Source organism: Erythrolamprus reginae, chromosome 10 (genome assembly GCF_031021105.1).
Source record: "Erythrolamprus reginae isolate rEryReg1 chromosome 10, rEryReg1.hap1, whole genome shotgun sequence".
NCBI classification, from domain to species: Eukaryota; Metazoa; Chordata; class Lepidosauria; order Squamata; family Dipsadidae; genus Erythrolamprus; species Erythrolamprus reginae.
Window position 1 is genome coordinate 4864407 of NC_091959.1, and position 122140 is coordinate 4986546.

General features: G+C 43.8%; 4 protein-coding genes and 1 long non-coding RNA gene across 18 annotated transcripts; 4 read left to right on the forward strand and 1 right to left on the reverse strand.

Moving 5' to 3' along the window:
- Positions 1–11750: 11750 nt before the first annotated feature.
- LOC139173098 (uncharacterized) lies at positions 11751–40959 on the reverse strand. Of its 5 annotated transcripts, XR_011559973.1 has the most exons (5): positions 40913–40959; positions 39936–40013; positions 39614–39654; positions 31794–31876; positions 12291–12459 (listed from the first exon to the last, which is right to left on the reverse strand). It is a non-coding gene; the product is annotated as an uncharacterized lncRNA (long non-coding RNA). The 5 variants fall into 5 exon arrangements; XR_011559972.1 differs by lacking the exon at positions 40913–40959 and having other exon boundaries at positions 11751–12459; positions 39936–40095; XR_011559974.1 differs by lacking the exons at positions 12291–12459; positions 40913–40959 and adding an exon at positions 28305–28443 and having other exon boundaries at positions 39936–40068.
- Positions 18342–26387, forward strand: SCAMP5 (secretory carrier membrane protein 5). The gene is made up of 6 exons (XM_070762642.1): positions 18342–18361; positions 19050–19178; positions 21405–21561; positions 23250–23351; positions 23960–24077; positions 25358–26387. Exons 1-6 carry the CDS (start codon positions 18355–18357, stop codon positions 25550–25552), a joined length of 708 nt encoding a protein of 235 aa, XP_070618743.1. The 5' UTR covers positions 18342–18354; the 3' UTR covers positions 25553–26387.
- PPCDC (phosphopantothenoylcysteine decarboxylase) lies at positions 29307–80201 on the forward strand. Of its 5 annotated transcripts, none has more exons than XM_070762641.1 (7): positions 29307–29405; positions 30506–30676; positions 30761–30856; positions 31667–31795; positions 32117–32285; positions 35633–35736; positions 46440–47497. In XM_070762641.1, exons 2-6 carry the CDS (start codon positions 30536–30538, stop codon positions 35716–35718), a joined length of 621 nt encoding a protein of 206 aa, XP_070618742.1. In that variant the 5' UTR covers positions 29307–29405; positions 30506–30535; the 3' UTR covers positions 35719–35736; positions 46440–47497. The 5 variants fall into 5 exon arrangements, with proteins under 5 accessions (XP_070618742.1, XP_070618737.1, XP_070618740.1 ...); XM_070762636.1 differs by having other exon boundaries at positions 29400–29582; XM_070762639.1 differs by lacking the exons at positions 29307–29405; positions 46440–47497 and adding exons at positions 29422–29582; positions 80067–80201.
- LOC139173170 (P-selectin glycoprotein ligand 1-like) lies at positions 46581–49905 on the forward strand. The gene is made up of 3 exons (XM_070762767.1): positions 46581–46688; positions 49213–49560; positions 49642–49905. The coding sequence occupies exons 1-3, from the start codon at positions 46581–46583 to the stop codon at positions 49903–49905; spliced, it is 720 nt and encodes a 239-aa protein (XP_070618868.1).
- Positions 80202–85048: 4847 nt separating the features above from the next.
- On the forward strand, positions 85049–116731 carry C10H15orf39 (chromosome 10 C15orf39 homolog). Of its 6 annotated transcripts, XR_011559971.1 has the most exons (5): positions 85050–85538; positions 101745–105165; positions 107757–107790; positions 108706–108823; positions 113083–116731. XR_011559971.1 is itself a non-coding variant. In XM_070762621.1 (4 exons), exons 2-4 carry the CDS (start codon positions 101805–101807, stop codon positions 113117–113119), a joined length of 3516 nt encoding a protein of 1171 aa, XP_070618722.1. In that variant the 5' UTR covers positions 85049–85538; positions 101745–101804; the 3' UTR covers positions 113120–116731. The 6 variants fall into 6 exon arrangements, 5 of the variants coding, with proteins under 5 accessions (XP_070618722.1, XP_070618724.1, XP_070618723.1 ...); XM_070762621.1 differs by lacking the exon at positions 107757–107790 and having other exon boundaries at positions 85049–85538; XM_070762622.1 differs by lacking the exon at positions 108706–108823 and having other exon boundaries at positions 85051–85538.
- The last annotated feature ends 5409 nt before the right edge of the window (positions 116732–122140 follow it).

Here is a 122140-nt window from a genome sequence, read left to right on the forward strand (position 1 = left end):
CAGCTAGAACAATCAGAGGAACGGCTTGCCTCCAGAAGTTGTGAATGCTCCAACACTGGAATCAACCTTTTGAACAAACAAATACATTTATACCCCAAGGCCCTGAGGGTGAACCTAATGGGGGCAGGATGCTCACTCACATTGCATTTTGAGGTTGGGCGCTTGGCACCAAAAAAAGGTCAGCTATCCCTGCCCTAGAAGGTGTTGACATGGATTAGAGCAGTGTTTCCCAACCTTGGCTACTTGAAGATATTTGGAATTCTGGGAGTTGAAGTCCAAATTTATTTATTTATTGGATTTGTATGCCGCCCCTCTCCGCAGACTCGGGGTGGCTAACAACAATAAAACAGTGTATAATAATAATCCAATACTAAAAACAGTTAAAAACCCATTATTATAAAAACCAAACATACATACCATGCATAAAATTGTAAAGGCCTAGGGGGAAAGAGGATCTCAATTCCCCCATGCCTGGCGGCAGAGGTGGGTTTTAAGCAGCTTATGAAAGGCAAGGAGGATGGGGGCAATTCTAATCTCTGGGGGGAGTTGGTTCCAGAGGGCCGGGGCCGCCACAGAGAAGGCTCTTCCCCTGGGTCCCGCCAAGCAGCATTGTTTAGTTGACGGGACCCGGAGAAGACCCACTCTGTGGAACCTAACTGGTCGCTGGGATTCGTGCAGCAGAAGGCGGTCCCTGAGATAATCTGGCCCGGTGCCATGAAGGGCTTTATAGGTCATAACCAACACTTTGAATTGTGACCGGAAACTGATCGTCAACCAGTGCAGACTGCGGAGTGTTGGTGCAACATGGGCATATTTGGGAAAGCCCATGATTGCTCTCGCAGCTGCATTCTGCACGACCTGAAGTTTCTTCAAGTTGCCAAGGTTGCAAAACACTGGATTAGAGGACAAACAAAAATATACGATGCCATCAAAAGGGCAAAATAATTGCAAATGAAATAGCTTTCAATGCAAGGCATTGGCAATCCAAATAAATAAAAATGACACTGTTTTGATAAAGCACAACTACACGCTTGACCTATATTTCAATTAGCAGATGAATCTCTGACTTCATTGGATTCCTCTGAATTGCTATTTACTAAACATCTCCAATAGGTCTCCACCTTATGTGCGTATTCTAAGCTATCTATTTGTTATACTGCTAAATTGTACTACTATTACTACTGTGACCGCTAATCCATCGTCTTGTACGGCTGCCAGCAAATTGGTTCAGCTTCTAGGCTGATAAGCTGAGATGGATTTATGCACAGCTAGTAAAATTCTTCCTTTTAAAGATGCTCCTTCGGTCTGTGTTTAGATAATGAGTAAAGAGAAGGCCGTAATAATATAGATCACATTTATGTTGGATGCTTCCTGATTGCACTTGGCTTTTAATTGTTATTGTGCTCGCCAGCCACCCAGCATCCCTTCTTGTGAAAGGGCAGCTCTCTGAATTTGCTAAATAAATAATCACGCAGGGCTCACATAAAAGGAAGAGCATGAACTGGTGATTACACCAGAAATGAATTCAATGGCTTATTGATACACCGCGATCAAGGGAGGAAGGAAGGAAGGAAGGAAGGAAAGGGAGCGTGAAGCTGTCAGCTTAAATAAGAAATGTAAAGTGATTTCCATCCGTGCCGCCAATGGAAATAAATTGCTAGGTGGGTGAGAACCAAAAGGAATTTATAAAGCAGTTGCTTTTGAAAGAAGAAGTAATATCCAAGTTATTCCTCTTAAAACAGGCACGACAATGGCCAAGGCCGACTTTGTTATCATCTCCAGTTGAAAAGAATTGAAAAGTTGTTTGAAATGTGCATGTTCTGAGTTGTAAACGTACCATGTAAAATGCTGAAAGGCAAAACTCTTAGGGGCAAACTAACCCACTCTATGTCTCAAGGGCAAACTGAACAAGCTCTTATAAATAGAATTTTATTGGCCAAGTGTGATTGGACACACAAGGAATTTGTCTTATTTATTTATTTTATTTATTTATTAGATTTGTATGCCGCCCCTCTCCGTAGACTCGGGGCGGCTCTCAACACAATAAAACAGTTCATGACAAATCTAATAATTTACAATTTAAAATTTAAAATAGTTAAAAAAACCCATTTTTAAGCAGACATACCTCCAAACATACCATACATAAATTATATAGGCCCGGGGGAAATATCTCAGTTCCCCCATGCCTGACGACAAAGGTGGGTTTTAAGGAGTTTACGAAAGGCAAGGAGGGTAGGGGCAGTTCTAATCTCTGGGGGGAGCTGGTTCCAGAGAGTCGGGGTCGCTACAGAGAAGGCTCTTCCCCTGGGGCCCGCCAACCGACATTGTTTAGTTGACGGGACCCGGAGAAGGCCAACTCTGTGGGACTTAATTGGTCGCTGGGATTTGTGCAGCAGAAGGCGGTCTCGGAGATATTCTGATCCGATGCCATGAAGGGCTTTATAGGTCATAAAGGTCTTGTGCATATGCTCTCAGAGCACATAAAAGAAAAAGATACATTTGTTAAGAATCATGTGGTACAACACTTGGAGTATTGCATCTCAAATGGCTTATCAGCATGATTGGGGTGTAATGTCTTTAAGTGATGCCTTAATTTATTTGGCTTCATGCTGTCCACTGCCAACATTTTTAGACACAGTAAACATAGCGGTCTTTCCTCGTCTCTCACCGTAGTGACAGTGAAGCCAAGCGCTAAATATGTTTCCTCATATTTCCTCAGCTTACATTTGTCTCATTATCTCCGTCTCTCTCCTTTCTTTTCACCCGTTAAATATTTTTCCATGGTGTCTCTTAAGGGTTTGTTTTCTGCATTTCATATTTCCTGCTGTGTGCTATTGTTCCGTGCAAAAATCTCCTGCGGCAAAAAAACCCCATGTTCCCTGGGGTCAAGCCCCCCCCCCATCTCTCTGTGCTGTCCCACGGGGGGGCGCCCCACTATTTGAGAAGCACTGGGTTAAATGGTTCACTCACTCAAAATGGCATTTTTAATTTTTTAAAAAAACGGTGAGGTGTAAAAGAAACCACAGAAAACACAATTTTAATGTCCAAACATTTCAGTATCACAACAGGTATCACTTGGAATGGAAGGAATTAAAAATAGGCAACAGATAAAATATCTAAGCATCATAGGTACTTAATAATAATAAGTCCGCTCAGTAAAACTCAGCTGCATTCCAAAAAATACATAATATTGCCAAGCCTGAATTCCATTTAGAGATATTTCAGGAATAAAAGGATGACAAATGTGTGTGAAAAACAAAATCAAAATTCTTGAGATGAGGGCCACATACTGCATGTTATGATTAACATTTACCAGTCAAAAACAACATAGAAACATAGAAACATAGAAGACTGACGGCAGAAAAAGACCTCCTGGTCCATCTAGTCTGCCCTTATACTATTTCCTGTATTTTATCTTACAATGGATATATGTTTATCCCAGGCATGTTTAAATTCAGTTACTGTGGATTTGTTCCAAGGATCTACTACTCTTTCAATAAAATAATATTTTCTCATGTTGCTTTTGATCTTTCCCCCAACTAACTTCAGATTGTGTCCCCTTGTTTTTGTGTTCACTTTCCTATTAAAAACATTTTCATACCACAGTCCAGGTTAAAATTATTCTAAGACAGAAAAATAGAAACCTTTTATCGATAACAGGCTACAGTGAACATTAAAAAGAGCCTTTGAGGCTTCTTTCTCCTGGTTCTAAGAACAATTGCCATGGCTAAATTTATGACAGGCAGAAAACTATAAAATATATTAGAAATCACCGGCATTCTTAGCATTAAACAGGGCTGTTGTTTTCTGGTTCTAAGAACCAACAACATCACGCCTAAATTAAGAAATCTACTCAGGATTTCAGCAGCCACGTCTAGAATTAAAAGGGGCTGCACAAATTTATTTACTAGTTTCAGGACCTAATGCCTCTCCCTAGCAAAATAATACTTATTAATTTATTGAGATGGCAATAACTCATATTAAAGTTTGCCGTCAGGTTTACTTTTGGTTCTAACAGATTTGGCTGCTACTGAACGTAATTCTAAGAAAGTGAAGGAGCAGGACTGGTGAGTTTTTCCTTCCAGTTTGAGACTCATTTGGGGACCCTCAGGGACTGGGAGAGCCTTCTCTCTGAGCGCTCTGGACTCTTCCAGTGTGATTCACCCTCACCGCTCACTCAGGGACTGGAAGACCTCCTCCACCAGAGGCGCCATGGCACTTCAACCATCTTGCATGGGGGTCTGGTGTTTAGTCACAATGGCCTCAGGAACAGCGCATCTCTTGGCTCACTTGTTTCACGCATTGCATTGATCATCATTGGCCATATGTGAAATTTAGGCAGGGAGGTGATCGAAAAGGATCATTTCCAGTTTGAGACTCATTTGGGGACCTTCAGGGACTGGGAGAGCCTTCTCTCTGAGCGCTCTGGACTCTTCCAGTGTGATTCACCCTCACCGCTCGCTCAGGGACTGGAAGGCCTCCTCCACCAGAGGCGCCATGGCACTTCCACCATCATGCGTGGGGGTCTGCTTTGAGCACAGATAGAATCAGGAACTGGGCAGCCTTTCTCCCAAAAAACGCACCCCATCAACTCACCTGTGCTCGTGTATGAATGTAGAAAAGCTACAAATGTGGAGGAGGAGGACTGGCAAGCTGAAATATTCCCTTCCAGTTTGAGACTCATTTGGGGACCTTCAGGGACTGGGAGAGCCTTCTCTCTGGGCGCTCTGGACTCTTTCCAGTGTGATTCACTCTCACTATGCGCTCAGGGACTGTAAGGCCTCCTCCACCCGGGGGCGCCATAGCATTTCCACTATCATGCGTGGGGGTCTGCTTTGAGCACAGATGGAATCAGGAACTGGGCAGCCTTTCTCCCAAAAAACGCACCCTATCAACTCACCTGTGCTCGTGCATGAATGTAGAAAAGCTACAAATGTGGAGGAGGAGGACTGGCAAGCCGAAATATTCCCTTCCAGTTTGAGACTCCTTTGGGGACCTTCAGGGACTGGGAGAACCTTCTCTCTTAGCACTCTGGGCTCTCTCAGTGTGATTCACCCTCACCACGCGCTCAGGGACTGGAAGGCCTCCTCCACCTGGGGGTGCCGTGGCATTTCCACCATCATGCGTGGGGATCTGCTTTGAGCACAGATGGAATCAGGATCAGTGCAGCCTTTCTCCCGAAAAACGCTCCCCATCAACTCCCTATCATTCCCAAATCCATGCTGGTATGGGGGATGCTTTGGGGCGTTCTCAAAGCTATGGCTAACATTAAACCATGACAAATAACTAATTACTACTTTAAGAATCACTGGCCACATCTAGCATTAGAGAAGGCCATAGAGATTCTTCTTGGTTTTAAGAACCATTGTCTGGTCTAATAGCCAAGAGGCAAGAAAATAATGGGATCTTATATACATCATGGAACACACTTAGATTTAAAGAGAGTACTAGACTTTTTCTTCCTGGGTCTATAAACCGTGGGGTAAAACTATGCCAGGCAACAAAGCTAGAAATTAGATTACAGTGATCCCTCGATTATCGCGAGGGTTCCGTTCCAAGACCCCTCGCGATAATCGATTTTTCGCAATGTAGGGTTGCGGAAGTAAAAACACCATCTGCGCATGCGCGCCCTTTTTCATGGCCGCGCATGCGCAGGTGGTGGAGTTTGCGTGGGCGGCGGGGAAGACCCAGGGAAGGTTCCTTCGGCCGCCCAGCAGCTGATCTGCTCGGCAGCGCAGCAGCAGCGAGCAAACGAAGATCGGGGTTTCCCCGCCGCCCACGCAAAGGGGAAACCCCGATTCGGCTCCTCGCTGCTGCCGCGCTGCCGAGCAGATCAGCTGCTGGGCGGCTGAAGGAACCTTTCCTGGGTCTTCCTCGCTGATGCCCCCGCTCACCCGCCCGCCCGCCGCCCACCAGCAAGAGGGGGAGAGATAGAGAAAGAGAGAGAAGGAAAGAAAGAGATGAGAGAGGGAGGAAGAGAGTGTGAGAGAGGAAGAAGCAAGATAGAGAAAGAGAGAGAGAAAGAAAGATGAGAAAGGAAGGAAGAGAGTGACGTCATCGGGTGGGAAAAATCGCGATATAGCGTTTCGCGAAGAACGAGATCGCGAAAATCGAGGGATCACTGTATACAGATACAGACAACATTAAAATGTGTAGTGTGGTGTGTTAAATCAGAGTGGCTTACAATTTCATTCATTTTTCTACAGGTCAGTTTTGATTGACTGGGTGAAGTTGCCTTCCTGGAGAAGATCATATTCATTTCTTGCTTTCCATTCGTTCTTCTATTCTCACCCTCAACACTGGAGGTGGACAACTCAGTCTTCTCTCTTCTAAGAAGTTGTGCTACATGCCTTTGAGATTAAAAAAAAAATCAATGTTACTGCAGTGGCCATGGGAATATTACTCCTAACAATAGAATATATAATAGAATTCTTTATTTGCCCAGTGTGATTGGACACACAAGGAATTTGTCTTTGCTGCACATGCACCCAGTGTACATAAAAGAAAAGATACATTTGTCAAGAATCATGAGGGTCATCATATAATGACTGGCATAGTGAATGACACTATCACCTCAGATGCAGGGGTTACTGTTGCTTGCCTGGACAAAAAGTGCTAAGCATAAAACGTATCAGGAAAGACTTAATGAACTCAATCTGTATAGTCTGGAGGACAGAAGGAAAAGGGGGGACATGATCGAAACGTTTAAATATATTAAAGGGTTAAATAAGGTCCAGGAGGGAAGTGTTTTTAATAGGAAAGTGAACACAAGAACAAGGGGACACAATCTGAAGTTAGTTGGGGGAAAGATCAAAAGCAACATGAGAAAATATTATTTTACTGAAAGAGTAGTAGATGCTTGGAACAAACTTCCAGCAGATGTGGTAGATAAATCCACAGTACTGTAACTGAATTTAAACATGCCTGGGATAAACATATATCCATCCTAAGATAAAATACAGAAAATAGTATAAGGGCAGACTAGATGGACCATGAGGTCTTTTTCTGCCGTCAGACTTCTATGTTTCTATGTTTCTATGCTATCAGTTAGTGGAAGACCACCCCTTCCCTCTGTTATCCCCAAACTTTGAAGGATACAAGTCACAACTCAACTTACCTCAGAGCATAGAGGCCACATCGCAGCCAAAGGCTACCAGGCTTGAGCTGGGGACATTTCCCCCCCCTCTTTTTCCTTCTTTCACTTCTGTTTCTTCCTCTGCCTTTTCGAGGAAGGCGCGAGGAGGCAGCAGCGCAGCCTGCTACCTCAACTCAGCGCTCGCTAATTTTACACACAGCTGAGGAGCCCGCCGACTTTTTAAATACCTCCGCCCCTCGGAGCGAGGAGAGGCCTCCCGGCCAATCCGAGGGACGGGCTTTCGAGAGCAGCCAATAAACGGGCGAGGTGGGCGTGGAGAAGATTTGGCCGGGAAAATCTCAGCCTGCGACTTCGTGCGCAAATCTCAGCCTGCTACCGCGTGCGCACGCGCGGGTACCCTCCGATTCCCTTCCGCGACCCCAACCAGGCTTACCTCCCGGAGCGGTTACCATGGAGACCGGGGCTCATTACGGCCAGGTGGGCCGCACAGGTGAGGAAGATTTGGAATCTTCTGCGCTGGGAGGGTATTTTGTGCGTTTAATTGCCTTCTCCTCAAGGCTTCGTCTCCCTCTGGGGATCTTTCGCCTCTCCCCGGCCAGCCTTTTGACTACAAATCCCATCGGTTAGGCAGCCAGCTACCTCCACCTTTGCATAGGAACTGCATAGGGTTGGGGTTTGCCTTTTCAAAATATATCCCCATAATTTTTGCAGATTTTTTTTTAACCATTGAGAGATCAGAGGGTGATTTGGGCTTATACTGGGGATGCTTTGGATGACAAATCCCATCAGCCACCCCCGGGTTGGTAGGGATCGTCCCTTCCTGCAACAGAGCTGCCCCCCCACACTTTCTTAAAATGTTCAATTCTTTTAAAACATCTGAAAATTTAATAATTACCCCTAATAATAAAAAAGGCCATATGAGATGCTTTGGACTACAGTTCCTATTAACCAGTCTGTTGCAAGAGAAGCAATCCCCACCAGCCCCCACCTCTCAAAGGCTGGATAATGGGAACTGTAGTCCAAAGCACCTCTAAAATTCAATCCCGTTTTCTCTTTTTTTTTTGCATCGTCTCTACCTGCCAGGCAGTCCTTGGTTTTATTTTATTGTGCAAATATTGAATTTTTTATTTATCCAGTTTTTTAAGGAAAAAAATCCCCTGGACTGGTTTGGTTTGTTTTCTGGGGATTTTGCATAATACAATATTTTTTGATGCATGAGCCCCATTGAACCCAAATTTGAAACTATTTCTTCCTTTTTCTATTATAGGAACCCTTCCCATCCCCCAGTTAAATATTTTCAAAAGAGGTGCTTGTCCAAAAATACAAAATAATAATTGGCTCTCTTGATTGTATTTCTTCATAGTGTAAATGTGGTTTGGAATAGAATAGAATGCAATAGAATTCTTTATTGGCCAAGGAAGTTGTCCCTATTGTCTTTGGTGCATCTGCTCTTAGTGTACATAAAAGAAAATATAGATTTATCTATATTGTTTATGGAATTAACCAGATTTTCTGCCTTTAGCAATAGCAATACCATTTATATACCACTTCATTGCTTTACAGCCCTTTTGAAGTGGTTTACAGAGTTGGTTTACAGATAGAAACATAGAAGACTGATGGCAGAAAAAGACCTCCTGGTCCATCTAGTCTGCCCTTATACTATTTCCTGTATTTTATCTTAGGGTGGATCTATGTTTATCCCAGGCATGTTTAAATGCAGTGACTGTGGATTGACCAACCACGTCTGCTGGAAGTTTCTTCCAAGCATCTACTACTCTTTCAGTCAAATATTATTTTCTCATGTTACTTCTAACCTTTGCCCCATCCAGATTGTGGACAGATGGATGATAGGGAGACTGACAGGCAGATATAGATAAATAGATGCCATAGATAGATAGATAGATAGATAGATAGATAGATAGATAGATAGATAGATAGATAGATAGATAGATAAGATAGATAGATGGGGTGGGTGGATGGATGTATGGATGGAGAAAGAAAGAAAGAAAGAAAAAGAAAGAAAGAAAGAAAGAAAGAAAGAAAGAAAAAGTATACTAATTGGCATTTCATTAAAATGAAATTTCATTGCATACAGCTCTCAAAGGGCCACCACTTCCAATATGCACCACATAACCCTGAAAAAATAAATACAAAATTATGCGCATTCCCATATAGATTATATGAAAAAATATTGTTTCCCGATTCTAGCATTGGTGAGCAAAATCGTTGGCCAGGGGCTTAACTCCCACCCACCCCCTACAACCAGGTGAAAACCATTTACTCTTATCCTCCTGTTATCCCCCTCCATCAGGATAGCAATTTCCACCCACTCTCCACCCAAGAAGCAGGCTTGATTGCCTATAGAAACCCACCTGGCTTAACAAACTCTCTTTTCTCCCCCCCCTCCTCCATTTTTGCAGCCTGCTAAACAAGGACAACCATCTGCAATCCTGTTAAACAGTTTCCACCTCACTGAACACCATTGGTAGGGTGTTTTCCCTCCATAAGGCGAGCAATTTAGGAAAGAGGGGGAGAAGAGAGGAAGGGGGGGGGCTGCTAATGACTCCCAGCCTTCCTTTCCAGTCTGCTTCCCCTTCTATCTCTCGGCAGCAGCAGCGCTTAAAATGTAAATGAATTTCATTATTAGCAGCTCCGTCCTCTAATTGCCATCCAGAGCCATTCATTACTCTGTCAGCTTATTGGATGGAGGACAACAGCCAGGGCTCCCTTAACCGAGACTGAAAGGGGAGGGGGGGGAGCTGATATGAGCTCAAGCATAAAATAAAATAAAAGGTATCCCTCCCAAACCTTAGACAAGGTTGGGGAATGGGATGGATTTGGGGCGATGCAAACTGGCAGACCGGGCCAGGGAGGGGTGGGGGTTAAAAGAGATTGGGGGAGTTGCTTGGTTGATTTAAAAAGGAGGAGAGGCTGGATTAAAATGGAGGATGGAGAAGAATTTTTTTCCCTCTTGGCTGGGTGACCAACAGTTTATTATTATTATTATTATTATTATTATTATTATTATTATTATTATTATTATTATTAATTGGATTTGTATGCCGCCCCCTCTCCGCAGACTCGGGGCGGCTAACAACAGTGGTAAAACAACATGAACAATCCAATTAATAAAAACAACTAAAAACCCCTTATTATAAAAAAACCAAACATACACACAAACATACCATGCATAACTTGTAGTAGCCTAGGGGGAAAGGATCAACTTAACTCCCCGTGTCTGGCGACAAGGTGGCTCTTAAGTAATTTGCGAAAGACATGGTGGGTGGGGGCCGTTCTAATCTCTTAGGGGAGTTGGTTCCAGAGGGCCGGGGCCGCCACAGAGAAGGCTCTTCCCCTGGGGCCAGCCAAACGACATTGTTTGGTCAACGGGACCCGGAGAAGGCCAACTCTGTGGGACCTTATCGGCCCTTGGGATTTGTGCGGTAGAAGGCGGTTCCAGATGTATTCTGGCCCAATGTTTCCCTTCCCTTCCTTTCCTCTCCCTCCATCTTTCCTTTCCTTCCTTTCCTTTCCTTTCCTCTTCTCTCTCCCTGCCTTTTTACCTTTCTTCCTCAACATGAAACATTGAAAGACACAACATGAAATATTATCAGTTGAAAACCTGCCCAAAAAGAACAGGATACTGTAACCAAATCACCGGCCCTCCCCGTATTCCTTTCCACCCGACCTGTCCTTTATCAAGACAATATGGAAAGTTGAGGCGTCCGATACAGAAGCGTTGGCACTGGGCGCCCGTGCCTTCCTATCTGTGCCTGGCATCAACCCTTGGCTCTCCCTCTAAGGTTGCATTGCAGCTGAGAGGCGGTTGAATACGTGCTTGCTGAATCCCAGACAGGGGATTCTCCCTTAGACTCTCCACGATTGACCTCTCCAGGTTCCTAAGAGGCCAGTAAGGGGCCTACATAAGTGCACTGGTGTGCCTTTCGTCCCCTGTCCAATTGTCTTTCCTTTATCTCACCTATCTTATATATTCTCTTCCTTTCATATATCCTCTCCTCTAAGTTCACTTTCACCCTTATATATATTACCACATGTCTATTTTTCTTCCTATGTATTTGTGTATTGGACAAATGAATAAATAAAATAAATAAATAAAATAGAAGCGGCTGCCTCCCAATTCAGACTAGTTCAACCGAATTGGTAGCAATGTGCTGGTGATGTCCCAATGACATCGCAGAACCGGATCGGTCGGTGCTGGTCCGTGGAGCCCATCGTCTTTCTGATTTTTTAAGATTTTTAAATTTGAAAATTTTTTCTGGTTTTTTTCCCTTCTTCTGCGCATGTGCAGAAGATGAGTTTCCAGCCCTGTGCGTGCGTAGCCATCTTGTTTTTGGCTTTTGGGGGGAGAGCTTTTTCTGGTGTGCTTTGCACGTGATTGTGTGCTTTGTACGTGCACGCCCATCTGACCTGGTCACGCAGTGTGTGAGGAAGTGAACCGGTAGTGAGTTAAGTTATAACCTGACCCCCTGTGCAGTTGGTAGCCCTGGTGGAAGAATAAAGAGCTGCAGGCTTATAGAGTTGGAAGGGACCTTACATGTCTTCTAGTCCAACTCCTTGCTCTCACAGGAAGCCCTATTATTGTTGTTGTTGTTGTTATTATTATTATTATGTCAGTACAACACAGCAAACGAGATCACTATGCTGGATTTTGTATTTCATCACCAGTTGGGCGCTTCCCAAGCACCTAGGACTGCGTGATGTAGCGGCGAATTATGTTTGCCGATCCCAGTAAAGCGGCCTTTTGCAATTGACATGGAGATTTTGTCAATTCTGATGGTTTTCAAATGTCCACTGAGATCCTTTGGCCCTGCGCCCAGCGTGCCAAGGACCACTGGGACCACTTTCACGGGCTTATGCCAGAGTCATTGCAGCTCGATTTTTAGATCTTCGTATTTCACTAATTTCTCTAGCTGCTTGTCCTCAATTCTGCTGTCTCCTGGGATTGCGATGTCGATGATCCATACTTTCTTTTTCTCCACAATCACAATGTCTGGTGTGTTATGCTTCAGATTTCCTTCAGTCGGAAGTCGGAAGTCCCACAGTAGTTTTGCTTGCTCATTTTCGACCACTTTTTCGGGCTTATGGTCCCACCAGTTCTTTGCCACTGGGAAATGGTAGTTCCGGCACAAGTTCCAGTGGATCATCTGTGCCACAGCATCATGTCTATGCTTGTAGTCAGTCTGTGCGATCTTTTTGCAGCAGCTGAGTATGTGATTGATTGTTTCATCTGTTTCTTTACAGAGTCTGCACTTTGGATCATCTGTTGATTTTTCAATTCTGGCTTTGACAGCATTTGTTCTAATGGCCTGTTCTTGTGCCGCCAGTATTAGTCCTTCTGTCTCCTTTTTGAGTGAAAGATTATTATTATTATTATTATTATTATTATTATTATTAATTAGATTTGTATGCCGCCCCTCTCCAAAGACTCGGGGCGGCTCACAGAGTAAATACAAACATAAGCATGTTTGTATACCAGTGATGGCAAAATATTTTTACCCCGAATGACAAAAGAGTGTGAACACCCACCCCCAATAGACACCCCGAGTCTTCGGAGAGGGGTGGCATAGAAATCTAATAAACTATAACTATATAACATATTATCGCACATGCACGAGTACCCACACCCATCATTCAATGCCTGGGGAGGGTGAAAACAGCCCCCCCAGCTCCCCTGGAGGCCTCTAGAGGCCGGAAAGAGCCTGTTTCCCAACTTCTGGTGGGCCCAGTAGGCTCACGTTTCGCCCTCCCCAGGCTCCAAAGGCTTCCCTGGAGCTGGTGGTCGGTAGAAACGGCCTCCCAGAGCCTCTGTGCGAGCCAAAAATCACTGGCTGACACACACATGCACGTTGGAGCTGAACTAGGGCAATGGCTTGTGTGTCACCTGTGGCACCCGTGCCATAGGTTTGCCATCGCTGCTCTATACCATTTCAAGCAAATGTTGTCCATGCCGTTTCTGTGGTTGTGGTTAACAATGCTGGAGGAGATTCTGGGAAGATTCTAGGCTGGAGAAGGTTCATACAACACGTGCATCCCTCAGATATGGGAACTCCTTGACTTAACAACTATTCTTTAAGTAAGGAATAGTTAAGTAAGACAAGGACTCTCAGTACATGTTCTCTGTCTTGAATAAATAATTGAATGACTAATGCGGAGTAAGAAAGTGAATTCAGGAAGTAACGACTGACACCTAGTGGCCACAAGGAGAACGTCACCTACTGGGCTGCTTATAACATTGCCATAAACATATCTGTATACAATATCTATCTGTATATCTACCAGTATATCTATACCCCCCATTTCCCATATATCTGTATACCCTCTCCCTCTCTCTATATATACATACATACTACATACATACATACATACACTGCTCAAAAAAATAAAGGTAACACTCAAAGAACACCTCCTAAATCCGAATACAGTACATGAAATATTCTCATTGAATACTTTGATCTGTACAAAGTTGAATGTGCTGACAACATGTGAAATTGATTGTCAATCAGTGTTGCTTCCTAAGTGGACAGTTAAAGGGAACACTCCAAGAACACATCCTAGATCTGAATGAATGAAATATTCTCATTGAATATTTCATTTGCACAACTATTCCATTTGCACAACAGCATGTGAAATTGATTGTCAATCCGTGTTGCTTCCTAAGTGGACAGTTTGATTTCACAGAAGTTTGATTTACTTGGAGTTATATTGTGTTGTTTAAGTGTTCCCTTTATTATTTTGAGCGGTGTATATACATTTTTGAAATCAGAACAACAACAAAAATGATTCAGAAAAGTAGAAGGTCAACTGTGAGGATTGCAATGTATGTATGTATGTATGTATATGTATTATTATTATTATTATTATTATTATTATTATTATTATTATTATTAATTAGATTTGTATGCCGCCCCTCTCTGAAGACTCAGATGTATGTATGTATGCATGCATGCATATGTGTGTGTGTGTAGATATATATATGTATGTAGACCTGTGTAATTAAATAAATAAAATATAATGAAATAAAGGCAACTGGCAAAATCTTGACTTCAAGCTTTTTGGGGGAGGAGAAATCAGGAGGGTGGGAAATACTGTAGATCATTTGTCGTCTCCCCCAGATTTCGACTTGAAGACCCGCAACCCCCCAAATCTGCTTGGGGGGGGGGGTGTTTGAGGGTCTTGGAAATCCGGTAAACAAACCCTCAAGCCCCACCCATTTCCCCTGGCAAGCCCCGCCCATCCGCCCCTCCCGAGCGCGTCAGCACCCTGGAGAGCGACAGTATAGCGCCGCTCCGCCGCCGGAGACACCCGCCCGCCGGCGCGGGGAAGCAAAAGGGCCGACCGTCCTCCCGAGAGAGCCTCGGCGCTGCAGTAGCGGGTGGGCGCCGGCCGGCGGGCGGGCTGCGGAGCCTGGGATCAAGAGCGGCGATCGGCGGTGAGTCTTGAATAGGGCCGGCTGGAGGAGCAGGGAAGAACGGGCCCTCCTCCGCATTGGAAGGGAGGGGGGCGGCTGGGGATGATCTTGGAGGCTTTGGGCCGGGGAAGATGGGAGGATGGCGGAGGCTTTGGCCGGGGAGAATGGGAGGATCGCGGAGGGTTTGGGCCGGGGAGGATGGGAGGATGGCGGAGGCTTTGACCGGGGAGAATGGGAGGATCGCGGAGGATTTGGCCTGGGGATGATGGGAGGATCGCGGAAGATTTGGGCCGGGGAGGATGGCGGAACCATGCCGGTTTTTGGGAAGAGAGGCCTTGGGGAAGGATCCTTTGGAAAGGGGTCTTTCTGCCTTCCTTACCCGCCACCTCCCCGCAGCTCCCCCCTCCCCGTGGAAGTGATCCAGCGGATCGGCAGATCGGCTCATCTTCCCTAGGAACCCTGGGATAAATCTCCCCCCCACCCTTATCCTCCCCGACAGCTGCAAATTGTTGATGGAGTCTTCCTCCTCCTCCTCCTCCTCCTCCTCCTCCTCCTCCTCCTTGCGGTTCTTAGCCCTGATAGGATCTAAGACCATTCATTCATTCAGAAGCGACAGGGACAAGCAAGGAGGAGATTTGGCTAGATAGCAGGATTAAGGGAAGATCGTCCTATCCTTCCTTCCTTCCTTCCCTTTCTTCTTCCCTTCCCCTTCCTTTTCTTCCTTCCTCCCTTCCCTTTCCTTCCTTCCTTCCCTTTCCTTTCTTCTTCCCTTTTCCTTCCTTTTTTCCTCCCTCCCTCCCTTCCTTCCCTTTCCTTTCCTTTCTTCTTCCCTTTCCCTTCCCTTTCCTTCCTTCCTTCCTTCCTTCCTTCCTTCCTTCCTTCCTTAGTCAGACATGTACAAGATAGCAGGTATGGGTATAAACATAAACATAAGCGAAGGAAGTACAGATAAATGAGGACTATAGAACAGTAAAACAGGGATGGTAAGCCCAATGGTAACTTTATGCACGCCCCTTACAGACCTCTTAGGAATGGGGTGTCATCAAAGGTAGACAGTCTAAGGTTAACGTTTTTGGAGTTTGGGGAAGCAACCATGGAGTCAGGTAGTAAATTCCAGGCATTGACAACTGCTACTCAAGTCGTATTTTCTGCATCCGAGTTTGCAGTGGTTTATGTTAAGTTAGTATCGATTGTGTGCTCCTGTATTGTTGTGGTTGAAGCTGAAGTATTCATTGACAGGTAGAACGTTATGGCAGGAGATTTTCTTTTTTTCATCCCGTTCTGCCATTTTCCTTGCTGGAGGGTGACAAAGGTGCTGAATTTTTTTATTTTTTTTTAAAAAAATCAGTCTCTCAGGTCTTGTTGATATGACCACCCATGGGGCTAACCTGGCTATGCCGGAGAAGAGCCAAGGATCAATTCCCTTCACAGGAAGACCTGGTTTTACCTAGGATACGGGACCTTCAACCTTCACAACTTTAAGATTTGTGGACTTCCACTCCCGGAATTCCAAAGCCAACAGCGTTGAAGTCCATAAATCTTAAAGCTGCCAAGGTTGGAGACTCCCTGACCTAGGATGCCCACAAACCCACCTTGGACACCTGAGTAAAATTATGAATCCAGCCAGTAGGTGCTGCTGATTGTCACTGCTGGCTGGCAACACCTTTTTACTCCCAGGCAATGACGTGTTTGTCACCTGCATTTAGTAATCTCCGGGGGTGTAATTCCATGATGTGTGTGCGTTTAAATTTAGAGTGCTGTTGAAAAGGCCCTTCTCCAATAGAAGAAGGGGTGTAAAAATATATCTAAATCTATATATCAATATATCTATGTGTCTCTATTTCTTTATCTCTATATCATCTTATTGTATCTCTGTCTCTATCTCTATTTATTTATTTATTTATTTATTTATTTCTTGCTTTCTTTCTCTCTCTCTCTATCTACTTACCTATCATCTATCTATCTATCTATCTATCTATCTATCTATCTATCTATCTATCTATCTATCTATCTACCTACCTACCTACCTACCTACCTACCTTCCTACCTATCATATCTCTCTCTCTCTCCCTCCCTATCTACCTACTTACCTACCTATCATATCTCTCTGTCTCTCTACCTACCTACCTACCTACTTACCTACTTACCTACCTACCTATCATCTCTCTCTCCCTCCCTATCTACCTACCTACTTACCTACCTACCTATCATATCTCTCTGTCTCTCTACATACCTACCTACCTATCTACCTACCTACCTACTTACGTACCTACCTATCATCTCTCTCCCTCCCTCCCTATTTACCTACCTACCTATCATATCTCTGTCTCTCTACATACCTACCTATCTACTTACCTATCTACTTACCTACCTACCTACCTATCATCTCTCTACCTCCTCCCTATTTACCTACCTACCTATCATATCTCTCTCTGTCTCTCTCTACCTACCTACCTACCTACCTACTTACCTACCTACCTATCATCGCTCTCTCTCCCTCCCTCCTTCCCTTCCTCCCTCCCTATCTATCTGTCTATCTAGATTTATTGTTTGTGCTTTGCCCATGTTTCCTTTTCTTTCTTTTTTCTTTTTTGCTTGCAAATATTTTTCTTATCCTTTGGAGGGATTTGGATCATGATTCCCTTGGGTCAGTTCCTTCGACTCACTTTGACCATCTCTGGAGACTTCAGGCAATGTTACTGAACCAACTGGTCAGGAGAAGTGAAAAAAGGAAGAAACAAAAGATTTTTGCAATGTAGAGGAGAGGGCAGAGAGAGTTGGGAGGGAAGGAAGGAGAGAGAGCGAAAGAGAGAGAGAGAGAGAGAGAGAGAGAGAGAGAGAGAGAGAGAGAGAGAGAGAGAGACTTTTGAAATAGGCCACTTCTGATCTGCGCTACTACCTAATCCAGAGGCGGGATAAGCAGACTCACCCAAGACCTGGAATAGCTTTACTAAGAGACATATCTCATTTCCTCCGAGTTACAAGCCCTGATCCCAGTTGTGCAATCTGTCCTTCTCTAAAGAGTTGCATATGAGCAATAGAACATGCCGGATAAAATGTAAAAAATTAAGGTAAAACCATACTAAAACCACCATAATATGGCACCAGAGAACTGCAATAGGTTAGATGTTATAATTTAGTAGCTTGTCAAAATATAACAGTTTGCCATCGACGAAATGGCTTTGTCTACCTATAGTCAGAATAGAGCTAAAAGGGACTTTAGAGGTCTTCTAGTCCAACCCCCTGCTCAAGCAAGAGACTTTATACAATTGGAGACAAGTGGCTTTAATCATTAGTTGCTCTTCTCTGCACTTTCCCCCAAAATCTCAATATCTTTTTTGTAAGGTGGTGACCAAAATTGGACGCTGTATCCCAGGTGTGGTCTTACCCAGCCTAGTTTCTCTAAGAGGCCATAAAAATATCCAGGGGTACAAAGCAAACTAATGACCTCTAGTGCCAAAATCCCTTCCTTCCTTCCTTCCTTCCTTCCTTCCTTCCTTCCTTCCTTCCTTCCTTCCTTCCAAGGACTCGGGGTGCCTTACAGCATATAAAAGAAAACAATATAATACAATGCCCTAAAACAATATAACAATGTCCTAAATCCAATTAAACCAAAATCCCCAATTATTAAAAAGTCAAGCACTCCCACTTATAATGACACTATCCACCCCTTTGTTTCTACTTCAGCTTCGGTGGTGACCTGATAATTCTTTCACGCAATACACAATACTTTAAAGCCAAGGAAACACCATGGGAGGTAAGTGAATGATAAATTCCTTTATATAATTCTTTCACGCAATACACAACACTTTAAAGCCAAGGAAACACCATGGGAGGTAAGTGAATGATAAATTCCTTTATATGATAATCTTAAATTATGCGGAAATTAGTAAGAGGGAGGAGTATTGGGTACATTTAACACCTTGAGTTATTTTATAAATAACTAAAGGGTTATTAAAAGAAATCTAAAGAAATTAAGGCCAAAAAAATCCTTTGTGCAAAAGGATTGACGCTTCAAGTAAAATTTGGGAACTTCAAAGTTTTTGTTAACATTTCTTTCTTTTTTAAGAAGAAAATATTGAAAATATGTACATTTAAAAAGACAGTACACAGTACATTTGTAGGTATGTTTGTTTAAAAATGGGTTTTTTTAACTATTTTAAATTTTAAATTGTATATTATTAGATTTGTTATGAATTGTTTTATTGTGTTGTGAGCTGCCCCGAGTCCACGGAAAGGGGAGGCATACAAATCTAATGAATAAATAAATAGATAGATAGATAGATAGATAGATAGTCCTTAGCATCTGTTTCATACTTATTTACATCAATCTTGTATTGTACATTGTCTTAAATCAGACAAACATCTTACACAGACAACAATAGGGACAGAAAAATGCATGCGGAATGTTATTGTTGTTTTTCTTGTTCTTACATTAATCTGTCCAGGATTCTCTCTCGCTTTTCTGTTTGGGAAGACAGAATGGCAACCCCTCCAAAAATGACTTTGTTGCTTTTCCTGCAGACAGAGTGAACAATTTCCCCCCTCTGCCCCGATTCATCCCCCTGAAGCCGTGCTTTTACCAGGATTTTGACGAGGAAATCCCACCCCTTCACAGGACCACGGTCAAGCGTCTCTACTACCTCTGGATGTGTGAGTGGAGGGTCTACGGGTGGGAAGGGCAATAAATCAACTTGACAAAAGCGATAGAGGGAAAAAAAGAGAGAATACAGTGTTCCCTCGATTTTTGCGGGGGATGCGTACCGAGACCACCCGCGAAAGTCAAATTTCCATGAAGTAGAGATGTGGAAGTAAATGATTCTGATATTTATAAACATAATTATTTATTAACAATAATTATTTTTTTTGTTATTTATTTGCAAAAAATATTAGTTTGGCGATGACCTATGATGTCATCGGGCGGGAAAAAACATGGTACAGAAAAAACCAGCGAAGTATTTTTTAATTAATATTTTATGAAAAACCGTGGTATAGGCTATTCGCGAAGTTCAAGCCCGCGAAAATCGAGGGAACACTGTATACTGTATTTCTCCCTCTAAAACATATTAAAAAAAAACATATTAAGGAACATCGGTATTCTGTCTATGACCACTATGTTTGCATAATGACCACTACAAAAAAAAAAGTCGTAAAATCAGGCAGGGTTATGTGGGGACCTGATTAAGAATTGTCACAACTGTCCTTGACATATAACAGTTCATTTAGTGACTGTTCCAAATTACAGCGGCACTGAAAAAGCGAGTGAAGACCGTTTTCAATACTTATGGCCATCGCGTGATCAAAACTCAGGCACTTGGCAACCGACTCACATTTGTGATGGTCAAAGGGGTCATGGGATCCCTTTTAGTGACCTTCTGACCTGGCAAAAGTCAATGGGGAAGCCAGGTTCACGTCCCAGCCACATTTACTAGCTCAACAACTGCAGTGATTCAATTAACGAATGTGGAAAGAAAGGTCGTAAAACAGTACCAAACTCACTTAACGAGTGTTTCACTTTGCAATCTAAATTTGGGGGTGGGGGGGGGTTGTGTCAGCCATGGTCGTAAGCTGAGGACCAACTCTATAGCTTAGAAATGGGAAAGGATTCTTCATCTAGATTCTGAACTGCGGTATTTCTAGCTCTTCGGTGAGCTCTGTTTTATCTCCCGCTGTGTGATCTGCCTCTTTGCTCCTTCTCTCTTTCTCCCCACCTCTCTCGTTTTTTCTCTCCCACTCACTTTCTTTCTCTCTCTTTGTCTTTCTCTCTTTCTCTCCTCCTTCTCACTCTTTTTCTCTTTCTCTTCTTTCTTTCTCTTTCTTTTTGTCTTCTCTCACTTTCTTTCTCTATCTCTGTGTATTTCTCTCTCTTTCACTTTCTTTTTCTCTGTCTTTCTCTCATTGTGTCTCTCTTTCTCCTTTCTTTTTTTCTCTGTCTCTCTCCCTTTCTCTCTCTCTCTCTCTGTATCCCTCATTTTGTCTCTTTCTCTTTTCTCTCTCTTATTTTGTCTTTCTTTCTCTCTCCCTTTCTCTCTCTCTCTCTGTATCCCTCATTTTGTCTCTCTTTCTCTTCTCTCTCTCTCTCTCGCTCCCTTTCTCTCTCTCTCTGTATCCCTCATTTTGTCTCTCTTTCTCTTCTCTCTCTTATTTTGTCTTTCTCTCTCTCTTTCTCTCTCTCTCTCTCTCTCTCTGTATCTCTCCCTTTCTCTCTGTCTCTATCTTTGTATCTCTGTGTGTGTCTCTCTCATTTTGTCTCTCTTTCTTCTTTTCTTTCTCTCTGTCTCTTTACCTTTCTCTCTCTCTGTCTCTCTCTGTGTGTTTGTCTGTCTCTTTTTGTCTCTTTCTCCCTCTTTCTCTCTCTGTCTCTCTCTCTGTGTTTGTCTGTCTCTCATTTTGTCTTTCTCCCTTTCTATCTCATTTCTCTCTGTCTCTGACTCTCATTTTGTCTCTCTATCTCCCTTTCTCTCTCTCTCTGTATCCCTCATTTTGTCTCTCTTTCTCTTCTCTCTCTTATTTTGTCTTTCTCTCTCTCTTTCTCTCTCTCTCTCTCTCTGTATCTCTCCCTTTCTCTCTGTCTCTATCTTTGTATCTCTGTGTGTGTCTCTCTCATTTTGTCTCTCTTTCTTCTTTTCTTTCTCTCTGTCTCTTTACCTTTCTCTCTCTCTGTCTCTCTCTGTGTGTTTGTCTGTCTCTTTTTGTCTCTTTCTCCCTCTTTCTCTCTCTGTCTCTCTCTCTGTGTTTGTCTGTCTCTCATTTTGTCTTTCTCCCTTTCTATCTCATTTCTCTCTGTCTCTGACTCTCATTTTGTCTCTCTATCTCTCTTTCTCTGTCTATCTGTCTCTCTCTCCCTCTCTCTCTGTCTCTGCACAACTCTGTCTGCAGTGAATAGCATCACCTTGGCAGTCAATCTGATCGGTTGCCTCGCATGGCTGATTGGAGGCGGTGGAGCCACTAACTTTGGACTGGCAATCCTTTGGCTCATTCTCTTTACGCCCTGCTCCTACGTCTGCTGGTTTAGACCCATTTACAAAGCTTTCAAGTAAGTCCTAGGGCGGGGTCTTCTCTTCCGTTCCTCTTTCCTTTTTCTACTTCTTTATAACCCGTCCTTGTTTAGTGATTATCTGGGTTAGCCACCATTCACAAACACGGCACTGATAAACTAATATATATATATTTTTTTAAAACATTTATGTGTGAGCACCGACAACAAACCGGACTGCAGCCCGACAGCAAAAGCTTTTGGTGAGAAACTGATTAAGGCTTGGTCAGTTTCAGGCAGGAGTTGGGAGATGACTAGAGAGATCTAATCAACTAATTAAGGTCACAACTGAGCTTGTTAAATCGTCCTTGGGATTTTTTTTTAGAGTCCTGCTACTTGGGGAGAATATCAGCTTAGGAAAAGATGGCTTGCTTAAGCAATCTCTACACCTTGTAAGCAGGCAAGCAAATAATAATTTCTTTATTCTGATTTCTGATTTATTTCTGATTTATTTTTTATTTCTTACCAGGGGAGCTAACCTCCACTCCCCTAGTAATATTAAATAATAACAACGGTTGCAGGAACTGGGCATGGATAGTCTAGCGAAGAGAAGGACCAGGGGAAGTATGATAGCAATATTCTAATATTTGAGGGGGTGCCCCGGGGAAGAGGGGGTCAGGCTGTTTTCCAAAGCACCTGATGGCCAGACAAGGAATATTGGATGGAAATTGGTGAAGGAGAGATTCAACCTGGAAATAAGGAGAAATTTTCTGACGGTGAGAACAATTTAGATAACCATTTGTCTAAAATGGTATTGGGTTAGACTAGAAGACCACCAAGGTCCCTTCCAACTCTGTTATTCTATTCTATTCTATTCAACAACAACAACAACAATAATAATACGTCACACAGTCCTAGAAGCTTGAGAAGTGTTCGACTTGTGATATTGTGATACAAAATCCAGCATATCAATCTCGTTTGCTGTGTATTACTGTTATTTGTGAATAATAATAATAATATTAATACTACTACTACTAATATTAATACTAGTAATAATAATAATAATAATAATAATAATAATAATAATAATAGTAATACATCACACAGTCCTAGACGCTTGGGAAGTGTTCGACTTATAATATTGTGATACAAAATTCAGCTTATCAATCTCGTTTGCTGTGTATTACTGTTATTTGTGAATAATAATAATAATACTAATAATACTAATAGTAATACATCACACAGTCCTAGACGCTTGGGAAGTGTTCAACTTGTGATATTGTGATACAAAATCCAGCATATCAATCTCATTTGCTGTATGTTACTATTATTTGTGAATAATAATAATAATAATAATATTAATACTACTACTACTACTACTATTACTACTACTATTACTACTACTACTACTACTACTACTACTACTACTACTACTAATAATAATAATAATAATACATCACACAGTCCTAGACGCTTGGGAAGTGTTCGGCTTGTGATATTGTGATACAAAATCCAGCACACCAATCTCATTTGCTGTACTGGTTTTTTTTGTGAATAAAATAATAAAAATAAAAGTAAAAAACAAAGCTGAGCCACAGGGAACTGCATGAGAACCTGAATTGGATGGCAGGAACCATGGAATCCTTGCTGCGCCTCTACCTCTTCCGGGGAATTCTGGGAATTGAAGTCCACTCCTCCGGAAGCTGGGGAGGTTTGAGCCGAAGGTCCCTCCCTTCTCTGTCTTTTAGGACGGACAGCTCCTTCAGCTTCATGGCTTTCTTTTTCACCTTCATGGCCCAGCTGGTGATCAGCATCATCCAAGCCATTGGCATCCCCGGCTGGGGAGTTTGGTAAGTGGGACAATTGTTGCTGGTTCATAGTTTCGCTCATCCGGTGGTTTTCCCCCAGTATTTTATTTTATTTTATTTTATTTTATTTTATTTTATTTTATTTTATTTTATTTTATTTTATTTTATTTTATTTTATTTTATTTTATTTTATTTTATTTTATTTTATTTTATTTTATTTTATTTTATTTTATTTTTATTTTATTCTATTCATTCATTCATTCATTCATTCATTCAATGCACAAATACATAGGAAGAAAAATAGACATGGAGTAATATATATAAGGGTAAAGTGAACTTAGAGGAGAGGATATATGAAAGAAAGAAAATATATCTGATAAGTGAGAGAAAGGAAAGACAATTGGACAGGGGACGAAAGGCACACCAGTGCACTTATGTACGCCCCCTACTGGCCTCTTAGGAACCTGGAGAGGTCAATCGTGGAGAGTCTAAGGGAGAAATGTTGGGGGTTAGGGGTTGACACCATTGAGTCCGGCAATGAATTCCCGGTTGGAAAAGATGGGCAGAAACCTTTCTGATGGATTTGGTAAATGCCCCCAAATTCTCTAAAATGTCGTCTTCTCTTTTTCTCCCTTTTTCATTTGCTACAGTGGCTGGATTGCAGCGATCTCTTTCTTTGGGACCAACGTGGGCTCAGCGGTGGTGATGCTCATTCCCACCGTTCTCTTCACGGCCATGTCGGTGTTCTCCTTCATTGCTCTCAGTATGGTAAGAGAACCGGAGTTATCCACCGAGAGCCTTTATACTTGTGGACGTATAAAGCACGACTGACCCTGTGACGTGGACGCAAACGATTCCTTTTTTAGGAATGCTGGCAACCCTGGCAAAAAGTTTATCTCGCAGGATAACAAGTCCGGCCGGCTGGAACATGAATAGCTGTCGGTCACCCCTACTGTATTTTTCGGAGTATAAGACACACCTTTTTCCTCCCTAAAAGAGGCTGATAATTTGGGTGCATCTTATACTCTGAACTCGGAGTAAGTTTCTTTCCAGCTCTAACCAGGTGCTATGAATGTTCCCAGCTCTTACCCGCTTGTAAGTTCTGTTCTGTTCCTTTCTATTCTATTCCGTATTTTCTGTTCTGTTCTGTTGTGTTCCATTCCATTCCAATCCAATCCACTCTATTCTGTTCCTTTATATTCTATTCCATATTTTCTATTTGTTCTGTTCTATTCTATTCTGTTCCTTTCTGTTTCATATTTTCTGTTCTATTCCATTCCATTCTACTCTATTATGTTCCTTTCTATTCCATATTTTCTATTTGTTCTATTCTGTTCTATTCTATTCTATTCCGTTCCATTCCATTCCTTTCTATTCCATATTTTCTGTTCTGTTCTATTCCATTCCATTCCATTCTATTATGTTCCTTTCTGTTCCGTTCTATTCTATTCCATATATTCTATTCTATTCTATTCTATTCTCTATCCCAGTGATTTTCAACCTTTTTGAGCCGCGGCACATTTTTTACATTTACAAAACCATGAGGTGCATTGAGTGGGGCGGGGTGGCTAAAAAAAGTTTGGACAAAAAAAATCTCTCTCTCTCTTCCTCCCTTTCGCTCTCTTTCTCTCTCCCTCTTTCTCTCCCTTCCTCTTTTTTTCTCTCTCCATCCCTCTTTCTTTCTCTCTTCATTTTTTCCTCTTTTTTGCTCTCTTTCTCTCTCCCTCCCTACTTCCCTCTGTCTTTCTCTCTCCCACCTTCCCTCCCTCTCTTTCTCTCTCTCTCTTGCTTTCTTTCTCTCTTGTTCTCTTTCTCTCTTGCTTTCTTGCTTTCTCTCTCTCTTGCTCTTTCTTTCTCTCTTTCTCTTTCTTTCTCTTGTTTTCTTTCTCTCTCTGAGCTTCGCGGCACACCTGACCATGTCTCGCGGCACACTAGTGTGCCACGGCACACTGGTTGAAAAACACTGCTCTATCCTACTCTTCTCTCCTCTATTCTTAGTGCTGCAGAGGCAGCCTGGCTTTATCCCTTCTCCTCTTCTTCCTCTGCAGGTGCACAAATTTTACCGAGGCAGTGGCGGCAGTTTCAGCAAAGCTCAGGAGGAGTGGACCACCGGCGCCTGGAAAAACCCTCAGGTCCAGCAGGCGGCGCAAAACGTGGCCGTGGGCGCCGCTCAAAACGCCATGATGCAGCACGAAACGCAGTATTCCGCCACCCCTAACTATAACTACCCCAACGACATGTGAGACGTCCGGAGGAGCCCCGTCCGATGCGAACCCCAGAAGATGTTGGGCTTCAGGCGGGCAAGGAAGGAACGAACGAAGAAGGCGCGCGTTGAGGGTGCGGGGATCCAGCGTAGGTTTCGCCATCTCGTCGCCGGGAGAAGGTGGCAAGATGGCGGGAGAGACGTTTCCACGAGGAAAATCTCCGAATTCGATTCTTCTTCCTCTTCCTGAGTCCCCGTCCTTGGGCCTCCTCTGATGTCTTCTCTCTCTCCTCCTCTTCCTCCTCCTCCTCCTCCGAAGAAATGCATTGCCCTGCAGGACAGTTGTGTTGTGCTGTGGTGCCTCTTTGTGTGCGTGTGTGTATGTGTGTGTGTGCTCATTTCTCCCTTTTTTATTTTTGGTGAAACTGTACGGTGGTGTTTTTTGACATTTCTTCTGGTGATCATGATTTTTCAGAGCGCAGGAGGGAAGAGGTCTTCGCCTCTAGGAGAGGGAAGGCCTGGCGCATTTCACCCATTCTTGACGGTCGCCGATTCTCCCTGCGGTATAGTGGACTGCTCGCTTCCTCACCCTTCACTCCTCCTCTTCCTCTCTCTAAAAGCCACAGCAATAACCCCGGCAGCTAGAAACCTGGCTAAAATATGGGCTTGTTTCCACATTCCCGGGAAAGACCGTGCTTATCAAGATAGAAATCTACTTACCTCCCCTAACGGTTTGGAAGCACGTGCTTTTTTCACCCTCTGCACATGCCCAGGAGGCTTTCCGCAGGCACCGAGGGTTAGAAACAGAAAATGGCGAAGTCTGGGCGGATGGCCGGAGCCTCGCACGGCCGTCGTTACCGGTTCTCCAAACCACCGGCAGCACCACTACTGGTACTCCGGAACTGGGATGAACTGGTAGCATTTCACCCCTGGATAGAAGCCAAGACATCCTTCTCTAGTGATGGTGAACCTTTTTTCCCTCGGGTGCCGAAAGAGCATCTGCGCATCCTATCGCACATGCGCGAGTGCCCACATCCACAATTCAATGCCTGGGGAGGGCAAAAACAGCTTCCCCACTCCCTACAGGCCCTCTGGATGCCGGAAATGGCCTGTTTCCCAACTTCTGGTGGGTGCAGTAGGCTCGTGTTTCTCCCTCCCCGGGCTCCAAAGGCTTCCCTGGAGCCAGGCGAGGTTAAAAACACTCTTCCCCTCCGGGAGGCTCTCTGGAAGCCAAAAACGCCCTCCCAGAGCCTCTGTGCGAGGCCAAAATCAGCTGGCCAACACACACTTGCATTTTGGAACTAAGCTAGGGAAACGGCTTGCGTGCCAGCAGATATGGCTCTATGTGCCACCTGTGGCACCCGTGTCATAGGTTCGCCGTCACCTTGGATGTTTTCATCCTATCTATCCTGTTCCCTTCCTAGGTCGCTTCCTTTCGGTCTGAACAAATTCACCTTTTATGAATCTACGCTTTCTTGATTTATCAAAGTTAATGATATTACTGGTGTAATATCGCCATCACTGGTGTAGAGTCTCCTGCTGGGGCAAAGGGTTGGACTAGATGGCCTACAGAGTCCCTTCCAACTCTGTACAAACCTCTCCAAGGGACATCAATTAAAGTAGCATGGGGAGGGGAGTGTCCCTTGGTGCCTCTCTGAGCCTGGTGACGTTTTATTGCAGACGTCTCCTGAGCCAACTAGATAACATTGTCAGTGCTCTGACAGTGTTGATGGGGATGAGATGAACATCAAGAAACGATGATGTTACCTAGTAACGAAACGTCTGCAAGAAAACCTCTTAACTGGAATTCTGGAAGTTGAAATCCAAACGTCTCAACCAGGGGTGGATTGCCATTACCGCCGCTACCGATGTGTCCCAGTGTGTTTTCGCTTCTGCGTATGCGCAGGAAGCCAAAATGCACTGAAATCTCACAAGGGGACGAAAGCGTCAGATTTTGGCGATTTTATGGCTTCCATGCATGCGCCCTCGCGAGACGTTGCTCCTGCACCTGCTCAGGAAGCAGAAATATGAAAAATTGAAGAAAAAAGATGGCGCCACCCATAGGATCGGCGCAATCTGGCGGCCACTACCGGGGCACCATCCCCACCCGTATTTAAATATTTTTAAATATTGGATTTGTATTCATTGTATTGTTTTCCTTGTTGTGAGCCGCTCCGAGTCCTTGGAGAGGGGCGGCATACAAATCTAATAAATAATAATAATAATAATAATAATAGTAATAATAATAATAATAATAATCAATACCAACCCACTACTGGTTTCAACTTTCAACAAGGGGGAGAAACACTCCTGTACATTTTCCGATTCTTAGACTGCTTTTATTTTTCGGACTGTGCCAGGGAGTGAAATCTACTTACATTTCCTACCAGTTCGGAAGTGCATGCTTCACACACGTTTTTCCGGCTCCGCTCGAATGCACAGAGGGTTACAAAAAGAGAAAATGGCGTTATTCTAGCGGGTGGGCGGAACCTCATGCTGCTACCGGTTCCGTAAACCACTGACGTCTGCCGCTACTACACCCTAACCGGGCCGAACTGGTAGCGTTTTCATCCCCGGACTGTGCTGATTTGCAACAGTCTGACAGCAGAAGCTCCAAACGTTGTCATTGTTCTAAAGAAGAGGTGGAGGTCTGTATATTTTTCATCGATTCCAAAATGGGCTCCTTTTATTCTAGCACTCTAGAGGTCTACTCCTCCATTCTCCGTAGGTGGAGAAAGAATCGCGCCACAGAGTAGCTGTGGCCATCACGATCCTGACGCTGTATCTAATTCACTGTGCAATCTATTTTATTTTTTTTCAAATAGATAATCTCAGTGGGAAAAAGGAAGGGGGGATTTTAAAGCATCCGACCACGTGTGATTATACAATTGTTCCATGTCTGTCCCTGATGAAACGGTGTCAACCTGGAAACTAATGAATAAAATAAGCTGTATCAATAAAAACGCCCTCTTCCTCATTTTTGTAGCAGACGGTTAGACCACAAACAGGGATGTCAACACGCAGGATTGTACGTGGTAGTGAATTGCCGGCAGGGGAGTTCTGGGAGTTAAAAATCCACCTACAGCCAAGTTTGAAAAACGTTGCTTAGTCTTTCCAAGTTACAAAATGTGTAACGTGAAGTGGATTTCCAGCAAATTTGGCATCACGAAAGCCTTTCTTTCTTTCTTTCTTTCTTTCTTTCTTTCTTTCTTTCTTTCTATCTATCTATCTATCTATCTATCTATCTATCTATCTATCTATCTATCTATCTATCTATCTATCTATCTATCTATCTATCTATCTATCTATCTATTTTGTCCAATACACAATGAGGGTTTTAGTGGGTATATATATACCCATAGTAAAATACATGATGAAGGTTATAGAGGAGATACTCATAGTAAAATATATCTAACAAAGAATAGAAAAGAAGATATAGGAATAGAAGAAAGGTAGAGGAGATATAGGAGAGCAATATGACAGGGGACCGAAGGCAGTCTAGTGCACTTGTACTCGTCCCTTACTGACCTCTTAGGAATCTGGATAGGGTTTTTGAACAAATCTAGGATTTTTCTTAAAATTAGGGTATCTTATCTTATTGTGTTATCAAAGTGTGTTTTTGTTCTGCTGTTTGCATTCTAAAACTAAAAACTAAAATTCTGAGTTTGGGCACCGTTTGCCTGCAATGCATCCTCCTGAAGAGGGAGTGAGCGAGTGAGTGAGTGCGTACGTATGAATCTAGGAATCCAATCTATGGTTATTTTACCCGGAAGTGTTGGTCAGAAGAGCTCGTCTAGGCGTTAGAAGTACCATCGTCAATCACTTCGCTCTTCGGGAAGGAAACGGAAGTCGAGACCATTTAAAGCCGCCTATGATCCAGAAAGAGCGGGAAGGTACGGTCTTTATTGACATCCGCCGTCCGGAACTTGATCGTGGGTTGTGTACCCTTATCGCTTCCCCCCCTTCCCTTTTTAAATATGTAATTTTATATGTTATACCGACCCAGATTGGATCCTGCAGCATTATACTGGGACACGTATGTTCGCCTTCGAAGGGAAGGAAAGCTGAAGGCAAGTCCGCATCTCTCTTTCCCTCCCCCCCTCACTCCAAACCCTCCCTATGAGGTAGGCCAACCTGCAAGAACGAGCGATTACTTCCCTCCATGAAGCTTCGTGGCTGGCCAAAGATCGAGTCTTTTCAGACGTGGCTCTCACTTGGGGTTTTTTTCCACTATCCACGGTGTTTTTCTGGTTCCGTGCTTGGGCTAATAAAAATTGGCCTGGGTGGATTTTGCGCTTTTGCCACTGAAAATCCCCATGTGGCATTTGAGAAACAGCTGGGTTTGCAGCACAGTTGGAGGAGCTTTCTTTCTTTCTTTCTTTCTTTCTTTCTTTCTTTCTTTCTTTCTTTCGTTCTCTTTCTCTCTCCCTCCCCCCTCTCTCTATCTAATTATCTCTCTCTCTCTCTCTCTCTCTCTCTCTCTCTCTCTCTCTCTCTCTCTCTCTCTCTATGTGTCTATCTATCTCTATGTGTCTATATCTATCTATCTATCTATCTATCTATCTATCTATCTATCTATCTATCTATCTATCTATCATCATCATCTCTATCTATGTGTCTATGTGTCTGTCTGTCTGTCTGTCTGTCTATCTATCTTGTCTATCTATCTATCTATCCTGTCTGTCTGTCTAATCTATCTATCCCACCCCGAGTCTCCGGAGAGGGGCGGCATACAAATGTAATAAATAATAATAATAATAATAATAATATCTATCTGAAATAATATCTATATATCTATGTAATATATATATATGCTATGTAATATATATATGCTATGTAATATATATATATGCTCTCCATCTCCCTCATAACGTTTCCTAGGTGGATCATAGCTTTGGAGCATAACACTAACCAGTACGTCCTGCAGTTGACCAAATGCAGTACAGAGGCATTTAATTTGGAGCAGTAGTTCTCATGTTTTCTTGTTTTGCAGGTGAAAAAGGACCGCTGTCTGGGCCTGATCATGGAGAATATGGCATCTCCTCCCCCACCAATCTGCCCCATGGCTTCAAAAAATAATGCCCACATCCTGGTTGGGGTAACTGGGAGTGTGGCTGCGCTAAAGTTGCCTCTTTTGGTGGCAGAGCTTCTAAAGATACCTGGAGTGAGCAGATTTTTGTTTTTGTTTTAATTCATTGGTCCGCTTTAGGGACCACTCATTCATACCACTGTTTTTTTTCCCTTTTAGCTGGAAGTTTTGGTGGTGACAACAAAAAATGCAAAACACTTCTATAAACCTGAAGAGATTCCTGTAAGAATCTACACTGACTCTGATGAATGGCAGGTCAGCATCGTTCAAACAGGTTTAGCTTTTCCTTTAGGGTGAAGGAATTTTTATTTGTAGCCCGATTCACAAACTGTGTAGAATGAGCTTAATATGTTCTAACTGCAGGCATTTAGTTGTTTTTGGAGGCTAGCAGCAAACAATTTTTTTTATATTTTGCACTATTTGAATTGTGATAACTTGATTGGTTCTGGGCTTGTTTTACTGAGCCTAGGAAGATCAGTAGGAAAGCTTAGTCACTTGAACTGTATTTGTTGGTTATGACCTATAAAGCCCTTCATGGCATCGGACTAGAATACATCTGGGTCCGCCTTCTGCCGCACAAATCCAAGAGACCGGTTAGGTCCCACAGAGTCGGTCTTCTCCGGGTCCCGTCAACTAAACAATGTCTGGCAGGACCCAGGGGAAGAGCCTTCTCTGTGGCGGCCCCGACCCTCTGGAACCAGCTCCCCCCGGAGATCAGAATTGCCCCCACCTTCCTTGCCTTTCGTAAGCTCCTTAAAACCCACCTCTGTCATCAGGCTTGGGGAAACTGAACTACCCTTTTCCCCCTAGGCCTATACAATTTATGCATGGTATGTTTGTGTGCATGTTTGGTTTTAAATAAGGGTTTTTAATTATTTTAAACATTAGATTTGTTATATGCTGTTTACTACTATTGTTAGCCGCCCCGAGTCTACGGAGAGGGGCGGCATACAAATCAAATCAAATCAAATCAAAACAATCAATAAGTATGTATGTATGTATGTATAGAGTGAGATTAAGCATGCTGGGTGAATGGCATTAATTACAGCAGTGTCTTGTCCTCAGCTGTGGAAAAAGCGCACCGACCCTGTGCTACATATTGACTTGAGGCGGTGGGCTGACCTCATGTTGGTGGCTCCTCTGGATGCAAACACCCTTGCCAAAATTGCAAATGGCATTTGTGACAACTTACTGGTGAGTTGCTGGAGTGAGGCACTCCATTGTTAATCCCAGCTTTTCCTCATTAAAACGTGTCGTAAGCTGATGTTTCATAACCTGCAATAGAAACAGCATTCAGATTTATATGCCACTTCACAGTGCTTTTTACAGCCCTCTCTAAGTGGTTTAAAGAGTCAGCGTCTTGCCCAACAATCTGGGTCCTGGATACTGCAAAATCCCCACCCCACTCCAGGGGAAGGATACTGCCTCCCTTCCTCTGTCCAAGGTTATGACTGTATTCCCTCTGTGGTCCCCACCAGTGGCCCTTTTCTCCTAAGGCTTTGACTTTCTCCGCAGACGTGCGTCGTCCGTGCTTGGGACGTGAGCAAACCCTTGCTCTTCTGCCCTGCCATGAACACCCTTATGTGGGAGCACCCCATCACGGCTCGGCAGGTGGGGCAGCTGAAAGAATTCGGCTACGTCGAGATCCCTTGCATAGTGAAGAAACTGGTTTGTGGTGATGAAGGTCGGTATTTATTTATTTATTCATTCATTCATTGGATAGTTCAGTGGATTTCAAGCTGGCTGAAGCGTAGACATCAGAGAGTTATTGTTAACGGCGAGTATTCTGAGCAGAGACTGGTTACAAGTGGTGTGCCACAAGGGTCTGTTCTGGGTCCTATTCTTTTTAATCTGTTTGTGAGTGACATAGGGGAAGGTCTGGTAGGGAAGGTTTGCCTATTGGCCGATGACTCTAAAGTGTGCAATAGGGTTGATATTCCTGGAGGGGTCTGTAATATGGTAAATGATTTAGCTTTACTAGATAAGTGGTCAAAGCAATGGAAACTGCAGTTTAATGTTTCCAAATGTAAAATAATGCACTTGGGGAAAAGGAATCCTCAATCTGAGTATTGCATTGGCAGTTCTGTGTTAGCAAAAACTTCAGAAGAGAAGGATTTAGGGGTAGTGATTTCTGGGTGAGCAGTGTGGTCGGGCATAGGAAAAGCAAGTAGGATGCTTGGCTGCATAGCTAGAGGTATAACAAGCAGGAAGAGGGAGATTGTGATCGCCTTATATAGAGCGCTGGTGAGACCACATTTGGAATACTGTGTTCAGTTCTGGAGACCTCACCTACAAAAAGATATTGACAAAATTGAACGAGTCCAAAGACGGGCTACAAGAATGGTGGAAGGTCTTAAGTATAAAACGTATCAGGAAAGACTTCATGAACTCAATCTGTAGAGTCTGGAGGACAGAAGGGAAAGGGGGGACATGATCGAAACATTTAAATATGTTAAAGGGTTAAATAAGGTTCAGAAGTGTTTTTAATAGGAAAGTGAACACAAGAACAAGGGGACACAATCTGAAGTTAGTTGGGGGAAAGATCAAAGGCAACATGAGAAAATATTATTTCACTGAAAGAGTAGTAGATCCTTGGAACAAACTTCCAGCAGACGTGGTTGGTAAATCCACAGTAACTGAATTTAAACATGCCTGGGATAAACATATATCCATTGTAAGATAAAATACAGGAAATAGTATAAGGGCAGACTAGATGGACCATGAGGTCTTTTTCTGCCGTCAGTCTTCTATGATTCTATGTTTCATTCATTCATTCATTCATTCATTCATTCATTCATTCATTCATTCATTCATTCATTCATTCGATTTTTATGCCGCCCTTCTCCTTAGACTCAGGGCGGCTTACAACATGTTAGCAATAGCACTTTTTAAACAGAGCTAGGCTATTGCCCCCACAATCCGGGTCCTCATTTTACCCACCTCGGAAGGATGGAAGGCTGAGTCAACCTTGAGCCGGTGATGAGATTTGAACCGCTGACCTTCACATCTACAAGTCAGCTTCAGTGGCCTGCAGTACAGCACTCTACCTACTGCGCCATTCCTTCCAATCCCATTAGTGCAGTCCTTCTCTTGCATTGGCTGCCGATCAGTTTCCGGTCACAATTCAAAGTGTTGGTTATCACCTTTAAAGCCCTACATGGCATTGGACCAGAGTACCTCCGGAACCGCCTGCTACCGCACGAATCCCAGCGACCGATAAGGTCCCACAGAGTTGGCCTTCTCCGGGTCCCGTCAACTACACAATGTCGTCTGGTGGGCCCCAGGGGAAGAGCCTTCTCTGTGGCAGCCCTGGACCTCTGGAATCAACTCCCCCCGGACATTAGAACTGCCCCCACCCTCCCTGTCTTTCGTAAACTACTCAAGACTCACTTATATCGCCAGGCATGGGGGAGTTGAGACATCTTTCCCCCAGGATCTTTTATATTTTGTTTTATGTTTGGTATGAATGTGTTGTTTGGGTTTTTTAAATATGATAGGGTTTTATATGTTTTTTTAATATTAGATTTGTTCTACTATAATATTGTTTCTATTATTGTTGTGAGCCGCCCCGAGTCTTCGGAGAGGGGTGGCATACAAATCTAATAAATTATTATAGAAACATAGAAGTCTGAATGCAGAAAAAGACCTCATGGTCCATCTAGTCTGCCCTTGTACTATTTTCTGTATTTTATCTTAGGATGGATATATGTTTATCCCAGGCATGTTTAAATTCAGTTACTGTGGATTTATCTACCACGTCTGCTGGAAGTTTGTTCCAAGCATCTACTACTCTTTCAGTAAAATAATATTTTCTCATGTTGCTTTTGATCTTTCCCCCAACTAACTTCAGATTGTGTCCCCTTGTTCTTGTGTTCACTTCCCTATTAAAAACACTTCCCTCCTGGACCTTATTTAACCCTTTAACATATTTAAATGTTTCGATCATGTCCCCCCTTTTCCTTCTGTCCTCTAGACTATACAGATTGTTAATTATTATTATTATTCTTCTCAAACAGTGGGTATGCCCCCATGGAGGAGCACAGAGCGATGCCAGCGGTGGGGGTATGACCCCAGGGAACATGTGTGGCCTCTCTCAATCGTTTCCCTTGGATGGGGAGTGTTTTTCCAGTTGCACACTTCTCTGACTGCTCTAATGAGCCCTGAGCCATATAGGGTTTACATTTTCGGGAGTGGGGGGGCATTACAGAAAGTAATTGAGAAGCACTACATTAGTGCGAGGTGAAAAACTACATTGCAGGTTGTTGTGGTTAGCTCTGGCCCAGCTCCTGCCCCAAGGACTGTGGATGTGGGGGAGACATCCACATGCTGCAGGCCTGTTTTCCCCCCGGTGGAATCTGCTGATGAAGGCTCCTCTGACCAAGAAGACATGAGTGACAGGGAGGAGGAGAGTGTGGCAGACAGCTCAGAAGGAGATCAATTATCTAGCTCCTCCTTGGATTCAGAACAAGAGTTAATGATACAGCCACGCATGCGGAGAGCGATGCATAGGCAACAACAACTGAGAGATTATTATCAAAGAAAATGAGGCCACCTGTGGTTGGGTGGGGCTGTGGTCATTAGTGAGGCTGCTATAAAGAGCAGCCTGTGGGTTTGGCCATTGTGGAGGATTATCTGATCGTTGTGTTTCGTGACTGCTTTACTGACTTTCACCTTTTGTGTGCTGATTTTTCCCCGCTTTGAAACTAAACCAGAGCAAAGTGTGTTTCACTTTGTGAAAAAAGAAGGACTGTGAATTGCCTCACAGCTGCAAGCTAAGTATCACAGAACTGATAAGGGACTTGTACCAATTACCAGTTTGTTTGGAGACGAGGGCTCTTTGCTATACCAAAAGAGGGCTTAGGTTAAGTGAATTTTCATTATAAAGAACATTGTTTTGAATTTTCAAACGTGTGTGTGTGTCTGAAATTTGTACCTGTGAATTTTTGGGAGGAGTCTACCAGAGAGCCCGACAGAACACAGGTAGACCTCAACCTTGACCACAATTGACCTCCCTGCTTTCTGGTCACACAGGCCGAGGGGCCATGGCAGATATTTCAACCATTGTGGAAAAAACAGAATCCGTGCTGTTGGAACGGGGCCTGCTGAAGCCGACCTGATTCCGATCTTACTTGCAGGTATGCGCTCGCTTTCCGTGGAATTCTACTCCGTGAAGCTGCTGCACGAATCCCAGTGACCAGTTAGGTCCCACAGAGTGGGTCTTCTCCGGGTCCCGTCAACCAAACAATGTCGCTTGGCGGGGCCCAGGGTAAGAGCCTTCTCTGTGGTGGCCCCGACCCTCTGGAACCAACTCCCCCCAGAGATTAGAATTGCCCCCACCCTCCTTGCCTTTCGTAAGCTGCTTAAAACCCACCTCTGCCGCCAGGCATGGGGGAGCTGAGATACACTTCCCCCTAGGCCTTTACAATTTTATGCATGGTATGTCTGTATGTATGTTTGGTTTTTTTATATAATGGGTTTTTAACTGTTTTTTTAGTATTGGATTTTGTTGTACTGTTTTACTGCTGTTGTTAGCCGCCCCGAGTCTGCGGAGAGGGGCGGCATACAAATCCAATTAATAATAATAATAATAATAATAATAATAATAATAATAATAATAATGAAAGCTGGGAATGGCGGGATTGGGAAAAGGAGAGCTCAAAAGAAGTTGGCTTTTAGCCTCTTGTTTTATGGGAAAAGTAGCAGAAACTCCAAACCAACTTCCAGGGGAGGTAGTTTGGTAGTATTCTGCGGTCACTGAGTTTAAACACGTTTGGGATGAACACAACTCCAGCATCCTCGGACTAAATTTTAAAAAATAAATAAATAGGGCAAACAGTAGATGAATAAGTAAATTAAAAATATAAGTAAAATAAAATTAAAGCAAGCAAAAAAAAAAAACACCCTCCGCCCAAACCCTCAACCCATCTCAAAGGGTCTTATAGATAAGTATTATAGTTATTATGGGTATTATGGGTTCTCCTGCCTCAGCAGGGGGCTGGACTAGAAGACCTCTAAGGTCCCTTCCAGCTTTGCTCAACTTCTCTTCTCTCTCCTCTTCTCTCCTCTCCTCTTCCCTTCCCTTTTCTATTCTATTCCATAGAATAGAAATAGAAATAGTAGTGTCAACCCCTAACCCCCAACATTTTTCCCTTAGACTATGCACGATTGACCTCTCCAGGTTCCTAAGAGGTCAGTAAGGGGCGTGCCTAAGTGCACCAGTGTGCCTTCCGTCCAATTGTCTCTCCTTATCTCATTTATCTTTTCTTCCTTTCATATATGATCTCCTATACTTTTATATCTTTTCTTCTTTTCTTCGACAGTCTCAAAATGGGTGAACAGTGCAGTCAGGCGGTAGGGAAAGCAAGTAGGATGCTTGGCTGCATAGCTAGAGGTATAACAAGCAGGAAGAGGGAGATTATGATCCCGCTGTATAGAGTGCTGGTGAGACCACATTTGGAATACTGTGTTCAGTTCTGGAGACCTCCCCTACAAAAAGATATTGACAAAATTGAATGGGTCCAAAGACGGGCTACAAGAATGGTGGAAGGTCTCAAGCATAAAACTTATCAGGAAAGACTTCATGGACTCAATCTGTATAGTCTGGAGGACAGAAGGAAAAGTGGGGACATGATCGAAGCATTTAAATATGTCAAAGGGTTAAATAAGGTCCAGGAGGGAAGTTTTTTTAATAGGAAAGTGAACACAAGAACAAGGGGACACAATCTGAAGTTAGTTGGGGGAAAGATCAAAGGCAACATGAGAAAATATTATTTTACTGAAAGAGTCGTAGATCCTTGGAACAAACTTCCAGCAGACGTGGTAGATAAATCCACAGGAACTGAATTTAAACATGCCTGGGATAAACATAAATCCATCCTAAGATAAAATACAGAAAATAGTATAAGGGCTGACTAGATGGACCATGAAGTCTTTTTCTGCCGTCAGACTTCTATGTTTCTATGTTTCTCTCCTTTTCTTCATTTATATTACTACATATCTATTCTCTTCAATGTGTATTATGTATTGGACAAAATAAATAAATAAAATAAATAAAATTCCATATTCAATTCCATTCTATTTCATTCTATTGTACATTTCAATATTCTATTCCGTTCTGTTCTCTTTTGTTCTATTCCGTTCCATCTCCATTCCCATTCCATTCTATTTTTTGCCCTCACTTTATTGTGTTGGTATGTTCTCCCAAACTCTAGAACGTTAGGTCCTCTTATGATGCACCACCCATAGGTCGCTCAGTTGGACAACCTCCATTCTGGTTTCAGCTTGAACCTTTGCACCTCATCTACACTTCTCCTCGGCTGGCCTTCGTCTACACTTTGGGCGTCTGGAGGAGATGTTGTCTTGTGTTTTGAAAGCCCTTGAGAAGAGCAGGGGATTGCGATGGATGGATTCAGGCAGGTGCCTCTCCTGCCTTGGTCACCTCCTGAATCGGCAGCTTGCCACGGATACTTTTGACCCACCTCTGCCTTGCCAGGTATCTTTCTGCAATCTGCTGCTGGAATTTATTTTATTTATTTATTTATTAGATTTGTGTGCCGCCCCTCTCTGTAGACTCGGGGCGGCTAACAACAATAATAAAACAACATATGACAAATCTAATACTTAAAGTAACTAAAAACCCTTATTAAAAGCCAAACATACACACAAACATACCATGCATAAATTGTATAGGGCTGGGGGGAAAGGAATATCTCAATTCCCCCATGCCTGACGACAGAGGTGGGTTTTAAGGAGCTTATGAAAGGCGAGGAGGATGGGGGCAATTCTGATCTCTGTGGGGGAGCTGGTTCCAGAGGGTCGGGGCCGCCACATAGAAGGCTCTTCCCCTGGGTCCCGCCAAACGACATTGTTTAGTCGACGGGACCAGGAGAAGGCCAACTCTGTGGGACCTAACTGGTCGCTGGGGTTTGTGTGGCAGAAGGCGGTCCCGGAGATATTCTGGTCCGATGCCATGAAGGGCTTTAAAATCAAGGGACCCTCTCCCTAAATCTCCCCTTCCTTTCAGATGAAAGTCTCCAGTTGCATTTGGTTCCAGAGAGCTGGAGCCACCACAGAGAAGGCCCTCCCATGTGACCCCACCAATCTACATTGTCTAGACCAGTGTTTCCCAACCTTGGCCATTTGGACATATCTGGACTTCAACTCCCAGAATTCCCCAGCCAGCATTGGCTGGCTGGGGAATTCTGGAAGTTGAAGTTCAAATATCTTCAAGTGGCCAAGGTTGGGAAACACTGGTCTAGATGACGGGATCCAGAGTAGGTGGACTCCATGGGCCTTAATTAATCGCTGGGAGGTATGTGGCTGAAGACGGTCCCGTCAGTAGACAGGCCCTAAGCAGAAGTACCACACTGACATTGTGTGTCAGGCATTGTTTGTGTCTCCTTTGTGGTCTACATTCCTCACATCCTGAGTCCATCAGAGCGAAGGGCAAATTCTCCCGAGGGTCCTTTCCCCAGACGATCTGGGGACCTGGGGGTTTCCCAAGCATCCTGAGGGGTTTCCCAAGTGGCCAAGGTTGGGAAACACTGGTCTAGACAATGTAGATTGGCGGGGTCACATGGGAGGGCCTTCTCTGTGGTGGCTCCAGCTCTCTGGAACCAAATGCACCTGGAGACTTGCACCACCCCAACCCTCCTAGCCCCCTGCTTTGCCGGCAGGCCTGGGCTATTGAGCTGTATCACCTAACTCTGGCCAAGTAGAATGAATGTTTTTTTAATATATATTCCGGGGTTTTATTGTTCTGATTGGGTGTCTTAGCAATTGGGCGGCTTAGAAATTTAACCAATAAATGAATAAATAAACACTGGATGTTCTTAGCATGTTGATTTGGGGCCTCTTTGTGGGGGTGGCAAATAGGGGCGGAGAGGCCCAGGAATTTCTTTACCAAGAAAGAAAAGATCAATTATGTGAAAACACTCGCAATTCACAATCAACCGCTTGTTACAGAAATACCGAGAAAAAGGGATTGATTAGGAAAAAGGGAGCCAAACTTACCTTATTTCTTTTTGATCTGTGTCCACGGACGGGTCAGTGACCTGTCAGATAAAACCAGAGTGTCAAAGAATGAAACTGAAGAGGCACAGTTGTCGATACAGACAGTTTATTCACATGTCCCCTGAGTGCATTAAAAAGAGTTTTTAAAACCAATAATTCGTCCCTCCTCCCCTCCCCGCTCCCAGAACAGGACAACTGCTGCCAAAGAATTGCCTTGTGGGCGGTCTATAAATTTTATAAATAAATAGTTAAATCAAAGTAGCAAAGAACTTTTCATTTTGATCCTTGCTGCTAGGCCTGTGATAGGTAGTTTTCCACTTACGATCTGTTGCTGAACAACATTGTGATGTTGGTGAGACCTCATTTGGAATAATACTGTGCTCAGTTCTGGAGACTTCATCTACAAAAAGATATTGATAAAATTGAACGGGTCCAAAGACGGGCTACAAGAATGGTGGAAGGTCTTAAGCATAAAACTTATCAGGAAAGACTTCATGAACTCAATCTGTATAGTCTGGAGGACAGAAGGGAAAGGGGGGACATGATTGAAACATTTAAATATGTTAAAGGGTTAAATAAGGTTCAGGAGGGAAGTGTTTTTAATAGGAAAGTGAACACAAGAACAAGGGGACACAATCTGAAGTTAGTTGGGGGAAAGATCAAAAGCAACATGAGAAAATATTATTTTACTGAAAGAGTAGTAGATCCTTGGAACAAACTTCCAGCAGACGTGGTAGATAAATCCACAGTAACTGAATTTAAACATGCCTGGGATAAACATATATCCATCCTAAGATAAAATACAGAAAATAGTATAAGAGCAGACTAGCGCACGAATCCCAGCGGCCGATAAGGTCCCACAGAGTTGGCCTTCTCCGGGTCCCGTCGACTAAACAATGTCGTCTGGCGGGCCCCAGGGGAAGACCCTTCTCTGTGGTGGCCCCGGCCCTCTGGAATCAACTCCCCCCGGAGATTAGAACTGCTCCCACCCTCCTTGTCTTCCGTAAGGGATTTGAGACATCTTTCCCCCAGGCTTATTATAATTTATGTTTGGTATGTATGTGCTGTTTAGTTTTTAATTATGATAGGGTTTTTAGTTTTTTAATATTAGATTTGTGCCATTATAATATTGTTTTTATCGTTGTTGTGAGCCGCCCCAAGTCTTCGGAGAGGGGCGGCATACAAATCTAATAAATTATTATTATTAATTATTAGTTGGACCAGAAGGTTTTTTCCTGCCATCAATCTTCTATGTTTCTATTTTTCTAAGTTACAGGGGGCTGGGGAAAGGTTACTCACAACTCATCCCAAAAGTTATATCTGTAGCACCATCATTTGTAGAAATCACAGACAAAGGTTTTTCTGAGAAGGCAAGAACATTTTTATAGCTGTTGTGAGGAGTTGTGGTCCAAAGCTCGAAGGTGAAGGGAGGTCGTGTTTGAAAACACCATGGCAGGCAGGTGCCAAGTGGCCTTGCGAAAGGGTAGCCTTGGAGGGGTGTGTGCTGAGTTTTCATAAATATTGATGGATGAGTTTTGTCGATCCAGTTGTGCAAGCAGATAAAAGCAGCATCTGCTCAGCAGGCCATCCCAGGACGTGGAGGATAAAAAGCTTTTTTCCCTTCAATCCAAGATAGACCCAAGGGAGGTCGTAGAGATGGTCTGGTTTTGTTAAAACCACAGAGCAGATGGCAGTGGTCAAAAATGAATGGATCTAGTAGTGATTTCTGACAGTCTCAAAATGGGTGAGCAGTGTGGTCGGGCGGTAGGAAAAGCAAGTAGGATGCTTGGCTGCATAACTAGAGGTATAACAAGCAGGAAGAGGGAGATTGTGATCCCCTTATGTAGAGCGCTGGTGAGACCCCATTTGTGTTCAGTTCTGGAGACCTCACCTACAAAAAGATATTGACAAAATTGAACGGGTCCAAAGACGGGCTACAAGAATGGTGGAAGGTCTTAAGCATAAAACGTATCAGGAAAGACTTCATGAACTCAATCTGTATAGTCTGCAGGACAGAAGGAAAAGGGGGGACATGATCGAAACATTTAAATATGTTAAAGGGTTAAATAAGGTCCAGGAGGGAAGTGTTTTTAATAACAACTGAAGCAAGAAAGGTCGTAAAAAACAGGGCAAAACTCACTCATCAAATGTCTCGCTTAAGAACATAAATTTTGGGGCTGAATTGTGGTTGTAAGTCGAGCACTACCTATACTTGATGGAGAGCGCTGAGGTTGATCTTCATAGCTTCAAGATTATCCTGGTTGCAGAAAAGTCTGTTTGTCTCCCCAGTAGATGGCAGTTGGGAGTTGGACCACATAGGGTGGTTGAGAGTGAGTGTACTTTGGTGCAAAAAAGGGGCAACAAGAATGATCAAGGAAATGGAGCCCCTCCCTTATGAAACCAGGTTGCAACGCCTTGGTCTCTTCAGCCTTGAAAGACGGCGTTGAAGGGGTGACTTGATGGAAGTGTATAAAATCATGCATGGGATAGAAAAGGTGGATAGAGAAAAATTCTTTTCTCTATCACACAATACTAGGACGAGGGGGCCCTCCCTAAAGCTCATAGGGAAGAAAGTGAGGACAAATAGAATAGAATAGAATAGAATAGAATTTTTATTGGCCAAGTGTGATTGGACACACAAGGAATTTGTCTTGGTGCATATGCTCTCAGCGTACATAAAATAAAATATACATTTGTCAAGAATCATGTGGTGCGACACTTAATGATTGTCATAGGGGTCAAATAAGCAATGAAGAAGCAATATTAATAAAAATCTTAGGATATAAGCAACAAGTTACAGTCATACAGTCAACATGGGAGGAAATGGGTGAAAGGAATGATGAGAAAAACTAGTAGAATAGAAGTGCAGATTTAGTAGAAAGTCTGACAGTGTGGAGGGAATTATTTGTTTAGTAGAGTGATGGCGTTTGGGAAAAAACTGTTCTTGTGTCTAGTTGTCTTGGTGTGCAGTGCTCTGTAGCGACGTTTTGAGGGTAGGAGTTGAAACAATTTGTGTCCAGGATGTGAGGGGTCAGTAAATATTTTCCCCGCCCTCTTTTTGACTCCTGCAGTATACAGGTCCTCAATGGGAGGCAGGTTGGCAGCAATTGTTTTTTCTGCAGCTCTGATTATCCTCTGAAGTCTGTGTCGGTCCTGTTGGGTTGCAGCACCAAACCAAATAAAAGGAAATATTTCTTCACCCAGAGGGTCCTTGGTTTATGGAATTCCCTTCCAGAAGAGGTTGTGACAGCTGTTTGCCTGGATAGCTTCAAGGCAGGATTAGAGAGATTCATGAATGCCAAGTGTATCATAGGTGGTTATTGAAAGGGATGTCCAAGTGCCGCCTCTATGTTGGTTGAGGCAGGCAGGATTCCCTTGAGTACCGTTTGTTGGGGGTCAAGGGAAAGGGAGGGTTTTGCCTTCTCTTTCTGCTCAAGATCCCCATGGACAATTGGTGGGCCACTGTGGGCCACAGAATGCTGGACTCGATGGGCCTTGGCCTGATTCAGCAGGGCTCTTCTTAGGTTCTTCGGTTCTTAGAAGGAGCAGATGAGACGTGGTAGCAGGAGGGGGGTTCAAATTATTTTCCAAAGCACCCAAAGATAGAGCAAGAAGTAATGGACGGAAAGTAATTAAGGAGTGAACCAACTTCCTAACAGTGAAGACAATTAAGTCTTCGGAGAGGGGTAGCATACAAATCTAATTATTATTATTGTTAATAATAATAATAATAATAATAATAATAATAATAATAATAATAATAATAAAGCAGTGGAAAGAACAGCCTGCCTTCAGAAGCCGTGGATACTTCATTATGTTCTGTGTTAGCAAAAACTTCAGAAGAGAAGGATTTAGGGGTAGTGATTTCTGACAGTCTCAAAATGGGTGAGCAGTGTGGTCGGGCGATAGGGAAAGCAAGTAGGATGCTTGGCTGCATAGCTAGAGGTATAACAAGCAGGAAGAGGGAGATTGTGATCCCGCTGTATAGAGCGCTGGTGAGACCACATTTGGAGTACTGTGTTCAGTTCTGGAGACCTCACCTACAAAAAGACATTGACAAAATTGAACGGGTCCAAAGACGGGCTAGAAAAATGGTGGAAGGTCTTAAGCATAAAACCTATCAGGAAAGACTTCATGAACTCAATCTGTATAGTCTGGAGAACAGAAGGAAAAGGGGGGACAGGATCGAAACATTTAAATATGTTAAAGGGTTAAATAAGGTTCAGGAGGGAAGTGTTTTTAATAGGAAAGTGAACACAAGAACAAGGGGACACAATCCGAAGTTAGTTGGGGGAAAGATCAAAAGCAACGTGAGAAAATATTTCACTGAAAGAGTAGTAGATCCTTGGAACAAACTTCCAGCAAACGTGGTTGGTAAATCCACAGTAACTGAATTTAAACATAGAAACATAGAAGTCTGACGGTAGAAAAAGACCTCATGGTCCATCTAGTCTGCCCTTATACTATTTTGTGTATTTTATCTTAGGATGGATATATGTTTATCCCAGGCATGTTTAAATTCAGTTACTGTGGATTTATCTACCACGTCTGCTGGAAGTTTGTTCCAAGGATCTACTACTCTTTCAGTCAAATAATATTTTCTCATGTTGCTTTTGATCTTTCCCCCAACTAACTTCAGATTGTGTCCCCTTGTTCTTGTGTTCACTTTCCTATTAAAAACACTTCCCTCCTGAAACCTATTTAACCCTTTGACATATTTAAATGTTTCGATCATGTCCCCCCTTTTCCTTCTGTCCTCCAGACTAGACAGGTTGAGTTGATTAAGTCTTTCCTGATACATTTTATGCTTGAGACCTTCCACCATTGTTGTAGCCTGGGATAAACATATATCCATTGTAAGATAAAATACAGGAAATAGTATAAGGGCAGACTAGATGGACCAGGAGGTCTTTTTCTGCTGTCAATCTTCTATGTTTCTATATTCATCCTAAGATAAAATACAGGAAATAGTATAAGGGCAGACTAGATGGACCAGGAGGTCTTTTTCTGCCGTCAGTCTTCTTTCCATGTTTCTATGTTTCTATCATGGAACATTTTAAAGAAGAGACTGCATAGCCAATTGTTTCTTTAAAACCTCCACTGATGAACCACCTGCAACCTCTGGAGGTTAATTGTCCTCATTGTCAGGAACCTCCTTAAATTCAAGGTTGCTTCTCCCCTTGATAAGTTTCCAAGCATTGTTTCTTTTTCCTGCCTCCTAATTTGATCCCCTCTTCTTCCTGGCAAGCCCTTCAGATAAGATAAGATAGTTCCACTAAAGTCTAACAGGCACAGACCAACCGAATCATTCGTTTGCAACCATCTAGATAAAGATGAAAGGGTGCCATTATTGGGAGGCAGAGGCGCTTGGAAGAGAGATGCCAACACATTGACGTCACCTTATCAAAAGTGCAGATGCTCCTGCAAATCGCTCTCTCTTGTTATTGTAACCGTGGGGCTCCTTATTTTCTACACATAGGGAAGCCGAGCTGAGTTCATTATCTTTATCCTTGAGCTTCACTGGCAGCTGAGATCAACGCCATGGCTCTCTTTAGACCCGGAGGAATAGTAGAGAAGAAATAGGAGATATAGGAGAGACAATAGGACAGGGGACGGAAGGCACTCTAGTGCGCTTATGTACGCCCCTTACTGACCTCTTAGGAATCTGGAGAGGTCAACCGTGGATAATATAAGAGTAAAATGCACCAGTTGCGGCCCTGTTTGGACCAGGAGTCACTGCTCACGGTTACTCATGACCTCATCACCTCGAGGCTCGACTACTGTAACGCTCTCTACATGGGGCTACCTTTGCAAAGTGTTCGGAAACTTCAGATCGTGCAGAATGCAGCCGCGAGAGCAGTCATGGGCTTCCCTAAATACGCCCATGTCACACCAACACTCCGCAGTCCGCATTGGTTGCCGATCAGTTTCCGGTGACAATTCAAAGTGTTGGTTATGACCTATAAAGCCCTTCATGGCACCGGACCAGATTATCTCAGGGACCGCCTTCTGCTGCACACAAATCCCAGCGACCAGTTAGGTCCCACAGAGTGGGTCTTCTCCGGGTCCCGTCAACCAAACAATGCCGCTTGGCGGGACCCAGGGGAAGAGCCTTCTCTGTGGCGGCCCCGGCCCTCTGGAACCAACTCCCCCCAAAGATTAGAATTGCCCCCACCCTCCTTGCCTTTCGTAAGCTACTTAAAACCCACCTCTGCCATCAGGCATGGGGGAATTGAGATCCTCTTTCCCCCTAGGCCTTTACAATTCTATGCATGGTATGTATGTATGTATGCCTGGTTTTTATATGAATGGGTTTTTAATCTTTTTTAGTATTGAATTACTATTGTACACTGTTTTATTGTTGCTGTTAGCCGTCCCAAGTCTCCGGAGAGGGGCAGCATACAAATCCAATAAATAAGTAAGTAAGTAAGTAAGTCAATCAATCAATCAATCAATCAATCATCAATCTGGAGAGGTCAACTGTGGGTAGTCTAATGGTAAAGTGTTGGGGGTTAGGGGATGATACTACAGAGTCCGGTAATGAGTTCCAGGCTTCGACAACCCGATTATTAAAGTCATATTTTTTACAGTCAAGTTTGGAGCGGTTAATATTAAGCTTAAATCTGTTGCGTGCTCTTGTGTTGTTGTGGTTGAAGCTGAAGTAGTCTTTGACAGGCAGGACATTGCAGCATATGATCTTGTGGGCAATACTTAGATCACGTTTAAGGCGTCGTAGTTCTAAGCTTTCAAGACCCAGGAATCAGGATTGTAAGTCTACTTTCGTACGGAATTCTGTTACGGTATTCTGTTCTTCTTTTCCTTCAAGGTGCTACAAGAAAAGGACCTGCCTCCAGGTTAATTATAGTTGTACATCGACTGCTTGGCAAGGGGCAGGGTGGCAATTAGAGTCACGTTACTGTGCCAGCCTCCTGACCTTGTGGGATTCTTCGTTGCTCATCCCTGAAGGATGGCGTCAGCTCCTGTCCGTTCCCAGAAGGAAAAGCAACCAGCTCTTACTGTTTCATCAGCCACAAATTCTTTCGAACACTGTTTCTCAGCCTTGGACAACTTCGAGGTGGAGGGACTTCAACTCCCAGAATTCCCCCAGCCGGCTGGGGAATTCTGGGAGTCAAGTCCACGCAGCGCACAAGTTGTCAAGGTTGGAGTACCCTGTCTTAGAAGGTCCCTGCTCTCTTCTGCCTATCAAGACTTCTGCTAGCTCAAGCCCATCGGTGGAGCGAAGGTCGAGACAAGATGTTTCTTTGTCAAATAGAAGAGTTCACTGCAATATTTCAATCTACCCCCCCTCCCAAAAGAAATCCACTTAACAAACGTGTTGTTTAGCGACAAAAATATGGGACTCAATTGTAGTCGTGGGCAGAGGGCTATCGGTCAACAACAGACTCTATTAATTAGATAGATAGTCTGGTCTGAAGCAGCCCTTCAATGTTCACCTCCCTGATTAGAATAGAATAGAATAAAAAATATGATAGAATAGAATGGAACATAGGATAGAATAAAATACGAATAGAATAAATTACAAATAGAATAGAATGAAATTACAAATAGAATAGAATAGAAAATAGGATAGAATAGAATGGAACATAGGATAGAATAGAATACGAATAGAATAAATTACAAATAAAATAGAATGAAATTACAAATAGAATAGAATATGAATAGAATAGAATAGAATAAATTACAAATAGAATTGAATATGAGAAACTACAAAGAGAATAGACTAGCAAAGTAGAACAGAACAGAATAGCAAAATAGAACAGAATATGAATAGAATAAATTACAAATAGAATAGAATGAAATTACAAATAGAATAGAATATGAATAGAATAGACTAGCAAAGTAGAACAGAACAGAATAGCAAAAGAGAATAGAATACAAATAGAATAAATTACAAATAGAATAGAATGAAATTACAAATAGAATATGAATAGAATAGAATAAATTATAAATACTGCTCAAAAAAATAACACATCCTAGATCTGAATGAATGAAATATTCTCATTGAATACTCTGTTCTGTACAAAACTGAATGTGCCGACAACAGCATGTGAAATTGATTGTCAATCAGTGTTGCTTCCTAAGCGGACAGTTTGATTTCACAGACGTTTGATTTACTTGGAGTTATATTGTGTTGTTTAAGTGTGCCCTTTTTTTTGGAGCAATGTAGAATAGACTAGCCAAGTAGAACAGAACAGAATAGCAAAATAGAACAGAACATGAAATTACAAACAGAACAGGAGAGAACAGAATAGCAAAGCAGAACAGAAGAGAACAGAATAGACTAGGGAAGGAAAAGAAGGCAGGATAGAATTCTTCGTTGGCCAAGGATGATTGGACACGCGAGGACTTCAGCGCAGAAGCTCTCGCTGTTCATGCAGACAACAAAGCCAGAGGTCATTGAGTACTTTCACCAGGGATGCTGAAAGGAGCCACCGATAGAGGCAGGCAGAGGTTCACCACCTCGCTTGACAGAATTTTAATTGCAGAGCAGAGCAAGGCAATTGCAATCCCCATTGGCTACAAATGCTTGGACGTTCTCCAGCACCGCCGATGATGTTTATACGCAAAGGTTTAGGGACTTGCCAGGGTTGTTTCTTCTTTTAATTGGGTGTTTGTTTACTGGGCTCGCTGCATCATCACCCACTTGGCTGGCTCCAAGGACCACGTTCAAACCAGACATGGAGATACCAACCCCAGCTGCTGTTTTTCACTGTTATCTGGATCCACTATTTTTGTTTTTTTTAAAAAAAAGACTCGGTTTGGAATCTGAATCCATCTGCATCGAATGAAATAGAAGGCTGAGGTGACTGGGTTCAAATATTTTCTTTCCCTCTGGGCTTTTGCAAACATCTAACGTAAATGAAATTCGTCCTTCTGAAACGTTGGACTGAAACATCAAGATATTCCCACGGTTAAAATTAAAGGCTTCTTTAGTTCAAAACAAGGACGGAGCCAAATTGGAGACCAACTGTAAAAAGGTACAATTGCTCATCGATAATTTACCCCGATAATTACAGTCCTAGCTAAGGTCATAACAAGGGTCACCCTAAAAATCACTCCCATTTTATGACATCGTTTGTGGTGGTCCTTAAGTGAATGCTGTGATCTTTAAGGGATCGTAGAAATATGGAATATAAATAAATATCACTGTTCATTATGAATGGGGGGGGGGGGGGTTTGAGGGGGGGGGACAAAAATTAGAGGTAAACCCTGGTTTCCTGCAAAACCATCATAAGTCACAAATAATAAAATAAGAATAGAATAGAACAGAACTGAAATGAACGGGAAGCGACCTGGGAGGTCTTCTAGTCCAACCTCTCATGAGCAGGGAGGCAGGGCCTCCCCAGGCCAAAAAGACCCTCCCAGAGCCTTCACAGGCTGAAGACGCCCTCCCAGAACTTTCACAGGCAGAAAACAGCCTCCCAGAGCCTTCACAGGCCGAAGACACCCTCCCAGAACCTTCACAGGCTGAAAACACCCTCCCATAGCCTTCACAGGCTGAAGACGCCCTCCCAGAACTTTCACAGGCAGAAAACAGCCTCCCAGAGCCTTCACAGGCCGACGACACCCTCCCATAGCCTTCACAGGCCGAAAACGCCCTCCCAGAGCCTTCACAGGCCGAAAACGCCCTCCCAGAGCCTTCACAGGCCGAAAACGCCCTCCCAGAACCTTCACAGGCCGAAAACACCCTCCCAGAATCTTCACAGGCCGAAAACGCCTTCCCAGAGCCTTCACAGGCCGAAAACACCCTCCCAGAGCCTTCACAGGTCGAAGACACCCTCCCAGAACCTACACAGGCTGAAAACACCCTCCCAGAATCTTCACAGGCCGAAAACACCCTTCCAGAGCCTTCACAGGCTGAAAACGTCCTCCCAGAGCCTTCACAGGCCGAAAACGCCCTCCCAGAGCCTTCACAGGCTGAAAACGTCCTCCCAGAGCCTTCACAGGCCGAAAACGCCCTCCCAGAGCCTTCACAGGCCGAAAACACCCTCCCAGAACCTTCACAGGCCGAAAACGCCCTCCCAGAGCCTTCACAGGCTGAAAACGCCCTCCCAGAACCTTCACAGGCCAAAAAGACCCTCCCAGAGCCTTCACAGGCTGAAGACGCCCTCCCAGAACCTTCAGAGGCTGAAGACAGCCTCCCAGAATCTTCACAGGCCGAAAACACCCTCCCAGAGCCTTCACAGGCCGAAAACACCCTCCTAGAGCCAAAAATCAGATGGACAAAGCACAAATTCGCACTGGAGCTGAGCTACGGCAATGGCCAATGAAGGGCTACCAAACGTTTTACTACCACACTGTGGGCATGGCTTATGCAGGACGCCCTGCATTTTCTTTCAACATCTTTCAGTGCAAATTGGATGCTCTGGGGTGGAGCTCCATGTTTGCTACCCCACTGTGTCCCCCCCCCCCTCTCCGGGCAGTAGCCCACCCCTGGCAACGGCTCATGTGCCGGCAGACGTGGCTCTGCTAAATGAGGAAGGGTTTTGATCCGTGAGTCGAGGGCAAGGAAGTTGGGGTTGGTACTGACGTCTCCTGTGGCAGTCAACTGCCCAGCGACCTCGTTGCTGTGATCTCAGCAGCTCAAGTTTTTTCCCTGGAAATTTTAGCCACAAACCTAAATAAAATTCAGAACGGAGCTGAGACAAGCAATTTTTTTTAAAAAAAACCCCAACTTTTCCCGACCTCAAATAATTGCATTTTTGTTTTGGACTCAAACTCCAGAGCTTGGAACCGCTCTCGGAAAAAGACAGGCAGCCGGTGCAGATGATCTAATGCCATCCTTATTTCGTCAGTGTCTTTTAGTGTCCTGATGTGTCACAACGGGGTTAACATCTGCTTTCCGTTGCCGGTTTCACAATCCCGCTCACTTAAGGCCAGTTGTGGCAAAGCACACTTTTGTGCAACCGTCTCGATGAGGACCCGTTTTAAACTTTCTCAAAGCCTGGTCATGCTTCTGTTTGCAACATAGGGAGTTTTATCCCAGGAGGCGTGTTTACACGAGGTGCGCTTGTGCGTTCTTGTTCTGTCTCCCCACACACACACACACAAAATATTATTGTGCATAATGTGAATGGAAGGCAGGAGTGTTTAGAGAAACAAAGCAAAGACCAAGATTTCCAACCAGGGTGGGCTGCTGTCTTGCAAACAGAGTTTACGGAGAGGGGCGGCATACAAATTCAATCAATCAATCAATCAATCAATAAAGTTTTGTGAAAAGCTTTTTAAGGACAGATTTCTGATGTGATAAAAATCTGTGGCTCATTCTGAATTCTTCCTTATCAACTTTCCAGGGTTTCCTTTTCTCCTTTTCTAGATTATTATTATTATTATTATTATTATTATTATTATTATTATTACTATTATTATTATTATTATTATTATTAACAATACAACACAGCAAACGAGATCACTATGCTGGATTTTGTATTTCATCACCAGTCGGGCGCTTCCCAAGCACCTAAGACTGCGTGATGTAGCGGCGAATTATGTTTGCCGATCCCAGTAAAGCGGCCTTTTGCAATTGACAGATGGAGATTTTGTCAATTCCGATGGTTTTCAAATTATTATTGTTGTTGTTGTCAATACAACACAGCAAACGAGATCACTATGCTGGATTTCGTATTTCATCACCTGTTGGGCGCTTCCCAAGCACCTAGGACTGCGTGATGTAGTGGTGAATTATGTTTGCCGATCCCAGTAAAGTGGCCTTTTGCAATTGACAGATGCAGATTTTGTCAATTCTGATGGTTTTCAAATGTCCGCTGAGATCCTTTGGCACTGCGCCCAGCATGCCAAGTACCACTGGGACCACTTTCATTGGCTTATGCCAGAGTTGTTGCAGCTCGGTTTTCAGATCTTCGTATTTCGCAGATTTCTCTAGCTGCTTCTCCTCAATTCTGCTGTCTCCTGGGATTGCGATGTCAATGATCCATACTTTCTTTTTCTCCACAATCAGGATGTCTGGTGTGTTATGCTTCAGAATTCGGTCTGAAGTCCCACAATAGTTTTGCTTGCTCATTTTCGACCACTTTTCGGGATTATGATCCCACCAGTTCTTTGCCACTGGTAGATGGTAGTTCTGGCACAAGTTCCAAGAAACTAAATGTGATTGGCCAATGCTACGTACAACCTGCCTTCTATAGCTTTATTTTGGAGAAGTGTGACATTAATCTGTGACCATTCAAACAATAGCAGGTGGACTTATTGGCTGATCGAGGCAGGGTGGGGACATCATCCCATTGTTACTTCCTTATTTGCTGGAAATGACACCCTGATTGGCCTTTAATTTTAAAGAATTGGGTTCTGCGGTTGATCAGCCCATGTCAAAATGATGGGGGCTGTTCACATTCCTGTGGGTTTGAGCAAAGGACAAGGCCCGGTTTTGCCGAGAGGTTCAACACAATGGCCCTTTGATCTTGTAGCCCCAAGACATCTGTCACCGTTGTTCCATAAGTCAAGCGGCTTAAAAGAACAGCCTTGTCTACACGTCCAGTTTGCAACCTCTCATACCTGGGTATTTCCTCTTCAGGGCAGGACAGTGAACGGGTGAGGAAGAAATGGATCCATCCAGCCCCCTCCTCTGCCCCACCTTGATTTATTGGCTTCGTTGCTTCTGGTGACTCTGTCATTCCTTTGTTCAGACTTGCCAAGCCAAACTTACACTCCCTTTGCTCTTGTTGATGTTCTGTTCTGCCTTCTCTGAGTATGCCCATATTACTCCAACACTCCGCAGTCTGCATTGGTTGGTGGTCAGTTTCCGGTCACAATTCAACGTGTTGGTTATGACCTATAAAGCCCTTCATGGCACCGGACCAGAATATCTTCGGGACCGCCTACTGCCGCACAAATCCCAGCGACCGGTTAGGTCCCACAGAGTTGGCCTTCTCCGGGTCCCGTCGACTAAACAATGTCGTCTGGCGGGACCCAGGGGAAGAGCCTTCTCTGTGGCGGCCCCGACCCTCTGGAACCAGCTCCCCCCTGAGATTAGGATTGCCCCCACCCTCCTTGCCTTTCGTAAACTCCTTAAAACCCACCTCTGCCGTCAGGCATGGGGGAACTGAAACATCTCCCCCTTGCCCATGTTGTTTTGGTGTTCGATTGATTGTGTGCTTGTTCTTTATATATATTGGGGTTGTTTTTATGAATTTCTTAACTTAAAATTGTAATTGGATTGGTGGGTATTGGATTTGTCAATATGTACTGTTTTTGCCATTGTTGTGAGCTGCCCCGAGTCTGCGGAGAGGGGCGGCATATAAATTCAATAAATCTAATCTAATCTAATCTCCCGCCTTTCTGTTTTCAACCAATGTCACCGTTTATTTCCCCAGCCCAGAATTCTAACAAAACATCCACAGAAAGAAGTGGCAGCTGGGTGAAGTCTTCCTTGCCCTGCTGTCTTTCGAGCACCCTTCCTTTGCCTAGGTTGGTTGTAAACCTCGGATAGATAGGGGAAAGTGGTGGTACCTCAAGGCACTGATGCGACTTCTGGACCAGGGATGTCCAACCTTGGCGGCTTGAAGACTTGTGGACTTCAACTCCCAGAATTCCTTAGAAAACGTGGCTGGGGAATTCTGGAGTTGAAGTCCACACATTTTCCAGTTCCAAGGTTGAGAAATGTTGGATTGGAACATTGGTTAAGGTAATCGATAGCAACTGAATGTGGGAGGCATCTCGATCAATATTTCCTTCCTTCCTTCCTTCCTTCCTTCCTTCCTTCCTTCCTTCCTTCCTTCCTTCCTTCCTTCCTTCCTTCCTTCTTTCCTTCCTTCCGCCCTTCCTTCCTTCCTTCTCTCCCTCTCCTCCTTCATCTTCCTTTCCCCCATTCCTCCCTCCCTCCTTCCCTTCCTCTGTCTCTATCTTCCTTCTTTTCCTTCCTTCCTTCCTTCCGTGCTTACTTACTTGCTTACTTACTTACTTAGAAACATAGAAACATAGAAGACTGACGGCAGAAAAAGACCTCATGATCCATCTAGTCTGCCCTTATACTATTTCCTGTATTTTATCTTAGGATGGATATATGTTTATCCCAGGCATGCTTAAATTCAGTTATTGTGGATTTACCAACCACGTCTGCTGGAAGTTTGTTCCAAGGATCTACTACTCTTTCAGTAAAATACTATTTTCTCATGTTGCTTTTGATCTTTCCCCCAACTAACTTCAGATTGTGTCCCCTTGTTTTTGTGTTCACTTTCCTATTAAAAACACTTCCCTCCTGGACCTTATTTAACCCTTTAACATATTTAAATGTTTCGATCATGTCCCCCCTTTTCCTTCTGTCCTCCAGACTATACAGATTGAGTTCATTAAGTCTTTCCTGATCCTTCCTTCCTTCCTTCCTTCCTTCCTTCCTTCCTTCCTTCCTTCCTTCCTTCCTTCCTTCCTTCCTTCCTTCCTTCCTCCCTCCCTCCCTCCCTCCCTCCCTCCCTCCCTCCTTCTTTTCTTCCCTTCCTTTCTGAAATAATATTGTTGTCTCTTATAAATATCATTCTTAATCAGTTAGACTTGCTAGTAGATCTGAAGGTGCTCTTGGGTTATGTATAATTAAATTAATTTATTGAGTCCATACAATACAGGAGCTGCGCTTATCTTTCCTCCACTTAATAGTAGAACCAGTTCTTATCGAATTTACCTTTCTTTGTCCTTCCTTGATTCCTGAAAAAGGTATAGAAAAGCAGGCTATTGCGCAATGATGATAATAATAATTTAGATTAAAAATAGCACCAATAAATGTAGCAATCCCAAAACATCCAGCCCACCCCTTGAACACCATCGGCATTGAAAACTTCATCATCATCAGTCAGTTGCCAAAGGCAGCTTTATTATTATTTATTATTATTATTTATTAGATTTGTATGCTGCCCCTCTCCGAAGACTCGGGGCAGCTCACAACAATAGTACAAACAATGTCAAGGAACAAATCTAATATTAAAAAGAAACACATATAAAACCCCTCATTTAAAACCAAACAATACATACATACCAATCATAAAATATAAAAGCCTAGGGAGGTGTCTCTGTTCCCCCATGCCTGGCGATATAGGTGGGTCTTGAGTAATTTACGAAAGACAAGGAGGGTGGGAGCAGTTCTTATCTCCGGGGGGAGTTGATTCCAGAGGGCCGGGGCCGCCACAGAGAAGGCTCTTCCCCTGGGGCCCACCAAACGACATTGTTTTGTCGACGGGACACGTAGAAGTCCAACTCTGTGGGACCTTATTGGCCGCTGGGATTTGTGCAGTAACAGGCGGTTCCGGAGATACTCAGAAGAGCTTACATCCAGCGAGGATATATTTAATATTATTAAATATTATTAATAATGATTAAATATTTAATAATAAATATTGTTAAACAATAAGGACCGAGGTGAGGCAGTGGGTAGAGTGCAGTACTACAGGCCACTAAAGCTGACTGCTAGATCTGCAGGTCAGCAGTTCAAATCTCATCGCCGTCTCAAGGTTGACTCAGCCTTCCATCCTTCCAAGGTGGGTCAAATGAGGACCCGGATTGTGGGAGAAATATGCTGGCTCTGTTAAAAAGTGCTATAGCTAACATGTTGTAAGCCACCCTGAGTCTTAAGAAGAATGGCGGCATTTTTTTAAAAAAATTCGAATTAAATAAATAAATAACTTCTGCCTATCCTGGGTCCTCTGGGAAAAAGTCAATTGTTAGACCAGTGTTTCCCAACTTTAGCACCTTGAAGATATTTGGACTTCAACTCCCAGAATTCCCCAGCCAGCGAATGCTGGCTGGGGAATTCTGGGAGTTGAAGTCCAGATATCTTCAAGTTGCCTAGGTTGGGAAACACCATGTTAGACAAAAATGCCAGCTCTGGTCTCATCGTCTGTCAGAATGTGCAACTAGCCATAATAATACGATTGGTGCTGTTATTATTTCAGATTATTAATATTGTCCAACTCTGGTGTTATTTTAGTAGACTTTTTAGACAAGGACAAAACAGCCCATTGTTGGAGGCCTTTTCCCCCCTTGTCTAAAAAAGTCTGCTGAAATAATACCAGAGGTGACAATATTAACAATCTGCAATAGTAACGGCAACAATCGTATTATTATAGCCACACACGCTACGCTTTGTGATGAAATCAGGAAGTTGAAGAAGGCTAAAACACCTTCAAGGTTTTCTGCTTATTGGATGGGCCTGGGGTGTTGTTTCTTGTTTTAAATTTATTCTGTTTTAACTTCCTGTTGTGGCTCCGAAGTTCTTCTCTCGAGTTCCGTGGAAGCCTATGACAAAATATGTTTCTCAAAGCGTTATATAAGCGGAATGAGTTGGTCTCTTCCTAAGATATTGCAAAGTCCAACGTTGTCTGAAATCTTCTCCTTCTTTCAAACCACAACCTTTTATATCTGTTAACCCGATCATTGCTGATACGTTTCTGTTTTTAGCCAAAGCAGTGATTCATAGCCCACATGCTCGTTTATCTGAAAATCACTTCAGATTTCTGGGGAAATTTGCCCTTCGATAGGATCTCTATAACTGAGGAGCGAAGAGACAGTTGCCTCGATTATCAGCTCTTAAAATTGACTGCCAACTTCTGGGTGGGCAGAATTGACTTCTTTCCCAACTTCTGGTGGGCCCAGGAGGTTCGTGTTTCACCCTCCCCAGGCTCCAAAGGCTTCCCTGGAGTCAGGGAGGGTAAAAACGCCCTCCCCCATCTCCTTGGAGGCTCTCTGGAAGCCAAAAGCGCCCTCCCAGAGCCTCTATGCAAGCCAAAAATCAGCTGGCCGGCACACACATGCACGTTGGAGCTGAGCTAGGGCAATGGCTTGCATGCCAGCAAATATGGCTCCACGTGCCATAAATTTGCCATCACTGGTCTAAGGTGATCCCTGCGAAACCGTCAGAAATAACTACCCCTAAATCCTTCTCTTCTGAAGTTTTTGCTAACACAGAATTGCCAATACGATACTCAGATTGAGGATTCCTTTTCCCCAAGTGCATTATTTTACATTTGGAAACATGAAACTGCATTTTCCATTGCTTTGACCACTTATCTAGTAAAGCTAAATCCTTTGCCATATTACAGACGCCTCCAGGAATATCAACCCTATTGCACACTTTAGAGTCATCGGCAAATAGGCAAGCCTTCCCTACCAAAACTTCCCCTATGTCACTCACAAACATATTAAAAAGAATAGGACCCAGAACAGACCCTTGTGGCACACCGCTTGTAACCTGTCTCTTCCCCATCCCTCTGGATGCTCTCTGGAAGCCAAAAACGCCCTCCCAGAGCCTCTGCGCGAGCCAAAAAGTAGGTGGCCGGCACACATGCATGTTGGAGCTGAGCTAGGGCAACGGCTTGCGTGCCAGCAGATATGGCTCCGTATGCCACCTGTGGCCACCTGTGGCACACACTGGTCTAAGATGACCCCTGTGAAACAGTCATTCGACCCTCAAGGGGGTTCCAACCCTTAGGTTGAGAACCACTGCCGTAGATGACCCCAGCAAAAATGAGTGATCCACCTTTCAATTCAATTCAATTCAATTTATTAGATTTGTATGCCCCCCCCTCTCCGAAGACTCGGGGCGGCTCACAACAATAATAAAAACAATATTCCAGCGAAAACAAATCTAATATTAAAAAGCACATAAAACCCTATCATATTTAAAAAAGCAAACAACATATACATACCCAAACATAAATATAAAAAAGCCTGGGGGAAATGTGTCTCAACTCCCCCATGCCTGACGGTATAGATGGGTCTTGAGTAATTTACGAAAGACAAGGAGTGTGGGGGCAGTTCTAATCTCTGGGGGGAGTTGATTCCAGAGGGCCGAGGCTGCCACAGAGAAGGCTCTTCCCCTGGGGCCCGCCAAACGACATTGTTTGGTCGACGGGACCCAGAGAAGGCCAACTCTGTGGGACCTTATCGGTCGCTGGGATTCGTGCTGTAGCAGGCGGTTCCGGAGGTACTCTGGTCCAATGCCATGCAGGGCTTTAAAGGTCATAACCAACACTTTGAATTGTGACCGGAAACTGATCGGCAGCCAATGCAGGCCATGGAATGTTGCAGAAACGTGGGCGAATCTAGGAAGACTGGTATCTACGAGACCGCCTTCTGCCGCACGAATCCCAGCGACCGGTTAGGTCCCACAGAGTGGGCCTTCTCCGGGTCCCGTCAACAAAACAATGCCGCTTGGCGGGACCCAGGGGAAGAGCCTTCTCTGTGGCGGCCCCGGCCCTCTGGAACCAACTCCCCCCGGAGATTAGAATTGCCCCCACCCTCCTCGCCTTTCGTAAGCTCCTTAAAACCCATTTCTGCTGTCAGGCATGGGGGAACTGAGATATTCTTTCCCCCTAGGCCTTTACAATTTATGTATGGTATGTTTGTTTGTATGTATGTTTGGTTTTACAAGTAAGGGTTTTTTAATTGTTTTAGTATCAGTTTTTAGTATTGGATTTACATGATGTTTTGTACTATTGTTGTTAGCCGCCCCGAGTCTACGGAGAGGGGCGGCATTCAAATCCAATAAATAATAATAATAATAATAATAATAATAATAATAATAATAATCCCCACGATGGCTCTCGCGGCCACATTCTGCACAGTCTGAAGTTTCCGAACACTTTTCAGAAAGTAGCCCCATGTATTTGCTTGGAAACACACAGTATATTGGGAGATTGAAAATGGTGGAGGTGCACAGGATTTTCTTCCGACTGCCAGGGGCTGTTTGCTGGAGATAGTCGGGACTAGAAGTGCTAGCCAGAAGGGTGTGGTTTTTTCTCTCTCTCTATGGTAACTGGGCAAGTTGCATCCTGCAGCTCAGACAGGTTACGGCTTGTAGAATCCCCGAGACTCGGCCTCGGGCTCTCCCTCTGGGTTCTTTATCCAACAGACACTTCCCTGCAGTGTTTAAAAGGCAGGGGACGTCCTCCTGCAAGAATAGGGAGGAAAGGAAAAGCAGGTGTTGAGAGAAAGAATCCCATTGATTTGCAAAAAGGCCAGAGTTGAGCTGCAATACAATCCTGCAGGCACAAACTTGCTTGTGTTGGCTTGTGGTGCTTTGATCAGCTGGATGTGTTTACTACGGGGCAATTTTGGCTTTGTGGTCAGGAATGATGGCATGTGAGAACTTAGCCCTGGTGTATTGTCTAGCAGTAGTCTTCTTATTCCAACCGGAGGAGCTTTTGGGGAATTTGGGCAGAACTTCCTTAATTGTAGAAACATAGAAGATTGACGGCAGAAAGAGACCTCATGGTCCATCTAGCCTGCCCATATCCATATCCATATCCATATCCATATCCATATCCATATCCATATCCATACAAGTGCACTAGAGTGCCTTCCGTCCCCTGTCCTATTGCTCTCCTATATCTCCTATACCTTTCTTCTATTCCTATATCTCTTCTTCTATTCCTATATCTCTTCTTCTATTCATGTTCTATTACTATACCTTCTTTTCTATTCTTTCTTAGATATATTTTACTATGAGTATCTCCTCTATAACCTTCATCATATATTTACTATGTGTATATAGATATATACCCACTAAAACCCTCATTGTATATTGGACAAAATAAATAAATAAAAATAAAAATAAAAATAAATATTTCCTGTATTTTATCTTAGGATGGATCTATGTTTATCCCAGGCTTCTTTAAATTCACTGTGGATTTACTAGCCACGTCTGCTGGAAGTTTGTTGCAAGCCTCTACTACTCTTTCAGTAAAACAATATTTTCTCATGCTGCTTCTGACCTTTTCCCCAATTAACCTTCAGATTTTGGCCCCTTTGACGGCAGAAAAAAGACTCCATGGTCCATCTAGCCTGCCCTTATACTATTTCCTGCATTTTATCTTAGGATGGATATGCGTTTATCCCAGGCATGTTTCAATTCAGTTCCTGTGGATTTACCAGCCACGTCTGCTGGAAGTTTGTTCCAAGCCTCTACTACTCTTTCAGTAAAATAATATTTTCTTGATCTAACAGACATCTCGCTTAGCGGCCTCGACCTCCACTGAGGTCACAAGTCAAGGACAACCTGGTGATCCTAATTGAGCTGCAAAAAGAAGGGAGGGCGGAGAGGCGGATTGGCTGCGTTGCCTGCTCTGTCTGTCCCGATTGGGGGATATTTATGCTCTATTTCATAAATTCCCCCAGGTTAATTTACTGCCGTCGGCTAATCTGTCAATCAGTTTCAGCGGGTGGCTTGGCCTCCTCTGCTTTGTTCTCCTAATCAGCGAGAACCGATCTTCTTTTCTCGGAGCCCGTAGAGAGGGTTTCAACACCACCGGGCTGCCCCAAGCAAACGTTTTGCATTGCTTTGCAGTAAAGGCCGGCCCCTTAGAAGTCTTTCAAAACTTTTAAAACAGGGGGGAGGGAAAAACAGAGAAGTGCCCCCCCCAGCCCTAATCTCATCCGAAACTCAAATCTCTCCTCCCCCTCTCCTCCGAATTTGCAGTATGATGACCTTGGCTTAGCAGGCAGGGTTAATATAACGCAACTTGGCTAACAACCGGCCAGCATTGTTGAAATTCTTCCTGACAGCCCCCCCCCCCCTCAACAGAATTTGGCAACTTTTTTTAAAAAAATAAAGTTTCTTTATTATATTTTCACACTGAAGAAAATTCAGATCACATTTTGTTCTGTTTTTACAGATCACAAACCTTCTTTGTTAGTGAGTTACATTATTTTTTAACCTACTACATCCATTAGCATGCATTATTTCTTATACATTTGTTGTCTAATATTTATTACAATTCCTGAATATTAAATAAAAAATGTTTACAAGGTATCTGTCTTTCATTTCAATTGTGCTGTTGCCTGTTATTATATTATTTCTATATTCTCTTTTGAATCCATTCATGCCATTTTTGCCTTGTTTTTTTTTTATTTGTTGATTTTATTTCCCTTCATTGAGTTAGTAATTTCGTCCATTTCCACACAATTATATATTTTATCTATTATTAAATTTTCCGTTGGGAAATTTGGCAACTTTTAATCGTCAAGGAATGGGCTGTTAAAAGTGAAGAGAGTTATTATACCCCCTAGCTAGGCAAGAATGGGGATTTCCTATACAGTGGTACCTTGAGATACGAGTTTAATTCGTTCCGGACCTGGGCTCTTAAGTCGAGCAGCTCTTATCTCGAACGACTTTTCCCCATAGGAATTAATGTAAATAATTTTAATTGGTTCCAGCCCTCAAAAAACTCACAAAGTTAGTCTAAATTATGCAGAAAGACATGTTTTTAATGAAGAAATGTACATGTACATATAAATGAATAATGAAGTTTCTTTCACTTAACTTGTAAACTTTCTTAAACTTTTAAATTTACATATGTTCAACTTCTCTGCCACCCAATCCTGTAGGACAGAGGTCCCCAACCCTTTTTGCACCAGGGACCGGCTTTAAGCGATCAAGAGAGGAATGGGTGAATGAATGGACGGAGGGTGGGAAGGAAGGAAGGAAAGAGGGAAGGGACAGGAACAGAGGAAGGAAGCAAGGAAACTTATGAAAGGGGAGAGTAAGAGAGGAATGAGTGAAGGGAGGGAGGGAAGAAGGTGGGAAGGAGAAAGAAAAGAAGAAATAGAGGAAGGGAAGGTAAAAGAGAGAAAGAAAAAGAGCAAGAAAGAAAGCTGCAAGCACCCCCCGAGCCCCCCAGGCCGGCTGCAACCTTTTAAAACACGCGCGCCGCTTCGCAGCTGTCTCCTGAAGCCGAACGCGGAAGTTAGCGTTTGGCTTCAGGAGACAGCTCCTTGGCGCTTGTATCTCGAATTTGGGCTTGTAAGTAGAACAAAAATATCTCTCCCCTCCCAGCTCTTATCTCGAGTTGCTCTTAAGTAGAGCAGCTCTTATGTCGGGGTTCCACTGTATTTGTTTGTATCCAAAGTTTTGCTGGCTAATGATGGATGTTAGGATTGTTTTGACGCGTCAAGTTTTTTTTATTGGTTCACTTTCCGGTCTACAAATGGTGGGTTTCAGGCAATGGGCTCAAAATTATCCTGGATTTCTCACCGAATCCCCTAACTGAAAACTGGGTCTTTTGCACATCATGATTTGCGAATCAGTAGGGAAGGTAAGTATAACCCACCCCTGACAAAGGCCCCTTCCTGACACAATTCCCAAGAACAGTTCAAACTTAAAAGGCCTGGAAACCCATACAAAGATCCATCTGCTCACTCTGCAGATTTTTCAGCTGCCCCAGAACTGCATGCTGTAGTTTGCTTCTGCTCATCCATAAACCTTCTCTCCTTGCAGCCAGTCGGCCTCCGTTTTGTTTCCAGAGGTCTTTCTCCTGGCTTGGAACCGGATTAAAAAAAAGGAGGAGAAGGAAGAAGAGGAGGAGAAGGAGAAGGAGAAAAGGGAGGAGGAGGAGGAGGAGGAGAAGAAGAAGAAGAAAAGGGAGAAGGAGGAAGAGGAGGAGGAGGAGAAGAAGAAGAAAAGGGAGGAGGAGGAGGAGAAGAAGAAAAGGGAGAAGGAGAAGAAGGAAAAGGAGAAGGAGAAGAATAATAAAGGGGAGAAGAAGAAGAAAAGGGAGGAGGAGGAGAAGAAGAAGAAGAAAAGGGAGAAGGAGGAGGAAAAGGAGGAGAAGGAGAAGGAGAAAAGGGAGGAGGAGGAGAAGGAGAAGAAGAAGAAGAAAAGGGAGGAGGAGGAGGAGAAGAAGAAAAGGGAGAAGGAGAAGAAGGAAAAGGAGAAGGAGAAGAATAATAAAAGGGAGAAGAAGAAAAGGGAGGAGGAGGAGAAGAAGAAGAAGAAAAGGGAGGAGGAGGAGAAGAAGAAGAAAAGGGAGGAGGAGGAGAAGAAGAAAAGGGAGAAGGAGAAGAAGGAAAAGGAGAAGGAGAAGAATAATAAAAGGGAGAAGAAGAAAAGAAGAAGAAGAAAAGGGAGAAGGAGGAAGAGGAGGAGGAGAAGGAGAAGAAGAAGAAAAGGGAGAAGGAGAAGAAGGAAAAGGAGAAGGAGAAGAATAATAAAAGGGAGAAGAAGAAAAGGGAGGAGGAGGAGAAGAAGAAGAAGAAAAGGGAGGAGGAGGAGAAGAAGAAGTAAAGGGAGGAGGAGGAGAAGAAGAAAAGGGAGAAGGAGAAGAAGGAAAAGGAGAAGGAGAAGAATAATAAAAGGGAGAAGAAGAAGAAAAGAAGAAGAAGAAAAGGGAGAAGGAGGAAGAGGAGGAGGAGAAGGAGAAGAAGAAGAAAAGGGAGAAGGAGAAGAAGGAAAAGGAGAAGGAGAAGAATAATAAAAGGGAGAAGAGGAAGAAAAGAAGAAGAAGAAAAGGGAGAAGGAGAAGAAGGAAAAGGAGAAGGAGAAGAATAATAAAAGGGAGAAGAAGAAGAAAAGAAGAAGAAGAAAAGGGAGGAGGAGGAGAAGAAGAAGAAAAGGGAGGAGAAGAAGAAGAAGAAAAGGGAGAAGGAGAAGAAGGAAAAGGAGAAGAATAATAAAAGGGAGAAGAAGAAGAAAAGAAGAAGAAGAAAAGGGAGGAGGAGGAGAAGAAGAAGAAAAGGGAGGAGAAGAAGAAGAAAAGGGAGAAGGAGAAGAAGGAAAAGGAGAAGGAGAAGAATAATAAAAGGGAGAAGAAGAAGAAAAGAAGAAGAAGAAAAGGGAGAAGGAGGAAGAGGAGGAGGAGGAGAAGAAGAAGAAAAGGAAGAAGGAGAAGGAGAAGAAGAATAAAGGGGAGAAGAAGAAGAAGAAGAAGAAGAAGGAAAAGAAGGAGAAGAAGAAAAGGGAGAAGGAGGAGAAGAAGAAGAAGAAGAAAAGGGAGGAGGAGGAGGAAGAGGAGGAGGAGAAGAAGAAGAAGAAGAAGAAGAAGAAGAAGAAGAAGAAGAAGAAGAAGAAGAAGAAGAAAAGGGAGAAGGAGAAGAAGAGCAATGCAATAAGATGTCAGGCTATTTACTTATTGGTTTGTTGGTTTGTTTGCCAAACTTGTGTCCCACCCATTTTGCTGAAGGTGTTCCTGCTTTAAAAATAATAAGTCCTTGTCTTGCAACGGTTTCAATGATTTGTTTAGTGACCATTCCAAGTTACAATGGAAAAAGTGACCCGTGACCATTTCTCACACTTGCGACCATTGCAGCGTCCCCATGGCCAATGGCCAAAATCCAGACGCATGGCAACTAACTCGTGTTTATGACCGTTGCAAGGGTCCCAGGATCACACGATCCACTTTGGTGATCTCCTGCCAAGCAAAATCTCAATGGAGAAATTGTGCGTCGAACCTAACAACTGCAGTGATTCACATAACAACTTGCGGTGAAAAAAGACCGTAAAATTAAGAAACGTCTCTCTTAACAACATAACATTATGTTATATGTCGAGGACTGCCTATAGGGCCTTCTTTCTGGCTTTGGCCTAAGTGACAGAACTTCTAACGGGACTTTGATGCAGTGCTTGAGAACTCGAGTATCGTTTGGGAAATGACTCAAAACCAATAATTTTCACTTCCTTGTATAAGCCGGGCAACCTCTGTTAAAAATGCCCCCCCACCCCCCACCCCAGAGGGGTGAATTCCTACATTTGCTAGTGGAGGTTTGATCTTCACCAATCTAGTTTCAACCACCACTTTCACACCTTTCGCTGTCAACTTTAAAAAATTGACGCCTTTTCTTCCTGTGCTGTTTTGCATTAGTTCCGCTATTTGGTTTTTTTATCAAACGTAAGCAGAATTGGTGGGGTGATGGGATGGGGGTGGTTGTTTTAAAAGTGTTTACTTTTTTTAGTGGACTGTCATTTGCAAAGCTGAGACCTGTCAATGTGAACATGAAATGAAACATAGAAACATAGAAGTCTGACGGCAGAAAAAGACCTCATGGTCCATCTAGTCTGCCCTTATACTATTTTCTGTATTTTATCTTAGGATGGATCTATGTTTATCCCAGGCATGTTTAAATTCAGTTACTGTGGATTGACCAACCACGTCTGCTGGAAGTTTGTTCCAAGGATCTACTACTCTTTCAGTAAAATAATATTTTCTCACGTTGCTTTTGATCTTTCCCCCAACTAACTTCAGATTGTGTCCCCTTGTTCTTGTGTTCACTTTCCTATTAAAAACACTTCCCTCCTGGACCTTATTTAACCCTTTAATATATTTCAATGTTTCGATCATGTCCCCCCTTTTCCTTCTGTCCTCCAGACTATACAGGTTGAGTTCATGAAGTCTTTCCTGATACGTTTTATGCTTAAGACCTTCCACCCTTCTTGTAGCCCGTCTTTGGACCCCTTCAATTTTGTCAATCTCTTTTTGTAGGTGAGGTCTCCAGAACTGAACACAGTACTCCAAATGTGGTCTCACCAGCATTCTATATAGCGGGATCATAATCTCCCTCTTCCTGCTTGTTATACCTTTAGCTATGCAGCCAAGCATCCTACTTGCTTTCCCTACCGCCTGACTTCACTGTTCACCCATTTTGAGACTGTCAGAAATCACTACCCCTAAATCCTTTTCTTTTGAAGTATTTGCTAACACAGAACTGCCAATACAATGGTAGGAGAAAGTAAAAGTTTTTGAAATTGACCACAATGCAGATTGTCTTCAAGTTAACAGCTTATTCATTTATTATTATTATTATTATTGTTATTATTGTTGTTGTTATTATTGTTGTTGTTATTATTATTATTATTATTATTATTATTATTAATTAGATTTGTATGCCGCCCCTCTCCGCAGACTCGGGGTGGCTCACAGCAGTGACAAAAACAATATACATTGACAAATCTAATAATTCAAAATCTAAAACAACACTTGTACATTTAAAAATCTAAAAACAAGGAACCCCAATATAAAAAACATGCATACAGTCATATCATGGACTAAAACTACATAGGCAGGGGGAGATGTCTCAGTTCCCCCACGCTTGACGACAGAGGTGGGTTTTAAGGAGTTTACGAAAAGCAAGGAGGGTGGGGGTAGTTCTAATCTCTGGAGGGAGCTGATTCCAGAGGGTCGGGGCCGCCACAGAGAAGGCTCTTCCCCTGGGTCCCGCCAGACGACTCTGCAATGTTTTCAGAGTTATCATTGGATCTCCAGGGTCCCTTCCGACTGTTTTTTTTATCTCAGATGAAATTCTTAGTTTCTTTTAATGAATTATTCTATTTGTGACTTATTAAGTAACAAGTCAGCATCTGCTTGGAAGTTAGCGAAGGGTCAAAAGAATTGAAGGGAGGCTGAACTCAGTTGGCTTGTGACTACGTAGGGATTCTAGGCTGATTCCTCTTTTCATTCCGACGCAGGTTCTGCCACATCCTTCCCCTACGCAATACTAGAGAAAAAAACCCCAAACAATTCCTTCCCGTAAGCCGGAAGAACTCCCAGATGAGAGTGGAGGTCCGTTGTCCGAGCGTTGTTGTGGATAGCTCTGGCCCTGCTCCTGCCCCAAGGACTGTGGATGTGGGGGAGACATCCACATGCTGCAGGCCTGTTTTGCCCTCCCCCCTGGTGGAATCTGCTGATGAAGGCTCCTCTGACCAAGAAGACATGAGTGACAGGGAGGAGGAGAGTGGGGCAGACAGCTCAGAAGGAGATCAATTATCTAGCTCCTCCTTGGATTCAGAACAAGAGTTAATGATACAGCCACGCATGCGGAGAGCGATGCATAGGCAACAACAACTGAGAGATTATTATCAAAGAAAATGAGGCCACCTGTGGTTGGGTGGGGCTGTGGTCATTAGTGAGGCTGCTATAAATAGCAGCCTGTGGGTTTGGCCATTGTGGAGGATTATCTGATCGTTGTGTTTCGTGCCTGCCTTGCTGACTTTGACCTTTTGTGTGCTGATTTTCCCCCGCTTTGAAACTAAACCAGAGCAAAGTGTGTTTCACTTTGTGAAAGAAGAAGGACTGTGAATTGCCTCACAGCTGCAAGCGAAGTATCACAGAACTGTTAAGGGACTTGTACAAATGACCAGTTTGGTTGGAGACCAGTGCTCTTTGGCTTGTGGCTCTGTGCTGATCCTGGCTTGTGGCTCTGTGCTGATCCTGGCTTGATTTGCCACCGAGCCCTCCAATAGAGTGCGGAAGAAGGTGTCGCCACCAAAACTCAGCCTCCTGCAAGCCTGAACAAGAATTTCATCATGGTCCTTATTATCCCCCAGCAGAGGCAGCTCCCAAGGGACCTAAGTTTTGTTTTGCCAAGAGAAGGATATGGAGCTCTTTAAAAGCTGGCCCTGGGGAACGCTTGGCTCCTGTTTTGACTATTGTTTTTCATCAACCTCGGGTGTTTTCTCCTAACGGGCCGCGAGCGGAATTCATTTCACCCGGGTTTATTAGTGGAAAGAAAGCCACCCCTTATATAGGCTACACAGCGAGCAACAGAGACACAGAGACAGGGAAAGCAAGTAGAATGCTTGGCTGCATAGCTAGAGGTATAACAAGCAGGAAGAGGGAGATTGTGATCCCGCTGTATAGAGCGCTGGTGAGACCCCATTTGGAATACTGTGTCCAGTTCTGGAGACCTCACCTACAAAAAGAGATTGACAAAATTGAACGGGTCCAAAGACGGGCTACAAGAATGGTGGAAGGTCTTAAGCATAAAACGTATCAGGAAAGACTTCATGAACTCAATCTGTAGAGTCTGGAGGACAGAAGGAAAAGGGGGGACATGATCGAAACATTTAAATATGTCAAAGGGTTAAATAAGGTCCAGGAGGGAAGTGTTTTTAATAGGAAAGTGAACACAAGAACAAGGGGACACAATCTGAAGTTAGTTGGGGGAAAGATCAAAAGCAACGTGAGGAAATATTATTTCACTGAAAGAGTAGTAGATCCTTGGAACAAACTTCCAGCAGACGTGGTTGGTAAATCCACAGTAACTGAATTTAAACATGCCTGGGATAAACATATATCCATTGTGAGATAAAGTACATGAAATAGTATAAGGGCAGACTAGATGGACCACGAGGTCTTTTTCTGCCATCAGTCTTCTATGTTTCTATGTTTCTATGAACTCCATCTGTATAGTCTGGAGGACAGAAGGAAAAGGGGGGACATGATCAAAACATTTAAATATGTTAAAGGGTTCAATAAGGTTCAGGAGGGAAGTGTTTTTGATAGGAAAGTGAACACAAGAACAAGGGGGCACAATCTGAGGTTAGTTGGGGGAAAGATCAAAAGCAACGTGAGAAAATATTATTTTACTGAAAGAGTAGTAGATGCTTGGAACAAACTTCCAGCAGACGTGGTGGGTAAATCCACAGGAACTGAATTGAAACATGCCTGGGATAAACATAGATCCACCCTAAGATCAAATACAGGAAATAGTATAAGGGCAGACTAGATGGACCAGGAGGTCTTTTTCTGCTGTCAATCTTCTATGTTTCTATGTCAACATCTCTCCCTGCTATTATTAAGGTGTGACACAGATCTTTGTGCAACTCTCTCAACCCAAACGGTTGTTGTTGTTGTCGGCCCTGCTCCCTGGATATCGGTTGTGTAGTTTGAGTGTGAAACAGGCCCACTGAAGCGCAAGAAAGATACTTTTGTTTATTGAGCAATTTCGATCGTATCCTCAGCTCACCTGGGTGGAGAATTGGCAAGGCTTGGTTTATTTATGTTTTTTCCCCCCTTCCATCCGAAAAGAGAATGTTCTGAGATCTGAGCTTCTAGGTAAATGCCTGGCCGCTGACATGTCGTTGGCCTTGTTATATTGCCCTCTGGGAATGCGTTCCCACCCCGTTTGCTGGTGAAAGCCCTTTATTGACAATTAAAGCAGTAAAACCATCCAGCGTTTACAGTTGGAACGGAAACGGCTAATAAGACGGAAATGGCTGATAAGGAAAAAAGAGGGGGAGGAAAGACACAACAAGCCTCATATCCCTGGTGAAAAGTGCTATAAAAATACCAGGACACCAGGAGGCTGAACACCTGTGATTTTTTTCCTTAAGCAACCAAGCAAGAAATCAAGAAAGAGAGAGAAAGAAAGAGAGAGAAAGGAAAAGGAAGGAAAGAAGCAGGGAGGAAGGAAGGAAGAAAAAGGAAGGAAAGAAAGAAAGAAACAAAGAGAGAGGGAGAGACAGAGAAAGACAGAGAAAGAAAGAAAAAGGAAGGAAGGAAGCAGGGAGGAAAGAAGGAAGAAAAAGGAAGGAAAGAAAGAAAGAAAGAGAGAGAGAGACACACACACACTCAGAGAGAGAAAGAGACAGAGAAAGAAAAAGAAAAAGGAAGGAAGGAAGAAAGAGACAGAGACAGAGAGAAAGAAAGAAAAAGGAAGAAAGAGAGAGAGAAAGAAAGAGAAAGCAAAAGGAAGGAAGGAAGCAGGGAGGAAGGAAGAAAGAAAAAGGAAAGAAGGAAAGAAAGAGAGAGAGAGAGAAAAGAAAAAGGAAGAAAGAGAGAAAGAGAGAAAAAGAAGGAAGGAAAGAAGGAAAGAAGGAAGGAAGGAAGGAAGGGAAAATATGAATGAATGAATGAATGAATGAATGAATGAATGAATTCTGGGAGTTGAACTCCATACTTAAATGTTCCTTAACCGTTGCAACTTAAAGATACATGGACTTCAGTTCCCAGCATTGAATTCCCACGCTGGCTCGGACACTCTGGGAGTTGAAGTCCACACATCTTCAAATTGGGAAGGTTGGGAAAACACAGGGTTAAAGGACCCCTGTCTCCTGGGCTGTTCTGCCAGGGTTGGATTCTAAAGAGACCTTGGCATGACCTCCATGTAATGATGCCCAAAGGGGTTCCCTTAAGAACGCATACAGCCCCCAGTGCCACAAACACATAATTGTGTCCCTGGTGATAAGAAGCATGGTTCAGAACCAGGTTTTTTCTACCCCATCCCCAGTCCAGAGTCAAGCAAACCTCATTCCTTGGCTGGGAGGTAGCCAGGATATCATTAAAGCATAAAACCTATCAGGAAAGACTTCATGAACTCAATCTGTATCTATCTATCTATCTATCTATCTATCTTATCTATCTATCTTATCTATCTATCTATCTATCTATCTATCTATCTATCTATCTATCTATCTATCTATCTATCTATCTAATCTATCTATCTATCTATCTATCTATCTAATCTATCTATCTATCTAATCTATCTATCTATCTAATCTATCTATCTATCTATCTATCTATCTATCTATCTATCTATCTATCTATCTATCTATCTATCTATCTATCTATCTATCTATCTACCTAGTTAGTCCAATACATAATACACATTGAAGAGAAAGATATGTAATAATAAAAGAATAGAAGAAAAGATATAAATGTGTATAGGTGAACATATTTGAAAGGAAGAAAAGATAAATGAGATAAGGAGAGACACTTGGACAGGGGACAGAAGGCACACTGGTGCACTTATGCACGCCCCTTACTGACCTCTAAGGAACCTGGAGAGGTCAATTGTGGATAGTCTAAGGGAAAAATGTTGGGGGTTAGGGGTTGACACTACTGAGTCAGGTAATGAGTTCCACGCTTCGACAACTTGGTTGCTGAAGTCATGTTTTTTACAGTCAAGTTTGGAGCGGTTAATATTAAGTTTAAATCTGTTGTGTGCTCTTGTGTTGATGTGGTTGGAGCTGAAGTAGTCGCCGACAGGCAGGACGTTGCAGCGTATGATCTTGTGGGCAATACTTAGATCTTGTTTAAGGCGTCTTAGTTCTAAGCTTTCTAGGATTGAAAGTCTAGTCTCGTAGGGTATTCTATTTCGAGTGGAGGAGTGAAGGGCTCTTCCGGTGAAGTATCTTTGGACATTTTCAAGAGTGTTAATGTCTGAGATGCAATATGGGTTTATTTTATTTTATTTTATTTTATTTATTTATTTATTTATTTATTTATTTAATGAGGGTTTCAGCACGCTGTGACAAAAAGGTTTATTTATTTATTTTGTCCAATACACAATAAGGGTTTTAGTGGGTATATCTATATACACATAGTAAAATACATGATGAAGGTTATAGAGGAGATACTCATAGTAAAATATATCTAAGAAAGAATAGAAAAGGAGATATAGTAATAGAACATATCAATGAAAGAATAGAAGAAGAGATATAGGAATAGAAGAAAGGAATTGTTTCAACTCCTACCCTCAAAACGTCGCTACAGAGCACTGCACACCAAGACAACCAGACACAAGAACAGTTTTTTCCCAAACGCCATCACTCTACTAAACAAATAATTCCCTCAACACTGTCAGACTTTCTACAAAATCTGCACTTCTATTCTACTAGTTTTTCTCATCATTCCTTTCACCCATTTCCTCCCATGTTGACTGTATGACTGTAACTTGTTGCTTATATCCTAAGATTTGTATTAATATTGCTTCTTCATTGCTTATTTGACCCCTGTGACAATCATTAAGTGTCGTACCACATGATTCTTGACAAATGTAAATTTTATTTTATGTACGCTGAGAGCATATGCACCAAGACAAATTCCTTGTGTGTCCAATCACACTTGGCCAATACAAATTCTATTCTATTCTATAGGAGATATAGGAGAGCAATAGGACAGGGGACGGAAGGCACTCTAGTGCACTTATACTCGCTCATCTGTTCCAAACAGATGAGCTGTATTCGAGGATGGGTCTGGCGGAAATTTTGTAAGCTCTGGTAAGTAGTGTGAGATTGCCAGAGCAGAAGCTACGTAGCTATCCTGCCTGTCGTCAGTTTAGGATTTGGGCATCCCTTGCCAAGTCTTTGCACCCTGCCTTGACAAGAGAGAAGGTGATGTACTTCCCAATCAGGCACAGTGCTTTCCAAGAGAGAATAAATTAACCCAGAACGGGCCCTTCACAAGCCACGGGGCAGAATCTCCTGGCTCCAACATCTGGTTTTAATATGCATGAAAGAACGCCTGGAGGTGGGTGAAATCTTGCCAGTTATCTCTCAGAGTCAGGACGTTCTCTTTTCCAACACCGAAAAGAACAGGACAAACCGGGCCAAGGTGTTCTTCAAACAGAGCTGCCCCAAAACACGTCATGATTAAGGACATTGGCCGGAGACAGGGGATGTCTTGATAGCCACGAGGGGCTTATTCGTGTTCCTTCCTTCGATGGCGCAGGCTGCGTTGGCACGGCACCATAATGGAACAGCTTCCCTCTCTGGTCGCTGGAGGTTGACAATCTCTTCACCTTTGCTGGCTTCCGGATAGATGCTGGCCACCTCTCGTCCATCAAAGATGAGCAGAAATGACCTTCCAATTTTAAAGAATAGAATAGAATAGAATTTTATTGGCCAAGTGTGATTGGACACACAAGGAATTTGTCTTGGTGCAGATGCTCTCAGCGTACATAAAATAAAATATACATTTGTCAAGAATCATGTGGTACGGCACTTAATGATTGTCGTAGGGGTCAAATAAGCAATGAAGAAGCAATATTAATAAAAATCTTAGGATATAAGCAACAGGTTACAGTCATACAGTCAACATGGGAGGAAATGGGTGATAGGATTCTACTAGAAAAACTAGTAGAATGGAAGTGCAGATTTAAAAACATCAGAAGAGCCATGCTGAATCGGGCCAAAGCCCATGGAGTCCAGCATTCTGTGTCCCACAGTGGCCCACCAATTGCCCATGGGGATCTTGAGCAGAAAGAGAAGGCAAGACCCTCCCTTTCCCTTGACCCCCGACAAATGGGACCCAAGGGAACCCTGCCTGCCTCAACCAACATAGAGGCAACACTTGGACATCCGTTTCAATCACCACCGATACCCTTGGCATCCATGAATCTGTCTAATCCTGCCTTGAAGCTCTCCAGGCTAACAGCTGTCACGACCTCTTCTGGAAGGGAATTCCATAAACCAAGGACCCTCTGGGTGAAGAAATATTTCCCTTGATTTGTCCTCGCTTTCTTACCTGTGAGCTTTAGGGAGGGCCCCCTCGTCCTAGTATTGTGCGACAGAGAAAATATTTTTTCTCTATCCACCTTTTCTATACCATGCATGATTTTATACACTTTGATCAAATCACAATAGCAATAGCTCTTAGACTTATATACCGCTTCACAGTACTTTACAGTCCTCTCTAAGCGGTTTACGGAGTCAGCATATCGTTTCCAACAATCCACGTCCAATCTGCGTCTTAGCCATTGAGCCACCGTGTCCCCTAGCCTTTAATATTGCATTCTATCACTCCATCACCACTGCCCTTCTTTCCTTCCTTCCTTCCTTCCTTCCTTCCTTCCCTTCTTCCCTCCTTCCCACTTAACAATATCACTTAGATTTTTATGCCCCTTCATAAGGCTTTACAGCCCTCTCTAAGTGATTTATAGAGGCAGCTGGGTCCTCGTTTTCCTGATGTTGGAAGGCTGAGTCAACCTTGAGTCGGTTAGGATTGAACTGCTGGCAGTCAGCAGAATTAACCTACAGTACTGCCTTCTAACCACCTTGCCACCACCACGATCAACAGTTCCCCCCAAAACCACGGCAGGACAAGACCGTGTTCAAAAATTATTTGGAGTTTAGGAATGAGAGGATCCCGCACAACTGCATTCCTGTTTATATCTTCATCTTCAAAATATAAGAATGAGTGTATTTCTACCCGTGACATTTTTTTCTGTAGTGATTGCTGGTTTTTATTTTTTATTTTTGCAGTCTCTCTCAACCGTAGCTGGCTGGGGAAATTTGGGAGTTGGAAGTCCATATATGTGCCAAAGTTGAGAAACACTGATTCAGGAATTAAAACCCTTCGCCAAAGTAGCCTTAACTTCTGTTGCGGTCTTCCGAAATGTATTTTTGCTCATTCCTAACCCAGGCCGTGTGTCCTTCAAAATATATCTCGGAGACAAAACATCCCGACTGTTGTTTCTGTTATGTTCAAGATTTGTAGGTCACGGAAGACTTATTTTGACTAGATTTTGGCAGGTCACGAAAGCCTGTTTTTGACTAGTTGCAAACATCACCGTCAAGGACAAAAGGAGAGCCATCAGGAAGTTTAGTGTTTTGGACAAAAAAAGTTACGTCTTTAGGGGGAGCAATAAAGAGAAGTTAGACCCCTCAAACCAATCCAGGATGTCTTGAATATGTTTCGTGAACTCATACTACTTCAGTGAGGACTGGAAACACCCAGAGGCACTCTACAATTCCAAGAAAATTTTGCCTTAGGTCTTTCTGTCCTTGGCTCCACCATGAGTGAAGATACCACATCCGGTACATCAATAGCCAAAAGTAATGAAAGCATATTGGCTCAATTAAATCCAGTTCCAAAGCTAATACCGTTCTTCAATTATATTTGCCTATCTCTTTTTATTGCGTCAGGTTCAAAACCTGGTTTGAGGCCAGTAATCTGTTTTTTTTTCTATCCATATAGAAAATATGGTTGCTTTGGAAAATAAGTCGACCTGCTCAAATATTAGTAATTAGACTTTAGTAACCAAATAGCTGATGCATGGAACTCACTACCAGACTCTGTAGTATCGTCACCTAACCCCCAAAACTTTATCCTTAGACCAGGGGTCCCCAAACTTGGCAACTTTAAGACTTGTGGACTTCAACTCCCAGAATTCTCCAGCCAGCATAGCTTTGAGTTGAAGTGCACAAGTCTTAAAGTTGCCAAGTTTGGGGACCCCTGGTCTAAGACTATCAACTGTTGACCTCTCCCGATTCCTAAGAGGTCAGTAATAGGCGTCTATAAGTGCACCAGAGTGCCTTCCATCCCCTGTCCTAATGTTTCTCTCTTACTAGTATTGTGTATGTAAACATTGTTATAGCTTTGTATACTACCAATTCATACTTGACAAAATAAATAAATAAAAATAAAAATAAACAATAAAATATCACCCCTAGTCCTTCTTTCCTCTAGACTAGCACTTTGGGGTCCTTTTCCTTCCTGCTTGGAGGCAGCATTTTAAAGAAATTAAGGGTTAAATAAAGTTCAGGAGGGAAGTGTTTTTAATAGGAAAGTGAACACAAGAACAAAGGGGCACAGTCTGAGGTTAGTTGGGGGAAAGATCAGAAGCAATGTGAGAAAATATTATTTGACCGAAAGAGTCGTAGATGCTTGGAACAAAAGTCCAGCAGACGTGGTTGGTCAATCCACAGTAACTGAATTGAAACATGCCTGGGATAAACATAGATCCATCCTAAGATAAAATACAGGAAATAGTATAAGGGCAGACTAGATGGACCATGAGGTCATTTTCTGCCCTCAATCTTCTATGTTTCTATATTTGAATTAAACTCCCAATACATTTTGGCTTCAGCACATGTCCACCACATATAATTTATTTATTTATTTATTTATTTATTTAGTCCAATATACGATAAAACACAATGAAGGTTATAGAGGATATAGTAGAGAAGAAATACGAGATATAGGAGAGACTATAGGACAGGGGACGAAAGGCACTCTAGTGTGCTTATGTATGCCCCTTACTGACCTCTTAGAATCTGGAGAGGTCAAGGATAGTCTAAGGGTAAAATGTTGGGGGTTAGGGGATGATACTACGGAGTCCGGTAATGAATTCCACACTTCAACAACCCGATTACTGAAGTCATATTTTTTACAGTCAAGTTTGGAGCGGTTAATATTAAGCTTGAAACTGTTGTGTGCTCTTGTGTTGTTGTGGTTGAAGCTGAAGTAGTCTTTGACAGGCAGGACATTGCAACATATGATCTTGTGGGCAATACTTAGATCATATTTAAGGCATCGTAGTTCTAAGCTTTCAAGACCCAGGATTGTAAGTCTAGTCTCGTAGGGTATTCTGTTTCGAGTGGAGGAATGAAGGGCTCTTCTTGTGAAGTATCTCTGGACATTTTCAAGGGTGTTAATGTCTGAGATGCGATATGGGTTCCAAACAGATGAGCTGTATTCGAGGATGGGTCTGGTGAAAGTTTTGTAAGCTCTGGTAAGTAGTGTGAGATTTCCAGAGCAGAAGCTACATAGGATTAGGTTTACAACTCTTGAGGCCTTCTTAGCAATGTTGTTGCAGTGGGCTTTGGCACTTAGATCTTTAGTTATTAGTTATTAGTATTTAACCCGGTATTTTCTGACATTTCCAACATTGGAATGACCTTGAGTTGAAAATTGTCCTCAGGTTGCCCGACTTATCTCAAAAGAATGTTAGAATTAAAGTTACAGAGTTAAAAGAAGTCCGATTATAAACAAAAATGCAAAACAAAGCTATCTTGACGGGACAGCTGTCCAGGTTTTGCCCAAACACGTCCAGCAAAGGAGCATTCATCAACCTTTCTTCCCCTGATTAGAAAAAAAATATATCTTTTTTTTAAAGCAGTCTGAAAACTCGATATTTCCGAATCTTGGTCTTTGAGAGGAGGTAGAACAGATAAAGTCCCTAAATAACGGCTATAGTTCAGGGAAAAGCAATTATCTCAATGCAGAAGTGTCCAATCCTGGAACTCTAAGGATTGTAGACTTCAACTCCCAGAATTCCCCAGCGAGGAGTTAGCATTTAGCATTTAGACTTATATACCCCTTCATAATGCTTTTACAGCCCTCCTTAAGCAGTTTACAGAATCAGCCTCTTGCCCCCAACAATCTGGGTCCTCATTTGACCCACCTGAGAAGGATGGAAGGCTGAGTTAACTTTGATCCTGCTGGCAGTGGGCAGAGTTAGCCTGCAATGCTGTGTTCTAACCACTGGGAAGGGAGGGAGGGAGGGAGGAGAGGAAAGGAAGGAAGGAAAGGAAGGAAGGAAGGAAGGAAGGAACCAATAGCACTTATATACCACTCCACAGGGCTTTTACAGCCCTCTCTAAGCAGTTTACAGAATCAGCCTCTTGCCCCCAACAATCTGGGTCCTCATTTGATCCACCTTGGAAGGATGGGTCAATGTTGAACTTCGTGAAAATTGAACTGCTGGTAGTGGGCAGAGTTAGCCTGCAATGCTGTGTTCTAACCACTGGGAAGGGAGGGAGGGAGGGAGGAGAGGAAAGGAAGGAAGGAAGGAAAGGAAGGAAGGAAGGAAGGAAGGAAGGAACCAATAGCACTTATATACCACTTCACAGTGCTTTTACAGCCCTCTCTAAGCAGTTTACAGAATCAGCCTCTTGCCCCCAACAATCTGGGTCCTCATTTGACCCACCTCAGAAAGATGGAAGGCTGAGTCGACCTTGAGACGGTGGTGAGATTTGAACTGCTGAACTACAGCTGGCAGTTAGCCGAAGTAGCCTGCAGTGCTGCACTCTAACCACTGCACCACTCAGACTCTCAGTTGGAGTCGGTCCACACAGGGTTTAAAGTTACCAAAGCTGGACGTCTCTGACCTACAGTGTGGTTAAAGAAGGCATATAATTTCACAGTCTTTATCAACCCTGGTGACTTTTAAGATAGGTGGACTTAGGATCATAAAAATCCTGTGCATTATGTGCAATGTACAATTCAAAGTGTTGGTTATGACCTATAAAGCCCTTCATGGCATCGGACCAGAATATCTCCGGAACCGCCTTCTGCCGCACGAATCCCAGCGACTGATTAGGTCCTACAGAGTGGGCCTTCTCCGGGTCCCGTCAACCAAACAATGTCGATCGGCGGGACCCAGGGGAAGAGCCTTCTCTGTGGTGGCCTCGACCCTCTGGAACCAGCTCCCCCCAGAGATTAGAATTGCTCCCACCCTCCTTGCCTTTCGTAAACTCCTTAAAACCCACCTTTGTCGTCAGGCATGGGGGAACTGAGATATTCCTTCCCCCTCTCAGGCCTATACAATTTGTGCATGGCATGTTTGTATGTATGTTTGGTTTTTAATAAGGGTTTTTAGTCATTTTTAATATTAGATTTGTTCCATGTTGTTTTATTGTTGTTAGCCGCCCCGAGTCTGCGGAGAGGGGCGGCATACAAATCAAATCAAATCAATCAATCAATCAATAAATAAATGTGCTTTCAGCACGCTGTGACAAAAAGGTTTATTTATTTATTTTGTCCAATACACAATGAGGGTTTTAGTGGGTATACATGTATATATATATACATAATAAAATACATGATGAAGGTTATAGAGGAGATACTCATAGTAAAATATATCTAAGAAATAAGTAGAAAAGAAGGTATAGTAATAGAACATATCAATGAAAGAATAGAAGAAGAAATATAGGAATAAAAGAAAGGTATAGGAGATATGGGAGAGCAATAGGACAGGGGACGGAAGGCACTCTAGTGCACTTGTACTCGCCCCATACTGACCTCTTAGGAATCTGGATAGGTCAACCCTGGATAATCTAAGGGTAAAGTGTTGGGGGTTTGGGGATGACACTATGGAGTTCCACGCTTCGACAACTCGGTTACTGAAGTCATATTTTTTACAGTCAAGTTTGGAGCGGTTAATATTAAGTTTAAATCTGTTGTGTGCTCTTGTGTTGTTGTGGTTGAAGCTGAAGTAGTCGCCGACAGGCAGGACGTTGCAGCAGATGATCTTGTGGGCAATACTTAGATCTTGTTTAAGGCGTCTTAGTTCTAGGCTTTCTAGGCCCAGGATTGAAAGTCTAGTCTCGTAGGGGATTCTGTTTCGAGTGGAGGAGTGAAGGGCTCTTCTGGTGAAGTATCTTTGGACATTAGCCATCTCTAGTCTAGGGTTTCCTGCCTGAGCATGGAGTAGGATTAAAAGACCTCCAAAACCTCTCGCAACTCTGTTCCTCTCTAATTTCAATTTCTTGCATTAATCAATTTAATTAAGAAAGTAATAAGCAAACTTCTGAGCGCCAGGTAGCCTCCCTTGTAAAATTTCAGCCTCAGTCCAAAGTGGAATTAATTCAGCCCAAGGCGGCGAGCACAAAAGAGGTCATTTCTCTTTAAGGAAGCTGGAATCCAGGTTTATAATTCTTGCAGGCCATTTATGCAATTAATTCCATCCAAACCCAACAGTATGGCTTTCCCCTTTTAAGTACCGGAACAGGAACAATTAGAAGACTGGAAAGCTGGCATACAGGTTGAACAATTTAGATGGAAGTCAGCAATTGTGTAAATAAAAGAAGGGAATTAAGATTGAAGAAAGATTTTAAGCCCTTTGACATCTTTTGTTATGTAAACTGAGGTCACTGCATAATCTTTGGAGACTTTAATTCAAGATGTTCTTCCCTCCCCCATCCTCTACCCCTCCCTTTTAATGGATCCTGCATTTTCATCACCATAGCTCTTTTCTTATGAAGAGGACAAGCCCCTCTGAATGAAATCTGACCTTTTGAAGTGGTTGGGTTCTAGGCGCCATAAAATGATAACTTCAGAAAGAGTGACGCATCACTGACTGTTTACCGCAATCGTCACCATCCCATCCTTTCTACAAAGTTGCCTAAAATGAAGTTGAATAGAGTGTTGCAAACAGAAACACAGTAAACCACAAGGAAAAACTTATGGATCTTGAATGACCCCACACAAGAGAGATTGCAAAACCCCTACAGTTGTTTCCCCAGTTGGATGCATATTCTTAAAAGCCGCTTCAGTGACAGAATAAGCCATAAATAAATTAGATGAGAGATGGGTAGATGAGAGGGGGAGAGGGAGGGAGGGAGGAGAGAGAGATGTTAGGTAGGTAGGTAGGTAGGTAGGTAGGTGGATGGATGGATGGATGATAGGTAGATGAGAGATAGATGATTGATGTGTGTGTGTGTGTGTGTGTGAGAGAGAGAGAGATGATAGATGATAAATATTGATAGATGTAGATGAGAGATTGAGAGATAATAGAGATATAGATGATGGATGGATGATAGATACATGATAGATAGATGGTAGATAGATTATAGATAGATGGATATATAGAGGATAGATGAGAGAGAGAGAGAGAGAGAGATGATGGATAATAGATGTTAGATGGATATGCAGATGAGAGATAGATGAGAGAGATGAGAGATATAGATAGTTAGTTAGTTAGATAGATAGTTAGATAGATAGATAGATAGATGATAGATAGATAGATAGATAGATAGATAGATAGATAGATAGTAGATAGGTAGGAGATAGGTATGTAGACAGATAGTAGATATTGGATGGATGGATGGATGGATAGATAGATAGGTAGGTAGGTAGATAAATCAATCTTAAGATAAAATACAGAAAATAGTATAAGGGCAGACTAGATGGACCATGAGGTCTTTTTCTGCTGTCAGACTTCTATGTTTCTATGTTTCTAGATAGACAGACAGACAGATAGACCAATAGATACCTGCAGATAGATAGATAGAAAGACAGATGATATAAGGGTGGGTGAGCAAGAGGGCTGATGAAATCCAGAAAACTACTGAGGAAAGTGTCATTTCTCTTATCATTTCCCCTTTATCTGGGAAGAACAGAGCAGAACAGAATAACACGAGTCCGAAGGGACCTTGGAGACCTTAGCCATACCCAATTTGTGCAACCATTCTTCATAGATTTTAATCTCCAGGCGGGGGTGGGACTAGAAGACCTCCAAGGTCCCTTCCAACCATGTTATTCTGTTAGGTCTGTTTACGTGTTGTTTGGACGTACAAGATTCTCACGCCTAGCCTTCTGGGTGACCGTGCCCCCTCAACCCAAGTGTTGGCTAAAGAAGCACCGTGGAAGCTGTAAGTCCAGCCAAGGCTGGACCACATATCTAGCAACGAGCTACTCCGGCTTGCTTTCTTCTACAGGGTTTGAAAGGCTTTTTTCCCTGAGGATCTTGTTAGAGGAAGCTTTCTGCTCTGAATTGGCACCTTGTCAAAAGCCAGGAGGGTCTTGCATCATGCTCCAGGTCTCCCTTGTTGGCAAAGGTTGGCAAGAGAGAAGCGAAGGAAACATGAGGTGTAGCGAAGCAGCGGAACGGGTAATAACATGTCAGCCGATGGTGTGTAATATAAGAGCTCTCTTTGCCCAGCAAGTAACCGACTGACAACAAGAGGATATTCAGAGGAGAATCAGAACTGTCTGCTTCGGTTCTGCAACCCAACAGGACCGACACAGACTTCAGAGGAGAATCAGAACTGCAGAAAAAACAATGGCTGCCAACCTGCTTTCCATCGAGGACCTGTAGACTGCACGAGTCAAAAAGAGGGCTGTGAAAATATTTACTGCCCCCTCGCATCCTGGACATAAACTGTTTCAACTCCTACCCTCCAAACGTCACTACAGAGCAACTGCACACCGAGACAACTAGACCCAAGAACAGTTTTTTCCCCAAACGCCATCACTCTGCTAAACAAATAATTCCATCTCAACACTGTCAAACGTTTTACTAAGTCTGCACTTCTATTTCTACTAGTTTTTTCTCATCATTCCTATCACCCATTTCTTCCCACTTAGGACTGTATGACTGTAACTTGTTGCTTGTATCTTTAAGATTTTTATTAATATCGATTGTTTCTTCATTGCTTATTTGACCCCTGTGACAATCATTAAGTGTTTGTAAGTGTTCATGATTCTTGAAAAACGCGTCTTTTCTTTTATGTACACTGAGAGCATCTGCACCAAAGGCAAATTCCTTGTGTGTCCAATCACACTTGGCCAATAAAGAATTCTATTCTATTCTATTCTACACTGAGAGCATCTGCACCAAAGACAAACTCCTTGTGTGTCCAATCACACTTGGCCAATAAAGAATTCTATTATATTCTATTCCGAGTCTGCGGAGAGGGGCGGCATACAAATCCAATAGATAAATAAAAAAATAAAAAAATAAAAAAATATAAAAAAATAAAAAAAATAAAAAAATAAAAATTCTATTCTATTCTACTCTACTCTATTTCTAGTACGGTTAAATGAACCCTGGGAGTTGGATTTGCACAACACCACAAATTGCACAACACACCCGGCAATTCTATTTTGGCCTGGTGATGTATGCAAATACTGTAAATGTTTCACGGGAAAACTTCACAGCCCAATCCAGAGATCAAGCAACGCTGCAAATCATTTCCTAAATTAAAATTTATACACCAGGCAACTATGAATAAAGTCTCTGTCTCTCTCAACGCTTTCATGCAAAGGGAAATAAAAATACGATAAACCTCTTTGTGTGCCCATTGCTGAATTTGTCTTGCCTCTGTTTGATACATCAGCTAATTGTTTCTGTTTAGATTTCGGCTAAATCAACAAACCTGCCTTAGCAGAGCCATCATGGACCTATCAACTCAAAATTAAATCCCAAGCAATAAGTAGGACTTACAAGGAAGGGAACATTTTATACTCTGTAACCTTTTAAAATAAAGCAAACAGAAGAAGCAAGGAAATTTTGGAACCCAATTCAGATCTGGATGGAAGAAATATTAGGTTATAAATTAGAGTGGAAACCTGAAATGTATTTGCTAGGAATAATTAGAGGACAACCCAGTAAAGAAAATTATTATCTAATAATCCATACATTAACTGCAGCAAGATTGGCATTTGCGCAAATCTGGAAGCAAGAAAAGACGCCAAATGAAGAGATGGTAATTAAAAATATATTAGACTGCGCTAAATTGAGCAAATCAACTTACGAAATGCAAAAACAACAAAATAAAAACTACTACAGAGTATGGGAAAAATTGTACAACTGGATCGAGAGAGAAAAGAGAAACTAGCAGTAAAAGACTATTATGTACAGTAAATGGAATTGTAAAAAAATCAATGTGTTTTATGTATATAGGGAAATGTAAATGTTAAATGTCTGTGTGTTGGTTTGTCAAAAAAACTAAATAAAAATCTTTAAAAAAAATAAAATAAAATAAAGCAAACAGGTCTCAAAGTTTGTTTCCCCTGAGCAACTTAGAACTAAGGAGAAATTTCCTGACAGTCAGAATGGTTGATCAGTGGAACAGCTTGCCACCAGAAGTTGTGAGTGCCCCAACACTGGAAGTTTTCAAGAAGCTGTTGGATAACCATCGGTCTGAAGTAGTGTAGGGTTTCCTGCCTAAGCAGGGGGTTGGGCTAGAACAGTGATTTTCAACCTTTTTTGAGCTGCGGCACATTTTTTACATTTTAAAATCCTGGGGCACACCATCAATCAAAATGACACCCTAAGACACTTTCCTCTCTTTTTCCATCCCTGTCTCCTCCCCACCCTTGTGTGTGTGTGTGTGTGTGTATATACACACTCTTGAACCATTTCCAAAAACAGGTGAGGGCTGGTTTTTTTTTTACTCTTATTCTTTGGGTGCTTTTTATCATATGCTTTAAATCAAGAGTCACTTCTCTGTCTCTTTTGTTTCTCTCTCTTGCCTCTCATTCTCTGTCTCAATCATTTTCTTATTTCTCTTTTTTTCGTCTCCTTTTTGCTCATTTATCTCTCTCTCTTTCTTTCTCTTTCTCTCTTTCTTTTTCTTTCTCTCTTTCTTTCTCTCTGACACTTGCTTTCTCTCTCTCACTTTTCTTTCTCTCTCTTGCTTTCTCTCTCTCACACTCTTTTTCTATCTCTTTCTCTCTCTCTCTCTCTTGCTTTCTTTCTCTCTTTCTCTCTCTCACTCTCTCTCTCTCTCTCAGCAAAAAGTTGCGAGACTGGAACCTGAGCTTCCTTTTTCGCGGCACACCTGACGATGTCTCGCGGAACACTAGTGTGCCACGGCACACTGGTTGAAAAACACTGGGCTAGAAGACCTCCAAGAATAGAAGAGAAGAGAAGATAAAAGAATTCTTTATTGGCCAAGTATGATTGGACACACAAGGATTGGACACACAATTTGTCCCACAGAGTCGGCCTTCTCCGGGTCCCGTCAACTAAACAATGTCGTTTGGCGGGACCCAGGGGAAGAGCCTTCTCTGTGGCGGCCCCGACCCTCTGGAATCAGCTCCCCCCCAGAGATTAGAACTGCCCCCACCCTCCTCGCCTTTCGTAAACTCCTTAAAACCCACCTTTGCCGTCAGGCATGGGGGAATTGAAACATCTCCCCCAGGCCTATACAGTTACGTATGGTATGCTTGTGTGTATGTTTGCTTTTAATAATGGGGCTTTTAGTGTTTCTTTTAAATTATTAGATTTGTTATATATTGTTTATTATTGCTGTGAGCCGCCCCGAGTCTGCGGAGAGGGGCGGCATACAAATCTAATAGATAGATAGATAGATAGATAGATAGATAGATAGATAGATAGATAGATAGATAAAGAGATAGATAGATAAAGAGATAAATAGATAAATTTGTCTTTGGTGCAGATTCTCTCAGTGTACATAAAGGAAAATATATACTTGTCAAGACAAGTGGGTGTGCATTGGATAAAACAGCTATCATTTGGGGCTAGAATAGCCCAGGATTGTGCAAAATGGCAACTTTAAAAGCTATGACGGCGTTGATATTTCACCTCCTGCATTTCTGTTTGACCCATCTCTCATGATTTAAGGCTTTTTAACCTATAGAGGCCCCAAAATTGGTGGATCTTTTACTTGGCTGAAGGTTCCTTTGTCTTTTGGTCCAATTGAAATGGATCTCATTCAGATGGGAATAAAAATAAATAAACAGGGATTGAATCTGGTCACTGCCTGAAGTTTGGGACCAGCAGTGGACCTACCTGGCTACTTGTACCCATGGCAGATATGCCTAGTGATTGAGGCAACATGAAGCCTGGTTCCATCCCATTCCTCCAAGAGAGAAATTGATGGGTGTTGCGATACACGCTATAGTTTATGGAATGCTAAGCTTGGATGTTGTCCATGGATTGTAGACACACAAATTCCCCATCCTTATTTATCTACCTGACTGACCATTGATCATGGGCCATTAGGTGGCCTTTCACCCCTAGCTACCTCATGGATTTGGAGCTGGGATGGTGCAGGCTTCTTCAGCTAACTGCTAGCTGTAGTTCAGCAAGTTCAAACCTCACCACCGGCTCAAGGTTGACTGAGCCTTCCTTCAGAGGTGGGTCAAATGAGGACCCAGAGGGTTGGGGGCAATGGGCTGATTCTGTAAACCACTTAGAGAGGCACCTAAAAAGCACTATGAAGCAGTATATAAATGTAAATGTTATAATGATCCATGATGATCTATGCCTAACCTGATTCTTTCGGATCTTCCAATGGTGATCCCACCCTACTAGAACTGAATCCTGAAGTCAATTCCCGACATTTCTTGGATATATTTTACTATGAGTATATCTTCTATAACCTTCATTATGTATTTTATTTATTATTATTATTATTATTATTATTATTATTATTATTATTATTATTATTGTATAATTTTTATTTTGTCCAATACACAATGAGGGTTTAGGAATAGGAGATATAGGAGAGCAATAGGACAGGGGACGGAAGGCACTCTAGTGCACTTGTAGTCGCCCCTTACTGACCTCTTATGAATCTGGATAGGTCAACAGTAGATAATCTAAGAGTAAAGTGTTGGGGGTTTGGAGATGACACTATGGAGTCTGGTAATGAGTTCCACGCTTGGACAACTCGGTTACTGAAGTCAAATTTTTTATAGTCAAGTTTGGAGCGGTTAATATTAAGTTTAAATCTGTTGTGTGCTCTTGTGTTGTTGTGCCCACTAAAACCCTCATTGTGTATTGGACAAAATCAATCAATCACTCAATCAAATAAATCTGTAGTAGCAGCAACCCGCCGGCATTGCAAAGGGGTGGAGGAGGGGGTGGAGGAGGAAGGGGGCAGGCTGACCTGCCAAGGCTGTTGTGCAAAGGAGGGAGGGCCAGGAGGAGGAGGAGGGAGGGCTGGCGAGGCTTTCCCGCCCCGACGCGCAGGGAAAAACTTCTGGCGGCTCCTCGGCCTCCCGGTTGCCATTGGCTGGGCGTTCCCCGGGCCCCGTCCGGCTCCTCCTCTCCCCCTCCCGCCCTGGCGATTGCGAGCAGGCGAAGGAGGAGCCCCCACGCCGCCCTCGCCGCTCCGGATCGAGCTGGCGGGACTCGCCGGGCGCAGGGGCTAAGCAAAGCGCGGGGCGTCGCGGTGGAGAGCGGAGCGGACGCCGGGTCGTGGAGCAGACGGAGTCCGGACTTGGGAAGGAAGGAAGGAAGGAAAGAAAGAAAGAAGAAAGTAAAGAAAGAAGGAAAGAAAGAAAAAAGGAAGGAAGGAAAGAAGGAAGGAAGGAAGGAGAGAGCGCTCCGGACCCTCCCCAAACCGGCGCGCCACCTTTGCAAACTCTCCGCCCCGGCGAAGAGGCTCCGTCTGGGAAAGAAGATGCGGCGGCGGCGAGGGCTGCGGGAGCCGGAGGTGAGAAGAAGAGAAAGGGAGGGAGAGAGGGATGGAAAGAGGGAAGGAGAGAGAGAGAAGAAGGGAGGAAGAGGGAGGGAGAAAAAGAAGGAAGGGGGGAGAAGGAGGGAGGGAGGGAAGAAGGGAGAGAAGGGGGGAAGGGAGAGAAAGGGAGAGAGAGAGAAAGAAAGGGAGGGAAGGAAAAAGAAGGAAGGGGGGAAAAGAGGGAGGGGGAGGGAAGAAGGGGAGGAAGAGAGGGAAAAGAAGGAAGGAAAAAGGGAAGGAGGGAAAGAGAAAGGGAGGGAGAGAGAGGGATCGTTACGCGAAGGAAGGAGGGAGGGAGGGGAAAGAGAGAGGAGGAGGACTACACTCTCCATCGTTCGCAGCCAGGCTGTTCCCACCGGATGGGGTGCTGGGCCCGATCCGGAGCGCGCCTGGAAGGCTGCCTCCGCTTCGCACGTGACGGCCAGGGAGGAAAAAAAAAAAGCCAGAGGCGTGTTTACACGGAAGTCGGACTCGCGGGCTTTTCGGAGGTGTGTGTGAGTGTGAAGGGGGGAGGGGAGGACCGCCCCTCCCCACATCCCGACCATTGGAAAGCTCCGGATCGTTACGCGATTTAGGATCCTCAATGGATCAATTGCGCTTCTGATTTGCTGCGGCTGTTTTATTTGAAAAGAAAAAAAAGTTTCTTCCAAACTCCCGAAAAAGGCGGCGGCGGCGGGGGGGGGGGGGGTCCCCGAGTTTGGAATTCCGCGGGGTCTCCTCTCCGGTAGATTTGCAAAGAAGGAGAGGGAGGAGCAGCCCTTCTTCTCCCTCCCTTTCCCTCCAAAGTGGGACATCCTCTAGCTCGGTTGGACTTCGGTTCCCATGCTCCCCTGCCCTTGTCGGTGGGAACAGGAGGTTTGATCCGCACCGGGCCTGTGTCGAAAGAGATGCGGTTGGATAAGCTTTGTGGTTGCATCATTTTTGCTGGGGAGGGGGGGAGAAGGAGGAGGAGGAGGAGGAGGAGAGGGAGAGAAAGGTAACCGACAGTATCCAGGTGTTGTTCTTTCTGCAGAGAAGGGGGGGGGGCTGTTTGGGTGGTGGCTAACACCAAGATAAACATACAGTATATATTTTTTTAAAAAGACCAAAAATAATCCTGTTTAGTCTAGGAAGGGTGGAATTTTTGGAAGGCAAAGGACTGGAAGTTATTTTTTGTGGTGGTGGTGGATGGGTGGGATGGACACCCCCCAAAAAACCCATGTTTTCCAACTGCCCCACTTTCTCCTCCACTTTGGGGGCTACTAGCTGGCTTTAAACCAGGATCCTTTCCGAAAGAGCTGCCTAGATAGTGGGAGGGTGGTGGTGGTGACAGAGTAAGAAGAAAACATTTACTTCCCCAAATGTGCTCAAATTTGGATGCCAAGCTCCTGGTTTGCAAAGCACTTCTGGATGCCCTGTTAAAAGTCAGGGTTTTGCTTGTGTTTTTTCAACAACAACAACAAAACAACAACAACACAAGAACAAGGGGACACAATCTGAAGTTAGTTGGGGGAAAGATCAAAAGCAACGTGAGAAAATATTATTTCACTGAAAGAGTAGTAGATCCTTGGAACAAACTCCCAGCAGACGTGATTGGTAAATCCACAGTAACTGAATTTAAACATGCCTGGGATAAACATAGATCCATTGTAAGATAAAATACAGGAAATAGTATAAGGGCAGACCAGATGGACCATGAGGTCTTTTTCTGCCGTCAGTCTTCTATGTTTCTATGAAGCAACCAACATAAAAAACCAGGGCTGCCTTTTTAAATCCAAGCGGATTTTACCTTCTGCATTTATTATTATTATTTTTTTTACAAAAGGAGACGAATATTCAATCTGGGTCAGCAGGGCACAGAGGTTTTGTCTTCTGAGCTTTTTCGGACTCCTGGTGGAGCCTCCATCCTCAGGGGTAGTCTCTCTGCATTTATTGCGGCTGGATTTTGCTGCCTTAGCTAACCTCGGTGGACAAGAGTTTGGTTTTTTCTCCTGCCTGCGAGGACAACATTATTTAAACGAGTGGTTTTGAAATCTCCCCGCTGGGGTTTTGCTCTGTTGAAACGAGTTTGCAATTTTTAAGAACTGTTGAAAGGAGTTTGAGATTTTTAAGAAGAGACTTTAGACTTGTCTGGGGTGGTATAGGTTAGACTAGAAGACCTCCAAGGCCCCTTTTCTCACTTGTGTTCTATTTCTTTTTTATATGTCCCCTGAGATGGGTTGGAAGGCTACAAAAAGCGGCCTTGACTCATTTAGAGATTGTGTGTGTGTTTGAGAGAGAGATATTTGCTTTTAATCTGGATTGAGGTTTTTTAGTTATAAACAAACCACGTATAAACAAGATGTACAAAAATACATGAAATACAAACAGATAAAGTAAATGCTGTCCACTTTTGCAACTACAGTGTTCCCTCAATTTTCGTGGGGGATGCGTTCCGAGACCGCCCGCGAAAGTCGAATTTCCGCGAAGTAGAGATGCGGAAGTAAATACACTATTTTTGGCTATGAACAGTATCACAAGCCTTCCCTTAACACTTTAAACCCCTAAATTGCAATTTCCCATTCCCTTAACCATTTAGATTATTACTCACTATGTTTATTTATTAAAGTTTATTAAAAAAATATTTATTAAAGGCAGACGAAAATTTGGCGATGTCATATGACGTCATTGGGTGGGAAAAACCGTGGTATAGGGAAAAAAACTGCGAAGTATGTTTTAATTAATATTTTTGAAAAACCGTGGTATAGACTTTCTGTGAAGTTCGAACCCGCGAAAATCGAGGGAACACTGTATTTCATTTCCAGATATATTTACACTTCACAATATAGAAACATAGAAGACTGACGGCAGAAAAAGACCTCATGGTCCATCTAGTCTGCCCTTATACTACTTTTTGTATTTTATCTTAGGATGGATCTATGTTTATCCCAGGCATGTTTCAATTCAGTGACTGTGGATTGACCAACCACGTCTGCTGGAAGTTTGTTCCAAGGATCTACTACTCTTTCAGTCAAATAATATTTTCTCATGTTGCTTTTGATCTTTTTGATATTACTTCTAGTTTTACACACACACACCCATATTTCTCTACCCTACCTCTATGTTATTTACTGCACTGCTCTATACAAAATAAATAAATAAAGGGAACACTTAAACAACACAATATAACTCCAAGTGAATCAAACTTCTGTGAAGTCAAACTGTCCACTTAGGAAGCAACACTGATTGACCATCAACTTCACCCACTGTTGTGCACATTCAACTTTGTAACAGAACAAAGTATTCCAGGAGAATATTTCATTCATTCTGATCTGGGCTGGGTTCTTGGAGTGTTCCCTTTATTTTATTTTTTTGAGCACTATATTTTCATTACATGTGTTGATCGCATTTTAACAATTGTTCCTTGTTTATTTAACTGGTTTTCTAATTTCTAACCAATTGTAAAAGTTTTCCCATACGGTTAAAAAAAAAATCTCTTCCTGGTTTGTTTTGCAATTCATTAGTAAGCCTGGTCATTTCAGACCAATCCATTGTTTTATGAATTATTAGAGATTTATAGGTGGGGTGTGTTTATTTGTACACGCGTGAGTGCGTGTTTAGGTCTCCGGGGACTTGTGGCCTGCTGTGCTCTTAAAAGGAGACATTTTCCCCTGTAGAGATGTGAGCAGTAGCTAAGCAATGTTTGCGGTAACTATAGAGCTTGGGTACACAAAAGGTGATGTGTGTGTGTGTGTGCGTGGAGGTTGCGCTGGGTGCTTGTGTGTGGAAATTGTAGGAAATGCCGCTGCTGTGAGCGAGCGAGTGCTGATTGGATAGCAGGCTGACCATCTTTGGCACTGATTGGTTGCAGTTGCTCTGAAAAGCCCAATCCTGTTAAGCAAGGGGGGCTACGTGGCAACTTTAAGACTTGGTGGACTTCAACTCCCAGAATTTCCCCAACCTGGTGGAATTCTGGGAATTGAAGTCCACCAAGTCTTAAAAGTTGCCAGGGTTTGGATAGAGTGAATGGTAATGAATATTTTTAATAATATTAGAACTTTTGGCTTTTTAAATTATAGTAATTGGACCTAGGTGTATTGTCATGTTTTCTTTCATATGTTGTGAGCCGCCCCGAGTCCTCGGAGATACAAATCCAAATAATAATAATGATAATAATTAATAATAATAATAATAACAACAACAACAACAAAACAACAAAACAACAACAACAACAAACAACTATAATGACAACAACAACAAAACAACAACAACAACAACAACAACAATAATAATAATAATAATGCCTGCTATAAAAAATCAAGAATAAACATAGAAACATAGAAGATTGACAGCCGAAAAAGACCTCCTGGTTCATCTAGTCTGCCCTTATACTATTTCCTGTATTTTATCTTAGGATGGATCTATGTTTATCCCAGGCATGTTTACATTCAGTTCCACGTCTGCTGGAAGTTTGTTCCAAGCATCTACTACTACTCTTTCGGTCAAATAATATTTTCTCATGTTGCTTTTGATCTTTCCCCCAACTAACTTCAGATTGTGTCCCCTTGTTCTTGTGTTCACTTTCCTATTGAAAACACTTCCCTCCTGGACCTTATTTAACCCTTTAACATATTTAAATGTTTCGATCATGTCCCCCCTTTCCCTCCTGTCCTCCAGACTATATAGATCGAGTTCATGAAGTCTTTCCTGATACGTTTTATACTTAAGACCTTCCACCATTTTTGTAGCCCGTCTTTGGACCCGTTCAATTTTATCCATATGGTTTTGTATGTGAGGTCAGCCAATCATCCCTTGATTCTTTATAGGTTTCTTGTCTCATTTCAAATCCCAGTTGTTCAGATTGTTTCGGCTTTTTTCTTTTTAATGCATCTGGGACATGGATCCGTGTTCTCTTGGGTGTATTTTGTCATGAGTAGACCTCCCTGGCTTCAGTAGGCTAGGACTTACACTCTGGGGAGAGGGGGAAAATAAAACTTTTTGGATGTCCCCTTTAAGGCCATGTTGGCATTTTGTAGTGCCCCTATTTAAGTTGGGAAGAGATGGCAAAAGTTAACATATTTGCCCTTTGCTCTTTCTTTGGTTATTTATTACTCTGGTGCGGCTCTGTGATTTTTATATAATACCAGCCATGCACAATGCATATACGCAGTGCATTTAAAATCTGCTAGAAAACCTGTCCAAAAAACACCCCCCATGCAGCAATATATGTGGAAGAAACATTTCTTTAAATTCAGTTTCAGGGAATTATATAGTACTGCTCAAAAAAATAAAGGGAACACTCAAATTTTAACACATTCTGGATCTGAATGGATGAAATATTCTCATTGAATACTTTGTTCTGTACAAAGTTGAATGTGCACAACAGCAGGTGAAATTGACTGTCCATCAGTTTTGCTTCCTAAGTGGACAGTTTGATTTCACAAGAAGTTTGATTTACTTGGAGTTATATTGTGTTTGTTTGTTTGTTTGTTGATTGATTGATTGACTGGATTTGTATGCCGCCCCTCTCCGTGGACTCGGGGCGGCTAACAACAGTGACAAAAACAGAATGTAAAAATCCAATACTAAAATATCTAAAAACCCTTGTTATAAAACCAATCATACATACAAACATACCATGCCTAAATTCCAGAAGCCTATGGGAAAGATTATCTTAGTTCCCCCATGCCTGGCGGCAGAGGTGGGTTTTGAGGAGCTTACTAAAGGCGAGGAGGGTGGGGGCAATTCTGATCTCTGGGGGGAGTTGGTTCCAGAGGGTCGGGCCCGCCACAGAGAAGGCTCTTCCCCTGGGCCCCGCCAACCGACCTTGTTTAGTTGACGGGACCCAGAGAAGGCCAACTCTGTGGGACCTAACTGGTCACTGGGATTCGTGCGGCAGAAGGCGGTCCCTGAGATAATCTGGCCCGGTGCCATGAAGGGCTTTATAGGTCATAACCAACACTTTGAATTGTGACCGGAAACTGATCGGCAACCAATGCAGACTGCGGAGTGTTGGTGTAACATGGGCATACCTAGGGAAGCCCATGATTGCTCTCGCAGCTGCATTCTGCACGATCTGAAGTTTCCGAACACTTTTCAAAGGTAGCCCCATGTAGAGAGCGTTACAGTAGTCGAGCCTCAAGGTGATGAGGGCATGAGTGACTGTGAGCAGTGACTCCCGGTCCAAATAGGGCCGCAACTGTTGCACCAGGCGAACCTGGGCAAATGCCCCCCTTGCCACAGCTGAAAGATGGTTCTCTAATGTGAGCTGTGGATCGAGGAGGACGCCCAAGTTGCGGACCCCCTCTAAATACTTCGTTCTGTACAAAGTTGAATGTGCACAACAGCAAGTGAAATTGATTGTCCATCAGTGTTGCTTCCTAAGTGGACAGTTTGATTTCACAAGAAGTTTGATTTACTTGGAGTTATGTTGTGTTGTTTCAGTGTTCTCTTTATTTTTTTGAGCAGTATATTATACATTCTAAAGTGAGTTTTATCTGCAACCGTCTGCATGTTTTATGCAATATCCAGGCCTCGTTTCCTGTTGAATGAGGCAAAAGGGAGAGAAAATAAAGAATAATCCCTTTTTTAATTGCAGATAGTCCTCCTTTGTTTTGTGACCATTCAAATTTAGAACGGCATTGAAAAAAAAAGTGATTTATTTATTTATTATTTATTTATTACTTAGATTTGTATGCCGCCCCTCTCCGAAGACTCGGGGCGGCTCACAACATGTAAAAAACAAATCATAAGCAATCAGACAGATTTAAAATATTTAAATATTTAAAAAACCCCATATGCTAACAGTCACACACACAGACATACCATGCATAAATTAAACGTGCCCGGGGGAGATGTTTCAGTTCCCCCATGCCTGACGGCAAAGGTGGGTTTTAAGGAGTTTACGGAAGGCAGGAAGAGTAGGGGCAGTTCTAATCTCCGGGGGGAGTTGGTTCCAGAGGGCCGGGGCCGCCACAGAGAAGGCTCTTCCCCTGGGGCCCGCCAACCGACATTGTTTAGTTGACGGGACCCGGAGAAGGCCCACTCTGTGGGACCTAATCGGTCGCTGGGATTCGTGCGGCAGGAGGCGGTCTCGGAGATATTCTGGTCCGATGCCATGAAGGGCTTTAAAGGTCATAACCAACACTTTGAATTGTGACCGGAAATTGATCGGCAACCAATGCAGACTGCGGAGTGATGGTGAAACATGGGCATACCTAGGTAGGCCCATGACTGCTCTCGCAGCTGCATTTTGCACGATCTGAAGTTTCCGAACACTTTTCAAAGGTAGCCCCATGTAGAGAGCATTACAGTAGTCGAATCTCGAGGTGATGAGGGCATGAGTGACTGTGAGCAATGAGTCCCGGTCCAGATAGGGCCGCAACTGGTGCACCAGGCGAACCTGGGCAAACGCCCCCCTCGCCACAGCTGAAAGATGTTGTTCTAATGTGAGCTGTGGATCGAGGAGGACGCCCAAGTTGCGGACCCTCTCTGAGGGGGTCAATAATTCCCCCCCCAGGGTGATGGACGGACAGATGGGATTGTCCTTGGGAGGCAGAACCCACAGCCACTCCGTCTTATCCGGGTTGAGCTTGAGTCTGTTGACACCCATCCAGGCCCCAACAGCCTCCAGGCACCGGCACATCACTTCCACCGCTTCGTTGACTGGGCATGGGGTGGAGATGTAAAGCTGGGTATCATCCGCATATTGATGATACCTCACCCCATGTCCTTGGATGATCTCGCCCAGCGGTTTCATGTAGATGTTGAATAGCAGGGGGGAGAGGACCGACCCCTGAGGCACCCCACAAGGGAGAAACCTAGGAGTCGACCTCTGGCCCCCCACTAACACCGACTGCGACCGGCCAGAGAGGTAGGAGGAGAACCACTGAAGGACAGTGCCTCCCACTCCCAACCCCTCCAGCCGGTGCAGAAGGATACCATGGTCGATGGTATCGAAAGCCGCTGAGAGGTCAAGGAGCACCAGGACAGAGGATAAACCCCTGTCCCGGGCCCGCCAGAGATCATCCATCAACGCGACCAAAGCGGTTTCCGTGCTGTAACCGGCCCTGAAACCCGACTGCCGGGGACCTAGATAATCGGCTTCTTCCAAGGACCGCTGGAGCTGGAGTGCCACCACCTTCTCGACAACCTTCCCCATAAAGGGAAGGTTGGAGACTGGACGATAGTTGTTAAGTACGGCTGGGTCCAGAGAGGGCTTCTTGAGGAGGGGGCGCACAAGCGCTTCTTTATAGAGTGATGGAAAAACTCCCCTCCCCAAGGAAGCGTTGGTAATCTCCTGGGCCCAGCTCCGTGTCACCTCCCTGCTGGCCGAAACCAACCAGGAGGGACACGGATCCAGTAAACAGGTGGCGGAACTCACAGCTCCGATGGCCTTGTCCACTTCATCAGGTGTCACCAGATCAAACTCTTCCCAGACAGGTGGACAAGTACGTGCCCCAGTCACCTCGACTGACTCGTTGTCAGTCGACTCTGTTACACAATTGGAGTCGAGATCGGCCCGGATCCGAGCGACTTTATCAGCGAAAAACGTGTTAAAATCCTCGGCACTACTCTGTAAGGGCTCCCCAACTCCCCCCTGGTTGAGAAGGGAGCGGGTCACCCTAAACAGAGCGGCCGGGCGGGATTCCGCTGATGCAATCAAGGCGGCATGGTACGCGCATCTTGCCGCCTTGAGCGCCACTTTGTAAGTCTTAATAAAAGCTCTTACAAGTGTTCGATCGGATTCAGACCTACTCTTCCTCCATCGCTTCTCTAGACGTCTCTTTTGGCGTTTCAACTCCCGGAGCTCCTCGTTGAACCATGGGGCTCTACGGGGTCTAGCGCCATGGAGAGGTCGCAAAGGCGCAATCCGGTCAAGAGCCCCCGCTGCAGCCCTGTTCCAGGCCTCCGCGAGAGACTCCGCCGAACTGTGGACGAGTGCCTCTGGAATAACCCCAAGCGCCGTCTGAAAGCCCTCTGGGTCCATCAGGCGCCTGGGGCGGAACATCTTCATTGGTTCCGCCTCCCTGCGGGGGAGGATTGGAGCCAGGAAGTCAAGCCGTAGTAGAAATTATAACCAATCCTTGCACTTATGACCGACAGCAATAATCTCCCCGGTCAAAAATTGATACACAATTTAGGCAATTTTTCATCAGGTATGGATTTATGACGATTGCAAGTGATTTTTTCATTTGAAACCTTTCCAGCTGGCTTCTGACAAGCAAAGTCAACGGGGCAAAGCAGATTTGCCTCGTGATACCTGATTCACATAACGGCGGTGATTAGTTTAAGGACCATGGCAAAAAAAGGTTAGTACAGTGGTACCTCTGCTTACGCACTTAATTCGTTCCGTGATCAGGTTCTTCAACAAAGTTTGTGAGAAGAAGCAATTTCTCCCAAAGGAATCAATGTAAAAGCAATTAATGTGTGCAATTGGGGAAACCACAGGGAGGTTGGAGGCCCTGTTTCTTCCCAGGAGATTCCTAGAGAGGCCCCACGGAGGCTTCTCCCCTCCTTTTCCAGCCCTGTTTCCTCCCAGGAGATTCCTAGAGAGGACCCATGGAGGCTTCTCCCTGCCTTTTCTGGCCCTGTTTCCTCCCAGGAAATTCCTAGAGAGGACCCATGGAGGCTTCTTCCTCCCATTTCTGGCCCTGTTTCCTCCCAGGATATTCTTACAGAGGCCCCACAGAGGCTTCTCCCCACCTTTTCCGGCCCTGTTTCCTCCCAGGAGATTCCTAGAGAGGCTCCATGGAGGCTTCTCCCTGCCTTTTCCGGCCCTGTTTCCTCCCAGGAGATTCCTAGAGAGGCCCCATGGAGGCTTCTCCCTGCCTTTTCCGGCCCTGTTTCCTCCCAGGAGATTCCTAGAGAGGCCCCACGGAGGCTTCTCCCTGCCTTTTCCGGTTACAGTTTCAGAGGCTCAGGTTTGTAAGTGGAAAATGGTTCTTGAGAAGAGGCAAACAAATCTTGAACGCCTGGTTCTTATCTAGAAAAGTTCGTAAGTAAAGGCATTTTTATGTAGAGGTGCCACTGTAATATCAGACATGACTCACTTAGCAGAACTGCCTTGGGAATTCTGATCCCAATTGGGTCGTTAATTCGAGGACTACCTGCAAATGAAATTAAGCGGGGAAGGATTCGTATAGCAAGGGTCCCGAGCCACCCACACAGTTTGAGTTTCTATTTTCCCCAGGATCTTTGGCTACTAGGTCAGCATTTCAACTCCTGAAGTCTTTAAGATGTCAAAGTCATAAATTCCTTGCAAAGAGGCCTCTGGAAAGTGAGGCAACGTGGTCGAGCACAAGGTACCAACATCTCCATATGTGGGAGTCTGTCTTTGCCAAGATTAATCTCTTCCAGGAATGTATTCCTTTCTACCTTTCACAACAAATTTAAATTAAGGATCGATGAAAGATCATAAAGACGAATACTGTATTTGTCTACGACTTTTCCTTCTACTTTTTCCTTGTTTCTCCCTGCTCTGTATTTATTCTCAATGGAGATTATATATTGCTCAAAAAATAATAATAAAGGGGACGCTCAAATAACACATCCTAGGATCAGAATGAATGAAATATTCTCGTGGAATACTTTGTTCTGCACAAAATGGAATGTGCACAACAGCAGGTGAAATTGATTATCAATCGGTGTCGCTTCCTAAGTGGGCAGTTTGATTTCACAGAAGTTTGATTTACTGGGAGATCAATGATGTACACCAAAACAAAGGAGATAAATAATTAAGAATGTTGATTAAGAATTTGGCAATTGATACTATATAGTATTGCCTAGGGGAAGAGCCTTCTCTGTGGTGGCCCCAGCCCTCTGGAATCAGCTCGGTCCAGAGATTCGAACTGCCCCCACCCTCCTTGCCTTTCGCAAGATCCTTAAGACCCATCTATGTTGCCAGGCATGGGGCAGCTAGTACATGCCCCACCCCCCCACTTCTGACCATTAAATGTTATGTGTGGATATGATTGTGAAATATTGATCATTTTTTAAGATAATGGGATTTTAGTCTTAGTTTTAATTATTAGATTTGTACATACAGTGTTGCCTGTACTTAAGAACGCCTCTACTTAAGAACTTTTCTAGATAAGAACTGGATGTTCAAGATTTTTTTGCCTCTTCTCAAGAACCATTTTTTACTTAGCATATGTCTGGGAAAGATAAAAGGCCTATTTAAAACATCTGGTTTAAGTCCAGATAAGGAGACATCTGGTTTAACCCTAACTACAGGAGACAACTGTTTTCACGCTAGATAAGGAAACATTTGTTTGCAATAAGCAAATGCATTCCATTCTATTGATCATGACTAAAAATTTTAATCTAAAAAAAAAAAAAACAGAGAGAGGACAATACACTCCCCAAGAGAACAATTTAAAAATATATTAGGTGTGTCTAACACTCTAGGGAATCTAGGTCTCAAGGCAATTAGATGCTGTACTTTAAAAAATACCTATGAAATCCTCATAAATTAGCTAACAGTCACACTGGGAAATCGGAACCTTGGAGGTTTTGGGTAGCCAAATTCAGAATTTGTGAATTCGTTAGCATCTTTTCAGATTGATGAGCTCCTGATTAAGAGAGAATATAGAGAACCAGCCCAAGTACTGTGTTCAGTTCTGGAGACCTCATCTACAAAAGGATATTGATAAAATTGAACGGGTCCAAAGACGGGCTACAAGAATGGTGGAAGGTCTTAAGCATAAAACGTATCAGGAAAGACTTCATGAACTCCATCTGTATAGTCTGGAGGACAGAAGGAAAAGGGGGGACATGATTGAAACGTTTAAATATGTGAAAGGGTTAAATAAGGTCCAGGAGGGAAGTGTTTTTAATAGGAAAGTGAACACAAGAACAAGGGGACACAATCTGAAGTTAGTTGGGGGAAAGATCAAAAGCAACATGAGAAAATATTATTTTACTGAAAGAGGAGTAGATGCTTGGAATAAACTTCCAGCAGACGTGGTTGGTAAATCCACAGTAACTGAATTTAAACATGCCCGGGATAAACATAGATCCACCCTAAGATAAAATACAGGAAATAGTATAAGGGCAGACTAGACGGACCATGAGGTCTGGTTCTGGTACTCTCTGGTTATACACTGCTCAAAAAAATAAAGGGAACACTTAAAACAGCTCAGTATAACTCCAAGTAAATTAAACTTCTGTGAAATCAAACTGTCCACTTAGGAAGCAACACTGATGGACAATCAATTTCACATGCTGTTGTCAGCACATTCAACTTTGTACAGAACAAAGGATTCAGTGAGAATATTTCATTCATTCAGATCTAGGATGTGTTTTTTGAGTGTTTCCTTTATTTATTTTTCTGAGCAGTGTATTTCGAGTGGTTTGTGCCCTGCCAGTGTTGGTGGGAGTCACCTCCGTTCAAAATCAGAGAACAAAGTTTGTAATAATATAGGTTGATAATAGTCTGTGGCAGTTTTTTGCAACTTGAAGAGGGGTGTGGACTTCAGCTCCCAGAATCCCCCAGCTAGCATGTGACCTTCAAGGGCCATTTAACCCTGAGCAAAATAAAAGGAACGGGGGGAGTGAAAACATCTGACCTTCCAGATGTTGCAAAAGGACATTTTCCAGCAGCCCAACCAGCATTGCCAGCGGTGAGAGAATCTTGGGAATTGTAGTTCATTAGTTTCTTAATCCCCAGGTGGAAGGAAGGAACGAGGCATCTAAAAACCCAGCCACGTGTTGAGTATTGATCTCTTGTTGCATTGAGCAGAAATAAATCTCATTTATGGAAGTGCGTGGGTAGCAAAGCCTCCTTCCTGTTAGATTCAGGATAGGAATCCAGGAAGGATTTTCTGGAAAGTTGTTGTTTGTTTGTTGTTGTTGTTGTTGTTGTTGTTGTTGTTGTTGTTGTTCTTCTTCTTCTTCTTCTTCTTCTTCTTCTTCTTCTTCTTCTTTTCTTCTTCCTCCTCCTCTTCTTCTTCCTCTTCTTCTCTTCTTCCTCTTCTTCTTCTCTTCTTCTTTTCTTCTTCTTCTTCCTCTTCTTACTTCTCTTCTTCCTCTTTTCTCCTTCTTTTTTTCTTCTTCTTTTCTTCTTCCTCCTCTTCTTTTCTTCTTCCTCCTCCTCTTCTTCTTCCTCTTCTTCTCTTCTTCTTCTTCTTCTTCTTCTTCTTCTTCTTCTCTTCTTCTTTTCTTCTTCTTCTTCTTCCTCTTCTTACTTCTCTTCTTCCTCTTTTCTTCTTCTTCTTTTCTTCTTCCTCCTCTTCTTTTCTTCTTCTTCCTCTTTTCTTCTTCTTCTTTTCTTCTTCCTCCTCTTCTTCTCTTCTTTTTCTTCTTCTTCTTCTTCTTCTTCATCATCATCATCTTTTTCCTCCTCTTCTTCCTCTTCTCTTCCTCTTCTTCTTCTTTTTCTTCTCCTTCTCCTCCTCTTCCTCCTCCTCTTCCTCATTATTATTAATTCGACTTCTGTGCCGCCCAATCCCGAAAGAATGAGGGCGGCTAAGTTGGCGAACTTTGGTTGAGACGGGAGCGAGAGGAAATATTTTGCAGCGTTCCAGCCTGACTTTGTTGGGCTCGACGGGAGAAGCTCCTTGGTAATAAAGACTTATCACTTCCCCCACTATTTCTTCTGACTTGGCAGTTTCTGAGAAGCCAAGAAACCAAAAATAATCTCAATTACTAAGCAATTTGAAGACTTTCCCAGAAGTGGCGTGCTGAGCTTTGGGGGTGGGGGAGGGCGTGGCGGCCTGATTCTTTGGCAAGACTATTGATTTTCGGAATTATTATTGTTTGGTTAAACTTGGGAATGCTGCAAGGATGGTTCCTTTTAGCATATACTGGCAGTCCTTGATTTACAGCAGTTCATTTAATGACCTTTCAGAGATAACAGGAAAAGCAAGTAGGATGCTTGGCTGCATAGCTAGAGGTATAACAAGCAGGAAGAGGGAGATTATGATCCCGCTATATAGAGCGCTGGTGAGACCACATTTGGAATACTGTGTTCAGTTCTGGAGACCTCGCCTACAAAAAGATATTGACAAAATTGAACGGGTCCAAAGACGGGCTACAAGAATGGTGGAAGGTCTTAAGCATAAAACGTATCAGGAAAGACTTCATGAACTCAATCTGCATAGTCTGGAGGACAGAAGGAAAAGGGGGGACATGATCGAAACATTTAAATATGTCAAAGGGTTAAATAAGGTTCAGGAGGGAAGTGTTTTTAATAGGAAAGTGAACACAAGAACAAGGGGACACAATCTGAAGTTAGTTGGGGGAAAGATCAAAGCAACATGAGAAAATATTATTTCACTGAAAGAGTAGTAGATGCTTGGAACAAACTTCCAGCAGATGTGGTTGGTCAATCCACAGTCACTGAATTTAAACATGCCTGGGATAAACATATATCCATTGTAAGATAAAATACAGGAAATAGTATAAGGGCAGACTAGATGGACCATGAGGTCTTTTTCTGCCGTCAGTCTTCTATGTTTCTATGTTTCTAACAGAGGCATGAAATAAAGTGACTGTTTTGCGCAGTTACCAGCTTGGTTGTGTGATCAAAATTCCAAAAATCCAAAATTCCTCAATTGGTTTGGAGGCGGGGGCCAAAAGCCCAGAACGCTGTTGTGTCTTGTATGTGTGGTTTGGCGGCTATTGTAACATTGAAAAAATGGGTTGTAAGTAGCTTTTAGGGGTTCTGTGATAAGTTCAAAGAGGAAGAAAATCGGGGGGGAAAAGAATGTATGATGTTCTAGGATAATGTTGAATACAATAATAATAAAAATAATAAAAATTAGGGAATATGGAATATAGAATATGGATTGAATTAGATTAGAAAATAGAAAACAGATTGGATTGAATTATAATATAGAAAATAGAATAAAATATAGATTGGATTGGATTAGAATAGATCAGATTAGTTGATAGAATATAGAATGTAGAATATAGAAAATAATAGAAAATAATAGAAAATGGATTGGATTTAATAGAATAGAATAGTATTGTGTAGTGTGGTATAGTATAGAATAGAGTAGACGGGGCCTTGGAGGTCTTCTAGTCCAGTGTTTCCCAACCTTGGCAACTTGAAGATATCTGGACTTCAACTCCCAGAATTCCCCGCTGGCTGGGGAATTCTGGGAGTTGAAGTCCAAATATCTTCAAGTAGTCAAGGTTGGGAAGCACTGTTCTAGTCCAACCCTCTACTCAAGCAGGAGAACCTATGCTATTTCAGATAAGCTGTTCCACTGATGAGTTAACCTCACATTACGAAGTTTCTCCTTCATTCCTTCATTCTCCTTCAGCATCTACTACTCTTTCAGTCAAATAATATTTCATGTTGCTTCTGATCTTTCCCCCAACTAACCTCAGATTGTGCCCCCTTGTCCTTGGGTTCACTTTCCTATTGAAAACACTTCCCTCCTGAACCTTATTTAACCCTTCAGCATATTTAAATGTTTCGATCATGTCCCCCCTTTCCCTTCTGTCCTCCAGACTATACAGATTGAGTTCATGAAGTGTTTCCTGATTGGTTTTATGCTTAAGACCTTCCACCATTTTTGTAGCCCCTCTTTGATCAAACTCTTTTTGTAGGTGAGGTCTCCAGAACTGAACACAGTATTATTCCAAATGGGGTCCCACTAGCGCTCTATACAGTGGAATCACAGTCTCCCTCTTCCTGTTTGTTATACAGTGTTCCCTCGATTTTCGTGGGTTCGAACTTCGCGAATAGCCTATACCACGGTTTTTCAAAAAATATTAATTAAAAAATATTTCATGGTTTTTTTCCTATACCATGGTTTTTCCCACCCAATGACGTCATATTTCATCGCCAAACTAATAATTTTTGCAAATAAATAACAAAAAAAAAAATTATTGTTAATAAATAATTATGTTTATAAATATCAGGATCACTAAGTGTCTTATTCAATGGTTAGTACCAGTAATAATGATGAGTAAATGGTTGTTAAGGGAATGGGAAATGGTAATTTAGAGGTTTAAAGTGTTAAGGGAAGGCTTGTGATACTGTCCATAGCCAAAAATGGTGTATTTACTTCCGCATCTCTACTTCGCGGAAATTCGACTTTCGCGGGCGGTCTTGGAACGCATCCCCCGCGGAAATCGAGGGAACACTGTACCTCTAGCTATGCAGCCAAGCCATCTACTTGCTTTCCCTACCGCCTGACTGCACTGTTTATAACAATTCAATTGGGGAAGGCGCGAAGACTGATTCTTTTTCCCCCTTGTCTCCCGTTTCAGATCAACCCGAGCGACGGCTCCATTTCCTAGCCCAGCCCGTTGGCCGGAAAGCATCTACCAATGGCAGAGAAGCGGCGCCTGGAAGCCGTGAGCACCATGAGTTACAGCAAGGTCCCTCGGCTGGAGGTCGACCCAACCCAGGTCCTCCCGGTAGGTTTGTGCCAGCCGAGTAGGCCGCCTGAACTCCCCGCGGAAGACCATTACAGTTACAAAGGCTCCTATTTCACTTTCCCGCTCCAGTATCACGAAACGTCGAAAAATTTAACTCCCTGGTCGGCTACCGAGAACTATAGCCATTGTTCGGCCAGTGTGCCTGGCCACTCTCCAGGGACAGAGAAAGCTACCTGCCGGTCCGAAATGGAAGGTTTGAAAGCCCACCAAAGACTTCCAGGTTCTGAGGAGGTCAATGAATATATCACCCGTGAACGGTGGACCAGCTACGTGGGTCACACAGGGGTCATCCAGCAAGGTTGGGTCCAGGGATACCCCGCCCCACAGCTCCCCCCAAATCCTACAGCTTGCACCACCTTGGCAGCCCCCAAACCGGTTTATCGAAGCCACGTTTACGGGATGGAATCGGGCTACGGGTCCAAAAGGGCCCTGGCTTTCCAAATGCAGATGGAGAACTACTCGAAACGTTTGGAATGGCCTCCCCCGTCCTCCGTTTTGCCCACGGGCGTTGAGAGTTGTGGTTACAGCCCAGCGGGCGCCAAGAAAAACTCGGTGGCCGAGAATGGCGTGGTGCAGTTCCGACAAGGGTCCAAAGAGGGCGCTGTTCACTCGTCTGGCTTCGTGCCTTACCATAAGACATTGGGGAAATGCCAGAGGACACAGAGTGGCTCTTCCTTGGATGCCAAGTACCCCTCTGTAAGTCAGAAAAGCAACGCAGAGTCCCCAACGGGTAGCAATTCAAGAAAACACATATGGTCCAGGCTACCGTCGGCATCTCTTCCTCCTCCTCCTCCTCTCTCCAGCTTGTTGGTGAATCGCCAGGATCTGGCATACCAGGAACGATCCCCTTCGTGCTACCCCCTAGGATCGTATCCTCTGACGTCTCACGAACAGATGTTGTTGTATCATCAGAGCTACGTGCAAGCCGAAAAAACCAACTCAGTCTTCGCTTTGGCGGCCTGCAAAAGTTTTGGGTCTCCTCCAAGCCGTGAAGATGGCCAGGTGTTCCCCGGGTCCTATTTTCAGCAAACCTCTCGCAGCTGTTACCCCAGGCATCTGGAGAGCTACGTTTACCAGGCAGTGGTCCCACCGCCGTTGCCCCCTTCTGAAGAGCTTCACTCTTCAAGGGAACACGAACATGTACAGAACGTGACAACCAAGGTGGACTTTGCCCCCAAGACTCCTGTTTCTGCCTGTGCCGTGCCTGAAAAGCCTGCTCCGGCTTGTAGTCCTTGGCGCATCCGAGGTGGCCTTCCAAACTGGTGCGAGAGTAGCCGTAACACTAGAGAAGCCACCGCAAATTCTTTGAGTCTACAAGTTTTCCCTTCCGTTCATCAAGTTGACCGGCTGTCCCATGGTTACAACAGGGTTGAAAAGATGGAGGAGAACGGTTGCAAGAAGGGTTTTGTCCCGTCAGAAAAGATGACGGAGGAAGGGGAGGAATCTTCCGAGACACGGAAAAAATTATCCTTAGCGTACGAATGTAGGAAAAGGAGCATAACCCCTCACAAAAACGAAGCGGAGGGCTGCATCACGATTTCCGATAGACCGGTTGATTCCCACAACCCCTACTCCAAACCAGCCCTGCCCAAAAATGTCCCGAAGGATCCGAACGTCCAGTCTACACCTCATGGACGTTGGTCCCCAGAGGATCGCCCGAAGGGACTCCATGAACGGCGTGAAGGTCCCTTGACGTCTTCTCCTCCTATGCCTGTCATCAACAACGTCTTCAGCTTAGCTCCGTACCAAGCCTACTTAGAAGGTTCCGCCGATTTGGTGGAACTGGATGCCACTCAACGTTGTCAGGCTGGGGAGACGCCTCCCAAAAGCGGAAGCAAGAGCGTGGAAAACGGATTTGTGCCTTGGACGGGCTCTCAAAGATTGACCAAAGAATCCAGACTGGATCTGCGTAGGGAAGAAGGAACCGCTCGCAATACAATCCCCGATGTTGGAGAGGCTGACTTTAACAAAAAGAGTCTCCCAACAGGACAAGTGGGCGGAGATTATTCTGGCCCTTGGGAAAGCTCAAAGGTCAAGTTTTTGAACCCAACCGATCCTGTGTCTTGCCAACCATCCGCTGCCGATCATTCCAACGGTAGAGTCAAGAGGCTTGCTCAAGGAGACCATGTCTTGGACCTCAGCTTTAAAACAGAAGACTTGGCAGAGCGATCGGACTTTCCGCAGCTGCCCAAGAAAGCGGAGACTCCAGACATTGGTGGTCCAAAGAACCAAGGCGAAGAAATCAAGGAGAAAGCAGTCGACAGCCAAGACTCTGTCCCCCAGGCCAACGGAGAGGCCTTGGCGCTTCCCGTCAACGGGGATTCTAGAGGCAACCGTCATTTTCACAGCTCCGCGGCGTTTCTGTTCAAGAAATTCAAAGTCCTAAAAGCTCACACAGCGGAAGCTGCCTCTGGGATCAAGGATGTGTCTCTCCCCAAAGGGACTGATGCGCAAGTAACTCAGCCCAACAGCCCCTTGGTTGTGCCCAGCGTCCCCCAGCCTGTGATGTCATCTGAAACTCTGATTTTGCAGATCCAATGCTTGAATGCTAAGCTGCCCGATGTTTCGACGTTCCTGCCTCCTAGTGCCCCTCCTGGCCCACCTGCCCTTCAGGAGATGCAGGTTTTGGATCCCACGGATCCCACCACTGAAAAACCTCTTGGTCACCAGAAATACTCGCCCAGGCAATATTTCATTGTGTTGCATACCTGTGTCTGCACTATAATATCTGGCGCGGTGTCTACCTCCTCCCCTGACCAGCTCAAGGAATGGCTGGAGATGGCCGAGCCCACGGGCGAGCTGCAGGAGAAGACGGTCAGTTCCACCAAGCCCAAAAATGGTCCAAAGTTTTCTGAAGGCCCCAAGCTCTCCAAGGGCAAAGAGATCTGGTTGGCCTTTAAGGGCGTACAGGTCCTTGTCCAGAAGTTGCAAACTCAACTGGAGAGATTCATGCTCTTCAATAAGTGTCCTTTCCCACACGTCATGCGAGCTGGCGCCATCTTCATCCCCATTCACGTGGTGAAGGAGGAACTGTTCCCCAACCTTCCTGGCGTATCTGTTGACCACGTTTTGCAGGACCACAAGGTGGAACTGCGTCCTACCACCTTGTCCGAAGAGAAGGCGTTTAGGGAGTTGGACCTCAAGAGCTGTACTTCTCGGATGCTGAAGCTGCTGGCTTTGAAACAACTGCCGGACATTTACCTGGACCTCTTGACCCTTCATTGGCACGAGTGTGTCAAGCAAGAACTTGGTAAGAGCAGACAATTGGCCTTCTTTAAAAACTTAAGAATGGAACTGAATATATGCTTGTCTTGTTCTCCTTTTCCTCTCCTCTGTCTTGCAAAAAGTACAGTTATTTTCTGGGCTTTGGTCACTGCACTTTCCCACTTGCATGGACACAGCTTTGGTTGGTCTTCCCTATAGATGTGGGTAGGAAATTTACATAGGGGTCGGGGTTGATGCCTGAGATGGAATTTAGCGAATTGTACAAGGATTGGTGGGATTCTGCTTTCTAAATGGGGAGAGGACCGGGAAAAGGGATTTTAAGAGAGTAGGCCAGTGAAGCGAACCGTTTTATTCCTCGAGTGCCGAAAGAGCGCGGGGGCATTCAATGCCCAGGGAGGGCAAAAACAGTTTCTCCCCGCTCCCCAGAGGCCCTCTGGAAGCCGGAAACAGCCTGTTTCCCAACTTCTGGTGGGCCCAGTAGGCTCGTGTTTCGCCCTCCCCAGGCTCCGAAGGCTTCCCTGGAGCCGGAGGGTAAAAACACCCTCTCCCATCCTCCCGGAGGCTCTCTGGAAGCCAAAAACCCCCTCGGAGCCTCTGTGAGCCAAAAATCAGCTGGCCAGCACACACATGCACGTTGGAGATGAGTTATGGCAACAGCTCATGTGCCAGCAGATATGGCTCTGTGTGCCACTTCTGCGATTGGGGAAACCACAGGGAGGGTGGAGGCCCTGTTTCCTCCCAGGAGATTCCTAGAGAGGCCCCGCGGAGGCTTCTCCCAGCCTTTTCCAGCCCTGTTTCCTCCCGGGAGATTCCTAGAGAGCACCCACGGAGGCTTCTCCCCGCCTTTTCCGGCCCTGTTTCCTCCCAGGAGATTCCTAGAGAGCACCCACGGAGGCTTCTCCCCGCCTTTTCCGGCCCTGTTACCTCCTAGGAGATTCCTAGAGGGCCCCCACTGAGGCTTCTCCCTGCCTTTTCCGGCCCTGTTTCCTCCCAGGAGATTCCTAGAGGGCCCCCATGGAGGCTTCTCCCCGCCTTTTCCGGCCCTGTTTCCTCCCAGGAGATTCCTAGAGAGGCCCCGCGGAGGCTTCTCCCAGCCTTTTCCAGCCCTGTTTCCTCCCGGGAGATTCCTAGAGAGCACCCACGGAGGCTTCTCCCCGCCTTTTCCGGCCCTGTTTCCTCCCAGGAGATTCCTAGAGAGCACCCACGGAGGCTTCTCCCCGCCTTTTCCGGCCCTGTTACCTCCTAGGAGATTCCTAGAGGGCCCCCACTGAGGCTTCTCCCTGCCTTTTCCGGCCCTGTTTCCTCCCAGGAGATTCCTAGAGGGCCCCCATGGAGGCTTCTCCCCGCCTTTTCCGGCCCTGTTTCCTCCCAGGAGATTCCTAGAGAGGCCCCGCGGAGGCTTCTCCCCACCTTTTCCGGCCCTGTTTCCTCCCAGGAGATTCCTAGAGAGGCCCCATGGAGGCTTCTCCCCACCTTTTCCGGCCCTGTTTCCTCCCAGGAGATTCCTAGAGAGCACCCACGGAGGCTTCTCCCCGCCTTTTCCGGCCCTGTTTCCTCCCAGGAGATTCCTAGAGAGCACCCACGGAGGCTTCTCTTCGCCTTTTCCGGCCCTGTTACCTCCTAGGAGATTCCTAGAGGGCCCCCACTGAGGCTTCTCCCTGCCTTTTCCGGCCCTGTTTCCTCCCAGGAGATTCCTAGAGGGCCCCCATGGAGGCTTCTCCCTGCCTTTTCCGGCCCTGTTTCCTCCCAGGAGATTCCTAGAGAGGCCCCGCGGAGGCTTCTCCCCACCTTTTCCGGCCCTGTTTTCTCCCAGGAGATTCCTAGAGAGGCCCCATGGAGGCTTCTCCCCACCTTTTCCGGCCCTGTTTCCTCCCAGGAGATTCCTAGAGGGTTCCTACAGAGGCTTCTCCCCGCCTTTTCCGGCCCTGTTTCCTCCCAGGAGATTCCTAGAGGGCCCCCATGGAGGCTTCTCCCCGCCTTTTCCGGCCCTGTTTCCTCCCAGGAGATTCCTAGAGAGGCCTCACGGAGGCTTCTCTTCGCCTTTTCCGGCCCTGTTACCTCCTAGGAGATTCCTAGAGGGCCCCCACTGAGGCTTCTCCTCGCCTTTTCCGGCCCTGTTTCCTCCCAGGAGATTCCTAGAGAGGCCCCACGGAGGCTTCTCCCTGCCTTTTCCGGTTACAGTTTCAGAGGCTCGAGTTTGTAAGTGGTTCTTGAGAAGAGGCAAAAAAATCTTGAACACCCGGTTCTTATCTAGAAATGTTCGTAAGTAGAGGCGTTCGTAGGTAGAGGTACCACTGTACCTATAACTCAGAGGGCGGAGCCTCCCGAGATTCTGTAATCCAACAACATCTTTCTTCCCCCTGTGGCATCCCGATTAGCAGCTGTTTGCCTTGGGGAACCCTGGGAGTTGTAGTCTCCGTTCAGCTGGATGGTGCCGTAGTAGAAAAGCCGGCCATGGAGTGCTTTGGGCAAGGGGGAACTCTAGGTTCCATGGCCCACGTCGCATGCACCCCCATGCTCGCGGTCTCACTTTCACCAGCTCTAACCAACTGTCCCCCCCCCCTCCGCCAGTCAGTGGTCATTTCAGGTGATTCTCGACACCTTTATTTTTTCCAGGTCCAAGTTCACAGGCACGCCTGCACACCTCCAAGTAGGTATCCGTTCTCGTTGTGGGTGCGTCTTGCTCATTGCTGCGGGGTTTAAGTTGGAGATGCAGGAGGCCTTTGGGCGCATGGTTGAGGTGGTAGGGCTTCTTGCAATCTCGCCAGCCGTAGCTGTGCTTCTCTGGGGCCGTAAGGGTAGGTGGGAATGGCCTTGGGAGACCAGGAGGAAGAGCTGTCCGCTAGGCAGGGCACAGATACGAAGAGGCAGATCAGCAATGGAGCCAGGCAAAGATCTCCAAAAATGACCCTCTCTAGTTTCTGCAGAAACCAAGGGGTGGGGAGGAGGAGATGTCCTTTCCGACTTGCAAGATAGAGGTTGTTTGTTTGTTTGTTTGTTTTATTGGATTTGGCAAAGATTTTTTTTATTTTTCACTGCGACCCCAAATACAAAATCCAATACCATCAATCTTGAATGACATTACAATGCATCATTTTTAAAATTTCGGTACTCATAGTCCATCCGATGCTGCCTTATTTATTTGTTTGTTTGGATTTATATGCCGCCCCTCTCCGAGGACTCGGGGCGGCTCACAGCATGTACAGAAAAACAGGAAACAATAATAACAATCCAATTATACCTTAAAAAACAGTCTTAAAATTCTAATTAAAAACTATCAATATCATTCACTCAGCAGTCAAACTAAGCATTCATCGGTCAGAGGGGAAGGTCTAAGGAACCCCAGGCCTGGTGGCAAAGATGAGTTTTTAAACTTTTTCGGAAGGTAACTTTAAGGCTTGTGGACTTCAACTCCCAGAATTCTGGGAGTTGAAGTCCACATGTCTTAATGTTGCCAAGTTTGGGGGGCCCTGGTCTACATGGAGAAGCACCACCCAGGAATACCAATTCTGTCTTTATTCGAAGGCTCCATTAACAGAAATCTTGCCATGCTTGAATCTTGTAGACCAACCCGTTGATGTAACAATGGTATTTGGAAATGACTTGTCAGACAGGAGGACGAGCCACAGACAAGACAGTGGTCGGATAAGACGCAGCTGGACCCACGGAAGGAATGCAGCTGGGTAAAGATCCCCAAAATGGTTTTTTTCACTCCAGATCCCACCTCGTTTCTTAGACTGTAAAAAATACAGGGGGGAAGAAATGTACTTTTAGAGAGTCGGTAGAGATTCTCGGTCAAGCCAGGTGAGGGTAGTCCCAAAGGTGCGTTGTTTTTTTTCCCCAGGAGGCAACTGGACCTTCTAGATTTTTTTCTTTCAAAGGTGTTTTGCTTATCATTCCGGTCACAATTCAAAGTGTTGGTTATGACCTGTAAAGCCCTTCATGGCATCGGGCCAGAATATCTCCGGGACCGCCTGCTGCCGCACGAATCCCAGCGACCAGTTAGGTCCCACAGAGTGGGTCTTCTCCAGGTCCCGTCAACTAAACAATGCCGTTTGGCGGGACCCAGGGGAAGAGCCTTCTCTGTGGCGGCCCTGACCCTCTGGAACCAGCTCCCCCCAGAGATTAGGACTGCCCCAACCCTCCTCGACTTTCGTAAATTCCTTAAAACCCACCTTTGCCGTCAGGCATGGGGGAATTGAAACATCTCCCCCGGGCCTATACAGTTATGTATGGTATGCTTGTGTGTATGTTTGCTTTTAATAATGGGGCTTTTAGTGTTTCTTTTAAATTATTAGATTTGTTATCTATTGTTTATTATTGCTGTGAGCCGCCCCGAGTCTACGGAGAGGGGTGGCATACAAATCTAATAAATAAAATAAAATAAAATAAATAAATCATCCAAGACGCTTCCTCAGCTCTGATAGAATGGCTGGGAATGGATGGATGGATGGATGGATTTATTTATTGATTTATTTTATTTTATTTTATTTGTATGCCGCCCCTCTGCCCATACTCAGTGCGGCTAACAACAGTGATAAAAAACAGCATGTAACAATCCAATACTAAACAACTAAAAAGACCCTTATTATAAAACCAAACATACATACAAACATACCATACGTAAATTGTAAGGCCTAGAGGGAAAGAATAACTCAGTTCCCCCATGCCTGACGGCAGAGGTGGGTTTTAAGAAGCTTACGAAAGGCAAGGAGGGTGGGGGCAATTCTGATCTCTGGGGGGAGTTGGTTCCAAAGGGCCGGGGCCGCCACAGAGAAGGCTCTTCCCCTGGGTCCCGCCAAACGACATTGTTTAGTCGACAGGACCCAGAGAAGACCCACTCTGTGGGACCTAACTGGTCGCTGGGATTCGTGTAGCAGAAGGCGGTCCCGGAGATAACCTGGTCCGATGCCATGAAGGGCTTTATAGGTCATAACCAACACTTTAAATTGTGACCGGAAACTGATCGGCAACCAATGCAGACTGCGGAGTGTTGGTGTGACATGGGCATATTTGGGAAAGCCCATGATTGCTCTCGCAGCTGCATTCTGCACGATCTGAAGTTTCCGAACACTTTTCAAAGGTAGCCCCATGTAGAGAGCATTACAGTAGTCGAGCCTCGAGGTGATGAGGGCATGAGTGACTGTGAGCAGTGACTCCCGGTCCAAGTAGGGTCGCAACTGGTGCACCAGGCGAACCTGGGCAAACGTCCCCCTCGCCACAGCTGAAATATGTTTCTCTAATGTGAGCTGTGGATCGAGGAGGACGCCCAAGTTGCGGACCCTCTCTGAGGGGGTCAATAATTCCCCCCCCCCAGGGTGATGGACGGACAGATAGAATTGTCCCTGGGAGGCAAAACCCAATTCCTTGCAGACAGCTGGGGGTCCTTGAAGCACTTGGAGGTTTATTAGGCTCACCTGAGTGGCGCTCCTGGTACTTTCAGGCTTGCAAGATTCTGCTTAAAGTAACCTTACAATAAAGATAAGAGTTAGTATACCTGTTTGCTTCTTGCCTGGACTACCTCGCATCAGTCTTGCAATCGTACAATCGTGCCCTCCTTTTTTTCACTTTTACTACCCCTAAACTAAGGCAGTTCGCTTTCTCCACTCCTTGAGACAGTTGTCTAGGCTGCACTTCTTCTTCCTGTTTCCCAAGGTCATTCTCCTGTGCCATTACAGGTGTGCCTTTTGTGGAAAACACAAGGCCTTGGAGGTTAGCAATTATAGTTAGACGGGGCTGAAGGTGCTCCCTGAAGGACATTTCAAATGGCACACAATGCTCTTGCAACCCAGAGGCGAGCCCGAGAGCATCTTGTCAGCAAATAGTGGGGCTTTATCGTAGATGGATCCTGTAGATCGATAGATGGATAGATAGGATAGGGAAGGTAGAATAAATAGATTATATAAGGAATAGAGGAGATAGACAGATAAGCCTGGTAGAAAGATGGGTGGGTGGGTGGGTGGGTGGATGGATGGATGGATAGATAGATAGGACAGAGAAAGATTAGGTAGATGATAGGTAGGTAGGTAGGTAGATAGGACAGAGAAAGATTAGGTAGGTGATAGGTAGATAGATAGATAGATAGATAGATAGGATGGAGAAAGATTAGGTAGATGATAGGTAGGTAGGTAGATAGGTAGGTAGGTAGGTAGGTAGATAGATAGATAGATAGATAGATAGATAGGATGGAGAAAGATTAGGTAGATGATAGGTAGGTAGATAGATAGATAGATAGATAGGACGGAGAAAGATTAGGTAGATGATAGGTAGGTAGGTAGATAGATAGATAGATAGATAGATAGATAGATAGATAGGGCGGAGAAAGATAAGGTAGATGATAGGTAGGTAGGTAGGTAGCTAGGTCAGAGAAAGATTAGGCAGTTGATAGGTAGATAGATAGATAGGTAGGTAGGTAGGTAGGTAGATAAATAGATAGGACAGAGAAAGATTAGATGATAGGTAGCTAGCTAGGTAGGTAGATAGATACATAGGGCGGAGAAAGATTAGGTAGATGATAGGTAGGTAGGTAGGTAGATAGGACAGAGAAAGATTAGGTAGATGATAGGTAGGTAGGTAGGTAGATAGGACAGAGAAAGATTAGGTAGATGATAGGTAGATAGATAGATAGATAGATAGATAGATAGATAGATAGATAGATAGGATGGAGAAAGATTAGGTAGATGGTAGGTAGGTAGGTAGGTAGGTAGATAGATAGATAGGACGGAGAAAGATTAGGTAGATGATTGGTAGGTAGATAGATAGGACGGAGAAAGATTAGGTAGATGATTGGTAGGTAGATAGATAGATAGGATGGAGAAAGATTAGGTGGATGGTAGGTAGATAGATAGATAGATAGATAGATAGATAGATAGATAGATAGATAGGAGAAAGATTAGGTAGATGATCGGTAGGTAGGTAGATAGATAGATAGATAGATAGATAGATAGATAGATAGATAGATAGATAGATAGATAGATAATATACTGCTTAAAAAATAAAGGGAACACTCAAAGAACACATCCTAGATCTGAATGAATGAAATATTCTCATTGAATACTTTGTTCTGTACAAAGTTGAATGTGCACAACAGCATGTGAAATTGATTGTTGCTTCCTAAGTGGACAGTTTGATTTCAAACAAAAAAATTGATTTACTTGGAGTTATATTGTGTTGTTGTTTATTTTTTTGAACAGTGTAGATAAGCACGTAAGACGGATAGATGGATAGATAAAGGGGTAGATACATAGATAGATAAGACAGACAAATAGATTAGATAAGGTAGACAGACATACAGATAAGATAGATAGATTAGATAGATAGACAAGACAAAGAGAGATAGATTGGATGGGTAGGTGGATGGATGGATGAATGGATGAATGGATAGATAGATAGATAGATAGATAGATAGGTGATAGATAGACAGATAGATAGATAGATAGATAGATAATAGGTAAAGAGAGAGAGAGATGATAATAAGAGGGACAGAGAGCGATAGGAGAGACAGACAGACAGAATAATTGGCAATTGGACTGCAGTATGATATCTCCTGGAGCATCAGGTGAAGAAAAGGGATTAAGACAATCTTGGGGAATTTGGTGTCTTCTTCAAAACGTGTGTTGAGATTATACTTCCTTTTTCTGGAATTCTGGACACTGTAATCCCAACACAATCTGGAGTTCTTGGCTTTGTTAAGAACTCTGAGACGAAGAGACCTTTTGGGATGGGGACATCGCCCAAGAATCTCCTAAAATTCATCTTCTGAAAATGAAGCGAGTCTTAGAAGTTGTCCGGTGGGATCGATTCTCCCTTTAGAACAGATTTGGACTAGTTGGAGAATGGAGGGGGGGGGGGTTTGAACCATTGTAGGTTTAGGATCTCAACTGTGGACAGAATTTTCTGAGTGCTCATCCAGTTGACTGTTCTGTGTTTTTCGTTTTCCCAGAGGATCCTGCGAAGCCGACCCCCAACAGAGAAGTTGAGGCGTTGGGAACAGATGCAACCACCAAGTCCCTTGAGCCAGAAAAGAGCCCCAAGGGCAAAACATCTGGATTGGCAGCCTGTTTTGGGACCACCTCCTTGCATTACGAGACTCTCCAAGCAGAAGATAAAGAGACCCTGCAAAGATGTTCCTCACCTTCCCTACAACGTGGTTGTGTCCTCAATGGGGTGCTTCCCAAGGAAGACGCAACCTTGGAGACCAAGGGGCTGTCTCTTCGCCCCAGTGCTAGGAGGCCACCCCGTAAACAGCCAAGGACTCTCGGGCTTAAGTTGACCGCGAAGGTCGCTAGCAGGACGACCAGAGCTTCCAAGATCCTTCATCTCCGGAAATCTGTGGTCCACATCCAATTCCAGAATGCTCTTCAGGACATCCAAGGGCCTCCGATTCTTGGTCCTTCGAGGAAGCGGAAGAAAGTCCCACCACCACTCCTTCTCAAGCGTTTCAAGCATCGGAGACACAATCGTGCCAAGGTTTCTTCCTTGCCCACCGAGTATCCAGAACTGGTTGGGAAAAGGATCAGGCACTTGTACGAGGAGAAGGACAAGACGGAAGCCTGGTACCACGGGGTGGTCCTTCGTGTCCACAAACCCCACAAGAACCCTCTGAAGACAGTTTACGAGGTGAAATACGACAGTGAGCCCGAGTGGCAATATTACCTCGAGATTCTGCAGGATTATAAGAAAGGTTGGGTGGAGCTGGATGAATGAGTAGACGGGCGTGTGTTTCATTCTTGTGTGTGTGTCTCAAATGGAGAGATAAGAGGGGAGATTTGATTCATCCAGCTGTCTGACAGCCGAAAGTGATCAACAAAGCCTTCGAGATTACAATGGCTTTCCTACATCTCACACCGCTTCCTCAATCCCAACACACGTTTGGCTTTAAGTAGGATTCAGATCTTCACCATCTTGTGGTCCTCAACACCTCGGGGGGCTCCATGACCCTTCCAGAAACCACACAAGGGAGTAGTTTTCCGGGTGTGAGCCATGTTTTGTATCACAGTGGGGTTTACAAAATAGCTTCCTGTTGTCCTGACTGACACCAGAAGTGAAAAATGAATCTCGCAGTACATTTTCCATATCTCAATAGTTGGGGCTCTCAAGACACCCCAAGAAATTCCATCCTTTGTCCCCAATTCCGGCTTATTCCAGAGGCTGCAAGGTTGTCCAATTCCTAGAGCGTCTTTAGAACAGATGCTTGTCCGAGGGCATTATTTACGTGGCTAAACAGGGCAGTTGCTTCATCGAGTCGTGTCTGGTTTTTAAACATCTTTTTGAATCCCTGCAACTTTTAAAGAGAATCCAGCTTCCCTAGTTGAGAAGGTCGGATTCATTCACATAAAAATTCACTTTAAAAACGCAGTGCTTTTGCATAACGGAGAGGGGGGAAAAGGTCATTTAAAAACCTAGTTTTCTAGTTTTCTTCTGCTTACTGACAGAAATTCTGGTTCCAATTATGATAGCAACTCAAGGTCTACCTATATAGGACTCTCTCTTTTTAAAAAAAAGAAAAATGGTTTAAATCCACCCACTCACTTCAGGATTGAATTTTTCAGTCCTGCAAGTCTACCAACCCACGATAAAATACAGTTCAAAGAAAACTACAGCTGTATATATAAATGAAATGTTTAAAATTTATTTAAAACTACTAAAAATTACCAAGCCAGTAATAGTAATTTTAAGTAGTTTCAAATAAATTTTAAACGTTCTGGAGATTGTGATGGCCATCGCCTCTTCATTTATCACCATACCTGGGACTCAACATTTGTACGACAATTCTTGATATAAATGACTTGTATTTTTTTTTTTTAAATGACACGACCAGCTTCATGCACCTAAAACCATGGAACAAAACCACACTGCTATGTGTTTCAGTTTTCGATTTTTTGAAGTTTTCCCCCAACCCGAGGGGCATAAATGTGGCACATTTTAGAAATGTGATTTGTTTTGCCTTTATAAGGAATTGCTGCAGGTTTAAAGGGTAATTTTAACTTTCTTTTCGGTTCATTTTTTCCTCCCAAGTCTCCTGTTTGGAGACTTTGGTCCGTGACCTCGGTAAATTTAATTTTCAAAAGCAGGTAGCCGATTGATTTTCAGTTTAAATTACTTTTTTTTTTTTTTGAAGCTCCAGCACATACTATTGTCTTAAAAGAAAAGAACGGGAAGACTAAAAAATGGATAGTTCTAGCTTCTTTGGAGCCCCCAGTTGTTGTTTTTTAAAGTTCATTTCTAAGAAATTAAGTTTGGAGACTCAAAATGAAGAAGACCAGGGATGAAGAAGGAAAAAAAATTTGAAACATTTCTAAAAGCACCCGCAGGTTAGTTTCTAAGCAAGCCGAAGTGAGCCGGAGACTTAACTTGGACAAGTTCCTCTCCAGGGGTGGCTTCCACTTATGGCTGCTACTGGTGCGCTTCCCGCAGAGCTCTGTGTGCGTCTGAGATTTTGCTTCTGTGCATGCACAGAAGCAAAAAACCCCACTGAAATCTTGCTTGTGCGCGCATTATGCTCAGGCATGGACATGTGAGTGAGATTTGGGCGATCTTTTTGCTTCTGCGCATGCACAGAAGCAAAAAACCACCAAAATGATGCTCATGTGCAGATGCTCATGGTTGCACATGCGAATGAGATTTTGGTGATATTTTTTTCACCGAAATGTTGCTCATGCGCACTGTGCTCATGCGTGCACATTTGAGTGAGATTTTAGTGATCTTTTTTGCAAAAAAAAAATCACTGAAATGATGCTCATGTGCACATTATGCTCATGCGTGCACATTTGAGTGAGATTTTAGTGATCTTTTTTGCAAAAAAAAAATCACCGAAATGTTGCTCATGCACACATTATGCACATGCGCGCACATGTGAGTGAGCCTTTGCTGATCTTTTTCCTTCTGCTCATGCGCAGAAACAAAAAACCCCACTGAAATCTTGCTCGTGCGCGCATTTCCATGCGAGATTTTGCTTCACGCGCAGAAGCAAAATCTCTCGACTGCGTGCAGGCGAGCAGCTCCATTTTTCCTACTGGAGTTACAGCGTGGCCCGTACCGTTAGGAACCCAATATTGTTCCTCTCCTGTTTTGCACCACGTTGAACACCAAATGATTCACTTGTGAGAGCACCTGCTCAATGTCCATTCCACCAATTGTGGCCAAATTGATTAAAAAAGAGGAAAAAAATCGGTGCTAGATACAAACCGAAGAAGGCCTCGTTTATATTTTGAAAATACAGCCGGTGCAGTTTGAATCCATTCTGCTCTGAGGATGTTGTGTGTTTCCACCTGCTTGTTTCATAGGGGTGTGTGTCTCTCTCTGTCGAGCGTGCAAGCGAGATCGGGGTGGGGTGGGACTGGACCCCCCCACACACACTGGTCCTTCCCTTGTCTTACTCCCCTTCCATCCAGGTGGGAAAGCAAAATTAAGACGGATTTGTACCGTGCTGCCAAAGAGGAACGAATGCATAATGCTGTAAATGTTGTACATAAACCAGGGAGCCTATTTTGCCTTTTTATTTAATTGTTTCCCCCACCTTTTTTTTTTTTTTGGTCAGGATGCAGTTTTTAAGAGGTGCTTCATTAAAATTAAAAACCACTGTTTTGGAAGTGGTGTCTCTGCGACTTCTCTTTCTGTGTCCGCCGATTGTTTCCCTCGGAAGCAAAGCTCCCGACCGTCTTGTGGAGCCTCCCGTCTCCCGATGTTTGGGAATTTTATTTATTTTATTTATTAAATGTATATGCCGCTCCTCTCCGAAGACTTGAGGCGGCTCACAACAGATAAAAACAGCATACGTCGAGATAATAATTCAGTTAAAATTAAGAATTACATTTTTTTAAAAAAAAGAAACTAAAACGCCTATTAACATGCAAACATACCGTTCAACAAACTTCCTATACATTCATTAAAAGGGTCCTTGTCCCGTTCTCCCCGAATTCACAGAAATGGCATCCCGCCACTCACTCTGGGGAAGGCAGTCTCTGAATTTATCGAAGAAATGGAGCTCATGGGAATTGTAGCATTCTTTGAGTGTTATCCTGCCTTGATTTGTTTTTATAAACAGCTCAAGGGGGCGAGTGTGCCTAATAATCCTTCCTCTGTTTTTTCTCACAACAACCCTGTAAAGTTGTGTGGGCTAAGAGAGAGGGTCTGGCCCAAAGTCACCCAGCCAGCTTTCAGGCCTAAGGCGGGATGAGCACTCACCAAGTCCTGGGGACTGGCCCAAAGTTATTCAGATGGCTTTCAAACCTAAGGTGGGACTAGAACTCCCCATCTCCTGGTGATTGGACCAACGTCGCCCAGCCAGCTTTCATTGCTAAGGCAGCACTAGAACTCACAAGTCTAGTGATTGTCCCAATGTCACCCAGCTAGTTTTCATTCCTAAGGCAGCACTAGAACTCTCAAGTCTCCTAGTGATTGGCCCAATATCATGTAACTAGCTTTTATGCCCAAGGTGGCACTAGAACTCCCTGTCTCCTGGTGATCGGCCCAAAGTCACCCAGTCAGCTTTCTTTTCTAAGGCAGCACTAGAACTCATAGATCTCCTAGTGATTGGCCCAATGTCACCCAGCCAGCTTTCTTTTCTAAGGCAGCACTAGAACTCTCAAGTCTCCTAGTGATTGGCCCAAAGTCATGTAACTAGCTTTGATGCCCAAGGTGGCACTAGAACTCCCTGTCTCCTGGTGATCGGCCCAAAGTCACCCAGCCAGCTTTGATGCCTAAGGCAGAACTAGAGCTGCCCTTCCTAAAGTGGGACTAGAACTCACTAACTCCTGGTGATTGGCCCAAAGTCACCCAGCCAGCTTTCATGCCCAAAACGGGACTAAAACTCACCATCTCCAGATGATTGGCCCCAAAATAACCCAGATGATTATTCTCACTAAAGTGGCACTAGACCTCACTGGCTCCTGGTGATTGGCCCAAAGTCACCCAGCTGGTTTTCATGGCTAAACTGAGGCTAGAACTCACCGTCTCCTGATGGTTGGCCCAATGTCACCCAGCTGGCTTTCATGCCCAAGACGGGACTAGAACTCACCGATTTCTAAACTGTTGCCTTCACTACTAGACCAAACTGGCTGCTTAGCTACCTCTTCCATCCATTAGTCCATTAATGCCGCACGAATCCCAGCAACCGGTTAGGTCCCACAGAGTTGGCCTCCGGGTCCCGTCGACTAAGCAATGTCGTTTGGGGGGACCCAGGAGAAGAGCCTTCTCTGTGGCGGCCCCGACCCTCTGGAACCAGCTCCCCCCAGATATCAGAGTTGCCCCCATCCTCCTTGCCTTTTGCAAGCTCCTTAAAACCCACCTCTGTCGTCAGTCATGGGGGAATTGAAATTTCCCTTCCCCCTAGGCTTATAGAAACATAGAAACATAGAAGACTGACGGCAGAAAAAGACCTCATGGTCCATCTAGTCTGCCCTTATACTATTTCCTGTATTTTCTCTTACAATGGATATATGTTTATCCCAGGCATGTTTAAATTCGGTTACTGTGGATTTACCAACCACGTCTGCTGGAAGTTTGTTCCAAGGATCTACTACTCTTTCAGTAAAATAATATTTTCTCATGTTGCCTTTGATCTTTCCCCCAACTAACTTCAGATTGTGTCCCCTTGTTCTTGTGTTCACTTTCCTATTAAAAACACTTCCCTCCTGAACCCTATTTAACCCTTTAACATATTTAAATGTTTCGATCATGTCCCCCCTTTTCCTTCTGTCTTCCATTTATACATGGTATGCTTGTATGTATGATTAGTTCTTTAAATTGGGTTTTTTAGATTATTTTTAATATTAGATTTGTTTACATTGTCTTTTTATACTGTTGTTAGCTGCCCCAAATCTTCGGAGAGGGGCGGCATACAAACAAACAAACAAACAAACAAATAAATAAGGAGCACAAGAAGGTATAATAAATAATTCTCATCAAAGGCCCATTTAGTCCATCTGGGTTATTTTGGGGCAAATCATCAGGAGATGGTGAGTTGTAGTCCCATTTTAGGCACGAAAGCTGAACTAGGTGACATTAGGCCAACTACCAAGAGATAGTGAGTTCTAGTCTCACTTTAGCCTCGCAAGGTCGTCATGAAAACAGGAGGAGGAGAAAGCATTAGGCACGTTTATAAAAATAATAAAGGTGGGATTTGAATAAAATAACCCTTTCAAATATTAATATCAAATTTCCTCCGAAGAGCTACCTTTACCTGTTGCAGCAAAAATCTTATCTTGAATGGGCCTGCCATAGCTTTCAACGTTTAATGGTGGGTTGTTGTGAGTGTAGTTGTATTCCTGGCCTGGAGGCCAAGTGAGGAGGGGAACAGAAGAATAAATGTGAAGAGGGTCAAAGAAAGGGACGCCTAGGAGATGGAAGACAATCCTTACAGATTAACAGCCATTCACAAAAGATTTATGGCCCCTGCTAGGGAATTGCTTGCAGCCATTAACACAACCTCTGTGATAAGAACTTTGTCTCTGCTCAGTTCCTAACATGACAATCCAGCCTTTAAATGCATTCAAATACATCTTGCATAATGTGCTTAAGTGAGGCCTTAATTTATTTGGCTTCATGCTGTCTTCGGTCAATATTTTTAGACACAGTAAACAGACCGGTCTTTTCTCGTCTCCCACCATAATCCCAGCGAAGCCAAGCACTATTTCCTCTTCTTAGCTTTTGGGAGACTTACGTTTGTCTCATTATCTCCGGCTCCCTCCTCCTTTCTTTTCATCCCTGTTAAATATTTTTCCAGGGTGTCTCTTAAGGGTTTGTTATCTGCATTTCATATCTCCTGCTTTGCTGTGTGCTTTTGTTCCGTGCAAAAAACCCATCTAGTCCCTGGGGCAAAAAACCCCATTCCCTCTAATCCTGTGCCCACTCCGGGCATTGCTCTGTGCTCCCCCCAGAGGGGGCACTCCACTATTTGAGAAGCACTGTGCTAAAGGGAATTTAAACCATCATTCACTAATCTTGGCAACTGTGTAGATTCTAAATCCCAAAATTCCATAGCCAGGGTGACCCTTGATGAAAACTCTGGGGATTAAAAATCTCTATGCCGGAAGTGCCCAAGTTTGAGAAAAGAGGGTTTAATTTTCAACCACTCAAGAAATTCCAGATTAACTTTCCTTAGGCTGAGCTTCAACAGTCATCAGAAAAGGCAGAGTTGTGGTGCAAGGATGCTTTGCTCAGAACTTGGGGCATTTGACCTAAGGTAATTTTTTTCCTTTTAAGAAGTCCATTTAAATATCCCTATTGTGATGGATAATACTGGGGAACTGCAATTTCATTGTCTTAAATCTGTGGCTTTGTTTTCAACTAAGTTTTGGCCTCTGGATCCCAAAATAAGTTTTTTTTCTATCACATCAACTTTTTAAGCTACAGAATACTCCCAAAAGTTATACAAAAGCAAGTAAAGTAAAAACTTACTAAATGTACTGTTTACAAAGAATAATTTTATTCATACAAAGGCTATAATAGTTACTGCAAGTTGAACTGTGTTCATACAAATAGTTTTTTTAATACTCAATCTGAGTATTGCATTGGCAGTTCTGTGTTAGCAAAAACTTCAGTAGAGAAGGATTTAGGGGTAGTGATTTCTGACAGTCTCAAAATGGGAGAGCAGTGTGGTCGGGACGGGCGGTAGGAAAAGCAAGTAGGATGCTTGGCTGCATAGCTAGAGGTATAACAAGCAGGAAGAGGGAGATTGTGATCCCCTTATATAGAGCGCTGGTGAGACCCCATTTGGAATACTGTGTTCAGTTCTGAAGACCTCACCTACAAAAAGATATGGACAAAATTGAACGGGTCCAAAGACGGGCTACAAGAATGGTGGAAGGTCTTAAGCATAAAACGTATCAGGAAAGACTTCATGAACTCAATCTGTATAGTCTGGAGGACAGAAGGAAAAGGGGGGACATGATCGAAACATTTAAATATATGAAAGGGTTAAATAAGGTTCAGGAGGGAAGTGTTTTTAATAGGAAAGTGAACACAAGAACAAGGGGACACAATCTGAAGTTAGTTGGGGGAAAAGATCAAAAGCAACGTGAGAAAATATTATTTCACTGAAAGAGTAGTAGATCCTTGGAACAAACTTCCAGCAGACGTGGTTGGTAAATCCACAGTCACTGAATTTAAACATGCCTGGGATAAACATAGATCCATTGTAAGATAAAATACAGGAAATAGTATAAGGGCAGACTAGATGGACCATGAGGTCTTTTTCTGCCATCAGTCTTCTATATATGTTTCTATGAACGGTATTTATACATATTAAGGTAAACATTTTCACTTATAGCTTCTTCTGGAGTGTTTAATCTGTGGACATTCTCACCTGATGCTCCAACCATAGTCAGCCATCCTATGTACATCCCATCTACCTTGATCCTGTGCCTCCATGACCTTCAAATCTCGATGGAATCGTTCACCCTGCTCATCACTGCACCAAGATTTTCTGGGAAGTTAACAGGACAGCCATGCAAAAAATGCAATTTGATGCTCATGTTGCCTAATTAACTATATTATATATATATATTAGGTGTAGAGAAAAAAACTTGACGAGGTAGAAGAAAACTAATTACAGTTTTGAAACCAGCCTGCCTAATTAGCTATAAAAAAGCTCAAAAAATCAAACTCAACAGAAATTGTGTTACAAATGGTTCCCCAGTGTAATGGGTCACCTGTCTTTCAGTCAAATACTGTAATATTTTCTCACGTGGCTTCTGATCTTTCCCCCAACTAACCTCGGATCGTGCCCCCTTGTTCTTGTGTTCACTTTCCTATTAAAAACACTTCCCTCCTGAACCTTATTTAACCCTTTAACCTATTTAAATATTTCGATTGTGTCCCCCCTTTTCCTTCTGTCCTCCAGACTATACAGATGGAGTTCATGAAGTCTTTCCTGATAAGTTTGATGCTTAACACCTTCCACCATTTTTGTAGTCTGTCTTTGGACCCGTTCAATTTTATCAATCTCTTTTTGTAGGTGAGGTCTCCAGAACTGAACACAGTATGGAACAGTTTTGGTC

What these genes read in the sequence shown, in the direction of transcription:
- SCAMP5 (XM_070762642.1), top strand. An exon ending in CCCATTTACAAAGCTTTCAA is followed by an intron (nt 21,562 to 23,249) that starts GTAAGTCCTAGG and finishes TCTGTCTTTTAG; the next exon opens with GACGGACAGCTCCTTCAGCT. An exon ending in ATCCCCGGCTGGGGAGTTTG is followed by an intron (nt 23,352 to 23,959) that starts GTAAGTGGGACA and finishes CATTTGCTACAG; the next exon opens with TGGCTGGATTGCAGCGATCT.
- LOC139173170 (XM_070762767.1), top strand. Translation starts at nt 46,581, where the DNA reads ATGGCGTCAGCTCCTGTCCGTTCCCAGAAGGAAAAGCAACCAGCTCTT. An exon ending in CAGCCTTGGACAACTTCGAG is followed by an intron (nt 46,689 to 49,212) that starts GTGGAGGGACTT and finishes ACCCTCCCATAG; the next exon opens with CCTTCACAGGCCGAAAACGC. An exon ending in AGCCTTCACAGGCTGAAAAC is followed by an intron (nt 49,561 to 49,641) that starts GTCCTCCCAGAG and finishes GAACCTTCACAG; the next exon opens with GCCGAAAACGCCCTCCCAGA.
- PPCDC (XM_070762636.1), top strand. Translation starts at nt 29,502, where the DNA reads ATGTTATACCGACCCAGATTGGATCCTGCAGCATTATACTGGGACACG. An exon ending in CTGACTCTGATGAATGGCAG is followed by an intron (nt 30,857 to 31,666) that starts GTCAGCATCGTT and finishes TCTTGTCCTCAG; the next exon opens with CTGTGGAAAAAGCGCACCGA. An exon ending in ACTGGTTTGTGGTGATGAAG is followed by an intron (nt 32,286 to 35,632) that starts GTCGGTATTTAT and finishes CTGGTCACACAG; the next exon opens with GCCGAGGGGCCATGGCAGAT.
- C10H15orf39 (XM_070762618.1), top strand. Translation starts at nt 101,805, where the DNA reads ATGGCAGAGAAGCGGCGCCTGGAAGCCGTGAGCACCATGAGTTACAGC. An exon ending in GTGTGTCAAGCAAGAACTTG is followed by an intron (nt 105,166 to 113,082) that starts GTAAGAGCAGAC and finishes TCGTTTTCCCAG; the next exon opens with AGGATCCTGCGAAGCCGACC.